This window comes from Micromys minutus (genome assembly GCF_963924665.1).
Source record: "Micromys minutus genome assembly, chromosome: 11".
Lineage (NCBI taxonomy): Eukaryota > Metazoa > Chordata > Mammalia > Rodentia > Muridae > Micromys > Micromys minutus.
In genome coordinates, this window is record NC_137980.1 from 52,326,524 (window position 1) to 52,470,702 (window position 144,179).

General features: G+C 41.6%; 2 protein-coding genes and 1 pseudogene across 5 annotated transcripts; 1 reads left to right on the forward strand and 2 right to left on the reverse strand.

Moving 5' to 3' along the window:
* Positions 1-8,848: 8,848 nt before the first annotated feature.
* Positions 8,849-30,653, forward strand: EIF2S2 (eukaryotic translation initiation factor 2 subunit beta). The gene is made up of 9 exons (XM_080925705.1): positions 8,849-8,998; positions 14,023-14,200; positions 14,594-14,697; positions 18,989-19,124; positions 23,619-23,719; positions 24,248-24,396; positions 25,719-25,775; positions 28,425-28,510; positions 29,175-30,653. Exons 1-9 carry the CDS (start codon positions 8,984-8,986, stop codon positions 29,348-29,350), a joined length of 1,002 nt encoding a protein of 333 aa, XP_080781831.1. The 5' UTR covers positions 8,849-8,983; the 3' UTR covers positions 29,351-30,653.
* A 2,698-nt stretch (positions 30,654-33,351) lies between these two features.
* RALY (RALY heterogeneous nuclear ribonucleoprotein) lies at positions 33,352-107,916 on the reverse strand. Of its 3 annotated transcripts, none has more exons than XM_080925805.1 (10): positions 107,768-107,916; positions 78,721-78,803; positions 41,928-42,192; positions 39,824-39,896; positions 39,589-39,636; positions 37,602-37,768; positions 36,068-36,181; positions 35,664-35,896; positions 34,286-34,334; positions 33,352-33,647 (listed from the first exon to the last, which is right to left on the reverse strand). In XM_080925805.1, the coding sequence occupies exons 3-9, from the start codon at positions 42,181-42,183 to the stop codon at positions 34,290-34,292; spliced, it is 936 nt and encodes a 311-aa protein (XP_080781931.1). In that variant the 5' UTR covers positions 42,184-42,192; positions 78,721-78,803; positions 107,768-107,916; the 3' UTR covers positions 33,352-33,647; positions 34,286-34,289. The 3 variants fall into 3 exon arrangements, with proteins under 3 accessions (XP_080781931.1, XP_080781930.1, XP_080781932.1); XM_080925804.1 differs by lacking the exon at positions 107,768-107,916 and adding an exon at positions 107,488-107,710; XM_080925806.1 differs by lacking the exons at positions 39,589-39,636; positions 107,768-107,916 and adding an exon at positions 107,488-107,697.
* Positions 107,917-123,442: 15,526 nt separating this feature from the next.
* On the reverse strand, positions 123,443-123,918 carry LOC308426777 (U1 small nuclear ribonucleoprotein C-like; annotated as a pseudogene). Its single transcript has one exon. The product of its transcript is annotated as a U1 small nuclear ribonucleoprotein C-like (transcript).
* Between the last annotated feature and the right edge of the window lie 20,261 nt (positions 123,919-144,179).

Sequence of the window (144,179 nt, forward strand, 5' to 3'; positions counted from 1 at the left end):
CCACCCCTGGACTGGTGGTCCTGGATACTACGAGAAAGCAGACTGTCCGGGCCACGAGGAACAAGCCAGTAAGAGCATCCTTCCCATGGCCTCTGCATCAGCTTCTTCCTGTTTGAGCTGCTGTCCTTTCTTTCTATGATAATGACCAGAGATATGACATTATAATCCAAACAAACCCTTTGCTCCTCAAGTTGCTTTGGTCATGGTGTTTCATCACAGCAATAGGAACTCTAACTAAGACAGAGGCCATGAACAGGAGGGTCTCTGTGACTTCATCTTAATTCTAAGTATCTATGAAAAGAGAACCCTCCTGGCAAATTGTTGAGGCTTTGTCTTTTGCTGTCATTGTAATGCTAAGTGCTAGCCCCTAAATTCTGTAGTCTGCCTGTAGCTTCTGGGAAACCCTGTCCCTGTTGATTCGGATTGGTAAATAAAAGATGCCAGCAGCCATGCTTGGGGAGAAGAGAAATAGGCGGGATTTAGGTCTCCTGTGTTTAGGACCATGAGGAGGAGGAAAGGAGACACAGAAGCAACCATAGAAGGATAAAAACGTACAGGCGAGAGCTGCCATGACTTAGGAGAGTGTGCGAGAGAGGATAGAGAGTGGTCATTAAAGGAAAGAACAAGAGGGAAGACAGAGCCACTATATAAAAGGGCCAAGAGAACATGGCCCAGAGGACTGCTCAGTTGAGTCAAGAGCAGCCTCAATGGGACATAGAAATTAGTAACAATGGAGTTATGATAGAAAGAGGAGGGTTCTAACAACGTAGAGGTTAGGCAGTTGCCCAACTACTGTGCTGCTTAAGACATATTAAAATATAAAGACTGTGTGTGTATTTTATCCAGGAGCATAAATGGTCTAAGGCAGGAAGGACCCCTGCGCTGGATTTATTAAATTAGTCATACTACAAAGAATAATGAGGCTGTCTAATGACATCCTTCTCATGACACCAATCAACAAATGTACACTACACTCTGTAGTACCCATGAAAGGCAGAGCATAGTAGTGCCAGGTGAAGTGGGACATGTCAGGAGCAAAGACAGAGTTGGTACTTTTAAATTTTTTGTAGTTTAGTAAAACAGATGGAATCGTTTCTAATAAGTACCCTGGGACATGCTTGCAAGTGAGAGGCATTTAGTAAGAAGCAGTTATTTCTGGACAGAAGAAATAAGAGAGCCAGAGACACCTGGCCAATAAGTTTAAAAAAAAAAAAAAAAAAAAAAAGGAGCCTCAATTCCCTAGTTCCATATGATGGTCATATGTCACTGATATGTCAATAGCTTTCCTCCTATTGAAGTCCCAGAGCCTCTATGACATTGGTGCAGCAATTTTAAAACACAAGTCAATGAGGCTGACATGTTCACCAGTCCACCTTTTCCCATTCTGTGGGAGGGCAATACCTGTGATGCCCTAAAAAGTTGTCTGTGATACCACAAATAAAACAACCCAGTCAGGCTCTCTCTGCTCCTTACTTGTGGATAAAAATGTTGAGCCCTCTGCCATTGCTCCAGAGCCATGGCTGCCTGCCTGCCGCCATGCTCCCTGGAGTGACAATCATGGACTCGCTCGCTGAAACTGTAAGCCCCAATTAAACTTTCTTCTATAATGTTCATGGTGTCTTCTCAGAGCCATGGAAAAGTAACACCCACAGGACCCTATCCTGCCTCCTATCAGCAAGATGGGTTTCGATCTTTATTCACTTCAAATGTACTCACTAGAAATTCTGTGATGATACAGCAGTGTTTTCAATTTTGTCTTCTTCCGCTTGTTATCCTGGGCCTTCTGCAGGCTCCGCCGCTCTAAAGACACGCCCCTCACTCCTTCTCTCCTTATTTTGTCGTGCATCGGATAATTGAATGTTTATTTTCTTTCCTCCGCTGCTTCCAATTTCTAGAAAGCCTGTTGATCTAGTTACAGACTCACCCTCTGATATTTTCCTCTTATTTTTCACTTCTTTTTGTTCTACTTTCTAAGGGATTTCCCAGTTTCGTACATTAATTCTATGAGAGCCGAGATCACAACTTAGTCTTAGGGTGCTTACTGAGCACTCACGAGGCCCTGGCTTCAGTCTCAGGTACTTCTGGTGATTCCGGGCGGGAAAGTGTAGAGCTGGGATATATCTCTCCCTGAGTGTGGTACTTTGTGTGTTATCCTGAGGGTCTGAGCTCACATCCCCTGTGCACCTGCATGCACACAATTCACACAATCGGTGTGTTGTTTCTAAATCTGCTTCCCAACGTGCTGGTGGCATCTGAAGCTTCTCTAGTTGAAGTTTCTTTCTTTCTTTCTTTTTCCAGAAAATACATCAATGTTCAGGATTCTGCCAAGGGAAAGAATCTATCAGTAGTTTAACTTCCTGTAAAGACCTTCAGCCACCTGATCACCCTCTACAACACCTCATAACACTTCTGCTTTGGTAGCATCTGCTAGCCCTGATTCTCAATATCTTAGTGATGTGCAACAGTCTTGCCTGCCTCTTAAAATATTCTTACACTCCTCTGCAAATATTTAGAATTTTGTTTTCTTAGCTCAGGTATGGCATTCTAGCTTCCAAAAAACATATTGATGTTCTTAATCCGCTGTTGTCTTTTTTCTGACTCTTTGTCCTAGTAGGCTAATAATGTTAAAACTAGTCATTCAAAGCCCAGAGAGATTGCTCAGTGGTTAGAGCTCTCATTGCTCTGGCACAGGACCCTGGTTTCAGTCCCAGCTCCCACATGATGGTTCACAACCATCTCCAGTTCCAAGGGATCTAATGCCCTCTTCTGACCTCCACAGGCACCAAGCACACATATGGTACACAGACATACATGTGGGCAAAATAATCATTAAATAGAATGAATGAATGAATATCGTTTAAGAATTAAGAATGAAATATTAAGTTATATATTTATTCACAGTTATTTTAATGATTTGGGAGTATAAACAAAGACCAGCCTGCACATTGGTCTGTCCATACACAATCAGAGTGCACACTGCCAGGACATTAAGACTTCATGCCTGGGCTGAAGAGATTGCTCAGTGGTTAGAGCACTGACTGCTCTTCCAGAGGTCCTGAGTTCAAATCCCAGCAAAGACATGGTGACTCACAACCATCTGTAATGGGATCTGATGCCCTCTTCTGGTGTATCTAAAGACAGCAACAATGTACTTACTCATATACATAAGGTAATAAATATTTTTTTAAAAAAAAACCACTACATGTCTGCTGAAGAAATTAAAAATACTGAAAACAAGGACGCATGGAGATGCAGCTCTGCTCCCACGAGAATGATTCAGAAAGAATGAGAACTGCAGAAGCTGAGCCATGATCTGGGTGCTCACTCTCTGCCCGCCTGCCTGTGTCATCTCTAAAGTGGTGATGGTCCCTCGGACTAGCTCAGTTGTCTAACCAAGTAAGACAACGGACACAAATGTGCCGCAAACACATATCATTTACCGTGAACGCTATACAAGGGCAGAGAAATGTATTTGAGGGCAGTATAGAAATATAGAAATAAGTAGTAGAAAGAACGCTGCTCCAGTCGTTGGACCTCAGTCTCAAGCCCTTCTCCGTCTCTTGGTTCGATGTATGATTCTGAGTTAGTAACAACCTTTGAACTTTATTTTCCCCGTTTTACCAACCTGAACAGACAGTAGTGGCTTCTAAATGAAACAACACAGGTAGCATGCCTGCGGTGAGCCCTGACACCTAATTGCTACTCAACAGTGTTAATTCCTTCTCTTAGCCTCCTAGTTTGGGAGTAGCTCTTTGAATATTAACATGAGAATTCTGGATTTCTATTTCCTCAATTAATGCAAAACTACATTGATAATTAGTATCTTTTTAAAAAGATTTACTTTATTACATATAAGTACACTGTAGCTGTCTTCAGACACACCAGAAAAAGGCATCAGATCTCATTACAGATGGTTGTGAGCCGCCATGTCTTTGCTGGGATTTGAACTCAGGACCTCTGGAAGAGCAGTCAGTGCTCTTAACCTCTGAGCAATCTCTCTAGCCCCAATTAGTATCTTAAGATCATCAAAAGTCTTCATAAAAGTTGTTTATTTGCTGTTTCTCTGGAGCCAAATTATAAGGTGTATAACCCAGATTGAGGGGGTAGGAGTTTAAATCCTTTGAAGTGGTCATAAGCTTCAGTTGAAGCAATTCTAGGAACATCTTATTACGAAATAAGACTCGAAACTTGTGATGAGTAATAAGACCAGGAATGTTGGAATGATCTAAAGACTACTAATCAAAACATGGTCAGAAGAGTTGTTTTCTTTGTTTTTTTTATATGATCTTTATAAAATCCAGAGCTTTCAGGCATATTATCCTGATTTAAAATGAAGACATAGGTACAGGATTAGGGTTTCTATTGCTACAGTGAAGCTCTATGACCAAAAATAAAGTCTGGGAGAAAAGGATTTCTTTGACATACTCATCCGTGGCACCGTTCATCATCAAAGGAAATCAGGATAGGAGCTCAACCAGGGCAAGAAACTGGAGGTAGACGCTGATGCAGAGGCCATGGAGGCATGATGTCGCTCCCCTTGGTTTGCTCAGCCTGCTTTCTTATAGAACCCAGGACCACCAGCCTAGGGATGGAACCACCCACAATGGGCTGGGCCCTCCAGCATCATCACAAATTAAGAAAATGTTTTAAAGTTGGATCTTTTGGGGGGCACTTTCTCAATTGCGTTTCTCTCCTTCCAGATAACTCTAGTTTGTGTGCCAAACCGATACCACACTAGCCAGCACACACACTGAATAAAGAAGGGGACAACCAAGAACTGCAGTCTTGGTCTTTGACATCCTGTTATGTGTGTGTTGCACTGTGAGGCTGGAAATGGACCTCTTCCAGGACAGGCGAAGGAGACTCACAGAGACAGTGATCAATGCAAAAGCAAGAGGAATTTTATTGTTCCAACATGTTAGGGTCCCCTCCCCTCAGGAGGGAGACGACCCTGAGCAGATTCTAACAGGGGATTATTTATAAAATATATTACCTTGTAAACAATTGGGGCAGAGTTCGAACAATGCTAACTAGGCAGGGTACTATATATCATTAATGAAGCAAAGCAACCTTCAAACTGACTCAGTGTACCATCAGGAATTTCCAAGGCAGGGTTGATTGGGAGTCACATGTGGCTTTGTATGACAGTTTGGCTTGTAGCTGTTCCAGGAACTAAACAAGCTTTTTTCTTCCTGGAAGGGAGGTTTTTGTGGTGGCATCTGATGCCCTCTTCTAGACACACACACACACACACACACACACACACACACACACACACACACCACACACACACACACACACACACACACACACACACACGATCTTTTGAAAATTAAATCTTTTTCTTTCATTGTTGTTACATAATTGTGTGTGCTTCCTAAATGCATAAATACAACCTTCACATTCTGTATAATGTCACTTGTGTGCATTTTTTTCAAGGCTGACTGTTGGTATTGGATAACCAGTTACTGTGCTCTTCCCTGGGAAGACTATTTTTTCCTGCTTTCAGCATTTCTTAGTTGCCTATAGTTCTTTGTCTAGTGTTAAGGATTCATGAGATGTTTCACATCCTCCTTGGCATATCTCTTGGCATCCTTCTTGTTCAGGTCGCTCTTAAGCAGCCATATTGCTGACACCGCATGGCTGTAGCTTCTGATATTTCCTGGAGACACAGTATCACAGAGACCTCCCTGTTCCTTTGCTTCTTACAATCTTTCTGACCCCTCATTGGTAACGACTGTTGGGCTCCTGGTGCAGGAGTTGTGTGGTAGATGTATCACTTGGGACTGGGTTTCATAACTGCATGTTGACCAGCTGTGGTTTTCTGTAACAATCTCTGTTGCAAAGAGAAGTTCCATTGATGAGGATGAGGACCACACTTATCTGTGGGTGAAAAAAATATTTAGAATGTAGTTGGGGGTTATGCTGGTTAGATAGGTGGTTGTAGGTTCTTTAAGACCCATGACTTGACTACTTGGGTAGTTGGTTAGGTTCTTAGCACAAAGCATGATTTCTGTCTTATTGAGTGGGTCTAAAGTCCAATCAGAGAGCTGTAGGTTACAGCCAAGGCAGGAATGTCACTACTGTACTCACAGGTTCCAGAGACCTCCAATAACCTAGGAAGTGAAAAGATGAGTATATCGGTGGTTCTCAACCAGGGGTGATGTTTATCTCACCCCTCCAGGAGACATCAGGACTGAAAGGAGTGTGCAACTGGCACCTATGAATATAGTCCAGGTACTGAATAGCCCCCATACAGGGAACATCAATCTATAACAGACTTGTCTGGTCCAAATTGCCAATAGTGTTGCTGGTAAGAAATCCTGATATGTGTAGATGCTACTGGCTAAAGAAGACTGTGGTTTGGTGACAGCAATTCAGATTCTCAAAGTAAAATAAGAGCTACCAGCTATCAAATTGTCCAGAGTTCACCTTTTCTGTCGTCTGTTTTTGATGGTGGATATATTTTCAATGCTCTACAAGCAGTTTCTTTATCTGGAAAGTGGGGCCAACAAACTTTCTCACTAAATTGTAAGTATCTTGGAGGCGAGCATATGCTCTGCTTAGATTACAAATAGGTGAGCAGCAGGAACTGTTTCTAAATATTTGTGGGTTATCTTCGTTATCTTAAGGCTTAAAGCAAAAAACGTAGCAAGGGTTTTGGAGAGCAGCGTCGGATAGTAGGGAGCTGTGTGGTATTACTACCTAGTGTGTGCTGAACTGAGTTGTTTCATACAACGTTGTCTTAATTTTACTTATTTTAAGAGTGTTTATACTTAGTGCACAGCAGAATGATCAGTAAGAAGACACAAAACCATCTTTTTATATTGTTTTTGTTTTTCCAAGACAGGGTTTTTCTGTGTAGCCCTGGCTGACCTGGAACTCACTCTGTATACTGGGCTGGCCTCGAACTCAGAGCCACGACTGACCGGTTTATTTGGTTTTGTTGTTGTTGTTTAAGGCCCCATATTCTGGCCCACAACTCTGGCTGCTTTCCTGGAGGTCACCTCAGCACCAGGGACCCCAGACAGGAGCGTAGCATAACTGTCATCAGAGAGGCCTCATTCAGCAACTTAGGGAAACAGATGCAGAGACCCACAGGAAAGCATTAGCCAGAGCCTGGGGAATCTTATGGAAGAGAGGGAGGAAGAATTGTAGGAGCCAGAATTGTCAAGGACACCACAAGAAACCCTACAGAATCAACTAATGTGGACCCATAGGGGCCCACAGACTGAACCACTAACCAGGGAGCATGTATGGGACTGACCCAGGCCCCCTACACATGGATTACAGTTGTGTGGCTTGGTCTTCATGTGGGACTCCTAACAGCAGGAGCAGGGTTGTCTCTAACTCTGTTTCCTGCTTTTAGGATCCTTTCCTCCTACTGGGCTGCAACCTTAACAGGATAAGTCTCACTGCAACTCCATATGCCTGGGCTGGTTGATATCAATGGGAGGCCCACCCTTTCTGAAGAGAAGTAGAGGAGTGAATGGGGGTGGGGGCTGGGAAAAGAAGAAACTGCAGTTAGGATGTAAAGTACATTAATGTAAAAAAGATGAACTCTTACGTAGTCCAGGCTAGTTATGAAATTCTGATGTTCCTGCCTTTATTTCTCACGTGCTCAGCTCAGGAGGCCGTTTTGTAATTTCAGTAGCTCAAAACACAGACAAACTCAGTAATCACGTATGAATACAAAAAAAAAAAAAAAAAAAAAAAAAAAAAAAAAAAAAAAAACCAGTAAGAACATTTTGCCATGTACAAAAATCACTACCTTCCTCATCTCTTCTAACATGAGTCTTTTTCACTAATCATAGATTAATCCTCACTTGATTCTTTTTAGGCAAGAAGCATTAAAAACCTAATAATTACTCCCATCTCCTGATAGCATTTACTTACTTGAACCCTCCTTCGATCACCTGAGAAGTCCCAACTGAGTGTTCTTTGAGTGATGCTTTGCAGTTCCCTGTGGTTACAGCACAGGTTTTGTTTGTTTGTTTTGTTTTTACTACAAGCATATCCACCAAGACCTAAGTGGCAGCTGTATCTCCCCAGAGAAAATGGATGCTGCATTCAGAATTGTCTAGCAAAGAGTTCATAAACAAGGAGTTATGTACCATATAAGGAAGCTTTAGACAAAAAAAAAAAAAAAAAAAAGACACCGAATTAATGGTCCCAGAAGATTATATAGCCTAGGACGTTGTAGAGTCTTTCCTTGTGTGGTATTAAGTTCGTCAACAAGTTAATTACTTACTCTATACATTTCTGAACATATCCCCATTATTAAGTTAGTTATGAATGTATTTTGAAACTTCCTAACAGACTGTAGCTTGCTGGTCTGTTTCTCAGAGGACGGCTTCGTTCCTCGGTCTAACTCTGGAAAACCAGGGGAGAAACTTCTGAAGTAAAAGCTAGAAGGTTAAACTTCTCACGAAATGAAACGCCTTTACTGAGGTGCATGCCTCCAGCTTCGACTTAGAAATCCTCAAATACTAGAGCACTTCCAGGGATATGTGTGAAATCAGCCCCACGGGTTCATATTAGGGTTTCCCTAGCCTAAACCGGAAAAATAGTCCCAAATTCACTTTACAAGCAATACAGCACTTTCCGAACTACTTAGGTAACCAGCAGCACAAGAACCCGAACATCCTGACATGTTAAAACAGTCACGCACGCCCTCGAAACTGCTGAAGCACAAGCGCCGGTCTTTTCTAGGCAAACTACAAGTCCCAGTGTGCCCGGCGCCGGGGAGTCGCCTCGTAACTCGCGCCACGAGAAGCACGTAAGGTTGGCTTTACTGTACGCCGGCGCCTTGCGCAGGCGCACTTCCAACGTTTGAGAGGAGGGCGGGGTGTCGTTCCCTTTCGCTGATGCAAGAGTCTAGCGCGGTGCTGTGAGAGGTATCGGTAGGAGTTACGCTGACTCCGGGGTGTGAGGCCGACCGGTCCGACTTTTCATCCTTGCCGAACCCACTCGAACCACAGCCATGTCCGGGGACGAGGTGAGAGCCTGAGCCTGGAGTTAGGGCTAAGGACTGAGGCAGGAAGCCGAACCCACACCAGTGTGGGAAGCCGGGCCTGCGGCCTAGCAATCGCCGGCCGCCATGTGGAGCAGCCCGGCCTAGGCGTCCCGGAGCTGTGGAGCCGGCGAGGACTCTGGATCTTCAGACTTGGTCTCACCCAGCTCTCCTCAGGGCGGCGGCGTTGAGGCCGGTCTCCTTCCGTGATCGGGTTCCGGAATGGAAAGCACGTTGGGTCACCCTCTCTGAGGCGGTTTGAATGCCTAGTTAGTCTGACTGGTTAAACAAAATTAGGGCCGGTGGCCCCGGCATTCCTTTAAACATTACAGCCTCAGCTCTCATGGCTGGGGGCTCAGGGTGCCCTGAGAAGCCCCTCTCGGTTTCGGAGGAGCACCGAGGTTAAAACTTTGCAGGATGGCTTTTCCGGGCGGACATCTCGCTCCCGTTTCCCGCTCTAGGCTTTATTTCTTAAGACAGGAATCTTACGAGCCAGAGGAAAAGATACTTTAGTCTCAAAAAGTGACCACCCTTCGAGCAAAGTTTTCGGGCCCGAGTTCTTAAGTTTCCTTTAACAGGCTAGGTGAGTGAGCAAGAAGGTCCGGCTGACTGGGTTTGGCTCTCAGAATTTTTCAAGCCCCGTCCCGTTTTCTTGTTTCTTTTATCTTTTTGGGTTTTGCCTTTCCAGGTTTATCCTAGTTCACATAGAATTAGGTCTCTTAAAGAAAAGAGTGGTCTTGTCTTTTTTTTTTTTTTTTTTTTTTTTTTTTTTTTTTTTTTTTTTGGACCTAGAAGCATAATCCTCCCTAGCCTCAAGTACTTTATGAAGAATTTGAATGACTTGGCTTACAGGCCTAGGAGAGGGTTAAGAGAAATATTTGAAGGCTAGGCTTTTGAGTGGGCTAGAAATGACCAAATTGGAGATTAGAGTTGTATAATGCCTCTAATAAAATTCCAAGTGGCTGACCTAGTAGTAGAACCCCAGCTCTGTGTGATATACCTTCATCTAAATGACTAGGAGGCTCTTGCACACTCACTAAAATCTAAAAGAGATAGATGTTTCTTGCTTGAAAGATGTGTTAGACATTGCTCATAGCTACAGTATTATGTGTTAGAAAAGTTCAGAGACAGTGTTTAACCCTTGTTTTATTTCTGCTAGTGTTCTAAACTTCCAAATTTAAAAATAACTACCTAAACACTGCTGTGTTATTCTGTCTATTGCTTCTGTGGTAAAGTGCTTATGGGAAGTAAGAGGTAATAGATAACACCTGTAGTAACCAAACTTAATAACTTAAAAATAATCACCTATATATTGCTGTATTGTTCTGTCTTTTGCTTCTATGGTAAAGGATGGTGTAGTAAAAAGTGATAACACCTGTAGTTATGTGGGGGCATTGAAAGATTGTTTTTCGGTAATGATATTCTTTGATGTCTTTTGGTAAGAATTCGTTTTTGGAGGATGAATGGGATTTTATCAAGCAGAGATGGTTGAACTAGCATTCAGACCAGCACAGTCTTGAAAGCCTAAAGTGTGTAACTTGGCCCTTAGACCTGTCAGTACAACTTCATTTTATAAATGGAAAATGAGGGCCCATGTTAGCTTGGGCCATATTTAAGTTGAATGAGACTAGAATCTTAGCCTTTGGCTTTACTCTCAGGTGACATTTACTAGTAGAAGGAGATATGAAAATGGGTTATGATTTTGATTTACCTAGTGCTATTTAGTAGGGAATTGTTACCAGGTAAAGCCCTTATGAATGCTAACTTAGATGAATTAACTAAAAACCTATACGTGAAAGTGACTTGTAATCTCAAGGGACATTTTAGAGTGGGTTATTCTGACTGGTAGGCAGAATAGCGAGTAAGGCTATTTTATTTTAAAAAGTAGTTGTTCTTAAAATGATTTATTGACATAAAGTACACATTCCTTTTTAAACCTAGTAATTAAATCCCAAATTCACTAGAACCTTTTAACCTAGTAAAACCTTTACATTAAAAAGTGTCATAGGAATGTGGATACACCTTGGTAAGGAAAGAAAGGTTCTTTAATGTGTAGACATTCAGAAATGTTTAGACTATTTTAAAGTTTTATTGTTTTGAAAAATGTTAATTGCATACCCAGGCTGGTCCAAATTTGCCATCAAGTTAAGATTTTCCCCCTCAAGAATATGTCAGTATCTTAGACTTGTTATTCTCAGGTCCCAGCCACAAGATGTTACAACAGTGGGTTTTTGCACAAATCCTATAAGGTATTTTTGAAAAGAAACTTTAAAAAGAAATCTAATTATGGTTAGACCACACCTTTAGTCCCCAAACTGAGACCTACATAGAAACAGGTAGAGATCTCTTTGAGTTTGAGGACAACATAGTGAAACAGCCCCCAACACACACACACACACACACACAAAAGAAGACTGAGGATGGCTTATTCTTGGTGTGCTAAGCACAAGACTCTAGTCCCCAGTATCACCAAAACTAAAATAAAAAACTTGCATGGTTTTAAATGTTTAAACTTAAATTGTTTTTCCAGATAGGGTTTCTCTATATAGCCCTGGCTGTGTCCTTGAGAATGGCCTTGAACTCAGAGGTGTGTGCCCCCAGGGAGGGCTTGATATGAAACTTTTTAAAAAATTATTTATTTCATGTGCATTGATACATTGGCGTTTGGCCTACATATATGTCAGTCTGTGTGAGGGTGTCAGATTCCCTGAACAGTTTTGAGCTACCTTATGGGTGCTGTGAATCTAACCTGGTCCTCTGCAAGAGCAGCCAGTTCTCTGATTGCTGAGCCATCTCTCTAGCCTCAATATGAAACTTTAAAAGCCAAGATCTCAATGTATAACCCAAGCTGGCAAGTGTGATCTTGTGATTTGGGGAGTTCTAATTTGGGTGCTGACTTAGGATTTCTGGTTTCCATATGCACCTATTTTACAGGGTTGTGTCAATAAAATTAAGTATTAATATATTAAACATGTGTTAAGTATTTGGGGAACATAATTACAATATGTGTTATTTTGGCATAAGATTTCTGCACGTTTACTTTACTACTGGCCTTTTCTAGGCTGCAGTCTACCTACTATAGACCTAAATTAGAATTTTCTTGAGGGATGAAAAAAGGTATTTGTGAAGCTATGATCTGATCATCTTAGGATCTCTCCCATCTTTAATCTGTCTTGATAAGGAGTAATGGTGAAAAGGGTAGTTGAACCCCAGGTGTAATATTGTGTCCCTGTAATCTCAGCACTTGGCTCCTGGTTCAAGACCAGCCTCGTATACATAAGACTGTCTCAAATCACTAAAGCAAACTCAGAAAAAGCCACTAGTAGATCAGGGAAACAGACTTGGGAAAAAAAAAGAGTGAATTGTAAGCTCTGCCAGAATCAAAGTTTCGGTGCCTGAAATTTTGTTTGCCTTGTGCCAAGTCTTCCTACTTCTAGAACACAGATGAGCTGTGTAGTAAGTCAGCACTGGATCTGCTTTTGGTAATGGTGCTATATGAAAATTTCCATAATGCCTTGCACAGACTTGTCTGCTATGAGGATTGACCTTGTTGCAAACTATAGCTTGCTTTCAGTCTTGCAATGGACATAAAGGAATTACAGTTAGTTATTAGAATCAATTTAGGAATTTTTATAAACTAGTTTTGTTATGTCTGGAAAATCTAATCACTCCTTAGTTGAGGAATTTTCAATGACAGAATCAGTGTTATAACTGCAATCAGTTGTTTCTCCCAGTAACTTCGTCATCGTTGGTTTCAGTTACTCCATTGTATAGATGAAGCATAGGATAAGCCACATATGAGTTAAGAGTCAGGATTGGACTTAGGGTAATTCTGCTCCGGTGTGCTTATGACCACTGCACAGTGAACAACGTGATAAGTGTAGTAGGAAAAGAATACTTTGGACTTGAATCCAGTTCTGTTTGACTATAAAGATCCTGCTTTCTTCAATAGCAGGAATATGTTCAAATTCTTTCAAGGGATCAGTATAAACAATCTACACAGGTTAGAAATTATTTTTTCACTTGTTCTACGATATACTTAGATGAAAGTGGACTGTGAATACTTTACATTCCATAACAGAAAAACAGTAAAGAATTCCTTAGAAATATTTCTTACAGTAAGGGTTGCTGATAGGTTTCCCCCTAAAAGTTGTTGGTTGATGTGAACTTAAGCATAAATTTTTAATTTTTTAAAAAGATTTATTTATTTTATGTGTGTACACTGTAGCTGTCTTCAGACACACCAGAAGAGGGAATTGGATCCCATTACAGATGGATGTGAGCCACCATGTGGTTGCTGGGAATTGAGCTCAGGACCTCTGGGAGAGCAGTCAGTGCTCTTAACCTCTGAGCCATCTCTCTAACCCCAATTTTTAATTTTTTTTTTAGAATATTTTGTTTACTGCTTGATAGTTTCATACATGCATACAATATATCTTGATTTTGTATTTACCTCTAACTTCCCCAAATACTCCAAATAAATGAAAAATTTATAAACCATGTCTTAGGTTATCTGGTGTTAACATCTACCAACCTTAAATAAAATGTTTATCATCTGTCTAGACATTGTTGATCCTTATCCATAAATGAGGAATGCAACATAGGTTGTTGCTAAAGTCCTTTTAATAAATTTCATGATTTGTTGCCGTCTAAACTTGCTCATGAAAATAAAAATAAAGTTATTGTAGCTTATGATAGCTTACAAATTAAAAGGCATTTGTGAGGTTCTCCCCATGTTTAGTAAGGTAAAGGAAGTTAGGTGAACTTGCTGTAAATTCTGTTTTGTATTTTTGTTGTATGTATGTGCCTTTTATTTTGTGTATTGCGTGTGAAAGAAAGCATGCAAATTATCAAGTGATGGGGAGCCAAGTCTGAAACATCTCCCCAGCTCCTCTTTTTGGCATTTTAATATATCCTGTTCTTTTAAGAATATGCTTTTAGAGAATAAAGGATATTTAGAATATGAGCTTCATTAGGATTTATCACTTGGTGTTTTTAAATTAAAACAGATGATTTTTGATCCTACTATGAGCAAAAAGAAAAAGAAGAAGAAGAAGCCTTTTATGTTAGATGAAGAAGGTGATGCCCAGACAGAAGAAACCCAGCCCTCAGAGACAAAAGAAGTCGAGCCAGAACCAACTGAAGAAAAAGATGTGGAAGCTGATGAAGAAGACAGTAGGAAGAAAGGTGAATGAATAGTTGTAGCAGTCACAGTTGTGGAAGCCTTGGTTCCTCCACTGGTTTGGTAAAGCTGGAGCCAGAGATTGAGGGATAAAAGGTTGGGTGGGACAGGGAAGTAGACAAAGTGAAGAGATAGAGTTGGATAGTCTTGGGGATCGTGTCAGGGGATGCTCTCTCTGACATTACATGGTCTGATTATTGAGTTTCATGTTTTCAGTCTGGGCTCCTAACCAGATTGTTCTAGAAAGCTTGAGTTGGCTTGTCAGTTTCTTCAGAACCATAACTTTGATGGTTCTAGTAGGACTACCATAGGAGTACTTGCCAGGAGCTGGCATAACTCAACTTGGTGCTTGCCTTTTGTTAATTGTTAATAACTGGAAACCTTTAATCTATTGTTAGATGCATCTGATGACTTAGATGACTTGAACTTCTTTAATCAAAAGAAAAAGAAGAAAAAGACAAAAAAGATATTTGATATTGATGAAGCTGAAGAAGCTATAAAGGTATTGTTTTCTTATTGAAGGTAAAATTGGGATTCTTTTTTTTTTTATTTTAAGAATTATTTATTTTATGTATATGAGTGCACTGTAGCTGTCTTCAGACACACCAGAAGAGGGCATCAGATCTCATTACAGATGGTTGTGAGCCACCACATGGTTGCTGGGAATTGAACTCAGGACCTCTGGAAGAGCAGTCAGTGCTCTTAACCATTGAGCCATCTCTCCAGCCCTAAAATTGGGATTCTGATAAAGTTGCCAATAGCTGTTTTCCTCCTCATCTCATCTTTTGGTAGCGTTGCTTTTGTTGTTTACCACTTAGCTACTACTATTAAGGTAGTTTTCTTAATGTGGTATAAAAGATATATAGTTGGAAGGATTTAGGTTAAATATATATATATGTAAATTTTTAAGATTTATTTGTTTTATGTAAGTATACCGTCATTGTCTTAAGACATACCAAAAGAGGACGTCTTGTTAAACTTTTAGTAACAGAATAGAACATCCCCTAGTGTGGTAGTTGGTAGCTGATGGTAGTAACTCTATAGGAAAACTAGACACCTCTGGCTAGTTCTGTGGAGAGTGCTCTGATATGATTGTGTATATTGTTATTGTTGTCTTGGATTGATTTCCAGTATAGATATCTGAAAATTACTTGAATAAAATGTAGACAGGTGAGTAGGAAGGTGAATAGGAGGGTGGGTGGGTGAACAGAGTAGCTGAAAGACTATTCTTCCATGCCCAAGAACTACCATTTTTAACATGCCGCTAGGGAGATCACTCAGTGGCTGAAGTGTCTACCGGGCAGTCAGGTCTCCAAGCCTGCCTGGCAATATGCACCTGTAACCCTGACATTAGGCAGGTAAACAGGTAGATGCCTGGACTCAATTACTGTTAATCCAAACAGGCAATGAAAATAACGTGGAGAAGTGATTGGAGGAGGATATCCAGAAGTCAACCATAGTCCTTTACCCACAAACATAGGCAAACGTATACTGACTCACATACACTGCGCAGAGAGACCCTATGCAAAGTGATCCTAAGTCACTCTTAACAAAGCCCACACATTTACAAAATGAGCATATAGTAGTTTTGTGTATATATGTGTCTTGTGTATAATCATAAATATATATTCATAGTGAAAAGAGCATAAACAATCATATACCAAAAAAACCTATTTTTTTTTACTATGTACTGAACTTTTTCTTTGGTAGGTAATTTGCTCAAACCTAAGTGAAATGTATTCTAAATGTAATTGGTAATTTACTCAGTAATCTATTTAACAAGGTCATAGTTTTGATGACTATCCTGTTAGCAAATTGTATTGGTGATTACAGAGAATCAATATGTACAATTTGTTGGGGCATTCAAATGGGTAGGACTTTTTAAAAAGAATTATGTGTGTTTGTGACTGTTTGGGTTTCTGCATGTGAGTGCAGGTACCTGTGGAGGTCAGGGAGTGCTAGGAATTGAACTCAGGTCTTCTGTAAGACTACCAGGCACTCTTAACCAATGAGCCAATTCTTCAGGCCCAAATAACTTTTTTTTTAATTGCTGGTTTTTGTTTTGTTTTCCTTCCAGAGGTATTTCAAGGATAATTTAGACTACTTAAAATATTTTTTTGAGGTGGCTGAAGGGATAGCTTAGTGGTTAAGAGCTTACAGAGGTCCTGAGTTCAATTCCCAGCAACCACATGGCGACTCACAACCATCTGTAATGGGATTTGATGCCCTTTTCTGGCACGCAGGTATATCTGCAGATAAAGCACTCATATACATAAAATAAATAAATTTTTTAAAGTCTTTTTTAAAAATTAAAAAAAATTAAATGGATATAGTGGGTAAATAGCAGGCCTTTGTCTGTGACGGTGACCATTAGGTTTTTTTCATTTATAAAATTGGGAATTCAGAAAACAGGTATGTATAATGTGGTCCTAGCATATGATTTGGAACCTGGGGTTGAAACCCTAGTTCTAGTAGTCTCTTGCTAGGCTGAATTATATGAACTTCAGATTTCCCCTTGTCAACAGTGGGCATAATTTCTGCTTCCTGTAGCTACCAGGAAATTGCACAGAAAAGTGTGATTAAGTAATAGCCATTGTTATTAACCCTGTGTTTTTTTTGTTTTTAATTTTTTGAGGGTTTTTGTTTTGTTTTGTCTGATAAGATTGTATACCACATGCTCCAGAAGAGGACATCAGATCTCCTGGAACTTGAGTTACAGATGGATGTGATATCTGACTTGTTGATTGATTTTTTTTTTTTTTTTAAGATTTATTTACTATGTCTACAATGTCCTTTTTGCATGTGTGATCCCATTACAGATGGTTGTGAGTCACCATGTGGTTGCTGGGAATTGAACTCAGGAAGAGCAGTCAGTTAGCCACTGAACCATCTTTCCAGCCCCAATTTTTAAATCTTTTTTCCCCAGTAGCTTTTGTCCTGAAAAGTTACTCATGAGTTCCACTTCTATTAAATGCTGTGATTCTTTTCTCTGCTTCTGGGTATCTGGCTGATACTGTAGGTTGATGTGTTTAATGTAGCACCAAAACTACACAGCTAGATTTAAAATTTTATGTTTTCCACTTATTTCATCTGTTTAAATTTACCTGCTTAGATCTGTTAGATTACTACAGTCATTATCAGCAATCTTTCAAGATGTAGACACAGAAAATATTATGATCCTGTTAGTAATGTACTTTGGTTAGGGAGCAGGATAAACTGATGAGAAACTAGAAGCCAAGGAACTAAGGCAGGTCCTCCACTCTTGTGGAGTTTGTGAATGTGCTCTTTTTCACATTCAAGCTTACAGCAAGTAACGTTGGAGTCAGGCAGTGTCTTGTCCATTGTCCACTGAAGTCATCACATGACCTTGATTCCCCAGGAATTCTCTTTCCTCTTTCATGGTGTCATCTATTGAACTGAGGCCCAGCAACTTCTTCAGAATTTATTGCAAAGCTGATATAATAAATATAATAAAACAATTGGTTTACCTCTGGTTTCCCATGTTCAACTCCTGAAAACCTTCTAAGTCTTCAGAAACCCATGTTTTGTTCTTGAGAGATCTGGTATCCAGATAGTTTCTCAAGATGGTTAGTCACTAGGAAGACCAAGCTATACTTAGAGTTTGGAACTTTAATGACCCCTGCTACCTCTGAGAATGGACAGTGTGTAAATTGAGTTCTGTCACCCTTAAGTAATGGAATCCTTCCAGGTTGGTAACCTCTCAGAAGTGCTAATAGGGTGGCATGTTTATATACTGGGCTTTTTTTTTGACTCTTCCCCAGCTCCCTACTCCCCATAGCTTGTTCTATTTGGCTGCTCCTCAGTTAATTTTATAAAAAAAAACCTGATGATAATAAGTAAAACACTTGCTAAGTTTTAGCAAATTACTGAATATTGTTGGAAGGTTTTCACATTTGTAGCTTAGCAAAAATGTTGGTGACAGTAGTGTCTGAAATAAGAACCCTTAAACTATGAATTCAAGTTTTTAACATGGGATATCTTAGTAATTACTCCAGAAAGTTAGTATTACACCTAATTTGTATTAGGGAGTTGAAGAATGTGCAAAAAATAACCATGTATTTGGTGTCAGTAGGAAAATCCCTTCTATTGACCTCATTTAGAAACTTAGAGGGGATGGAGAGGAGTTGAGGGGAGGTATCAGCATAAACAAGTATACCTGCAAAAGTCATGACTAATGAAGCAAGGAAGTTTATTAAGGTATACTTACCATTAATTCATCCAATGAAGGTAAATGGCTTGAGCATATTCAGAATTCCATAAATCATCAATTCATCCTCACTTACATCCTCATGAAAACAAAGCCCGTAATCATTGTCACTCTCCTGCCAACTTCAGGCCTCAAGTACTGCTAAATCTGCTTCTAGATTTACTTATTCTGAACATTTAATATGAATAAAATACTGTATGGGGCAAGTGGAAAAACTAAGAGTACTCGTGAATCCTGTTCCTGCTGAATGTGGCCAATTAGTCAAAAAACTGAAGACTATTAGTTTTCTCAAGTGATTTAGGTAGTACCTAGTTTAGGATTCAGATAACATTATCCTAAAACTGTAATAAAAAGGAAGAGCTGAAGAAAGGGAAACAATCCTAAAATTTATCTTGAGGAATGTACAATTTAAATACTTGACAAAGACTCTGAGGAAATTTGGCCTACCTGAGAGACATTTTTCATCTATCATTTTAGATATGTGAATATGTGAAAAAATATTCTAAAATACTTGTTATTAAAAATAGTTCTAGTATCAAAATATTGAGACATTTCAATTTCCTAGGATGTTAAAATTGAAAGTGATGCTCAAGAGGCAGCTGAGCCAGAGGACGACCTCGATATTATGCTTGGCAACAAAAAGAAGAAAAAGAAGAATGTGAAGTTCCCAGATGAAGATGAAATACTAGAAAAAGATGAAGGTAATGTTGGGAATTCAGCACTTTGGTTTTAAGTCACATAACCCTTTAATCTGAGTCTGCTTGGCTAGGTTGAGCAGCTTTTTAAAAATTCTTGTCATGTCTTTTATTTCCATTTCATGATAATGAAATGTGAAAAAAAATATTTATAAATTACTGCCTAGGCCTTAAGCTAGGCTTGTTCCCCAACTAGCTAGTAACTCAACTGGTTTATACTAATCTAGGTCTGCTATATGTCTAGTTATATCTCTTTAGTTTCATATGTCAAACTTCCTCTGAGTCCAGGTGGCAAATTTTTGCCCCTCATTATCTCTCAGAGGTTCCTTCACCCCCACATGCCTCTCCGGATGTCCCATCTTCTGATCCTGCTTCAGCTTATTGGCGATCGGCTTTTAATTAACAGGTGATGCTCCTATACAATACACAAAAGATTATCCCTGCATTTTTCCCTTTTAGTCCAAATTAAAGGCTCTTTAATATCAAAAACTGTATACAATAAGAACAATTACGAAAATGATCGGGTAAGAATTCATAATTTTTAGTCTGTATGCATTTGGCAACCTTGGGGAAAGTATTCTACTATCTATCCTATCTTGGTGAGTCCAAAGTCCTGTACCTAAATTATTTTTTTACAGTAATTTGCATTACCAAGCTAAAAATATCTTAGATTTTAAAACATTTTCTTAAGTCCTAAACAACTTAAACTTAATTGTGAAACTATTAACTGTCTAGTCTTTAACCCCATCTGAGACCTGAGAAGGACAAAAATTACCTGAGTAAATAGGGTGTGCAAGCAGCTTCCAAAGCTGTAGAAATAAATGCCAGAGGTTGCTAGTACCCAAGCACTGTGTCATTTGAGTATCATCTTTGGCTTTCTGGACTAGAATATCTGACAGACTTTTTGTGAAGCAGGAATTATGAAGCACTGCCTACCTTGTCTTAGCAGAGTTCAGCAGTCAGGTTCCCTGTGTCCAGTTTGGACAGCATACTGTTGGCAGTTGAGGTATGGGCAGTTTTTGCCCGGTGGCTAGTTTGCCACATTAGAAACAAACCCCATATGGAGATTCTTACATCTTTGAAGTAGAATGGCGGTGCTGGCAGGAGCAGATGTATCATTGTCATGAAAAGTCTTATGTTAATAAAAAACCTTTAAATGCTTTATTCTGTTGATCTCTGACGTTTTTTGAAGGTCACCTATTTATAGTACATCTGAATAAGCAAACATTGCTTGTTTCAAGCTATTCCTAACAGTTCAACCTAGGAAACATATTTCTGTAATTAACTAGTATCTAAAGTGATCTAAGTTTAGTTGACTATTAACTTGCATTTCTTAATTATCCTTAACAGTTTGTAATAGCAGCTTTTAAGGACTGGAACTTTATATTGCACTTTAAAATGTTGGTAATTGTGTAGATACAATACTTTGTACGAGAGTTGAAACATATACAGGATTTTGTAGGAAAAATAGCCTTAAAACCTATATTTTTCAAGTCTCCCTGGTCAAATCTAATTTTTATTAATTTTGATGGAATCCATAGCTTTTCTTTTCCTGTTGAAACAGACGAAAACCTCTTAAGGCAACTTATTTCCTTCCTTCCATTCTGAAGTTAAGACATCCTTAAAACAAATGGACTGATTTATTTCAGGAGTTTTTTTCTATAATCCAATGTCTCTCAGCAGCTGATTCTTTTTTTTTTTTTCTTTTGCTTAGTAGCATTTTAAAAATTTAAAGTTAAAGCATTATGTAATTCCTCTCTGGGTGTCGTTGTCACCCCTTTCTGTTTGTTAAGCATCTCCTTTAGAGTACAGCTGGATTTTTCTACAATTGCTTATCCTGTGGGATTATGTGTATAGCTGTACTATGCTTTATACTGTAATAGGCAAACAAATTGTCTCATTTTAATGAGTGTATAATTAAAGCATCAGCCTTTTCAGAACTAAAAATAGTTGCCTATTGAAACCCTGAATATATTTTTATAGTATGGTGTGCTCTAATTTTCCAACCTCTAAAGTGAAACATATCCATTTGCCACATTTCATTTCTTTGGGTACCTTTGCTGTTAACATGCTTTTACTCATGAAATTCTGAAGCTTCTAGCAAAGTTTCATCATAATCTTGTGCCAGATGGCCTAGTAGACCCATGGGATTTTTATGTGTTTTATATATATAAAATGGTGATTTCTAATTCTAATTACTGTGCTTGAATAAACAGTGGAATTAATTTTGAATTATTCTGAATAAGTTCAGTGGTTTCTATATGAAAAAATCTTTTTGAATATTGGGAGTCAGTAGCTATATTAAGAGATTATGGAAAATCTAATACCATAAGGCATATAGCTTTGATTTTTGAACTAAATCATGTGGATTTTGAATTATTTTGCTTATATTTTCTGACTTGTAACCTGACTTTCCTGATTTATTTGCATCAGTGTAGAATGTAGGGGATCCAGAAATTGGTGTTCTAATAATTTAGTAGAATCTCCTTGTATTTTTTTTTAAAGGAATAGTTTAATTTCCAGCAAGGCAAAATTTTCTTCATCAAACATTTTTTCTAATGTACCTGAATTTGAGTCAGCCAGTGAGATATCTTCCATATAATAAAAGTTGTATATTGAGGAAACTGTTTATGAATAATTTCTTATGGCCGTTATACAAAATACTGACATAATGTTGAGCTGTGCAACATTCCTTGTACTAAGACCCTCCAGTGGTATCTTTTAACAGTTTGAGAATAATAAGTGGGTACTGAGAAAGCAAACCTTTCCCTGTCATGCTCATGCAAAGGGATTTTGGAAAAGCAGTCTTTTAAGTCAGTCACTATAACAAGGAAAGGTAACAAGGAAAGCTGTGGGATTTCAGGATGTAAAGAGCCCATTGGCTGAATGATTTTATTCATTGTTCTCAGATCTGTTCCAGTCCTCCATTTTCCAGACTTCTTTTTAATAACAAATATAGGAGAATTCCAAGGGCTGGTAGACTCTTTTGTATGTTGTCTTCAGTTGCTCTTGGACTAGCTGCTCTAGTGCCTGTAACTTTTCTTACGTAAATAACCATGGTTCTATCCAGTGTAGTCAGTTTGCCCTTAGTGGTAGGGCAGCTGGTGATGATCCAGCGGTGCTTCCTCCGTATCATGAATCAGCCTCTGCTGTAGTCTGCTTAATGGACAGCCTAGATAGACAGTCTGTAAATAAGTTATACTTTTTTTTTATTAGGACCTTCTTTTTTATAGCCTATCTCTAAAGTTGGAGCAGTACTTTGTGCTTCCCACTGTTACAGTAGATCTCTTTCTCATAGATTTATATGACACCTTACTTACTATTTCTATTTCACCTTCTGGTCCTGTGCATTTAATCCATTTTCCTAGGAGCTATGCAGATACACTTTGAAGCGGATAGTCTAGATTCCAGGGATCTTGTGACATTATAGTTTATATTATATATGCTCCTGTCTCCACTAACTCTTTGATCTTAATTTCATCTACATGTAATTTTAACTTTAGTTTTTTATTATAGTAGTTTGCCAAAATATATATTTTTTGATACTTTAGAATCTCTAGTTTTGTCCATAGAAACTCTCTTATCTCTCTTAAATGGTTTACATTTTGAGCCTCTCTGTCATGCCAGGCTTTGATTTTTCTAGTTGTTTTTCAAAATAGTCTCTCCTTGGTGGACAGGAAACTAATGGCTCTTTTTGTGTGTGTTTGGGGGGGGGGTCAGGCATTGAGTGAAGCTCCTTAATTTTCTGACATTAAGGAATTACCTCATTATCTTTGGATGACTTACGTCTGTTTCCTCCACATCTACATATTACAGGACCCTTTCTCCATGAATTATTACTGCAGAGGACTTTCTCCTCAGAAACTGTCTGCAGTCCTTTAGGGATGACCTGTTCTTTCATAACCATAGCAATGGCCATTTTGGGTTTTTACATCTTCTGTAATTGCTTGTCCAACCGCAACTGAATTGTGAGCATTAGATCCTGTATCTTCATAGGGGAAGATTTAATTAAAGTATAATAAATATTACTTATAAGATTAATTCTGATTTAGATAGGAAATTATTGTGAGTTTTAAATGTTTAAAAATTTTAGTATTTATAGTTTTATATGCTATAGGCTTTTTTGTTTTTAGAATTTTTTTAAATTGTTAAAAAAATTTAAAGTACAAAATACAAAAGTTTCTCAAGGGTTTGAAAACAGAATCCCCTTTAAGTACTTGATGCTTTATTTGGTCTTGTGCTTGTCAAGACTCAATTCACTGTTTCCGTGGATATCTTAAAAGTCTGTGAAGTTATAATATTCCTGTCTGTAAAGGGAAGAGGACTGACCTCCATGGTCTCTTTGTACTTGGAGTTACTGCAGCTGTCACTGAAAGAGACGAGCAGTGTCGGAAGCCATCATTCTCCAGACCTGTCGTTGGCTTCCCCGCTCCCTTTGTTGGATTAAAACCTACTACACTACCACTCATTCTTTTTTTTTTTTTTTTTTTTAATTTGTAGCTTTAGAAGATGAAGACAGCAAAAAAGATGATGGCATTTCATTCAGTAACCAAACTGGGCCTGCTTGGGCAGGTTCAGAAAGAGACTACACATATGAGGAGGTGAGACCAAAAAAAAAAAACTTTTTTTTTTTTTTTTTCTTTTTTGAGAAAGGGGTTAGAACTACTCATTTAAGAACAGAAAAGCAGGGTATAAATGTCCTGCATTGGAAGAGCCACTGAAATACAGTAGGCCATGCAGCCAGTGCATGTGACAACTCCTGATACTATCTGATGGGACAGCCTAGTCAAAGTGTGGGTGTCACCATAGTATTCAGCAGAGGGTATGGTACCCTCTGGGAATTAGTGGGGCTTTGGTAACAAGTGGCCAGTTTGTGATCAGGGTAGTCTTTCCCATGTATCATAAATTTTCCCATAAAATCAGTAGAATGAGCTGGGGCAGGGGCTTGTCTGAGCATCTGTAAAGACCCAGATCTTGGTTAATGAGTTTCTGCACTTAAGAAGTTCCCAGAACAGAGATTTGTGTGTACATTTAATAAAAGTAAGTCAGCTTTATTAGAGCAAAGTGTCTCAAATAGAAACTTTATATTCTTACTATTACTAATGTGCTTAATTTCCACCCTTTTCAAGTTGCTGAACCGAGTGTTCAACATCATGAGAGAAAAGAATCCAGATATGGTTGCTGGAGAGAAGAGAAAATTTGTTATGAAACCTCCACAGGTTGTCCGAGTAGGAACCAAGAAAACATCTTTTGTCAATTTTACAGATATCTGTAAACTGTAAGTTTGCTAGTAGGAATCCTTCATTCCAAGTACCATATAGATTTGTGGGGTATTAGGAGTGTCTTACTGTGATATTTTTCTGTGCAAATGTATGTCATAGATTGAAGGAAGTCACAGTTCATGTCTGTCTGTTCTCAGAGCTCATTTTATTGCATCCAAAGACGAGAAAAGTTAATGCTGCCTGATGAGTAGATCCCAGGCTGGAGAGATGACGTGGTGGCCGTGTGAGACATAGGCAGGCAAAGCACACATACTCACTAAGGGTTGAGGATGGGGAGATCCTAACCAGAGTCAGGAATGAAGAGACTAGACAACTTCTCAGGCAAGAGTTGGGAGCCTCATAGTTGGGCAGGGGTGGACCTGCTAAATAAGCAATGTACTCTGAGGAAGTAGCAGAATTTAAACTTCTTCCTTAGTGAGTCAGGGTTTTAGTTCTTAGTCACCATAGCATGGTGTGCTGGGGTCACTCCCAGGTCACTTCCTGGGCCCACTCTTAAGATTTGCTTAGCTGTGCCCTTTCTGGCAAGTTTTCTCCATTCATTCACTTTATCCTGCCGTTTGTTTTTGTAGTTTCATAAGTCATACTTGTTACACAGAGATAACCCATTCTCATTACTTTTAGCATTATTCAAAATATTTTACTTTATGCTGATGGCAGCAATAGTTTATGTTTAATACAAATTAGAAAAGACAGAAAATTAAGTTATATGAAATTTGCTCTTAATAAGTAGATAATTAAGTCTTAATTATGATTTTAGTGGGTTTTGTTTTGTTTTTTGCTTTCATACTTTTAGATATTTACTTGTTACGTGTATTTACAAATAGTGTGTGACATATCATATACCTTTTGGTGGTTATTTTTAATATATTTTTAATGGGTGTGGGTGTTTTGTGTAAATGTATGTCTGTGTACCTAAACCTGGTAATAAGGAAGCCAGAAGAGAGAACTAGATCCCCTGAAACTGGAACCACAGATAACTGAACTTTGTGCCTTATGAGTGCTGTGACTCAACCTAGTCCATCCTCTGGAAGAACAGCCAGTGTTCTTAACTACTGAGCAGGCTGTTCAGCCTATTTGGTTTTGGAACAGGCACCCTCTATCCCAGGGTGGCTTTAAAATTAAGGTTAATCATCCTGCTTCAGCCTCATGGGTACTGGGATAGCCAGGGCTGCACAGATCCTTGTTTCTATGTGTGAGTGAGTTGTGTACTGACGTTTTGCTAGTAACTGAGTAATCACAGTGAAATGACAAACAGCATGGGATGTTTGTTTTTTAGGATTTCCATGAAAGATTTTTAAGTATTTGACTTTCTCTTTAGATTACATCGTCAACCCAAACATCTCCTTGCATTTTTATTGGCAGAATTGGGTACAAGGTAAGAAACTGCAAAAGTGTACTTACTATCTGAAGCCATTTGTGTAATTTGAACCTGCTGGGGGGAAAAGACCATCTTGAGTACCAGAGGAACTTTTAGGCCAGAAGGGAAAGGGGGAGAGTTTGATGCCTTAGGGATGAAATTGGAGCTGACAGTGATTCATCTGAGCAGGCTTTTGGTGTTGGAATGAGCACTTGCAAGCACTACTATTTAGTCACTATTTGGAATTCTTGGATCCTTTTATAGGAAATAAAATAGAAGAATTCCATTCCGTTCTTCTTGGGCAGCTTTCCCCCATAACTGGTAAGAGGCTACTGATGAAGCAGGGCTTACACAGTGGTGAGTGCCGTGGAGGGACATTTAAAACCAGGGTCTGATCTGGGCAGTGGTGGCACAGTGTTAGTTCCAGTATAGATGCATAGTCAGTGAGATCTCTGAGTTCAAAGGCAGCCTGGTCTTCAGTGAGTTCAACTAGGGTCTGAAGTTAACTAGCATTCCTCATCTGTGGAGCTCACCCATTGGAGATACTGAGCTAGTTAATTATTCAGGGAAGGTGGCAACTCAGGGATCCAAATAGATGTCTTTTTACCAGTGTTCTCTCTAAATAATGTACATTTGGGTTGCAACAATGGCATCTGACATCAATTACCTGATAGTGCAAGGCACATGACAAGTTCTGCTTGGTAAACCATTTCATACAGTTCTGTGAAGCAGAAAGTAACATTCCTTTGGTTGTTAGACAGTTTGGTAGGATGTTGTAGTTCACATAGCAGCGTAGTCAGATGCAAGCTCAAGTCTGCCTGCCTCTAGACCTTCAGCTTTGTTTCCCCTGAAGTACATAGGTACTTACAGTGTTGTGCTCTGTTATCTTGAAGCTCAAGTTGGATTTTGTTCTTGGCTGTGATTAAGTAATCTGCTTGGACATGGATGATGGAATTAACAGAATTGTGTTTTGGTTACACTTAATGTTTATATTAAATATAAATAAGAAAGGAAGGAAAAGTAGCCGTGTTTTTCTGCTTCTCAGAATAAGCTGCACTTTTTGTAGAGGTGGGATGAATATATTCTAACTAGTTGTGACTTTGTGGTCAGTGGGTTAAATATTTGAGTTGTTGGGAAAATTTCTTTTTCTTTTTCCTTTTTGATAGTGAAAAATGCTCTACATTGGAACTAGGGTATCAAGGGTTATAATTCATGGTGTGTGATTTTTTTTTTTTTTTCCCCTTGAGGAAAATCACAGTTCCTGAAGAGGTTTACTTTTATGTTAAAATAGGAACAAATAGTAAATTTAACTCTGCTAGATTTAATTATATTTTACTTTCTGATTTATTGTTTTTAACAAGCAATAGTTTTCCAACAAGAATCTTTACTTTCTCAAGTGTTAGATGCTTTTATTCATTAAGTTTATCATGGATAGCATGTGGCATTGGATCTCAGTTGTGCATGTTTTGGCTAACAGCTTTCTTGGCATACAACTCACAATTATATCATGTTACTGAATCAAACTGTAGTACTTCTGATTTTTATTTTGTAATAAGGTCTTACTGTGTATTGCACAGGCTGGTCCTGTACTAGGTGCTCATATTGATCCTCGTACCCAAGATACCTGATAACTGGAATTACTGGTTCACACCACTGTATGTGGCTTAGATTATTTATATATTGATGTTTTCAGACAGGGTCTCAATGTGTACCCCAGGCTTGCCTTAAACCCATGGTGGTTCTCCTGTTTCTGCCTCTTACCTGCTGGGAGTATTACCATGCTTGATTTCAGAATTTAAAAAACAACATACAGCCTTTTTATGTTTATACCTTCTTCAGATTTGCAGTTGTACATTCATTAAAAGTTCTTTTTTGTTGGTTGAACAAGCAATCGAACACAACTAAGAAATGTTTTGGATATAAAGTCATCTATAAATCAATCCAGTTGTTACTAAGTATAGCTGAAGTTGTATTAAATGTTAATAACACGAGTAATTCATTGTATTAAAAAGGATTTTGAAGATCCTACACACCTTTAACCTGAACTTGGGAGGCAGAGATAGGTAGATTTCTTGAGTTTGAGACCAGCCTGGTCTACAGAGGGAGTTCCAGGACAGCCAGACTATATAAAGAAACCCTGTCTCAAAAAGGAAAAGAAAATAATTTGAGGGGCTGGAGAGACGATTCTGCAGTTAGGAGCAGATACTGCTCTTGAAAGGGACCTGAGTAAGGTTTCTAGCATTCATGTTGGGTAGCTTACAACCACCTGTAACATAATTCCAGTTCTAGGAGATCCAGCACCTCTGGTTTGTATAGAAACCAGCACTCACATGCACACACCCCTAAACAGACATATACATCTACACATAGTTAAGAATAAAATGTCCGCAGATTAACTCTTTTAAAGAGTTTTGAGGCCAAGTACAGTGGTGTATATATACCTATAATGCTAGCACCTGAAAGGCTGAGGAAGGAGGGTAAGTTCAGGGCCAGCCTGGGATATAAGTACCTGTCTTTTAAAAAAAAAAAAAAAAAAGGAAGAAAACATCAACCCTAGAAATTATCCTATGCTACTGAATTTAAGTTTTTAAGCATTAAGGTGCTGGGATTTAACTCCCTTAGGAAAGCAAGCAAAAATAATGGGGATATTTTTGTTTTCTTTCATAGTGGTTCTATAGATGGTAATAACCAACTTGTAATCAAAGGAAGATTCCAACAGAAACAGATAGAAAATGTCTTGAGAAGATATATCAGTAAGTGTATAATTTAATTTTATATTTTAAAGTGTTCTCTTTAGGCTGTAGTCTTTTGAGGAAAGCCATTTATAATGAACATGGGAAAGCAAGCCTTAAAAAGATGGGAAATGGGGCAGAGCATGATGGCACATAGCTTTAGTCCCAGCACTTGAGAACCAGAAGCAGGCGGATATCTGAGTTTGAGGCCAGTCTGGTGTACACAGTGAGGTCTAGGGCAGCCAGGGCTATACAGAAACCCCGTGTTTTAAAAAAAAAGGGGGGGGGGGGAGATAGGGAATGATGATGAGACAGCTTTCTGAGTTCATGCAACCTCTGCTGGCCAGTTCTGGTACTAAAGACCCGGTCAGAGAAACATGCCTCTTATGGCGTAGCCTGGCTCAGCCCCACTTTGTTACATAATCATTTAAAATTTGACATATCTTGCCTATTAAGGCAAAAGTGCATTATCCATAAATGGACCCAACAATATGCATCTGGTAAAGTTTTCTTTTTACTTGGGCATTAGAAGTCCTTTCAACCTGTTGTTACCGCCGAGGGCATTACAAGACAGCTTAGTTATATTTCTTACCCCTAGAGTAGGTTAGGTATGCTTAGCTAGGATTCCCCATCTGGATGGGATAAACTGTGTCTAGCAGATAATGTTGTGTTGCTTTTCTTGCAGAGGAATATGTCACTTGTCACACATGCCGGTCACCGGATACAATCCTACAGAAGGACACCCGACTCTATTTCTTACAGTGTGAAACTTGTCATTCTCGATGCTCTGTTGCCAGTATCAAAACTGGCTTCCAGGCTGTCACAGGCAAGCGAGCACAGCTCCGTGCCAAAGCTAACTAATTTGCTAATCACCATTGATTTTTCCAAAATGTGGTGGAGATTTGGCTGGACAGGTTACCATCAGAGTGGATGTACCATTGAGTTAAAACAAGATAGAAAAACTGCCAAGTTCTTTGGCGAGTGATTGTTCTGAAATCCTTGCAAGATACTGCTATTCAAGCTGTTGACATACTCGTTGCCTACTTTAACAACTGTCAGAGAAACGTGATGGGGTAAGGAGGTGCTTTTTAAAATCGTTCATAGACTTCTGTAAAATGCAAGATAAATTAAAGTTATTATAACAGTAATTCTTTCAATTTGATCTGTCCTTCGGTTTTCTTTTCTACAATAAACTCGTTAAATTAGACTAAAAACAAAGTAACAAAGTTCATTCTTGGGCTCTGGCAAGTTCTCTTTGTCCTTAGGAACCCAAAATTGGCAGATACTGGAGCTAGGCAGCCATTTTCCCTTTCAGCATCTCTTGAAGCTCCATGGCTAGGATATGACTTCCCTTGATAAAGTGTTAGGACATAAGGCATGGGACAGTGGCCTGGTTTTAGCATCTAGAAAATCACTGGGGGCTTTAATTATTCGCTTTTGTGAGGATTGTTGCTACTTGCCAGCCAAAATTCTTCATTCTCTCGTGACAACAGCTGAAACCGCCAGGTGCTAGATTCCTTCTCTTTGTAACTCTGTTAGGCTAGCTAGTCCTCTAGAGAGAGTACTTCTTAGGGTCTGAATAGTGGCACTTAAGGAAGCTTCTCTAACCTGTGTTCTAGGTCAGTAAAAGTTCTTCCTCCTCTGAAATGCTTTCCTGTATTAAACTAACTTGAATGTGACCTGGAAACCAAGAGATAGTGTTGCATCTGTGGTCTTAATACCTCCAGCTCTGCGAGGTAGTCTCCATTGAGCCACAGGAGGGTCGATCCTGTGGGTCTGTGCTGTAATCTGCCTTACTTACACCCACCAGGATAAGGATATTCATGGTGCTCCTCAACTTTTCTGCCACCAGACTGTTAACCCTGTTAAATGGCCCGAGAACAGTAACTTAGCCCTGCTGTCTTGACTACGTTGTTTTTAATCACTGTGACCTCTTTCCAAGTATAGGCCAAATGTGGCCAAGTAACTTGGCTGTGAAATGGACGAGGAAATATTCCCTCAACCAGGTAGGTCAAGAGATGGGCCATATACTGGTTGACCTGCCACCACCACTCACTGCCATGTGAATATAACTGTTTATGACTGCAATTACTTTTTTTTTTGGTACCTCTGCCCATAATCCCCAATGTTGGCTATAACTGCGTGAATAAAGCAAGGATCAGTGCCTCTTGTGTAACTAGTGCTCCATTGCTTTTGTGTGTATGTTCTGTCCAGTTCTTTCCTTGGTGGGACTTGGGGATGCCATAGTAGTTTGGTATGTGCTGACTCCAGTAGCAGTAAGAGCTCCTAGCCAGCCTGGTTCAACAAAATGGGGGCAGGGATTACAAGTTTAATTCCCAGCACTTACATCTATATGCAAGTCCTGTTCCCAATGCCCTCTTCTAAAGCCCCCTCACCCAATATTACATAAATAGCTTAAACAAGTAAAAAAAAAAAAAACACCTTCCCCTTCCTCATCCCAGAGTTGTAAAGATCTGTCTTATTTGCTGAAGGGCTACACACCCTGAAGTCAGTAATTAAAAGAAGCAAGCTAGGTTACTGATCCCAGTACTCTAGATGCAGAGTTGGAGGATATCCTGGTCTACATAGCAAGTTCTATGAAAGCTAGGCTACACGGACCTGGTCTCAATAAATAAATGGCAGGAACTAAGAATTGGAAATTCAACCTTAAAATTGTCTCCTTATGAGCTGCTTCAGAGATGGAGAGTGATGGCTTAGCACTGGCTGCTATTCCATTGGTTCCCAGGGCCCGCATGGTAGCTCAAAACCATCTGTAACTCCACTTTCAGGGGATCCAACATCCTCGGCAGGCACCAGGCATAGAAGTGTTGCAGATGTAAATGCAGGCAACATTCACACATAAAATGTAAAAAAAATATTGCTGGGATTTTCAGCTAAAATATTGCATTTTGTCATTCAGATTTAAAGAAATTTTTTTGGAAATCTGTGTTCTTATTTTTATGAAACTATAACAAAATTGTCTTAAGAGCTCAGTTAGAAATCTTCCTTAAAGTTTAAAATTAGAAATGAGAACTCTGGGCTTTCCATGAAGAATATTCATAGAATATCTGGCTTAAAGGGTTTTTGGCTGTAACCGTGAGTAAAAAGCTGTTAATGCCTAGAGGGGCTACAATCTGAAAATATTTTAGGTAAATTTGGATGTTTGCCTTGGTCTGGAGTGCTTGGTGTCACCAAAACCTATATGAAACATTGGTAATTATCACTTGTTCAGAATGGTGCTACGGCTGTCTCTTATAGGGTTAGCACTTTAACTTAACCCTGCCTCCCAGTTTGGGAGTAGATGGTCAAAGCTAGAGCATTTGTACTTGCTAAGTGGATGCTGTGTCCTGCATCCTCAACCTAACACACAGTCCTGGGATCCTAGATGGCAGATCTATCTAATTGATTAAGGAGAACATCTGTGCAGACTAGTTAACACTAGATCATCAAAATTAATGGACTACTTGTGGGGTTTATCTTAATTCAGATAGTCTATGGAGACCCTAAGAGACATATTCCAAATTCTTGGTATCATCTCCCGGTAGCCAGCCTTCTGCACTATATCCTCAAGTTTTAAATGTCTGCAGTCATCTGCAGTGATGGAGGATAAAAGTCCTTTCGACGCTACAGGAATATGTGTATTTTATGGGGTTAGGGATCTAAACTGAATGAAAGAAAGCCTATTAAGATAGAAACAACAACAAACAAACCTACCACTAGGAAGCTCCAAGAAGCTGGCGAAAGGATAAATTCTAATAAAGAATTCACCATCCTAAGGCAGCAGAGAAGGTGGTGATTTCTTGAACCATTTGAGCCAGAACCAGACTAAGAAGCTGAACAGAGATGAGGCTGTGACCAGTTGCTGGGTGACAGATGGGCTGTTGTGTAACTGCTTGGCGCCAGCTCAGCACCTGATTCTGTCTTATTAAAACAGTCTCATAGTATAAGCTGACGTCAAACTGGCTACATAACAAAGATGACCTTGAACTTTGGATTCTCCTGCCTCTACCAGTGCTGGGGTTACAGTTCCATGCTACCTGGAGCAGCTTTAAGGAAAAAACTCCTGTTACATACCGTTTTCCAAGAAAAGCTATTTCTTGCTTCAAACTATAGAGTTGCTTAGAAGCTCTTAAAAAACATATGGGTTGCTGTTGAAACAAGGTCTCATGTAGTCATGTAGTCCCAAGCAGTTATGAACTGATCCTGCTTCTGTCTCCCTTAGTGCAGGGATGATAGGCATTTGCCATCACACCCAACTTTAATCAGTTTAGGAAAGGAATACTGGTGCAAATGGATCAGTATTGGACAAGAAACTTCCCTGGAGAAGAGAACTAAGTTAGTGGAGAATAGTGTTCAATATATCAGTTTTCTGGCGGGCAGCAGCCAAAGGGGGCTGATTGATGTGGGAGGATACAGCCCAGTGTGGGCTCTATAAGAAAGCAGGCTGAGCAAGCCTTGAGGAGCAGCACTGCTCCATGGCCTCTTCATCAGTTCTTGCCTCTCGGTTCCTGCCCTGACTTCTTAGTCATAGACAGTTTCCTGGAAGCAAATCGTTCTGTCCTCCCCAGGTTGCTTTGTTTTATAGAAACGCATACAGTGAGAATGCTCAGGGTAAAGTGTCTCCTATGCAAGCCTGACAGTCTCCAAAGCCCACACAATGGTGGGAAGAACAACTGTCTCCACAGAGCTGTCCTTTGACTTCTACAGATGGTATGGTATGTACAACTACCACCTAATACTGTACACACGACAATAAACAAGACTAACCAAATAAACAAGCAAACCATTCCATCTCAGAGCATATTGGATCCAATCTCTTTATTGTCAGGTTCCCCCACCTACCCCGCCCTTCCCAACCCCCTTCACTTTCAAACCTATAGAAAAACCCCAAGGCCTGGGAATGTCCTGGGCAAGAAGAGCAGAGTGTTTCTGCCCCTTGGCCCAGGCAGTGCAGACAGGAAGAGTGCATGGGTTAAGGGTAGGCCAGTAACTCCACTTGCAAAGGATGTAGCACTCATTGGCTGGGATGCATGGGGAAGAAGAAGTTACTGCTGCCAGCTTTCCTCTGGTACCCACTATAGACTGGCATCCAGAGATGGGTGCCTGGCTTGAGGCCTGAGGCAGTGATGCCCTGCTGATGGCCAATGTTCCTGTTAAGCTGAAAAGGAAAGAAAGAAGAAGAAAAAAAAAAAACTAAGACTAAAACTGCCCAGTTTTCTGAATATGTATTAATCAATCAGGGGAAAAGCTTAAACTCCTACCCTGAGGCTCTCACCATCAATACCTAACGTGAACTAGCTCTACAATGTATACCTATCCAGTTACATTCTACTCTTAAACGTCTGCATTTCCATTTGTTACATACACACAATCTTGTGGAGTACAAGGAAATCAGATAAGCAACTGCTCCTGTCATACAGGTATGCATGCTTAGCATGTCTTCCCCATAACAAGATCAGATTGAACCCCTAACTCTAGCCCAAGAGATACTAACTAGTCACTTCCTCTGAAGATAAATGTCACCTTTCCTCTACTCTGTAGGGCTAGTCTATAGAATATGTCCTTACTGCATTCTGAAGACTCAGAATGCTGTGTGCTCAAAGGCTGTCTGTCCTCTCCCCCTGTGGAATGCTTCTCCCTCAGTAATACACAGACTAAGCTGCACACTTCTACCATTTCCAGCCTGCAGTTTTTCCACTATAGTAGTCTGGCTCACAAGGGAACCCTTTCTAGGTGGTCCTGATATGCATAGACATAGGAGTAAGGATGCACAGCATGGCACCCCTGCCCCAATACCTGCTTACTGCAAGGCCCCATCTTCTGCATCTGTGTCCTGGCTGTGTTCCTGAGAAGAAGAGACAAACACAAATCACTCCCTGCAGGTTCCCATGTTCTGTCCTGAGCCATCTGTTGAGGAAGGTCCTGTGGCTCAGAGCACTACCTGGAGGACAGTTAGAAAGTTAGTCCAGCTAAAGGAATCAGCCAATAAAACTGGCTTAGAATCTTGTGAAGGTCATTTGAAGATCCTACTGGAAAAGGGGAGGGACCAGTCATAGGTCAGGATTTGCTGGTATAAGAGGAATGTGCCACTGCAGAAAGCTGAAAGTGGCCCAACTCTGGGGTACTTTTTAGTGTTCTTTAGAGCTTTCACAGAGAAAGTAATAGGCTAAGTTTTTTTTTTTTGTTTTTTTTTTAATAGTGTAAAACAGTTTATTTACGGCATAAAAATGAGTTTAGAAGGGAACAGAGATAGGGGAGGGGAGAGGAAAAAAAGGGGTCAGGGTAAAAAAGAGTTAGGGAGGGAGGGAAAAGGGACAGAGAAGAGACAGAGCTAGGTTTTTAAAAAAGAAAAGAAACAAGCTGGGTATAAGTAGTATTTATGCCTATCACAGCTAAAACCAATCCTCATCCTAGAGCCCAGCAGTGATTAAAAGGAAAAGCTCCAGACCCAGTCAAGTTTTAGATTCATTATAGGCTTTGCTTTTTTTTACTTGCTGTAAGGTACCTGGGAACTCTGAGCTTCAGCTTCACTGGGTAAATGTGGCCATTCTAATCTAATGAGTAATTCAGGACTATTGTTACTGTTAAGGTTAAATATTACAAAGTGTAATATTCAATTCAGTGTTCCTAGAAAAACAGCAAATACATTGTAGCACATACTTTTTAATTGATTGGAAAAAAAAAAAAAAACAAAAACAAAAAAACACCAGACCCTTTCCCTCAATTTAGGCCCCCTGCCATGGCTCCTAGCCTCACCTCATTACTTCCAAGTATATACAGGAGTTCGCTCCTTTAAAAGACAGCCTGTCAGAAGCTTGAAAGGCAATAGCTTTTAGAAAATTATGATAGGAATTAAAATCCCTATCTTCTCACGCCTTCCCCCGTCAATCCCAACCCTTCCCGAGAAACTGTGTGCTTCCTAGGCCCAATTCTCCTCTTCAATACAACTAGAGGACAGATTGGACCCTGGCTTTGCCCAGATCTGCCCCAGTCTTCAGTGGGGTTTCTGATCAGCAACTCAAATAGTAAACTACACACTGCTCATTCTTTCCTATTCCTCATAGGATTGAGGCTCCTAAAAGCAAAAAGAAGCAGGAAGCAGCCAGTTCTGGCTCTTCACTGTCACCATTTAACAGCCCAGCCCTTCCAGGTCACACACTTAGCCAGGCCTTACCAGCTCCTCCTCGCTATGCGTTAGCAGTCCCTCCTCATCACCATCATCTCGAGTTTGAACTTCTCCTTGGGGTGTGCCTGCCTCAGAAGCCGTGTCTTCTTGGGGGGCTGGTGGACGGCTGCTGCTGCAGCTGCCACTGCCACTGCCACTGCCACCACCAACATTGCCACTGCCGCCGCCACTGCTGCTGCCCCCTCCACCACCACTGCTGCTGTCACCCTTCTTCTTGCCATCTTGAAGGATAAAGGATATGGAAAAGAAACCAAAATTCAGCTAAAGCAGCTACTCAGCACACCTTTGTGAGAGCTGGCCACTCTACAACAGGTCCCAAAGTGCAGGATCTCAGATCTCACAGCCCCTACCCCCTGGGTGCTGTCTTCCCAAGGGATGTCCTCAAAGCTGACCTGGGTTGGCCTTCTGTTCCTCAGCAATCTGTTCCAAGCGACCCAACAGGGCATCGATGTTGGACTTGATCTGTGTCAGCTCTGTTTTGATGGTCTGTAGCTCACTGCTCTTTACTGAGAGTGGAGAGGAGACAGAATTATCACTTAGGGGCATGATGTAAACAAACCCCAGCCTCAATCTTCTTCAGAGAACCAAGAGGCCATCCATAGAGTGCCAAGTCCATACATATGAACCTGGTCATCCTAGACCCCAGGTGAATGGGGATGTAAGTGGTAGATGTTCCTATAAACACCTAAGTGATAACTAGTGTCTTAGTTGTGTTATAGGGTGGGCTGTTTTTAAAGGTACAAAAGGGACTTTTGCAATGAGATTTCCTGACTGAAGTATACAGAGACCAGAATAAAGTGTCCTTATCCTCACTAGAGAAGAAACACTGCTATTTCTTTAGTGGGCATCACACCACAGCACTGGGCTTTTTCTGAAGCACTCAACTGTCTGTATAAGAGTAGTAACTTCAACTGTAGATTTGTTCTTTTACTTTACCTTTAATTTATTTCTGTATTTCTGTCTGCATTTACACTTGCACACAAGAACAGAGCATTTGATCCCATCACAGATGGTTGTGAGCCACCATGTGGTTGCTTGGAATTGAACTCAGAACCTCTGGAAGAGCAGTGTTCTTTTCTGCTGAGACATCTCTCCAGCCCTGTTCCTTTATTTTGTAATGTTAAGAAAGTATGATTCACTGGGGGTAGGGAGAGTTTGCTGGCCTTTAAGCCTAGCAACCAGGAGGCAGAACTCTCTGAGTTCAAGGTCAGCCTGATCTACAGAGTGAGTTCTAGGACAGCCAGGGATACAAAAAGAAACCCTGTCTCAAAAATCAAACAAATATAACAACAACAAGCATGATTCTAGGGCCCGGAGAGATGGTTCAGTGGCTAAGAGCTCTGATTGCCTTTGTAGAGGACCTCAGTTTGGTTCCCAAGCTGCCTTAAACTCCAGACCGAGGTAGATTTGCTTCCCCCTTCTTGCCTTCCAGGAACTGTATACAAATGGTACAGTGACATACATGCAGGCAAAACACCAATATACTTAAAACTTTTTAAAAAATCAATTTTTTAAAAAGGAATTCAATCATTTTAGCGGTGAAGAAAAAAAACCTTCCTAATGCTGCAACCTTTTAACACAGTTCCTCATGTGGAGGCCCCCAACTACAAAATCCCTTTGTTGGTACCTCATATCTATAATTCTGCTACTGTTATGAATTGTAATGTAAATGTCTGATATGCAGGACATGCAACCCTCAAGGTAGTCAACAATCCACAGGTTAAGAACCACTGATCTACAAAGATTAAAAGACGTCACCAGAACGCAACTGTACACATCTTTAATCCCAGAACTCAGGAGAAAAAGGAAAAGAATCTTTGTGAGTTTTAGGTAGTCTGGTTTAAATAGTGAGTTCCAGGCCAGCTAGAGATACACGGTGAGACCCTGTCTCAAAAAAAGAAGAAAAAAAAAATAGATGTTACTCACACTTGATTTTGGCTGAGCCAGTAGTGATAGCTGTGGAACGGGCAAAGAGCTTGACAGGAATTGTAGCTTTGACACGACGGGCCAAAGGGACTGTAACACGGGGTCGCTTCACAGGAACTGCCCTGGGCACAGGCACTGGAGAAAGGCGGCCTCGATAATCAAACAGCCTGTGAAGGTAAATAAACCAGAGGCTGCAGCATGGCCTGTGACCACCAGTAGGCACTACAACACCAGCTTTACCTGTATAGCCTGTGAGGGGCCAGGGAGGAACTGACTGCTTCCAACAAGCTGTGCATAAAGGGTTTTCTGGAGCCTAAAGGCTGATGAAATCCTTACTATTTCCACCTTATCCCCAGCCAGGCCAACAGAAGCAGTTTAGGAACAAACAGCCCAGTGTCAGAAAGGAGCCTTTCCTGAGGTCACTGACACTGAGACCTGCCTGCTACTCATAACTGCCACCTCAAGCTTTGATTAGGTTTATAAATCTCAAAGCAGTGTAAACTTCCACATTTGAAAATAAGTGGTAAACCTTTGAACCTTGGTTTTCCCAATTACTTAGTGAGAGTGGCTATCTCTGAATTCACTGTCTATCTGAGCACATAGTAAAGACAGAGCATGAGAACCTTGTTAAAGAACACATAAGGAGGTATGACAATCCAGAATACCAGGGAGTTGATAACCTAACCCATGACTCCAGACTATAAGGCCTTTTTTCTTGTGGACCACCTCATCACCTTTTTGGTTCAGATACAGGCCAAGAGTGGATATCTAATTAGATCCCAAGATCCCAGACTGTGCTGTCACACTAATGCCAATACCTGCTCTTTCCAGAAAGGCTGCTTTTTCTGAATACAAGAGTGAAACTTAAAAGGCTAAGCAAGGAGCTCTCCAACCTTGTCTGCTATAACCATAGTTCTGAAGGGACCACAGCCTTGGTCAGGGATATACACTCTGGAGCTATTTTCTGGGTTAGTCATGGTACCTGTCATGGTGTTCTTTTCAAAGAGTCCCACCAACTGGTGGCAGGTGATTATCAGAGTCTGGGGATGAATGCAATACTGGATCCTGCATCTGACTTGACCCACAAGAGGAGGGGATGACCCTGACCTTGGTCAGAAATCACCGAACCTATCTCACTAACTAGTAGTGTGGGAATTTGCCAAACGTCAGATAATCCATTCATGGACAGAGTTCAGATTAGCATACAAGTCTCCTGACTTTTGGGGTTCTGGCGCTTTCCACTGTATCACATTATTTCCTAAAAACAATTACAGCAGAGAAAATGGTTCAGAAAAATTCTTTTCCCTAGGCTGAAGGAGAAAGAAGGAAGAAAAAGTTCTGACTCAATCTTTACTACAACTTCTAGTCAAGACATGGCCAGGAGCTGGTGTTGTGGTTAGTCTTGTAACAAGCAGATGCAGGAGGATTATTCAGTTTGAAAACTGTTCTTAACAAACGTGGCGGAGGCTATGTTGAACCCATGGTTTCAAGGTTAAAATCAGATAGAACTAGGGCTAGAAGACAGATGACAACCTATCAGGGACTAATTCAGGCCTCCAATGATGATTACCTCTTAGTAATAAGGGCCAGACTAATCTGTAGGCTTTCTTTTGGACTGGGTGATCACTTACAGAGGCAGACACTAAACAGAGTTAAGGGCTCAAGAACTACCTGTGAAGGCACTGTCCTTGGTTTTGTATTCCAATTGCCTTGTGTATCTCTTAGCTGCATACTCCCTATTCTACAGGAGTAGGAGGAGGCAAGGTAGTCAAAGTGTGTAAGAGTTTGGTGTAATGGTAAAAGCACTTATAGAATGAGACCCTAGTCCTAGCTCTGCCACTGTTTTGTGACGCAACCTTGAACCAAAAACTCATTCACACTTCTATGCTTCAGTTCCCAACTGGAGGACTTTGTAAGCTATACCAGCAAACTCAAGACCCTTCCAGTTTGCCTGTTTAATACCTGGACATGCCCCTTCCCTGCTCACCTGGCACAGAAGTAGTCTTGGTAGTAATCATAGTCAAAGCTGTAGCCACTGGGAAAACAAAGGGAGATGGCCACTCAGCCCACTTCTCCACAGGTCCTCATCTCCAAATGTCTTCCTAAAGTCTAAGCTCAGCAAACTGTCACTATCAGCATTTACTCCCTCTGTGAAAAGAGGGACCACCCATGCATAAAAAAACAAAAAACCAAAAAAAATCAAACGAGACATAGCGCCCCACCTGTATATGGCAGTTGCTGCTCTCTTTAGCCCCTTGGGTCTATTAGGCTTGGGCTCTCCAGCCATGTTGATATCTGTGAGGAGGAAGAAGCAGAGTTGGAATGCTGATGTGACAACAGGATGTCCATGTCACCATCGTGCCTCAATGTATTTACACAGTGCACACAAGGAATTGAGGCAGCCAAAGATCTTCACACATTTCATATTCAAACATAGGAAGAATAATCCAGACATTACATGGATATGCCTGGTTACACATTCATATACATTCTGACACATAAGTCTTCACATACCATATACGCCATCCATATAAATACAAATTTCCAGTTAGGTTCATATAAATTAGACACACACACACACACACACACACACACACACACTCATTCACATATACATATCCAAGTAAGAAAGTCATATACATAGATAATATCTACACTCAAATATACTCAGACTGCCTACAGGTAAAGAAGCCAATGCATATTCATGGGCATTACACCAAAAATCTCTCTGCCTAGCATGGTGCTTAGCATGTAAGATCAAGAAATATTCAGTTAAAAAAAAAATAAGCATTTGCTTCCACACTCACACATATTATACATGCAAAAATGTGTGCTCACTCACATATTCTCTATACATTCAACCACTTCACATACATCATATTCACTCGTACATATGTGTAGATATCCCTTCTAAAATATATACAAAGAAATATGTGAGCTTGTGTGAGCACATGCACACAAATACAAAACAGTGTAGGGTGGATACCAACAGTTATTTCATGTGTGTAATCAATAATGCCAAGAGCACACATCTTCCCCTTAGTCCTGTATTCATAGCTCCTCACAGCTTTCAGAAAGGCTTCTAACCCACATCTTCTGTAGACTGGGGCAACAAGCCATGCTAATTCAGTCTGTTCTTTTTCTGTGGAGAATCTAGATTTTAACTGAAACCACAAAGCTTGTTATTAAGAGACTATGAGACAAGATCAGCGAGTATATTGCTCAACCCATATCTGAGAAACTTCTTGCAGTGCACAGGAATTAACACAGAGACCCACAACTGGACAATGTGAGACTATGGAGCGCTCAGTTCCAAATGGGATGTCGTTATCAAACCACTCCCTTCAAGGCAAAGGGAGCTACACAGAAGAGAGTGGAAAAGATTGTAAGAGTCAGAGGTGACAAATGACTCCAAAGAAACCGTGTCTTCTAGACACAACAGGACTAACTGCACACACGAGACCTACACAGGTTCAAGCCCAACTGGGCTGCAGCACTAAAGGGGTTAAGTGGAAAAGGTTCCTTACCCCAGTCAAGAGCTGTGTAATTGATATCTGCTGGCCAAAGGAAAACCCACTCTTCTCCGAGGCAGCTGTCAGTGGGTCTATCAACCATATACTAGGGCAGGCCCCGTGTCCAGGGGCAACTGGCCAATACAAAACTGAATCAATGTTTGCTTGCTTGTGGAAGGGGGAGCTTTTGGGGTTTTTTTGTTTGTTTGTTTGGCATTTTTGTCTATTTGATTTTCTTGTTTTTATTCATTTCTTTTTAAAGAGAAAGAGGAAGGCAAAAAAATCCCCACAAAAGTTGGATGGATAGGTAGATCTGGGACGAGTTGGGGAAGGGAAAAATACTCAAAAGATTTTGTATGAAAAGAAATTTAAGTTTAAAGGGGGAGAAGGGGTTAGTGAAGGCCAGTGGGAGATGTTTGTTTAGTCAGCCTGATGATTAGATCCTTGAACCCACATAAAAGTGAAAAGAGAACCAACTCCATAAATCTGTCCTCTGACCTCCACACAGGAAGCATAGTTCACACATACACAGGATCCCCTTGGCTCATCTTGAACTCAGAGATATCCACTTGCCCTCCTAAGTGCTCAGATTAAAGGCATGTGCTATCATGCCCAGAAATACATTAAGGGGAAAAAAAAAAAAAAAAAGAGGAACTAAGAAAGCAGTAACAGTAGAAAGGGGGCTTCTATAACAATCCCCTATTTAGCACTAATTTAAGAATGACTTAATTTATGTTTCAAATATAATCTCTATCTGTTGAAATTTTAAAGTCTCAGATGACAGCTTCTCAGGACAGAAAGAGGTTTCACTTACCCAGGGTCTGTCCAGCCAGCACCCGCCCATTCTCTCCTAGCACAGCTGCCCGGGCATGGCGCTCATTGGCATACTGGACAAAAGCATAGCCTTTGTGCACAGAACAGCCAGCCACACGGCCATATTTGGAAAAGATGGTTTCCACGTCTGACTTCTTTACCACAGCTGTGTTTAGGTTTCCAATGAAGACCCGAGAGTTGATGGACTTAGGGTCATTCTTGTTGGTCACATTGCTGGTCTGAATCTTCAAGGACATGGTGTCCACCTAAAAAGAGAATGCCAATGTGAAACTGGGTTCCCTCCCAGGCTAGGCTCAGCAAATGTTCGTGGCCCACATCCTTACTAACCTTCATTGCTCCTTGCCTTTCTATACATTCTCTCATCCCTCCCCCCTACAGTACCCATCCCTCCCTCTTCACACATCCGGTTTTTTGTTACATTACCAAAAGTTGCCACTTAATGACCACCTATCTTATACTAAGTGCTTTACAATGTTCCTTCAATTGGTACTCACATGGTAATGCACACGGGAAAAAAAGCCAACATTTTAGTAAGGTCGAGACTCACCAATCTGCTTAACACCAATTCATTTTAACCATATACTTTAAACATTTATCTCAAATGTAACCACACTGTAAAGCTAAATTTAATAACGTTCTACAGCTTTTCTTTTGTCCCTTCAATGTTAAACCATAGTAAAGAGGACACATGACAATTTTAAGAGATGCTTCTACAGAACAGTGCCTATTATGAAGATTGCTCAATCTTATTTCAATGTACCTCATCTTTACTAACCATTCTGTAAAAGGTGTGCTTACAGAGAGGCCTTACCAGGTACTCACTGTAGGCTAAGGGTAGCATATAATACTGAATATGAGCCTAAGAACTCATGGGTGAATATAGTTTGTTTTACCAGAAACTAAGACTCTAGTTTAAAAAAAAAAGCCTGGTAAAATTATTAACTTGCTAGTAAGAGGCATTTTGCCATGTTTAAGACCCATTTCTGTTAACTTCCTAGAAGTAAAGCAAATCTAGATAGAAAAGATAACATGTTTACCTCAGAATGGTCCTTAATAATTTATTGGTTATCCACTTTATACTAATTCAAAATCTGTTTGGTTTAGAGACAAGTTAGCAACTTAATCTTATGTGGGTGTATGGATGTATATGTGTAGGTCAGCAGACAAACTTAGGTATCATTCCTTGGTCCACCTGTTGTTTTGTCTTGCAAGACTGTTTTTCACTGTTCTACCTTTACTAAATAGGCCAACCTGCCTGGCCAGCAAGCTTAACTGCTTCCTCCAGCACTGGAATTATAATGCATGTCCCCAACTCTGACTTTTTAAAATGTATGCCCTGTTGGCCACAATGAAGCACATCTTTAATCTCAGCACTCAGTTGAGTTCAAGGCCAACCTGGTCTACATAGTGAATTTCAGGCCAGCCTGGAAGGGAGGGAGGGAGGGAGGGAGGGAGGGAGGGAGGGAGGGAGGGAGGGAGGGAAATTGATAATCAAGGTCCTCACTGACCCTCCCTACAAGTATTTTTTGTTCTTTGTGCTCTGGCAGGCAATCAATGTAACTCACAAGGCCTCCTAAAAGTGGTTATACCTTGGCATAGCCCCAGGAAAAATGGAAGAAAGTTGTTAATTCCAATGGGGAGAAGTTTGCAGTTTGGCTTGGCATTTGTACTTACTGGCTGTGTTCTGCCTACTGATGCAGGTTTGTACAATTCCAGTATCATCTCCTAGGGTACTATTAGAAGGTACTAAGCCTCCAAGCAACACACACACCCACCCACCCACACACCCACCTTCATCACCCTGCCTGTTTATTATACCTAACTGGGGGGGGGGGGGCCTTGTTTTCAGAGATTTAAGAATGCAGCTGAAGAAACCTGTTATCTTTCCAATGCCTTCTCTGTATACTACTCTGCAGACAACCTGCTTTGAAGTTGGCTGGTTCTTACCAGCTGGTGGCACTGTTTACAAATAAATCACAGGCTGAACCCCAAAAAAAAAAAAAAAAAAAAAAAACTGCTCCCAGAAGGACTAACAGGAGTAAGAGAAGCAAGAGGCTCAGAACTTATTTTCCTGCTACTAATGAAGAGCTGGTGTGAGCTTTAAAACTGACTTGGAAGAGACAGGCTCTTGTTACTAAGTTTACTCTTTTCCGAAATCACCACCATTTATTTATGAAGCAGTGAAGGACACAAAGATTACCCATGAACGTACCCAACACACTCTGCACAAGCAAAGGCTTATTTAGTGATCCCATTTTTCAGTTATAAGAAACAATCCTTCCATCTGAATGCTGAGTCATTCAAAGGGTCCTTGTCCATCCACAAATATAAAGAACGGTGTAAGGGACCTGTGTGACAATAGATGACTGATCTGCTCAAAACTATGAAGTGTTAGTCTGAGAGATGCCACTGTTTGGGAGGAGGGAGCCAACCAAGCCCACAGTATGGACTGAGGAAGGGGAGGGAGAGATGATAGTTCAGATACAGTGGCGGTGGCCCTGTAATTTATCTGATAGGGACCGGCTAGTTATGGATCCCCTCAGACTGTGAGAAGGACGCATTCACTGATTTGCTGGAGAATAGTCCTTCAGGTTTGGCCCTGCCAACCTTCTCTCCCCTCATCTGAGATTTGGGACAATAAATAAAAAAGAACCTTGCAAACTGTGAAGGTTTTTAAAAGATCAAATATTAATATAAGTATGTGTTTGTCTATTCCACTAACATCACCACTAACGGGACCATTCTAGAGATCAGACTAGAACACATTCTTAGGATACCAGGAAAAGCAAACGATGTCACTCTGTTCTCATCTCTTGAGATGACACAGGAAGTCTATGCACGTGGCCTCTATGTAGAACATACCTAAACCCCAAATCTATACCCTCTCAGCTAACTTTAAAGTTTTTATGATCTGTGGCATGCAGGCTATATGCTACTCCTTAATTCCCTAAGTGCAAGAGGACACATGTCTAGAGAGTTAACACTTTGAATGGTCCTACAAAAGTATGTACCATATTTCCTAGCTTCTACGCCTAGTTTTCTAGTCTGGTCCAAATGTCTACCACCTTCACAAACCAACCATCCCCAACTTAGAAACCACCCCCTATTTTGTGCCCTGCCCCATCTCCTTTCCACTTTTAAAAAAGACAAAGTAGGATGCCTTCAACTTGCTATATAGCGCAGGATGACCTTTTAAATTCCTGACACTCCTCATCTCAAGTGCTAGGACTATCACATCTAGCTTATTTCTGGGAATCCTAAAAATATCAATGCATTGTTCAGCAAACAACTACCTAACTTAATAGTCAAGGGGACTTAACATTCTACAGTCTAGACTAATCGGCTGTAAACCTGACTCTGGCTCTGCCATGCCTCCCTTGTTACGCTTCCAACCCTGTCTCTCAGATTAAATCTAGCATTTAAACCTGCTCACAACTGGACCTGTTCCTTGTTCATCTGCAAGGAGGAGTTGCTACTCTTGGTCTTGTTGTACCAATGCTGTTTAGTCAGTTTTAGTCAGAGCTGGTGGGTTATTTCTGGCTTTATTCTCCTCCCTTTTCCCTTAGATAACCAAGGACAGCAAGTAGTAAGTAGCTCTCAGTGATATGGGACTATCTCTGGAGAAAGCCAACCAATTAGATGGTATCTAGGGACTCCTTAGTCCAGAGATCCTGGTTACCAGTTAGCCATGGATGGCAGAACATCTAGTAATCTCATTAAACTCACCAGGTCCTCACTCATTAACACTGCCCAAATGATCATTACTGGCCAGACAGGCCTAACTTCCCAAGTAGTTATGACAATTTCCACCCCAAGAAAAACCCCAGCTCTCAAGTTACCCAAGCAGAAGTGCAAGCTGACCTGGCTACAGACCCAAAACAAATCCTGTCATTTTTACAAACAATAACTCCCTTGTTCTGAAAACAGAAAGCACTCCCTGTTTATCTTTGTAAGACTGTTGTGATCAACTAGGCTGACCAATGTGAAAGTGCTGTTGTATCTGTAACTATTCAAAAGACACAGGGTTACACCTATTTCTATTACTGCCCAATTTCTATGCCTCACATTCAACAACTGTTTCTAAGTGTTGCCCATGCTGACCTTGCTAAGAAAAAATAGTGTTTTATTTGTTTATCAAGAAGCCCTCTCTCACCAGGCACATTGGCATATGCCTTTAATCTCAGCAGCAGGTATATATAGTTTACACAGTGAGTTCCAGGTCAGCCAGGGCTACATAGTAAGACCCTGTCTCAAGAAAGCAAAATTTGAAAAGCCTTCTTTCTGGAAACCTAGTTTTTGTTATTATGTTGGTGTTGTTTTTCCTCAAAACAAAACGAAATAGCAAAACCAACATAAACTTTGGAGTGAGGTAGGACTGAGTTCCAAAACTAGTCCTGTCAATTTGTAAACTCAGCCATGTCCCTCACACTTCCTAGGCTTCAAAATCCTCAATGGCATATGGCCAAAGATACTAGTATCCAGTAAGCCAAAGAGAAGGATCAGCTGGTAAAGGAACATGCCACCAAGCCTGAAGACCTGAGTTTGTGAGATCTGTAGGACATCTACAGGAGAGGAAGAGAACCATTTCTTGCTTGCTGTTCTGACCTCCATGTGTGTACCCACAGACTGACTGACTACATACATTCATACATACATACATTCATTCATACATTCATACATACATGGAATTTTTATAAAGAATTTTAAGTCAGGGAGCTGGAGAGATAGCTCAGTGGTTAAGAACACTGGCTGCTCTTCCAGAGCACCAGGATTCAATTCCCAGCAACCACATGGCAACTCACACCTCTCTATAACAGGGCTTTTAATACCCTTCTACATACATACATGCAGGTAAAAATCACCAATGGACATAAAATAATTATATATTTTTAGAAGTTTAAAGTAAAAAAAAAGTTTAAGTAAAACATTAAGTCAGGCTTGGTGATGCACAGCTTTAATTTTCAGCGCTCTAGAGGTAGAAGCGAGCAGAACACAAGTGAGTTAAAGGTTGGCCTAGTGTGGCTGTTCTTGGTTGTCAACTTGACTATATCTAGAATTAAAACTCAGGGGGCTCATGACAGGGTTCCTCTGTGTAGCCCTGGCTGTCCTGGAGCAGGCTGGACTCAAACTCAGAGATCTGTCTGCCTCTCCCTTCCAAGTGCTAGATTAAAGGAATGCATGCAATACCACACCCAGGCTGGGGATTTTTCTTAATTAACTCATCGTAAGTGGGAAGACCCACTTATAATCTGGATCTTTGAAGTGGGAAAATATACCTTTAACCCAGATCTTTTGGGGTGAGAAGAGCCACCTTTCATCTGGGTCACACCTTCTGTTGGCAGCCTACATAACGGAAATGGAAGGAAGCGCGCTCGCACATTCTCCCTCTCTCCCTGTCCTCACTTCTGCTAGCTAGTCCATTCCTTCACTGGCATTAAGTCCTACCTCTGTACACTGAGGGTCAGCTGAGACATCCATCTTCATAGACTGAACAGCTATTAGATTCTTGGTACCTTCTGTTCAAGAACAGCCAATGTTAGATTAGCTGGACATCAGCCTGTAAGTCGTTCTAATAAATACCCTTTCTATAATATAAAGATTCATTCTGTAAGTTCTATTCCTCTGGAGAACCCTAATATACTTAGTCTGTACAGCAAGTTCCAGAATAGTCAGGTCTACACTGAGAGATCCTGCCTCAAAATAACTACTTAAATTAATAGTAAAAGAAATAAAAATTTAGTATCCAGTTGTCTTAGTCGGGGTTTCTATTCCTGCACAAAACATCATGACCAAGAAGCAAGTTGGGGAGGAAAGGGTTTATTCAGCTTACACTTCCATATCAATGTTCATCACCAAAGGAAGTCGGGACTGGAACTCAAACAGGTCAGGAAGCAAGCCAGTAAGTAACATCCCTCCATGGCTTCTGAGTCAGCTCCTGCTTCCTGACCTGGAATAGAAACCCTGACACTAAGAAAAATTGGTACCAGCATAGTGGGGGTATTCTTGTGATAACCTGACCATGTTTTGGGGAGGACTGTAGAAGGATTTTGGAACTTTGAGCTAGAAGAGTTAAGAGCTCTGTAGGATGTTCTGTATGAGCTTTGAAAATAATATTGAGAACAGTGCAGAAGATGAAGGCCTGGCTTGTGAAATTTCAGAGGGAAGATTAAAGACTCTTATCAGGGCTGTTGCTGTTTTGATTGTGAAGATTCTATGGTTTTGGTTAGCTGGGGCTAAAGAATCAACTGTGATTAACAAGATACCAGAACTACTAAAGCAAAACCTTTGCATTACTGGGACTATTGATGCTGGTCAGCTGAAGGTAAGAAATTAGTGGTGATTAAGAAGAGACCAGCATCACTGAGGTGAAATTTTCTGGGAACTGTTTTCTGAGAGCACAAAGAGGCTGTGTTCCAGAGATAGCCAAGGTTGTACCTCGTACTGTGGCTGGGCTTGGTAATGTCACCCAGGTGGTACTGGTTTTTAAGGAATGAAGGGGTTATGAAGAGCAGCTGAGGCTTGGCACTGTAAGAGGCCATGGAAAAGCCATTGGTGAAGGTGGAGCCTCAGTTGCAATTAGTGCCCCAGGACTGACAGTAGTGTTTTCAAGCAGCTGGAATCTACAAGACAAGGTGTGTGCTACAAAGGGCAGACCCAAGCCCTTGGAGGAACCCAGAAGTTTGTAAGTGGATCCCAGACACTGGATGGTTAGTTTGGTTTTACTTTTGATTATGACTGTTCCCTGCTATTTTTCCCTCTTAAAGAAAGAAGTGGAGCCCACAGTTAATAGACTTTGAAATTGTAAAGACTTGGAATTTTAAAAGAGACTGGATATTTTAAAGGGATTGACATTTTAATATGTAAGATTTTGTAAAGACTGTGGACTCGAGGTTATTTAGATCTTGGGGATGAATAAGAAAGTAAGGGTTGAGGCTTAATAGTGATGTGTTTGTGTAACAAGTTGAAAAGGGGTCAATTGTACTGGCTGGTTTTGTGTCAACTTGACACAAGCTGTAGTTATCACAGAGAAAGGAGCCTCAGTTGAGGAAATGCCCTCATGAGATCCAACTGTAAGGCATTTTCACAACTACTGATCAAAGGGGGAGGCCTAGCCCATTGTGGGTGGTGCCATCCCTGGGCTGGTAGACCTGGATTCTGTAAGAAAGCTGAGATGTATCAGTGGTTAAGAGCACTGACTGCTCTTCCAGAGATCCTGAGTTCAATTCCCACAACCACATGGTAGCTCACAACCATCTGTAATGGGATCTGATGCCCTCTTCTGGTGTGTCTGCAGACAGCTACAATGTACTCACATACATTAAATAAGTAAATAAATATTTAAAGAAAGAAAGAAAGAAAGCCGGCTGAGCAAGCCAGGGAAAGCAAGCCAGTAAGTAACATCCCTCCACGGCCTCTGCATTAGCTCCTGCTTCCTGACCTGCTCGAGATCCAGTCCTGACTTCCTTTGGTGATGAACAGTGATATGGAATAAACCCTTTCCTCATCAGCTTGCTTCTTGGTCATGACGTTTTGTGCAGAAATAGAAACCTGACTAAGACACCAGTCTAATGTCAGGTGCTGGTAGGTATTAAGAGACAGAATGTTGCCAGATATTGGTGGCATGTGCTGTTAATCCCAGCACTCAGAAAGCAAAGACCGGCAGATCTTAGAGGTTCAAGCCCAGCCTGGTCTACAGAGCATGGGTCCATAACAGCTAGACTACACAGAGAAACCCTGTTTCAAATGAAGGGGGAAGGAGGTAAGGAATGACTGGGATGGGAGGAATGCTATGGTTTAGATATAATAGCCCCAAAGGCTCATGTGCTGAATAAAGTCTTATTCCCCAAATAGAAGCACTATTTTTAATGACTGGACTGTGAGGATGCTAGTTGATGAGCTCATGGCGGTACGGGCTATAAGGGGGCAACACCTGGCTGGAAGATGTAAGTCACTGAAAGCATGTCTTTGAAACACATATTTCTTATTCTTCTCTGTGTCCCTGCTGCTTGCTACCTTAAGATGAACAGTTTTGTTTTACCATGACCCTTTACCATGACATTGTTTTATAGAAACGAAGAACTAAACATTGGTTGAAACCTCTGAAACGGTTTGCCAAACCAAATTCTCACTTCCTTAACGGAACAGAAAGTCCATGTTAAAGCTGTCGTCCCATCTTAATGTCTAGTATCTACAAACGTCACCCGTGTTTCCTTTCGTGCCTATCAAACCATCATAGCAAAAGAAGAGATTCCAGGCACTGCAGTCCTCACTCATTTGTGCCATGGGGCCTAGTTCTCTACTATTTCAGTGTTGTTACCATGTAGTAAGACCTGAAGGGACACCAGAAGGCAGAACTAGGTCATGTCATCTCTCCATGGCACAGATATGTATCCCACTTCTCCTGTATTTGATTTTTGACTATGGCTTTACATGAAAACTTAGAATTAATGAAGATTGTTCCTCAATAATTAATGGAGAAATGCATTAAAGACTATAATCTCCTAAACTGACTTAAGATAATAAAAGAAATCACCCACAAACATCTAATCATGACTAAAAATAAATCCTAAGCTAATCATGGACTAAGCATTAGCAAATAAACTGTGTGTTTATTCATCTATTAAGTAGTCTAGTGACTAGACTCAGTCAAATGGGGGACACCCACATGCTCAGAAAGCAGATGTGTCCTGGTTCCAGTCCACTGTCCCAGAAAGCAGTGTGGGTAAACAGAAAGGGAAGGAACATGGGAGAAAGATCTACTAAAAGGGAGACTGTCTAAGATGAAGTACCATTGGGTGGTAGCAACAAAGTGTAGGAAAAATATACAGAATTATGTCTTTTAAACTTATCCTTTCTTACTTGCTTTTGAAAATATACAGACTTAAAGAAGCTTCCCTAGTCAGTTTCTGCTGGATGTTTTGAGAACCTGACATGATGTTTTGCTTGGCTATATATCTGTGTATTGATTATTTGCTATTTACTCTCTTGTTTTGGATTGCTATATACTTAGCTCACTTGTTCAAAACCAAGTATAACTGTTGTAAGTCATTCTCTGGAACACATAAAACAGTAGATTTCAGGCCACAGAAGCCTCTCACTATGAGGCAGATGATGGTGTTTAATGTAACCAAAGACAAGTTAGTACTACTCAAGCCAGAGCTGGCACAAATGTGAGACCAGAGTTGGTCCTTTCAACCTTGGTTAAGAATGGCTTCAGTGCTGAGCAAAGAGTTGGTCAGTTTCTCATTTAGGCAAACTCATGGTCTTTCTTAGAGCAAACTCACAAGCCCAAGAGCCAATCAGCACTTTGCTGTGAAACTGCAATTTAGCCCTCTCCCACTTTTTATGGCTCTCAAAGCTGGCTCCTCACCGTGATAACGAAGCAAGATTAGTCACTGCTTGCTGTTGCTTGATTATAGCTATCCTTTGCTGTAAATGAAGTTTAAAACTCATCAAGGGTTTGTCAGCTATGACTTACGAGCCTTTCTCCTGCAGAGAAGTCAGGTAGTGACAAATGTCCCTCTAGCTCTGCTATCCATTTTAAGTTGGAAGGTGCCATGTTCCAATTACTGAAGACCCCACCGCAGCTCATGGAAAACCTTGCTCTAGGCTATAGCCATTAGTCAGGCCTGGCAGGGCTACCCTAGGCCCAAGCCTCCTTGAGTAAGAGTGGACAAGAGTACTTATCCTGACTTTTGAGCTAGTCCCTTCATCCTTACCTTATATTAACCCTAGTGGTTTAGATACATTTCATAGAACCATGTTTGTTATCTCAAAGTAGTCAGGTTAGAGACTACCTAAAACAGGCATAAAGAAATTCTCTCTCTCTCTCTCTCTCTCTCTCTCTCTCTCTCTCTCTCTCTCTCTCTCTCTCTCTCTCTCTCTCTCTCTCTCTCTCTCACACACACACACACACACACACACACACAGAGTCAGGTGAATGATATAAAATGTGATCCTCCAGGGGAAAGCCAGATAAAGTATGTGGGATGCTCAGATAAAACAGAGACTAAAAGGACATTTGGGGAGCCTCTATTATAATCAGTGACCACAATGTTTAATATCTGCTATACATCAACCCTTGTTGTGCTAAGGAATATAGAATGATAAAATATGGCCCCCTTGTCATGCAAAGGAAATGAGAAAATTAAGATCCTGATAAAGCTACTTGTTTAAGGTCAAAACTAAGTTAGGTCAGTAATGCAATTAGAACTCAGGTTCTGGTGACACACAAAGTAGAGGGACAAGGAAGAGTTCCTGTGCACATTCTATGCAGAAAATGAAGTAGCTCTATCCAGACTCCTAATCACTTACTGCCCTGTAACCTACCCAAAGTCTCAGAAAAGTGACTTGCTTTGGAGTGGTGGTGGGGATTAAGTAATGAGGACACAAGGCATCAGTAGGCACATATACTAAGTAACCTAAATATTTACCACCACTTCATCTATAAAGCAACTCTTTGATAGGTATTGATAATTTCATAAACAAGAGTGAAGCTCTTTTCTCTTTGTCATACAAATCAAGTCAGTCTGTATTTCTAAAAACTAGTGAACTAGCAATAACAGGTAGGCTCTGCCCTATCAAACGATATGAAATGTAGAGGAGGGGAGATAAAAAGGAAAATTAATTTCATTTTTTTTTGAGTCATTTAGCTTGATGTTTTTAGACTTTGGTGTCAAGACTACTCTATAAAAACTGCCACCATCACCCTTTTCTATCCAATAGTGAGGAGAATAGCAGGCCGAGGATATGTTCTTCTAGAGGTAATTTATCTTGGTTATCTACTCTGTGGAGGCCGTGTATAAGGAAAGACAATTTAGGTTTAACAAGGACTAGAGTGGTTGCTCTGGTGCCAGAGGATATTTTTCAGAAGAATGATATCTCTGGCTTGGTTCTCTGTACACCAAAAGAAGCGGGAAATCAGGTAGGATTAAAAGCCATGTCCTAACTTTTTAATTTACGTATGTATTCAATTCCAACTTAGAAGCAGCCATGTTCTTTTTGTCATATGCCTTGTAACCATATGTAAACATATGGGCTGGGGATGGCTTAGCAGTCAGGGGCACTGGCATGCTTCCAGAGGACCCAGGTTCAACTCCCAGCACCCATGAAGAAGACTGTAACTCCAGTTCTAAAAGATTCAATGTTCTCTTCTAGCCTCTGTGGGCATTCTAAACACGCAGTACAAAGACACACACACAAACGCTCAAATACATAAAATTGTTTAAAGATATATTTTAAAAGACAAGGTAAAACGCCCATTGTGGTTCATGTCTTTAACTCAAGCACTGCAGGAAAAAATCTCTCTAAGTTTGGAGCAAGCCTGGTCTACATAATAGGTTCCAGAACAACCTATCTCAAAAAAACAAATTAGTAACACGCCAACAAAAAAAACCTCCACAGCCTGCCATCAAGCAAAAGTCAACACTTGAATCTCTTTGTCAGAAGCCATAAATTGTGTTCAAGAAGGAAAATTTTGAAACCACGTCCACTCATCACAGCTGAAGTATCTATGTGGTGTAACTTTCAAGAACTATGTTAATTCTCTTTTTAAAATTATACCAAGACTTGTTTGTTTTCTATGTTATTAGTGTTTTACTTGCATGTTTGTGTATATGTACACCACACACCTTCTGGTGCCCTCAGAAGTCAGAAGATTGTTTGGGGTCCCCTGACTGGAATTACAGATGGTTGTGAGCCACCATGTGGATACTGGGAACTGAACCCAGGTCCTCTCCAAGAACAACAAGTGTTCTAAACCCAATATCTTTTCATCCCCCAAAATATATTAAATTATTTGTGCTGATTTCTCCCTTTAAGACAGGGGTAGTCGTACATATCAATAGGATTGCCGGAAGATGAAACAACTTAATTTATGTAAGCATCCAAAACATTACAAAGCATGTAAGTAAGGTTAAATAATGTCACAGGCCTCTAATCCCAGCACCCAAAACCAAACAAACAAAGCATGTATACATTAGCTATATTACAGCTAGAACTTGTAAGAATTTTTCTTTGTGCTTATGATGGGGCAAATGGTCAGCTCTACTTTAATGGTAGTCTAGAGTTAAACTACGATAAAGGGAGCAGTACCATCATTGGACACAATCAAGACTCTTTAAATGGGCCAAATTGTAGAAGAGGCTATCTTTTAACATCATAAGGATGGTTCTAAATGTCACAGGAGTGGGTATCCAAACATTCAATGAATAAATACTAAGTGGATATCTGAAATTTAAAAAGTACCCTACAGAAATTACAAAGAATCCTTGTTGAAGAGGACAAGAAGTTGCCCTTGAAAACAAAATTCCCAAAAAGGATTCCCTGTGACTTGAGAATCAGACATACAGAGTCATCTCTATATGAACAAGAAAGCATCCCTGTTCATTCAGTATACTATGTCTGTTGGAATCTCTATAATCTGTGGCTGCTCCATTTAAGAAATGGTACACAACGCTGTGCCAAGGTTGTATACATATCACCTTTTCTGGGCCTATACTAGAATGACCTAACCCTACCCCATTATCAGGCCTTAAGTTAGCCTAAACCCCACCTCTACTAACTAGCTGTGAGACCTTGGAAGGTATTTTACTTCTTCAAAGCACAAGATTCCCCTACCAGGTGCAGTAGTTCAGACGACTAATACCAGTGTCTAATTCCCCCACCACTACAGATTAGCAGGCCCAGTTAGACAATGTAACCTGTCTCAAAACAACAAAAAACCTTAAGGTTCTCCACCAATAAAGGAGAAATAAAATCCTTGTCCTGTCCCCTTGCAGGTCAGGTGTTATGGAGGTGAAAAGAAATCCCATGCTGTGTTGCCTTGAGTGTGCTATGTACCTGCAGGCAAGAAGACCCCTTAAGGGTAGAAAGCCGATACAAGTCTTCAGAGGCAGAGCCAACTCAGGCAGGTAGGCAATTAGCTGGAAGCAGGACAGGGTGGTACAAATTGGCATTGCAACCAAGGACAGTGCCTCTCAGGACTAACTAAGGGTAGTGTTGATTAAGATCCTTTCAGGTAGAATCAATATTTTCCTCATCACAACACTCCTCCTTGAAAATTCTGATCACCACCCCTTACAGCCTCACAAAAGTCTTGATCCTAAAAACAAATGCACTGGCTATGGCTTTGGTTTTTTTATTTTCCATATTCAGATGGATATATGGGTACTCGGTCAAACATAATTTAGTACTCTGCTATAGTTTGGAGCCATGCACTGAAGGCTTGGTCCCAGCATGGTATCCTTGGGAGGTTGGGAGGTGACTGAACTTTTGAGAGCCGGTGTCTAGAGAGAGGTCTTTGCTTCCTGGCTTATCCTGTCGACAATTCTGGTTCATTGCACACTCTTGCCATGGGCACAAAGCAAAGGGACAACTGGCTATAGGCTAGAACCTCTATTAAACTTATTATCATTTCTCATAGGTATTTTTCTAAGAAAATTAGCTAACACAAAATCTGGGCATCATCCCACAGCATCACAAATTTGGTACAAAGGGAACCCATTCAAAGTAATTCCACAGTTTTATTTTTTAATATTTTATCTAATTAGTTTATTGCAAGGAAAGTTTGTTTTTCTTTTTAAACAATTTCTAATAAAGAACATGTTTGGGTATGTGGGTACAATGCCTTCAAATGCCACAGGAGGGCATTAGATTCCTTAGAACTAGAGTTATAGGTAGTTATGAACGCAACATAGGTGCTGTAATTCAGATCTTCAGTTAAAGAAATCAATGACTACTCTAAACCACTGAACCATCTCCACAGCCCTCCCTGTATAGCTATTTCCCCTAGTGAAACAGTGGGGGATCGGTGCTGCACAGGGCACAGGTGGGACACAATACACTCATAAGACTCATGAAATAAAGGAATTCAGAAGGCTCAGAAAGATCCTAAAACCTACAAGATCCACAAGGCCTGTCTGTGTCCAAAGTTATATGAGCAGCACAATTGTCAGGGAGAAAATTCTGTCTCACCGAGCTACCTATAAATTGTGCAGAGAGCTCCAGAATTGTCATCTATGGAGGGGTTGACTTAACAGTAATGTTGCTGCCTTCTGAGTCACTCATACTCCCAAAAGTAACCCCTCACCTACCTACCTACACGGTGGCAAGTTAACTACCCCCAAAAGTTAACTTCCACTAAACTACTATGTCATTGGTACCCTATCTAGGGTAAACAGAATTTGTTTCACAGTCATCAGTCTCCCCACCCACCCACCCACCCCACCCCCAGACAACAGGATCTCACTCTGTGGGCCTTGAATTTGTAGCAATCCTGTTTTAGCCTGGTGAGGGTTAAGATTACAGCTATGAGCTACCAAATCCAGCTCCTTTTGTCCCTTGTGTAACGTGAACTACACAACACTATCTGCTTATGTGGTCAGATAAATATGTCCCTGCTCTTCTATTGAAACCCTTTTAGAGCTTCCCAACTGTCAAGAATCAAGGCCAAACCTTTCAAAAAGGTATGAGGTATCTGTGGTCCTTTACCCCTCTGTTATTGTCTTAGAATTAATTCATCTTTTCTGACTCCACTTCACCTCAGAAAACAGAATGCATTAAAAATCCTCATGCTGTAACAGGTGATTTTAAATAAATAAAAGCATAAGTCCTGGGTTCTTTCTCTAGCACCCCCCACCCCACACGCTCTACAAGTTCTCCTGGACTGAAAGAGAGATCTCAACTTAAAGCCATAGGCTTTTTGGATGCACCAGAGCTTAAATGCAAGAACAAACACTTACTAGATATGTCACTTTGGACATGGCAATGATCCTCCTATACCTCTACATGACATATACATTCTTACCAGATACTAAGTCATTCACCAAGGCCTGCTGACTTGGCTTCTTTCAAAATGTTAGTGGTCCATACTCTTAGGGAAACTGTAAGAGCAGTTTGCACCATTAGCCACTGAACCGCCTCTCCATCTAGCCACCATCTCTTCTGTTCTTTGCGGCAGGGTTTCTCTATGTAGCCCTGGCTGTGCTGGAACTGCCCTGATATCCTGACCAGGGTGTCCTTGAACTCAGAGATCTGACCATCTCCTGAGTGCTGGGACTAAAGGTATACATCACCATCACCCCTCATCTTTATTATTGCTAGAATTATTAAAATTAATCCTGTCACTAAATTATTATATTGTTTCTTGCTTAAAATGATAACCAAGATTTTAAATGTACTTTATTTCTAAATGCCCACCCAATCATTTGAATAAGAACTTGCTTCATTTAAACCTACTCTTTTAAATTAGTATATACCCCCCAAAAAACACCCATAAACCTGCGTTTTTCTTATAGCATATCAATTACTATTTTCAATGTGCTGTTACTTCCTTCCAGTGTTTTTTCTTGTGTACTACATAGTTAGACCGTTTATTCGATTTAATTTGCTGTTTCTTGAGGCATGCCTTTCATTTTACCCAAGATGGTACTCAACTCAATCCTTCCTGCCTTGCACTCATGAGTGCTAAGATTACAGACATACGCAACCATGCATGGCATAAACTTTTTTTCCCAGATAGCATTATCAGATATGTACATATAACAGCATCTTTATCTGTCCATAGTTTTCAATAAGCATCATTCTGTAGAACTACTGCTTTAATAACTAAATGGATTTATAATAGTCTGGGATTGGTGATCACTGAAGCCTTTCCTAACTTCGTATTATTATAAATAGTATCATCTGATGGAAAGATTATTCTATATACTACTATTTTCTTGAGATAGATTCACGGGAGAATTATTACTGGCTATATAGATGAACATTTTTACAGCTCTTAAGATATACTGCCTAACTGCTTTCCCAACTACATGTACCAATTTACAATGAATGCTATCTTGAATGACTGACTGCCACTTTCATGGCAAACAGGATCATGTATTATAGTGTGCATGTGTATGAGGTGTGAATTAGCAGAGAAAAACAAATCCATGTAAAAATGAAGTTCTCTGACTTTATTTACTAGTTTTTACTTCATAAAGTTTTGAACGCTACAAGAAAATAATTATAGCAAAGGAACAACAAAAAGATTTCTTTGATTTATCAAGAAAGCATTTATTGGGGCAGAAGAGATAGCTCAGGGGTTAAGAGTACTTAATCTTTTTACAGAGTGCAGGTTTGATTCCCAGCACCCACATCAACAACTCACAACCACTAACTTTCCAGTCCCAGCATATCCAATACCTGTGTGTAACCCTTAGTGGAAGCATCAGAAAGTCTAATCTTATTAAGAGGGACAAAATAAAATCAGTCCACACACAATGGAAGTAGAAATAGCAAAAACAAAAAGTCACAAAAGCTTAATTTTTGTAGCTTGAAAATAATGTGAAGAAAGTCTGGAATGTGTGAAGATTCATGCTGCAGAAGATGACACCAGAAAAAGGGGATGACAGTTCATCAGGACAACTGTGCAGCCAGCAAAAGGAATGAGAGCTAATATTTTTATGTGATAAGCCACATATTACGTTCGATAAGAAAGGCACACATTAAGAGCTCTTGAGATTCAACCCCTGAGCAGAGTATCCTGTCTCATGCTGACTTCTCTTTCTCTCATGTTAGTCTTCTCTCAACAAGCAGCAAAGAACTTTTTTAGTATTTTCCACATCACTTAATGTACTGCTAGATAGAGCAAGGGCTCTGAGAAAATTCATAGACTGATTATTTGTAAGAATCCTTGTTGCCTTTGCATACATACCCTTTATGTATGTAATCTTAGAAAACACTCAGTTCATGGTCCAACCTCAGTAATCTCCTTGTCCATTCTGAGGGGGAAAATTTGTGGGTACAAAAACTACAATGTGGCAACTAAGAAGCCCATCAGGGAGCCAGTCAGGAGACCTAAGGAGACATGAATCTTTCCCTACAGCATAGTCTTGAAGCCAAGGACTCTCTCCTTCAGCCCTATCAACACTGTAACATTAAAGTAGAATTTACCAAATGAGTATTACAAGTCTCTTCTGAGGGGGTGATACATTCCTTAAGGTAATACTGCTTTCTACATTAATAGCAGCACCTTAGAGATGGCAAGGATAGAAATGGAGATTATTGTTAACAAGTAATATGAATGCCTTGCTGGCTGCAGAATGAGGCATGGTCGGATATGCTGGCTCAAGTTCATCAGAAGAGACTAAATCAAAATGATGTCTCAATATCACCTCTTCCGAGCCTGACTTTATCCCAACATGTTTATCTCAGTATCCTCACTGCCTTTCAGGACAGACTTCGACCCACAGTAGGCACTCAAGCACTATCTACTGAACTGAGCTGAACCAAGCACAATCAGCCTCCCACTTTTCCCCTTCCCTCACCCCTGCTTTTTAAGAAACGAAGCAGCAAGAAAGACATTTTTGCAAAGCCAAGCAAGCAGCTTCAGCCTTTTGGAAAGGCTGTTTTATATATAAATGATTATCGTAATTATTGTAAGGTATCAAACAGTTCAAGAATGGAGTCATAGGAAGTGAATTCTGAACTCCAAGAAACAAAGTCTTGAGACCTCAGTTTCTTCAAAAACATAAAATTGTTCTTGAAATGTACTTTCCCATTTTATTCATTGCAGCTGGCTATTGTTTATTTATATGCCTCCATGAAAAATTAAGTTTTTACCTTGTGTGGCTTGTCTTTGTGATTGTAGGTCAGGCTTAGCAGCAAGGGATTTTAGCCACTACTAAGCTGTCTTGTCAGCCCAGTTTTCTTATTTGTAAAATAAAAATATAAGATCTTCCTCATACATAGGTCAGCAGGAAAATATAGTGCAAGTTAAACATTTGGGGAATGTTCTAATGGGGAATGTTGGCTTGAAATTTCACAGTATTAAATGAGGTTAAGAGAGCTTACACACACATGCAGACACACATATGTGAATACATGAAAGAAACAGAAATGGAGCCAATTTCAGATTGTGATGAAAGCTGAGGTCAAATGAATTTCCCAATTACAAATACTGGTATCTATCTTTAATCCCAGCAATCGGGTATATGTTAGCACAAGGAATCCTACCCAAGTTCTGCAACATACAATAAGTGATTCTTTTACAGTTCCTGATAGAAATTTCTTAATGTTAAATATACAGCTGCAGTTCCTGAGACTTGCACAAGCCCTTTACCCCTCAGCAGGGAAGGAAAGAAAAGGCATTAATGAGAGAAAACAGCAAGAGGCTAAGTTCATTACACTATTGTGAACAAAGGAAAGAAAAGGCTGAATATTCTGACCAGACTTCTAGATCTGGGCTTTCTGTGGTAAGGACAATGAACAAAGTCTTCACCAAGCAAGGAATAGCAAAAGCCAGAGAACACCAACTCTGTGAGCAATCAACACAAAGAGGGAGACCCAGTTCTCCCATTCCACACTGCCTGGTGATCTTCAATATGACCAACTGTATACTGAAACAAACACAAGGCAGTGTTTAAAAGTCATTCCTGAGGCTGTAATGGTTTTCCAAATGGTAACTATTTCTTGAACATGAACCACACATCAAGCTCATACTAAGCAACTGAAATAACAGTATACTTATAATGATTTAATTTCCCACCTCAATACCCCATAACAAGGAAAACAATAACTTCAGGAAAACAATAACAATAACAGGACTTTTAAGATACTGGATAGGCTTTAGAGCCCTGCAGTAGTGGCATTAAACACCATTAATCATTAATATATCCATCCCCTCAAATATTTAGAGTCTATCAAAAAGTACAGCTCAGCTTGGTGGTGGCAGTGCATGCCTTTAATCTTAGGCAGGTAGATCTCTTTGAGTTTGAAGCCAGCCTAATCTACACAGTGAGTTCCAGGCCAACCAGGGATACACAGAGAAACCCTGTCTTGAAAAACCAAAAACAACCAACCTAACTAAAAAGATAGGTTTTGCAGTTTTAAATTTGGCTCTGTGGTTAAGAGCATTGACTTCCCTTCCAAAGAACCCAGGTTAAATTCCCAGCAGCCATATAGCAGCTACCAACTGTCTATAACTTCAATGCTAGAGGACCCTACAGCCTCACACAACACATGTGCAGAAAAACCAATAAAAAATAAACAAACAAAAAAGACAGGTTTTGAAGCTGGAGTCTCTTCTTTGGAGAGTCAATATAGAGAAGGCATTTAACAAAAAAAAAAAAAAAAAAAAAAACTAAAAACAAAAAAATAGATCCAACCTAGAAGACTTAAAAAATATAGGGACAGTCTCCACCAATTGTCAACACAACTTTTTCTTCCAGGGGCTGGATAAAAATCCCAAAACATAGAAGGCCATAGTAATATATACCTTTAATACAGTTCTTCATAGGCAGAGGCGGGTAGATCTCTGTAAATTTGGGGCCAGCCTAGTCTATACGATGAGTTTCAGGACAGATAGGGCTGCACGAAGAAACCCTTATGTGTTTGGTGGGGCCTCCAAAGCACATTTCTACCCTATGAGTTTCGTGATGGATGGTGACAACAGAGCAAAAACTTGGCAGATTCTCTTCAAATTAGTGGTGTTATAATTTCTAATACCAGAATGGTCCTCATTGGGAGCTACATAGTGGAACCCCAAGATCCCTAGGATGCCATCTTAATTTATAGAAAGAATTAAATGTGCCCAACTCCTTTACCCCTAAGTAGGGCAAAAGGAGAGGCCAGAGAGTGATGAGAAAAAACAGCCTTAATGGTTGGCTGCCCCTGTGCAAACACTAAGCTAATTCACCTGACCAAGACTCTGGTCCTTGAACTGTGTGGAAACATTTGGTGGCCATTAAATCTGTTTTCTCATTTTCCTGCTCACTGAAACAAACACATCAAAACAAAAAGCTTGATACTCTCCGATTAGTGGCTGCAGAAATATCTCTAATTTCGAGATCTGCTGGTTAGAAAGGAAAGAACGATGCACAAATAATGCTGTGGTCCAGGAAGAAGCCGCCCTCCCCTGAGCTTTGTATAAACAGTGGTACTGATGGCCCGTTGTAAGCCTTTCTCACTTGATCTTAAGACTACAGGAGCAAAACAACACTGTTGCAGTAATTCTTCAATGGAGATTAGTGCCCCCTTACATACTAGTGACCAACCAAAAAGAAGGGCTAAATGTCAAAAAAAAAAATACTAATATTTTACCTCATCTACTTCCTGTCAGTCTTTTCAACCATTCACCTCCTAATTTCCCTCCCCCAACCTGTTGCTTCCTTCCAGCCCCTAACTCCAGCAGGCAACCCCTGCTAACCCAAAGGCACTGAGTATGCTGAAGGCAGACCCACACCTCACCTAAGGCTCCTAAGATCCAGCCTCAGCCCAAGGAAACCTACTGTAATTTCCCTTTCCTCTCTGACCTCATTCCTGGCAGATCACAAAGACCTTTTCCTTCCAAAATTCATCCCAGTACCCCAGCCTCCAACACCAGCAGGCATTCTCTGTGAACACAGCAACTGAACAGGCTAGAAAAACAGGCTAACACCCTCTCCAAAAATCCAAAGAAACATACACACTCACCCAACAGACAAATCCAGATTCAGCACCTAGACCTCTAATCCTCCTAGCCCCAGATGTTAAGATAACTATGTAAAAACACCAATAGCTGAGGCAGTGTCTCCACTCGAGTCCAGCTGTCTTACCACAGCAGGCCCTAAATACTCCAACATAGCTAATGCCCAAGAAAAACTCCTTAAAACACCCTTTATGAATATGATAGGGGTTCTTAATGAGGGCATGAATAAATCCCTTAGAGAAATCCAGGCAAACACAATTTAAGGAAATAAATAAAATATAACTGTTCAAGACCTGAAATTGGAAATAGAATCAATAAAGAAAATCCAAACTGAAGAAATTCTCAAAGTGAAAAATTTAGAATTCAAACAACCACAGATGCAAGCTTCACCAACAGAATACAAAAGAAAGAAAACATCAGGCACTGAAGATACTAGAAATGGTTACACCAGTCAAAGTAAATGTAAAATCTTTAAAAATCTAGAAAACTTGAGGCACTATAAAAAAAAAGACCAAACCTAAGATTTATAGGTATAGAAGAAGAAACCCAACTCAAAAGTCCAGAAAATGTTTTCAACAAAATCATAGAATGAGATGCCTATAAAGGTACAAGAAGCATATAGAACACAAAATAGATTGGACCAAAAAAGAATGTCAGCACATAATAATCAAAATAGAAAATGTAGAGAAAATAGAATATAAAGGCTGCAAAAAAAAAAAAAAAAAAAAAAAAAGGCCCAGTAACATAAAGACAAACCTATCAGAATTACATGACTTCCCAATGACTCTTAAGAGCCAGAAGGGCCTGGACAGATGTGCTGCAGATGTCAGCCCAGACTACTCTACCTAGCAACCCTTTCGATAAATTGAGAAAATAGGACATTCCATGATAAAGTCAAATTTAAATGCTACTAATCCAGCCCTATCTAGACGGAAAACTCTAACCTAAGGTGGTTGAAGTTACACCCGTGAAAACACAGGAACTCACACTAGACACACACACATACCACCATCACCACCAACAACAAAATAACAGAACTCAAAATTGATCATTGATACCTCACAATTCCCCAATAAAAAGACAAAGATTAACAGAATGAAAATGAAAATCAGAATCCATCCTTCTGCTGTACCCAAGAAGCATACCTCAACATCAAGGATAGGTATCACCTCAGGGTAGTGGGTTAGAAAAAGATAGTCCAGGTAAATGGACCCAAGAAACAAGCTGCTGTAGCCATTTTAATAGATAACAAAATAGACTTCAAGCCAAAACTAACCAAAAGAGATAGGGAAGGACACTCAAAGGAAAAAATCCACCAAGATGACATTTCAATTCTTTAGCATCTATGACTCGGACACAAGAGCACCCAAGTTTGTAGAAGTAACATTACCACAGCTTAAACCACACATCAAATTTCACACACTTATAGTACAAGACTTCAATATCCCATTCTTACTAATGGACAGGCCATCCAGACAAAAATACTGTACTAAAAGATGTTATAAAACAAATATAATTATTTATAGAACATTTCATCTGGCACACCACACACACACACACACACACACACACACACACACACACAAATATCTTCTCTGCACCTCACAGAACTTTCTCCAAAATTGGCAACATACTTGTGACACAAAGCAAGTTTCAACAAATATATGAAAATAAAGATAACTCCACAATCCAATCAAATCACCATAAATTAAAGCCAGATATCAACAACTGGAATAAGAGAAAGCTTACAAACTCATGGAAACTAAACAACTCTCTAAGGAACAAAAAATGAGTTAAGACAAATAAAGAAAGTAAAGACTTCCCAGAATGTAATGAAATAATGCACAGGACACCCAAACTTATGGGACACAATAAAATCAGTGCCAAGAGGTAAGTCATAGCACTGAGTGCCTACATAAAAAAATTGGAGTGTCATACTAGCAACTTAATGACACACTTGGAAGCTCTAAAATAAAATGAAGTAAGCACACCCCAAGAGGAGTAGACAGCAAGAAATAATCAAACTGAAAGCTGGGATCAACAAAATACAGAATGCAAAGACTCAATGAAACAAAGTTGGCTTCATGGGGAAAAAAAGAAGCAAACAAACAAACTAAAGGGTAAGAGAGAAAATCCAAATTAACAAACTCAGAAACAAAAAGGAGGAGATACTAACACACCAAGGAATTCCAGAGAACCATTAAAGACATGCTTCAAAAATCTGTACCCCACCAGATAGACACCACTTACCAAAGTTAAAGCGGTATTAAATAAACAATTTAAATGGGCTTATACCCCTAGTAAAATAGAAGCAGTCATTAACAGTCTCAAAAAAAAAAAAAAAAAAAGTTTTAGAGCAGAATTCTACCAGACTTTAGAGTTAACACCACTGCTCTTCAAATTGCTCCACAAAATAGAAACAGGAAGTACTCTGCCTATTTGATTTTATGAGGCCACAATTAACTCAGATACTGAAACTACATAAATACTCAACAAACCCCAAAGAGATTTATAGACCAATTTCCCTTATAAACACTGGTACAAATTCAAAAAAATAAAAATCTAAGAACACATAGAAAAGATCATCTACATCTACCATGATCAAGTAGGTTTCATCCCAGAGATGCAGGGATGGTTCGATATATGGAAATTGGTAAATTTAATCTACCATATAAACAGAAAGAAAAAAACAAAACAAAACAAAAAACAAAAAAAAAAACATGATTTAGGTACAGAAAAGGCCTCTGACAAAATCCTACATGTCTTTGTTCGTCCTAAAGAGACTCCTGACACAGAGGCATAACTAAACATCATCAAGGCAGTTTACAGCAAACCCATAGCAATGTAAATGCAGAGAAACTCAAAGCAAGTCCAATGAAATCAAGAAACGACAAGGCTGTCCACTCTCTCCATAGCTATTCAATATAGTGCTTCAAGTCTTCGCTAGAGCAATAAGACAACTGAAGGAAGGAGATCAAGGGAATACAGGAAGAAGTCAAATGATCATTATTTGCAGGTGATAGTATACATAAGTGTCCCTAAAAATTGCACCAGGGAACTCCTACAGCCAATAAACTTCCAAAGTGGCTAGATACAAGTCTTCCTGTATACAAATGACAAACAGCCTGACCAATCAGTGGAATGGAAACATCACCTTTCACAATAACTTCTAATAATATAAAACACCTTTGGATAACTCTAACCAAGCAAGTGAAAGACTTGTATGATAAAAACCTCATGCCTTTAACAAAATATATTTAAGAAATTATATGGAAAGATCTCCCATGATCACAGATTGCTAAGATTAACACAGTAAAAATGACCGTCCTACCAAAAGCAATCTACAGGTTCAATGCAATCCCCACCAAAATTCCAACACAATTCTTTTCAGATCTTGAAAGGGTAATTTTCAACTTCATATAGAAACACAAAAAATTCAGCTTAGCTAAAACAAACCTGAACAATCAAAGAACAGCTGGAGGTTCCAGCATTCCCTATTTTAAGCTGTAGCAATAGTAATAGTAATAATAGTTATAGTAAGTAATAAAAGACACATGGTATTGGCAAAATAATAAACACAGTGGAATCAAATTGCAGACTCAGATATAAATCTACATACATATGGACAGTTAATTTTTTATAAAGTCAGAAATACACACTGGAAAAGAGGCAGTATCTTCAACAGTGTTGGTCAAACTGGATGTCTACATGTAGAAGAATGCAAATACATTCATATTTATCAACTTGCACAAAACTCAAGTCCAAGTGGATCAAAGATTCCAACATAAAACCAGATCTACTGAACCTGTGGAGAATGTAGGCAATGGTTTTGAAGGCACTGGCACAGAAGACAGTTTTCTGAACAGAACACTAATAGTGCAGGCATTAAGATTAATTAAATGGGACTTTGTGAAACTGAAAAGCTATAAGGCAAAGAACACCACAAAGTTGCAACCTACAAAATGAGAAAAGATTTTTACCTACTCCACTCCCAATACAGGACTACCGTGTGTGTGTTCCAATACGGGACAAACACAAACATACAAGAGAAACTAGATATAAAAAAAGCCCAAAACAAAACTAATAATACTATTTTAAAATGGGGTATAGTTCAAAACAGAAAATTCTCTATAGTGGAATCTCAAATGGCTAAGAAACTAAAATATTCAATATCCTTAGCAAACCAAAAAAAACTTAGACCTGTCAGAACAGCTAAGATCAACACAAATGTCACAGCCCATGCTGGTGAGGACAGGGAACAAGTCAAACACTCCACCACTGCTGATGGAAGTGCAAACTTGTACAGTCACTTTGGAAATCAATATGGTAGTTTTTCAGAAAATTGGGAATCAATCTACCCCAAGACTCAGCCATACCACCCTTGAGCATATACCCAAAAGACACTCCATCCTACCCATAAGGACACTGGCCCAACCATGTTCACTACAACTTTAGTCATAATAGTCAGAAACTGACAACAACCTAGATGTCCCTCAACAAAATAATGAAAATGTGGTATCTCTAAATAATAGAGTATTATTCAGCTGTTGAAAAAGAATGACATCATGAAATCTGCACACAAACGGATGCTACAGCTAGGGGGAAAATCACCCTGAGAAAAGACCTGGGGGGATATATATATACATATATATTTTTTTCACTTATAAGTGGATATTAGCCATTAAGTAAACAATAACTGAGGACCAGAGAGGTTAAGCAAAGAGGAGGGGTCTAGGGACAGCCAAAGATCTCTCTGGGAGGAGAAAAAAGATTTTACAGGCAGAAGGGATTTGGGGGACACAGGAGGGGAAGATCAAGTGGAGTGGTGTTGTGGTAAAAATAAAAAAGGTTCTGTTGCTACCAGTCCTGCAGTCTCACTCCACTGGAGCAGACACCCAGTCCCACACGGTCCTCTACGTGGTTAGTTTACCAAGCCTGACACCCATACATGTCGTTCCACAGCCCCACGCGCACTCACCTTGCATGGGCAACAGAGCTGGAACTGCTCACCCCAGCTGCCTCTCAGCCATTGCTTTCATGCACTGTCCTCCATAGTCCGGTAAAAACTTGACTCAACAATCAATAATGTATCAAACAGATTTTTGTTAAATTCTCAATCCATAATACTTCTGAACAATAAATTTACAGCCAACTAGTAAAGATATAAACTGCCCGCCTAGACAAGATAAAACCAATCTAGTTCACCTTGATATGAACCATCTTCCTCAACACTCCATCCTGAATCTCCCTCCCACTTCTCCTTCTTTCCAGCCTTACCAAAACTCTATCCCCGCCCTACTCTCTCTACTGTCCAATCATGTATCACCTTGACATCACGAGAGCACACTCACACATACACTGCTGCAATAAGAGTGCATACAAAATTAAGAACAAGTCAGATAAATCTTTGGAGAAAGAAAAAAAAACACTAAACAATTATTAGTTCCTAATATATCTACAGGGTGCCTGCACAAGGCTCCCATAAGTACATGCTTTCCTCATATGACACAGAAAGAAACAGGTCCAAAAGATGCTCAGTCACATGGCTAGAAAGTGATAAACTCCATGTCTCAAGTACGAAACCAGTTATCTCCCAAATCTTATTTCTATCTGGGCTCTACCATTAAGATCATTAAGTGGTCACTAGCTAACCTACACCTTCATCAATGTCAGGCAGAAACTACTTGTCTCAGAGCCGTCCTACAGCCCAAAGACATTATCAGGGGTAAAGTGAGAACATTGTGAAATTTCTGAAATGACATAAATATAGCTATTTTTTTACTTCCTTTTTTCTTCTCAATTTATGACATTCTTGCAAGGCTTCCCAGTCATAAGCCCCTTAATACTTATTAAAATTTGACAGTTAGGATTTTAGATAATCAAGAAACATCAGTTTCTCAATATTAATTACTCTTAAAATTGTTTAGTAGTCATACTAAACAGCCAACCTAATTCTTAAGAAGTGAGAGTGAAAGCAGGTGAGTGAATGGAAGCCTGGCAAGAGGCTAATTCTGGCTGTGGGACCAGAATCCTCAACCACATCCTGAGACATACCTGGAAAGTAGATTCAAAGGGTCATTTATTTGGAACAGCAGTTCAGGATCAGGTAGGAGACAGAAGTGGGAGACTAGATTTTGTTTTGTTCTGAGATAGAATAGTTTAGAAAAAGCAATAGTTTAAAAAAAATACTTTGAAAACAGCAGTAGCTGGTTATAGAACTTTCAACATATCCTCTAGCTCTACCTGAGATCATACCCTCATGATCCACAGCTTAGGTGGCCATCTGTTCTCCCGTGCTTTTGTCAACTAAAGCCAAAAGTATAGCAAAGCACTCTTGAATCTAGGCCCTAGCTGTGTTCTTAATGAAGAAACTATACCTAATCTCAGTACTGTGATATAGAAGCCAGTCACGTTGGCCATGAGCTTTATCCCTATATCCTTCTCTAGAGAAAAAAATTCCTTATCAGTAGTAGGCATTCCTTTTTCTTTTTGTCTTTCTCTACATGTGCTCATGTGCATGTGAATGTATGTATGTAGGTATGATGCGCGCGCGCGCGCGTGCGTGCGTTCGTGCGTGTGCGTGTGTGTGTGTATGGTCTAAGAGGGTATACACAGCTAAGTGTGGAAACCAGAAGTCAGTATCAAATGTCATTCTGCAGTAGCTGCCCACCTTGTTTCCTTTTTCAAGCAGGCATCTCCCTAGCCTGGAACTCACCAAATAAGCCAATGAACCACAAAGATCTGCCCATCTCTTACTTCCTGACATCAGGATTATAGGAGGAGCATGACACCACACCTAGCTTTTATTTATTTACTTACTTACTTCTGGTCTCTGTTGAAACAGTCTCACTATGTAGACTAACCTGGAGCTATTATGTAGACCAGTCTGGCCTTGATTTCATAGATTTGTCTCTGCCCACATTTAAAGGTATGTGCTACCACATCAAGCTTCCCTCTCTCTTGCCCTTCCCCCTCCCTCCTCTCTTTGGTTTTGAATACAGGTGTCCCCCCCCCCACCCCACCCCCAGTAGCCCTGGCTGTGCTAAAACTCATTCTATAGATCAGGCTGACCTCAGCAGCAAGCTTTTCTTAACATTGCTTTTGGGGACTGAATTTGGGTCCTAATGCTCACATGGCAACACTTTACTCAGACATGTGGTGGTCCTCTGCTCATTTCAAATACTGGAAACCTCTATGACTTCACTCTTCTACCTTCCCCCAGCCCCATGCTTACTTTATCACAAAATACTGGCAAACGGAATGTGTGTTGTTATATTTTTAGCAGCTGGAGAGTGGTTACAAGACTGGTTGCTCTTCCAGAAGATACGAGTTCAATTCGCAGCACCTATTTGGCAGCTCCCCCAACTGTCTATAATTCCAGTTCCAGGAAATCCAAGGCTCCCTGTTGGTCTCAAGCACCATACAGGCAAAATGCCCACATGCATAACCATAAATAAAATAAATATTATGGTTTATAACTGAATGAATGACATTCTGAATCTAAAAATCCAAAGCGGGTTCAAGGTAAATATTCTCGGCCCAAAGTTGACACTGTGACTGTAATTTCACCATTAAAATACTTGGTTAATCTTAAGGGCAAGTTCCATTCATTCTTCGGACCCTCTGTTAATAAGTTATTACTTATGATTTCAAAGGTCTTTTTAGAGTTGAAGGTGAGATTTAAACTCAAAGTCCCAGGAATGATACTCTTCTCAGACCACCTGTATGTCCTATAGAATATAGGAGGCACAGTCAATACCCACAGCCCCCAACACCAAGCAGATAGGACTCTGCTGCTGTCAGCAGCATCATGGACTGTTGGTTTACTTAATTCCTTCTGATAAACTGCCAAGAATAAATTGAAGGTAAGCAGCAAAGCATTTTAATGAGCCCAGGGCCTAAAGAATCTTTGTCTTCCTGTGTCAATTAGAATTTCAAAGCCAGGCTCTCCAAGAACCAATTTATTAGGAACAGAGAAAAAAGCCTTTTGTTCATCGGCTGTTGCTTCCTGAGCCTCCTGCCTTGCCCCAGTTATCTGCTTACTCCTGTATAATGTCATACTCTGGTGTGGCAGAGCCTCACCTGGGGGGCTTTGTTTGCCCAAAACCTCTGAGGACTGAAATTCAGAAAGAAAATGAGACCCAATAGTTCTTACAGTGAGAGTGGTTAGAAGAGCTGACTTTACTGCCATCTCCTGGAGTCTTCAAAAAGCTAACATACACAGATCACCTTGCCTTAACCTAATGTACTCAACCAAGTTTTATACAGTATTACCATATTTACCAAAAGTATTTAACTCCCAAACTAATCTCTGTTACTTCATCTGTCACAATGACAAATCACCTGAGAAAGTCAAGTAAGGGAATAAAAATTTGTTTTGGTGTATGTTTTCAGTCCATGGCTAACAGGCTCCATTGCTTCAGGCCTATGACAAATGAGGCCGCTCACTTTATGGTACCTAGGGGCCAATTACACCCTTCAAAATCAGGTCTTCAATGACCTACTTCCTAAAAGCCCATTTAATATGAACCGATCAGTGGATGTAACCCACAGGAGAAGTCATTACCTTCACAGTCTAAACACCTCAATAGTGCTACCAGCTAGGGAACCAAACTTTCAATTCATTGGGGAATTCATCATCACATCTTCTTATCTAAAACCTGTGACAATCTCAAAAGCCGTTATCAACAGTACTATTATTAGACATGAAAACTGGTGTTCTTGAGAAGCAAAGAATTAACCTAGGAACAAAAATTGGAAGCCAGCAGACAGGGACCAGAACTTACATAATTCTGAAGACAGGGTTCTTTCCACCAAACTACACTAACCTTGTTTAAAACAAGGTACCTGGCAGATGATATCCAAAGCATCAGAGATGGCCTCCAAGCAGCCTCAGCAACATTTGAACACTTGGCCAGTTTACTATCTCTTAACCAAGTACATGGAAAAGTGTACATGCATTCCAAATCCTGCCCTAGAAATCTCTTTAGCTGATAAATATCCCCTCTCTCAACTTTGTACACGACAGGTACATGTTTTACTAGACACTGCTTCATGTCAAAGATGGCCTTTTGATTCTTGGATCTCTGGGGCCCAAATCTGAGTTCTGGATAAGGCCGTTTGAAACAGGGTAGAACAGAAACCTGAGAAAATGACTAAGACATGGAAGACAGTTCCAATTCTCAGGCTACCCAATGCCTACCTACCCTTTGCCCTTTGTTAGACATTTTTAAATACTCTTCCAGAAATGACATGGCCAGAGGCTACTGAGATAGCATGGTTGTCGGGAAAGAGCGTAGTCTCTGAAGTCAGGAGGTTAGAGTTAAAACCAGAGCTGTTTTACCCAGGATGTGGCCTCTGTACTTATTTTCTTCACTACAAAACCTTAGCTTCCCCCTCTGGATATTAGTAATTTAATGAGTTACAAAAATTAGTTAGATAATCTATTTAAAATACTGACCACAAACACATAATAGAGGGAGAGGCACAGGAAAGCAGTAGGCAGGGGTTAGAACAAAATAAAGTGACATGCATAAAGTTGCTACGAAGAGACGTGTTACTCATACTAAGCCAAAGAGTTAATAATAAAAGAAGACTAGCAAAATGGCTCAGTGGATAAAAGTGTCTTAAATTCAATCTCCAAGATCTAGATGATAAAAAGAACCAACTCCAAAAGTTCTCTGACCGCCTTTTGTGCTATGACATGTAAGCAACATTGAATCTTTGCTATCAAATACTATAAAACTTGGGTTTATGACAAGGAATTCAATCTTTTTTGTCTTTCCTACCTTGTAAGATTTCATGCGAAGTGTTTTAATCCTATTCCCCAGAGAATCATTTACACAAAGCCTGGCTATAGTCTTGGATTATAAAGTGGTTCACTCCCCCACCCCCCTTTATTTCCTTTGTACTTTTCTTTTAAAAGTAGCCAATCTTAAGAGACTAGGAGGCTGAACCCTAGGCAAAGGAGAAAAGATACAGACCCTACCAGTGTTAGAATAAGAACCAAGTACATTTTCCCATCTCTGTGTGCTTGCTTCTCTGCTTCTGTGAACCCTGGTGACCAAGAGTAAAGCTTTGCCTTGCTCAGACTCTTACTAAAGCAATGGTCTCTTTGCAAACTTAATTCTAATAGCACCCATACATCTTTACAGATAAATTAATTTTAAAATTCTTAAGTGTGAAAGGGCAAACTAGCAAAAGAAATCAATTGTTTGATTTCTTTTTAATTGAATCACTGAAAATAATGACCCTGATTCACATGTTGACAGATAGGGAAGACTCATGAACAAACCTCAGCCAGCAAATCAGAATGAAGCACCATGGGAATGGGCTAATTAGAAATTCTGCTGTGCTATTCTAAGATCATCTGGATTTTGTACCAGGCAAAGTAAACCAAACAGGAGTGCTTTTGAAGCACTTTTCTAAAACAAGTACAGCTTATGTTATTGACACATACCAGAGGACTTAGGAAGGCTGTTGATGAAGATTCTAGGAAAGCTGATATTTCTGTTCCACTCTTTGCTACCACATATATATGAATGCAAATGGCCTTGGCTCTAGAGAAGAAAACCCTGGAATGATGCAGAGATCTGGAATTTGGTCTGAGCAAGTGACTTCATTTCTTGATCCTTAGTTTTTTCTTTCTTTTTCTCAGTATTATTCCTCTCCGTGTCTATTATCACTGTCCCCTCTTTCAGATAGCAGTAGGTTCTGAAAGGTTAAGCTAATACTGACAGGAACTGAAACTCTGGGTGTGTGCTTCTATTCTATACTGCATTATCTGTTATATGAAAGGGCTGGATCAGAGAAAACAAGGCATTTCTAGAGCTGGGAGAAAAAAACAAAATAACATGTAAAGTGAATAAGTAAAAATAAAGACAGATAGACCAAGGTAAAAAAAAAAAAAAAAAAAACTGGCTTCAAGAAGATTCTAAATATTCTAGGGCAAGACAAAGCTATTTTTAAAAAGTATACACAGGTATTTTGCCTGCATGTAATGTCTGTGCACTACTTATGTGCCTAGTACCTGTAGAGATTAAGACCTCTGAAAAGCAGACAATGTCACCTCTTCAGCCCTAAAAGTGCAACTCTTGAAATACTTTTCTCATGAGACTGCAAAGATGATCCCATGGTCAACAGCATTTGCGACTTTTGCAGATTATCTGGCTTGGTCACTTCAGGCAGCTCATAACCAACCATAGCTCCAGCTCCAGAAGAATCTCTTCTGGCCTCCAAGGGTTCCCACTAGGTACACATACATACACATAAACTTTAAAAAAAAAAAAAAGCCTTCTCACAAACAAAAATCTTCTTGACCAAGGGCAATCAAGAATACAAATACAACCTGAGAACAAGGTAGTGGACTGGGCCCTCAAACTTTCTACCCTTGCTCCTCCTTTTACAGCTGAGGAGACTGATGTCTAGGAATGAATGGCTTTCTTTCCTGAAGTTGGACAGACTAAGTTCAGAGCCTAAGTCACCACCTTTTAGATCTAATATTTAAAACAGGATTTGAGAATTTGTTTCAGTTACCGGCAGGTGAATGCCACCTGATAGATAAGATACTAGGTCTTTTCCCCTTTCCCTTCTTTCTACCTCATCCCTTTTCTCTACAAGGAGAATTTTTTTGGTTTAACACTGCACCAGTGTCAAGGACCAGAGCAGTTTACATCACGGCACACAGGAGACAGAGAACGAGAACATAGCCTCAAAGATGAACCCCAGTGACCTGCTTCCTCCAATCAATCCATTGGCATCACAATAACCACAATAAGATCTAACTTTGCAGATGGGGAAAACTACCAGCTAGTCTCATAGGAGATAAATGTCAGAGCAAAGACTCAAACCTCAGTATAAATCTGGCTACTTTCTTTAAGGTCATATGGTTTTAGGTTTTGAAGAATATACTCAACAACCAGAAAGAACACTCACTAATCCCCAAGTTAGTCCTTAGAGTCTTTTGACTCTTGCCTTATGCACTTTGTAAGGCAGCTCGATAGGTTTGGCTAACTGTAGAGATGAAGAAGAATGGTGACAAAGGTAGAAGAATGGAAACTCAGATAAGACAAAAATGTTAAGCATAAATAAGTAAGTAAATAAATAAGTAAGTAAGTAAAAGAAAAAGAAAGCCCAGAGGCTTTGCTTCCTCTCTGCTCATCCTCTGATGTAGCCAGAATTACAGTCTGTACCACCAGACCCAGCTTTACCTGTGTTAATGGGGTCTTTTGTAATAGGTTTGCCCGATACCTTCACCAAAACCCATTAGACACTGTCTCTTGACAAATGATGTAATAAAAAAAGTGTCTATCACAGTACTGAGTCTTGAACCTAAAACAGAGTAGCCTTGTGCCTTCTACCATTCATTATTTTCTTTTAAAGAAACAGTCTCTGGAAATGTCCAGGCTGAGCTTGCGTTTCTAAAGCCAGAGCAGGTGCTGAACTTCTGGCCCTCATGCTCCAGCCTCCAAAGTAGCTAAGATTACAGACCTGTGCCCCCACGCCTCGCTTCTTCTCATAATCGCAGCACCACAGCTGCCAACAGACTTTGGTTTCCTAAACTGTAGCTTCCAACTTCCTAACTTAGATCCTAAGTTCCTGGCAGTATTCTTAGGCTCAGAACTCCCTGTCACCTCCAATGTTCCTGGCAGTGTCTCTTACCTACAGGACCTCTCTTACTTTTAGCTATCTTCTTCTCTGCCCACTGTTTCAGTGAAAGAAAAAAAACATTTTTAGCTTTAATAAAAATAAAGGGGTGGCGGGGTCCCCCCAGCCTGCACATATGCACATAGTGATAATAAATACAATTTAGAAACAATGTAAGCCTTAAGATAATCAATGAACCAGTCATAATAAAACCTCTCAATAAACTAAAGGGGGTGGGGTTACAAAGGAATTTTCATAGCTCAGTAAGTCACCCACAAACAGAGGTTGATGGGTTAAGACCAAGTACGACATCATAAAGAACTAGAGCAAGGTAAATCTCTCCAGTTCTCGAAGCACCATACTACAGAGGAAGAGGTACTGGCTGGGACAGTCGAGCAGAGGGATTTTTTAAGACAGCTGATTATGACATTTATGACATTCTACCTATTTCATTCAAATCATCTTTATGTATTCTTTAAGACAGCTTCTCCACAGTCTAATGTTCCCCTGCTTATTTCCTCTCTAGACATTAGAGCTGCCTTTGTTTTCCTTAAACACCACCAACATGCTTCTGTTTCAGGACTTCTGACCTTGCTGAACTGAACTTTTGTGCCTAGAATGTTATTTCAAAATATACAGAGCTCAATACTTCAGCTTCTGCACCAACCTTATTTTTTAAGACCCTATTTCTTTAATTCCCTTATCCTACATTATTTTTCTTAATATTCATTCATTTTTCTGCTTTCTTCTATAATGTAAACCATAGCATTAAACTATTTTATTCACTGCTAAACCTCAAAACTTGAAACCATGCACAGTACATAGAAAACACCAATAAATATTAGGTAAATGAATAAGTGGTCTTCAAAAAAATCATATAGTAAAATGAATAAAAGGGAGAGCAATGACCCAAAAAAAACTCTGAGAAAAACAGTTTAGAAGCCCAAACCCAAGTATAACAGAAAAGGCGTGGGTCTCTGCAGCCAGATTCCACTGTATTCTAAGTTTAGCTCTTCCAAGAAACGCCTACATTCCAAGGAATGCCTCTCTAAGTTTGAGGAATTTATAAAACAAGAATATCAACACATACCTCTCAAACTGCTATGAAAATTAAGTAAATGTATATAGTTTTAGAATGTGGCTAGTAATATCATATATCCCATAAATAACTAACTTAAGTTTTCTGATAAACTAAAACACAGAGCCTACCTAATTTCTCTAAGTTCCACCCCTATCTTAGTGAAACACTTAGTGAAAGTTTGTAGGACTGTTAACCACCTTTTTTATACTCAATGCCCTCCGGTCTAGTATTTTAAACTTACTACTTTTTTCACCCTTTTTATTACTGTGAGCTTCTAGCTATTAATTAGTGTAGCACAGCTCCTCTTGCTGCTTTTAATTTTATCTGCAAGAATTTAAAAGCAAGATTGCTAAACTTGTAATGACATGTTAAAAATAAATTAGTACTATGCAAGGGCTCAGGGATGATAATGTTTAGCCTCCCCATTTTTCAACTGGGTTCTGGGAAACTGTTAAATAAACCATTACACATATCTTATATATTACACACTTGTTTACATGGAATCATTCACTTTTACACAAAGTTTCTCTGTGTATTCCTGGCTGACCTGGAATTCACTCTGTAGGCCAGGCTAGCCTTGAACTCTAAGAAATCAGCCTGCCTTTGTCTCCTGGGTGCTGGGATCAAAGGTGTGTGCCACCATCATCTGGTTGAACAATTCATATTTTTAAGTAAAGTGAAATGTTTTCACAGGACAGTAAGCTTGGCACACAAGTCACATGAAAAGTCTAGAATTTGTAGAACCTTAGATCACCAAGACAAAGAGGTTAGTAAAAACCTAAAGATTCAGAGTAGAAAGGAAAACTAGAACTTGCCAACATTAAATACCATGTGGGTGTTATATTCCTCTGTGCTCTCTTAAGTAGACAGAGATGAAATACAAAATCAACGGCCAGGGGAGAAACAGCACTGTCTAGTGGGAAAACTGAAATGGCCAGGAAGGTTTACAACTTCAACACAAATATCCATTTCACTAACAGTTGGGTGGGAGTAGATGATTCTTCTGAGACAACAGGAACAATGTACATAGCTGGTTAGTGCTGAAACGGGTTCCTGAAAAGATCTGCTTTAAGATCTACACCACAGCAGAGGCCTCGAAGCCTGGGTGAGCACCTGAGTGCATTTAAACCTAATTCTGCAAAACACATGATGCAAACTGCAGATGCCAGCACTGCACAGTTCTGTCAGCTGTGCTCTGGAATCCTTTTTCCCTATGATAAAATATTGCTCTTGGGTAGGTCCTGCAGCAGAAAGATAGAGAGAGAGAGATTTATAACAGCAATTCCCTAAGGAAAAGCTTCCCTTTTGACTTTGGGGAAAAGGGTAGCAAGCAGTTCTCATTCTGTCTCATTCGTGCTACCTACTGATTCACAAAACTTTCTTAGATTTTCCATTTGACTGTAACTGAATGGTTACACGCAAAAGACAATAAGGCAGGGCATTAGGAATTCAGCTTGGTAGCAGAGTGCTTGCTAAGTAAGCACAATGCCCTCGGTTCAGTCCTCAGCACCAAACAAAAACACAAATAAAAAACAAAATTAACAACAAAAACGTGGCCAGGGGAGCAGGGAGATACAGCATTTTTACTAACTGGATACAGGTTAAGAGATAATGAGAGAAGAACTCAGGTCTACCAATGTCAACCCAGCTGTCTAGATCCCTAACTCGTGTCGGCCCAACCTCTAGCATCCCTTCAATTCTAGGTGTTTACTTCTTCCAGTCAGTTAGATGAGTCACTTCCTGAACGACTTATTCCCATCTTGTACTTTTTGATCCCCTCATTATAAATTTTATCGCTCACAATGGACCCCAATCCCTCTCCATACTGTTAGGCTCCTCAAATACCTTGAATTTCTTCTGAGGAGGGCCATCTTCTTAAATTTATAAACAAGCAGAATTCCAAGGAAACTAGCAAGCAGCTCATGAAAAAAAAATCTGTCACATCATAATGGAATTCACAGGGATCTGGTTCTAAGATCAGCTTTATTGGGCCCTGGATTATTTGCACTTCCTGAGTCTCAATGTACTCACCTATAAAGTGGAGTTATCAGATAAAGTGAGATCTAGCATAACATTCTCAATGTGATGATTTCCCTTCCTCTCTGAGCTTCTCAATGCCCACTTCACACAGCTCTATTGGATCACTTTATCCTTACCACCACTCAGTGTCACTTTCTACAGGACAGAGAAGACTTAAAATTTCCTGACACTAACATGGGGCTTGGTAGGTCACAGAAGAAACTAGAGTCAAGAAGATCCCCAATGGCTGTGAGAACATATTAACGAATTCATGAGAGGATACATATAGGTAGGTTCTAGTCCTGAGATATACCCTCTCTCACAGCACTGGAAAGAGCAAGGAAAGAAGCCTTCTTTCTGGCAAATGAGCCCAAACATTCTTAATGGCAACTGCAAGAAAGTGACCTCACTCCTCCTCCTAGCCCAGGAGGCCACCTATCCTCACACCCAACCTCTAGAATAATCTAACACCTAAAAATAGTAGCTGTTGTAAGATATCAGTACAAAGGCTGAGAGGAATTTCTAAGGTAATCAATCATAGCCCAACATTGCCCAAACTGCCTGGATACCCTCACTTACCAGTACCAAGAATGAGCTTAGCCAGTTATTTCGTCCTTTGGGTTACAGGGTCAGCAGCAGCTGTGTCTAGAAATAGGGCTCACCTGTAATAGAAAAGAGATCTGTCAAGGGTCTTACCCTCATATACTTTGAATCCTGGTTCAATACTGAATGTATGATTTTCAGACCATGCTGAGTGAAGAAAGTTTAAGCAGTCATGTAATAAGTCAAGTAACAAGGATTCAGAGTAGAATCAACTTCAAATCAAATGGCCAGGGAAAGCCTTTCAAAGGTGGCCATGAGATCAGCGGGGTGAGAAACCATGGACTTTTCTTTTTAAAAGAACAGCAGCAATGACCCATTATATAAATCTTACTTGTTTTTTGAGACAAGGACCTCATGTAGCTCAGGCTGGCCCTCAACTCACTAGGTAACCAAAGAATGGCCCTCAACTCTAGATCCTCCTGCTTCCACTTCCCAAACTGAGATTACAAACATGCACCACACCCCAACCCTCGTTTTTGTTTTGTTTTGTTTTTTGGCAAAACCAGAGCTGGTGCTGTGAGTCTACTGTTACAGAAAGAGTTAAAAAAGATACTAATTACTTTTCTGTAGCCACTTTTCTATGACAAATACTTAACAAGAAGCCACTTAAGGAGACTGGAGAGATGGCTCAGCACTTGCTGCTTTTGCAGAGGATCAGCATTTAGTTCCCATAAAGTAGCTCACAACCACCTGTAACTCCGGTTCCAGGTGATCCAATGGCCTCTTCTGACCTCCCCAGGCACAAGGCACACACCTGATCTACATACATGCAGACAAAGATACACATAAAATGAAAATATCTGTTTTTGAAAAGAGACCTGCCAGATGGTGGTACAGTGCACAACTTTAATCACAGCGAGTAGACCTCGGAGTTCAAGGCCAGCTTGAGCTTAATCTACAGAACTAGTTCCAAGACATCCAAGGCTGTTGTTACAGTGAAACCCTGTCTCAAACCTACCACCACCACAGTGACTCACAATAATCCAGTCCAAAGCCCTTTTCTGACCTGAGCAAGAACCTGGCACAAACACACACAGTGCACAGACATGTGTGCAGCAAAACATTCTCACACTTAATTAAATCTGGGAGTGGGAGGTGGATAAGTGGATGGATGGGTGGATGGGTGGATGGATGGATGGATGGATGGATGGATGGTTGGATGGATGGATGGATGGACAAGACAGAGGTTACAGAACTGGCAGAATGGTTCAGTGAATACAGGCATTTTACTAAAGCCTGGCCATGTGAGTTCAATCCACAGGACCAAAAAAACAGGACCCACCAACTGACTTACCAAGAGGGTTGTGTGACCAACACATACGCTCATACATACATAATTAAATTAATAAGTAAATATGAGTAGAGTCCACCATGGAGAGGGTGGAGGGCATAACAACACATTGGTCAGGAAGCAGAGAACAGACAGGAAATGGGGCTGGATTACAAAACCACAAGGTCTTCCCACAGTAACCTACTTTCCTCTAGGGAGGTCCCACCTCCAAAAGTATCCCCATCCTTCCAAATTGCACAACCAGCTAAGGAACAAAGTATTCACACACATGAACTTACAGGTGACATTTTACTTTCAAACCACATAAGGCTTTTACCATACTAGACCACAATCTTTTTTTTTCCCATTTACTTATTTATGTGGGTATGGAGGTATCCTACATGAGCATGCTATGGTACATGTGTGGAAGTCAGAGGACAATTTCAAGGGTCGGTTCTTCTTTTCTTTTCCCACTATGTGGGGACCAATTATTAAACTCAGGCTGTCACACTTGGCAGTTAAGTTCCTTTACCCAATGAACCATTTTACCCCCCCCCCCAAATTAAAGATTGATTTTTATTTGAGGGTTGAAGAGATGGCTCTGTGGTTAAAAGTATTTGCTGTTCTTCCAGAGGACCCATTTGGTTCCTAACACCCACATCAGACATCTCATAAACAGATGTCAAGTGTGGCTCCAAGGCTCTTCTGGCCCCTGTGGGAACCTGCCACTCACAGGGTATTCACTCACACAAACAGCCAGACACACATGAATAAAAATAAGAAAAATCTTAACACAGACATACAGAAATAAAAGTCATAAAGCATTGATTTATTTTTGTTTTTACTTATATGTTTCTGTGTGGGTTTATGTGAATAAATGTCATATGTTCGGGCACCATGGAGGCCAGAAAGTATCAAATCCCCTGGAGCAACAGAGGTAGTTGTGAGCTATTGGATGTGAATGCCAGGGGCCTTGTGGTAATCTGAAAGAGCAGCAAGTGTTCTCAGTCACTTAATCACTAAGCCACTTCTCCGGCCCCGAGACTACATGCTAAAGGTTGAGATTATTAACAAGTAGTCCCGTCCTGCAATGAAATATCTGGTGTGTAGACCCCTATCCTGATTTCTGGGAAGCACATTACTATGGCTCAATTAACTGCAAGTTAGACTGAAGAGAATTGCTCTTTCCCTTCGACTATGTTATTACTTTAGAATATTCCATCCTAAAATAGGAAACAGAGTCTACAAAAGTATAAGGAAACCAAGAAAATAAATCAGGAATACAAAAAGAACCTGAACAGTAAAGATGCTATAATCAAACAAAAAGGCTCAGTGAGGTAAAAAAGGAACACTTTAAGGGACAGAAGACTATAAATGACAGAAGCAATCATTTTCTGTATTGGTAAACAAATGCTTAAATAGTAAGTCTTTATAGAACCCTTAGTGGTTTACAGTAAATGACTTCCAAAGGCTACCTCAAAGGTGGTAATGAAGTGGTATCTTCCTTGGGGAAGTGAAAGGGGAAAAAAAAAAAAAAAAAAAAAAAAAAAGACTGTTTCCTTGGCCTCTGGAGTAGCAACCAAGATAGGAGAGAGCAGCCACAGAAGATGACAGCCTTCTAGCACCAAACTTCCTCCAGCAAAGCTGGCCAGCAGAGGGCCTCCTTCAACCTACTATTACTACAATCAGTACTTCTGGGCTTCCAAGAGAATGAAAGATTAGCACTCAGCAAACAGCCAGTGTCCATAGCCAGCTTACATATGGATTCACTAGTTCTGTCCCAGCTGTCTCTAACCTCCCACTTTCAAAGCTGCCTCAACCCTTCTATGAATCTTGCTTTTCTTAGCCTTGAACAAACTACTACAATCTTATAGTTCTTACAAGACTCCTCTTGACTAGAAAAATAAATCAGAATGTTGTGTTGCTTCAAGATCTCAATACATAAATACACAGCCAGGTCACAAAGTGCTTTTTGTGACTTGTCAGCAAAATCCCACTCTATTCCCTAAAGCAGGTGTCAGAATGACTGGCATATTATAGAAACCCTGATGGGTATCAGGTAATTTAATTGCAGGCAATAATAACTTAATATATACCACAAAAATTGAAATTCAATCCAGGCAGTCTCCAGTCAGCCTGGAGGAATATCCTAAGAATACAACAGATGTGCAAATTCTTGTCTTTGCATATTCTGGGAACTAAAAGCATTTCTCCTTTCTCGACCAAAGCTGTCTCCAGTTTCCCCCTCCTCCTCCCCTAAGAACCAACCCGCAGAAATTATCAAGGGAGGCACAAGTAATTACTGTTTTCTTTTCTCCATGCTAATGAGACAGTTGGATGGTTCCCCTTCCCCCTCTAGAGCTAGAAGGAGAATCTAAGACTTTATAATCAGAAATCAACACACCAAAGCACATGGCAGACAGTGCTCTGTATAATTTAAACTATATAGAAGATAGCTTTCCTATCCCTAATGAGAGCTGCACTGGAAAGGAAAGGCTGCACCACCTAACAGGAGAGGTCAGACCAGAGCTAGTAGGAGATCTGTCTAAAATCAGAGGAAAGTTCACAATAAGTCTCCCTGATTCCCAACCAGCATTCTTTTCACATTATCCAGACTTTTCCTGCAGTACACAATCAGTATGGGGTTCCCTTAATGCTGAAGCTGAGACTGTTGGTTTCAAGTTCTGTCCATTTTGAACCAGCAAGAACAACGATCCACTCTGGAAACAGTTTTGCTGAAACTCTAGGAACAGCTGGATGTGACTCCCAGGGTTGGTTCCACTCTAGTAATTGAGTTCTGCCTATTCCTAGACCTTTACTATTAAGAACAGCTACGGATGGCTACAATCTTCACAGGTAACGGTAGTGAATATCGAGCACATGAAGGTACTAGCATAAACTAATACTACACATTGAAAGGGGAGAGAAACTTTGAGAAAAGGGTTAAAAGGAAAAAGGATGTGCTTTGTCACTGACCCCTTGAAGAGAAATCCCAAGTCTCCCAAAGTGGTCATCTTACTGGAGCCTTTAAAAACCAAAGATATAAAATGAATTGGGTGATATCAAACTAAAGGCAGAAGAGAATCTGGAACCCACATCTTCCCCACCATTACTGTACCCTAAAACTGTGAGCCAAAATATACCCATCCTCCCTTAAGCCACTTTCTGTCAGCTAGTTGGAACAGCACAAAAAAGAAAGAAAAGGAAGGGAGGGAGGGAGGGAGGGAGGGAGGGAGGGAGGGAGGGAGGAAGGAAGGAAGGAAGGAAGGAAGGAAGGAAGGAAGGAAGGAAGGAAGGAAGGAAATTTTCGAGAGCTGGAGATGTCTCAGCAGTTAAGATATTTTCCAGAGGACCAGAGTTAGTTTCTAACACCCATGACGGGCAGCTCATAGTCACCTATTACCCCAACCCCAAGAGATCCAACAACCTCCTCTAGCCTCTGTAGGTACTCACATGCATATGTGCACATACGTACACATAAATAATAAAGAAATCATTTTTAAAAAACAGCACCCTAGGGCTGGAGAGACAGCTCAGTGGGTAAGAGAACTGACTGCTCTATCAGAGATCCTGAGTTCAAATCCCAGCAACCATATGGTGGCTCACAACCATCTGTAATGAGATCTGATGCCCTCTTCTGGTGTCTGAAGACAGCTACATTGTAGTTACATAATTTAAAAAAAAAATCTTAAAAAAAAGAAAAAAGAAAAAGCACCCCAAAATGGGACCACTGCTACATTAAACCTGACTGTGTGGTTTGCAGGAGTTTGGAAGAGATTTGCTATAAGCATATGGAAAAAGAACTAGAATGATATAAGCAGAGCTTAATGGGCCATTGTGATGAGCCATTCTAAAGGGAGTGCCAAAAAGTGGAAAGACAAACAAATGCAAACAGTAAAGACTGGAGGCCAAGCCAAATGGTTCAGTAGACAAAAGCATTTATTTGTCATACAAGCCTGATAACTCAAGTTCAATTTCCCAGAACCCACATTGCACAAAGCTGCCTCTCACCTCCAGACTTGAATGTGTCCCCTCCCAATCTTTATTCAATTAATAAATATATGTACTTTACTACTTTAAAATTTTTATTTTGGTTTATAGTTTCAGGGTAGATATGACTGCAGGAACACAAGGCAACTAGACACACTATATAATCAGGAGGCAGGGTTGAAATGGATACCTTTGTTTAACTTGCTTTTTCCTTATTTAGTCTGGATCCTCACCCTAAGAAATGATGCCACTCACATCCTTCCCTGCTGTTGTCCTTCTGGAAACACATTCATAAAACATCCAGAGAGATTCTAAATCCCAAACTGACAATGAAGACTGGCCATCACTATCAGAAAGTAGAAACCATTTAATGTCTACTAAGTATCTGTCATTCTGCCCATGTCCTAGAAAGACGAATATGGTGAATTCAAAGGTACTAATTAATTTGGTGGAAGAAATTCCATGACACTTTTAGGCTCAGGCATGGTTACTGCTTATTACTTTACTAGGAGAGAACGAAACAGGCAAAGCACAAAGATGGAAAAGGAGAAAAGAGGCTTGATTCTGGTCAAAGATGAGAAAAAGGTAGATTTGAACAAGTAGCTGCAAATTGTTGAAATTTTTAGTACTGCTAAAGAAAAACCTTATGCTTTGCACTGGAACAATAAAAAAGGACCCAGCCTATTGAGAACTCTAGGCAATCCTGCTCCAGCGTCACTTAGGAAAGTGTTTTCTGCCCATCAAGAACAGAAGCAGCAGTTGTAATCCAAGAGGACCATGTTACATCTCAAGCTGGAAGAACTCAGTGTCACCCACTGGTTCTGGTTTACAAATATGCAAAATGCAAATTCAAGTCTACTAAAGCACAAATCATAACCCCAACAATAAACGTAGAATCCCAATGTTTGGTGTCCTGCTAAGTTTTGCTTGTACTTTGGGCCTAATCACTGCTTGCTATTCTCGAAATCTATGCCTTTAGTATGGAAATAACTTGTTTCCTTTGTGCCCCTGTATACTGGAAATATATAACTTTGCTTTTTACAACTAAGAATGTGTCTCTCATGGCTCAGGTGTGACTTTGGACTTAGGTTTTTTTAAGTTATACAGAATATATTTTTCATTTTTAAATGAAAATAAAATCCTCACCTTGATCCTCCCCGACTTATGATACTGTTTTGGGGGGTGGAGAGTGAAACTGTCAGAAGGTGGAGACTAACTCAAAGAAGGTCACTGTAATGTGAGTCTTTAGATTTAGTCTGGTTAGTTACACTTAGTGCTCTGGTCATGCTTTTCCATGATGAGTGTGCCTTTAAAAGGCTTCCTACCTTAAGCTGCTCCTGTCAGGTGAGCTAGTTTTCTTTTGTGCTTTGATAAAACATTCTGACTAAAAGCAACACAGATGAGGGAAGGACTTATTTGGTTATACTTTCAGGTCACAACTCACTGAGGAATTCAGAGCCAGAACCACAGAGGAGCACTGTTTAATAGCTCATACTTAACTAGCATTTTTATTTAGGACCAGGACTACCTAATAGTGGTGCTGCTCATGATGGGCTGATTCCATCCTGCATCAACTAATAAGACAATCTACCACAAACATGCCTACACACCAATCTGATACGTGCAATTCTTCAACAGAGGCTTTTTTGTCAGATGCATGACTACAGACTGCATAGACAACTGATGCTAACAATACAAATGCCAGTGAGTGCTTGCTAGTTTCTGATTGGGAATAAATCCAGCCTTTGGTTTTTGTCAACTGAAGAGTAGAAAGTCTTTCAATCTGGCTAAAACAAATGTCAGAAGTAATGAAGAAAAAAGGTACAGGGCATTTTGAAATTACTACGAACCTTTCCCCTATACCTCCAGACACTTTCAGTCACAAACCCTTTGCCCAACTTCTTTTTGGACAGGGTCTCACTATGTATCCCTGACTGGCCTGGAACTCACTACATAGACTAGGCTGACCTTGAACTCAAAAAAGGTTCATCTTCCTCTGCTTCCCAAGTGCTGAATTAAATGCTGGACTAATAAACACCACAGCCCACCATTCCTAATCTAACTCCAACTATTTTCTAGGACATTTGTCTTCCAAACTTACAAAATTCCATAAGCAAGAATTAGACTGATGATGAGGTTTTCTGAATTGTATTCACATTCATCTAAGCCTTTAAGCAGTTAGGACTGGTCCGAGATTACAGCTAATAAAAGCACATCAGTATTTTCCTACATATCAAGTGTCTTTTTCTAACTATGATATTGATATTCCAACAAAGTTAGTTTTTATAAACTTAAGAGGCATATAGGACAAGTGTTATCTGTTAATTCATGTTGCTAACTTCTTTTAATATTGCCAATCCATTTCAGGCTAAGTTATAACATTTTCTTCTTAGAAATCTATGTAATTAACTAACTTGAATATCAGCCAACCTTTCCAAGATTTTTGTTTTGTTTGTTTGTTTCTTTGTTTGTTTTGGACAGTCTGTATGGCTCTGGCTGTCCTGAAACTCATTCAATAGACTAGGCTGGCCTCAAATCCAGAGATCCATCTGCCTCTGCCTCCTTCAGGTGCTACCAGTGCCTGCCTCAGCCAACCTTTTCTGTATAGTGATAAAGAGCTAGAATTTTAGGTTTTATGGAGTATGGCGGAAATCCCTGTAATATTCAGCATATCACTGTAATTCAAAAGCAATCACAAATGAACAAGTAAGTTCTTTGAGTATGTAGCTGCTTAACAGCCCATGATTATAGTTTACTGACACTTATTCTTATTAATCTACTGTTTCCAATTGCTTCGACTAGAGAATACGTTACATGCACTGCTGAGCCCTGCATCTTCTCAATGGATTCAATTCTTCTTGCCTACTACAGTTTAAGCTCTACTCTTCATATTCTTTCCCTGTACACTACTACCATCACAACTGACGTCATCACCTAATAGCTCCTAACTTTGTCCAAACTATTTTCTAATACCTAAAGTGCTATTCTCCATTCCTCTGCTATTTCCTATTCAAGAACAGATGAAAAGGTTGTGGTAAATTGTAGATTGATATTAAAGTGATACATGACTGAACAGTGGAGAGGTAGGAGGAGAAAAGGTAGGAAAACAGAAGAGGAACAGAGATTGGGGGGGGGGGGGATCAAGATGGAGCTGGAGAAAGCAGACCTGGATCTTGGTGGCTGTAATTGGCATTAGGAAGAACTTAATATTTTTAAGAGGTTCTATAGGTCTTTTATCTCTTATAGAGGGGCAGTTTGTATCTTTGTCTATCTTATATAATCTTGTAGTATAGAGGGTTTGTAGATTGAGAATGTAATATATAAACCTACATGAAAAGCTATTGGGCCTTAGAGTCATGTTTGTGCCGGGCAGTGAGGTAATAAAACACGCTGGGGCAGAAGCACCAAGGTAGGCGGAGTAAGCCACCTGGGAAGGGAATCTCATTGAGTGTAGCTCACAGACCGGAATGAGAGTCTGTGTGTTCGGCTCTATATTAGAGTCGCCCTTGGAGTGAGACCTCAGGGGGCCGGTAAAGAAATAAGCCATTCCACCTAATATTTACTTCAACAGTAAATCTTTGTGGATTATTAGTGAAAATTTAATTTTCTTACTTTTTTTTTTGACTGGCCTCTTCTCCAGATAAATCTGTCCAGCATATCATCCACATATTGAATGTTACAATCAACTTTTCACAAGCCTACCTGTCTTAAGTCACTAGGCACTCTTAAAATTAGAATCTGCATCTGAAGTATCTATGTACCTAATTTCAGTACCTCATCTATTACGGCACTCAAACTTTCTTTTTTTAAATATTCTTATTTATTTATGTATATGAGTACACTGTAGCTGTCTTCAGGCACACCAAAGGAATGCATCAGATCCCATTACAGTTGGTTGTGAGCCACCATGTGGTTGCTGGGATTTGGACTCAGGACCTCTGGAAGAGCAGTCAGTGCTCTTAACCTCTGAGCCGTCTCTCCATCCCCCACTCAAACTTTCTAACGAGTAAGGTTTACTCTGCCTGATTTTTCCTATACAAACAGTGGTTCTTTACCCATCACTGCCATTCTACGGTTCTCAGAACAGGGTCTTATTCAACTGTATCTCTAACTATTGGCATAGACCATAGCAGCCAGTGTGTCAGGACTTTAACAGGCATCTCTGATTCAAGCAGAATTCCTGACTCAGTATTGTTTCTTTAGTTGGCTTCATAGGCTTAGACTTCGTCCTCACCCTAAGATCTTTCCTAGGCTAGCCAGATTAATTAAGACTATGAACCCATCAATATTATACAATGTTAGAGAAATTGGAGATATGTGAAAAGACATTTTCTGACTTTCTTGTTTCCCCAACCTCCAATTATGAGTGGGTTTTGTTTGTTTGTTTGTTCTTTCTGAAACAAAACTTGATTAGTTTTTTAATCCCTGATGATCTTCTTGCCATCAGCCTCCAGGATATAGGGTTTACAGGCTCACCACCGCAAGTGACCAAACAGCATCCATAATACAAGCCATAAACTTACCCTACAGCAAAATCTAACTATAAGTCAACAGTCTTCTAACAAGTGCCATTTCCCCAGTCTTCAAAGCACAGTTTCACTCAAAAGCTTAAGTCCAATTCCAACTGTAAAAGAATCAGATATGCATGGTAACAATCATCCTGACCACCACCTCAGGACACACAAAAAGAGGTTATGTCCAGAGTAAGCCTGAAGCCCACTGCTACACCTACCCTAGCCTGGTAAATCTGTGTGACCAAAGACTAAGCTGCTGATAAGAAAAGCAAAAGAATTTTTCTAAGCCCAGAACAGAACAACATTTCATCTGGGTAAGTGAGCCTGCCACAGGCCTGAGGTTCTTACTGTATCTTCCATTTCAGGATTCAGCTGTCAAATTTTAATTAGGGTAATTAGAGTTAAAAATGTAATTTCATTTCAGAGGTATTTTGAACAGATTCCATTAATTTCTTTTTTAAAAAGCACAGTGAGGAGGGGCAGACTATATGGAATGAACGGAATTCTGCCAGAAAAAACAATCAATTTGCCCAGGCCTAAATTTTGAAATCACTGCCAAGAACTCAGCACCTCTGGCAAGCTTGGCCCAAAAGACTGCTGGTTGTTCAGCTTTCCTTCCTCCTTCCCTCTACAGAATTCTAGAAATTTCAATTGATACTTGTTAATAAAACTACTGGTTCCTTTACTTGTCATCCAACTGAAATGTGGCAAAGGAAAAGGACACAATCTAATTTGCTCTATGTTAAGAACTGCTTCATTGTACATTCCTTTACCCTGGGTTCTTGAACATATTTTTATGCTTTTGTCTGTGCTGATGCCTTTCCCTACTTTAACTCCTACTTTTCCTTCAAATCACAGGTAAAGCCTATGGTGCACACCTTTAATATCAGCATCCAGGAAGCAGAGGCAAGCAGATCTCAGCCTGGTCTACAATGAGTTCCAAAAAAGAAAAAGGAAAAAAAAAGTCATACCCATGTAATCCCTTGATTCAGAAGGATGGCAAGAGGATTAAGAGTTTGAATTGAGCCTGGACTACATAAGACAACCTCAAAAAAAAAAAAAAAAAAAAACACAATCTATATGGTTAGTATCCTTCCCTGAATGGTGCTAGATTATGAAGTTATCTAGGATTCCTTAGAACTACCAAAAGTCCTAATAAATAGGCAACATTCATTTGTTGCATGACCAACAATAGGAGGAATTGGGTCTGACGTAACACAGGCAGCTAAACACGTTAAGCCTTCAGGTTTTTAACATCTCAAATATCCAGGAGAATCTTTTTTCTCCCCCCTTCAATAGGCCATCACTCTGAAAACCCTACCATGATCCCAAAAGATGACTTCACTTCCACTGCTCATTCCTTAGAGACCTTAAAAAGGAGATAGGAAAGCAAAAACAAGCAGTTAGTTCTCCTAATAACTATCTCACTATTGGTTTAAAAAAAAAAAAAAAGTCCTCCAATAAAGGGCTGCAAGTAGAGGACCTGATCTTCAATATCATGAATATATGCATGTATATATAAAGATAAAAGGTGGGTCCAGGTACAGAACGATTCAGTGGCTAGAATTATAATTGTGTCTCAAATGTTACTGGATATCACCACAGAGAATATGCTATGTCACAATGAGCAGTCAAGACATTTTGCTTTGACTTCTCTTGAAAGAGCCCCGCAGAGGGGAGACCCTCAGTCAAGTCTCAGGATAACACGATCCCCCAAAGAACTCACGAGAGACCGTCCTTGCTGCAATTACACGAGGTTGTTTTTAATGAACCAGTGCACTGGGGTCGAGACTCATATCCCACGCAGGGGTAGAGGAGTCTGACCCGGAGTGGCTGAGAGAAGGGGTTTGTAAGGAAAACAAACCACACGGGGGGTGGGGGGGAGGACACACGTCATTGGAGAATACCAAAAATACCAGTGAAGAATAATAAGGGAAACACCTGGTTTCTCAAGATTGTTTATGATGTGTTATTTAACTTTTATGTTTTTATGGTCAGTCAGTTTCTGAAACAAGAGTCACCCTGACCTTAAGACCATAAATTCTTTTATGGTCAGCCAGTTCCTAGAATAGAAGGATAGTATTGCAGAACGGGCTAGCCTACATTTTTGGTTCTACTTTACCTGCTAAGGGTCTTCTACTTTACCTGTTAGGGGGTCAAGTTTTATCCTGGTCTTTCACTCTCATCTTCCACTTCCTTTTCTAACTACTCTAATAAATTGAAAGAAACAAACTTTCAAAAGAGCTTATCCTATTTAACATTTACTAAGTATTAAATGTGACTTTTCCACCTGAAGAAGTAGTCTGGTAACTAGGTTCTAGATTAAGTTTATGAAGTGAGGAAAACATAACCAAGGAGGATACAAGTTCACCAACCTTTTTTACAATGTATTCAGAGAGGCACTGCCTGCTGCTGGTCCCACAAAAGGACTACCTATGTTTTCAGAACTGTGGTGGTAAAGAGTATAACCAGATACATTTCCTGGTTATCAGAGTCTTCCCAGGTCTGGCTACAAGTCCATAGATCAATTTCTAATTGGGAACCACTGCAATACTTCTGACAGGTCAGGCTTTAGACAGTCTCTAGCCAAATGTCCTGAAATACCCTGCCCATAGGACACTCTTGTGAGGTAAAAGATTCCACTCTACTCTAGTGAGATAGAAAAAAAATCCAAACTAAACTCCTCATAAAGCAGTGAAACATGGTGGCACATGAGTTTAAAGCTGGCCTCATCTAGATAGGGCAGTCATTCTCAACAATCCTAATGCTGTGACTCTTTTACAGTTCCCATAATTGTAGTGACCTCCAACCACAAAATTTTTGTTTCATACTGTAATTTTGCTACTGTTATGAATTGTGATGTAAATATCTGAAATGCAGGATCTCTGATAGGCGACCCCTGAACCTCTATTTCGAAAAGATCTGTCATAAATGGGTCAAACAACCAACAATCCACCGACTAATCTGTCAGCAGTCATTTCTTTTCAAAAAGTTTTTAAAATTAAAATGTCTGCTAGATCCAGGCCAGTCATGACTACAAAATAAGACCCTATCTCAGGGGGAATTTTTTTTTCTAATTTAAGAAGTGATCTCTCCTAAACAACCAAGTCTCTTAGCTTCATTCTTTCTGTAATAGAACTCACTCAAAAGTTTTAAAAATTCTTAATTGGCTTTTTCAGCCTCAGCTCCCCTTTAAGAAAACAGCATGCTGACAGTACAGACACCCTTTGCAGAAGCCATGACTAGGTTAAACAAAAACCAAACAGAATTAAAACGCTGTGAATAACGCCTGTCCCAGTTCAACTCAGTAAGAACCACATATGTCTACATAAGCCTATTGCCTGGCTTTTGTTCTACCTTTCCTATAAATTCTAATACTTCTATGGGGAAAACAGAAATACTGAGTATGGCTTTATCTCCACTTTTGGACCAAAACTATAAATAAGTTTTTCTTTTACATATTTTATATTATTCTTTTCTTTATGAGAGCAAGTGGCCAAACCCAGAGCCAGACCTCTGACTAAGGGCTCCAGTAACAGCCTACCATTTCTGACCCCATTACCTATTTAGCCATGTCATTCCCAGACAATAGTGTATTTCACAGGTCACTAACGTGTACCTCTGGTCCACACAAATCTGGCTTTTAAAAAAAAATCCCAGGTTAGCTGCCAACATTCAAAATTAGGTCATGCTTTTTAAAAGTATATTCCCAGACAGTATGGTAAAACACCTTTAATCTTAGCACTCAGGAAGCAGAGACTGGTGATGGATCTCTATTAGTTCAAAGCTAGAATTGTCTTTTAAATTTTAAGAGACAACTAATAGACCATCTCTTAAAAACTTGTTTCCTACTAGTTGTCAAGATCTAGTAACATTAGATCCACTGGAAGGCCAAAAGGCTTTTTACGATCTATTCTTTCAATCTACTGGAAAGTCAAAAGGCTTTCTATGATCTTTTCATTCTTTGATGACTTATCATTTAACCTTAAACAAAAATAAAAAAACAAAAAACACGTAAGTTTCTTGGGCTGGTGACAGCTTAGTAGTCAGGTATGTTGCTAAGCCTCCCTGTACACAGTAGAGGAGACTCTTTCCACATGTACCTATGGCATGCCTGCACCACCAAATATAAGTGTACACACACTCACAAAATGTATGCCAATTTATTAACCATTCCATACAACAAAATTGGGGCACAGGTTTGGTTTAGTGGTAAAGTACTTGCCTAGCACAATCAGGCCTTAATTTGGATCCTCAGCAACACACATGAATCCCTTTCTGTATGTTTTAATATTAAGAGCAAACTTTGGTTGGGCATGGTGGTACATGCCTTTAATCCCAACACCCAAGAGGCAGAAAAATGGATCTCTGTGAGTTCAAGGTCAGCCTGAGCAACACAGTAAGTTCTAGAACAGCCAGTTTCAAAAGTAAAAATAAAAATAAACCAAACTCACCCACCCCACCCCCAGAAAAAGAATTTAGGATTGCTGGTTCTAAAATGCAAAAGAAATCAAATGCATTGACACTTGGAGTGTATTGAGATTTTACGTTTTTGCCACGTGCAAGTGTGTGAACTAGCATCACAAGAGCTTAGTTTGAAAACCTTTTGAGTTACACATTGACTGGCATCCTGTCAGATATTCCTACAATAATTTCCAGAAGTATCTTGCTCAGAAGTTGCCTACTTTTCACAGGAGTGGCTGCTCATTGCAGCTACAAGAAAAAGAACCAGGTACAAACTCCTAAGTAAAACAGGTTTTATTTTAATCAGAAGTCATGCCATCAGACCCACTTCCCTCACTGTGCACAGCCAGTTTACAAATACTAGGAATAGCAAATAATGTCAACTTAAACAAAAACCAAGTCTACTAAGTTTACCCTGTTTTTGTTAAGTCCTCCAACAGACTGACCAGCCAACAGTGGCATGGAAGGTTCCCAGTAAAATAGAGACTTCACTTACACTCAGATTTAATAGCACTATAACTAGCTGAAGTCTCTTGTTACAAGTTCAGCCAAATTCACCTAAAGTCCTATCACTTAGTAGGTAGAAGTTCAGGGTTATCCTTAGCTTTTATAAAGCAAATTAGAGGTTCAACGGGTGGTAGCAAAATGAATCCATCAAGTTTCCAAAATAAAAGTGGAAGGAAAAAACAAAAAACAAAAACAAAAAAAGCAACTGGTTCCCGCCTTGGTACCAATGAGACAGAGGTTGATGGTGTGGCTCTCACAAACTTGAGGACAAATCTGTTGCTGTCTAAAAGAGCTCACCCAGATAGAAGCAGTAAGAGGAAACATGCTCTTCCTTCCATGCTGCAGACTTCCCAAGGAACACAGTCACAGGGCCCCAAAAAGCCAAGTGAAAATACACACAGGCAAGGCAATAGTCACAAGACAGAGAGGGACCCCTGGTAGAGAGGACTCAAGGTGTGTATGAACCCTTCTGAAGAATAGCCAGGGCCTAGTCTCACTCCTGTAACTAGTTTAGGGCCAGAGAGCCGAGAGGTAGGAGTAGGGGACAGGCCTGGACAAGAGTGGGGTCAAGGTGTGTCCAAGCCCTGAAAATCTTGTCCTGAGATTGGTAGGAATACAATTACTCTCCCCACCTGCCCTAGGTTTGCATGTCCTGGCGCACATCACCCTGTGCCTTCACATTTACCCATCGAGGAAGTCACATAGTCCAGAAGCCAGATTAAAACTTCCTCTCCCCTTATAAGTTCATGTCCAGCAGCACCTGGAATTCCTCCTTATGCAAATGAGGCATCCCAGCAACCTAGCCCAGGATGTACGCTCACCGGTTAGCCAATAAACTAATTACACAGTTCTCAAATACAAATGGTTCTCAAATACAAATGGCCAATAAATATTTGAAAAAGTTGTAATTATTCTTAGCCATTAGAGAAACAAAGTGCTAAGGAGGATATGGGGAGAAATGCTCCTGCTGGTGAGACTGTAACCTGTCCGACCACTAAAGTGTGGCAGTTCCAAGAAAGAATAAAAAGCCCAAAATAGAACTACCATGTGGCCTATATACTGGATGTACACCCAAAGGACTCTAAGTCACATACTACAAAGGTACTTGAACATCCATATTTATTGCTGCACTACTAAAAATAGCCAGGAAATGGAACCAGCCTAGCCACTGATAGATGAACATATAAAGAAAATGTACTCTGTATATGCAATGAAATTTTATTCAACCACAAAGAAAAGCAAAATCATGGCATTGCAGTAAAATGGCTCAACTGAAGATCATTATGTTTGGAGAAATAAGCAATACTCAAATAACCACGTTTTATCTTGTATAAATATTGTAGGGGTTCTGTGTGGGTATGTGTGTGTATAAGAGAGAGAGAGATCTTACTGAAAGGGACTGGAGGAGAATGGGGAGGAAAGGGGCAGGGGAGAAAGCAGAAATGGAGACTTTAGGGGAAAGATGGGACCAGTAAAAAGAGGAAGGGCAGTAGGGGAAGTGGGATAAGAACAAATTACAATATATTTATGAAAGTGAATTAATGAAACCTACTACTTTGTACACGAATCAAAAATAAATCTTCGTCACTCTTGGAACACATATCAGGGTTATCTCAGGGTCTAACTCAAGAAAAATAAAGACAGCATGTATTCAGAATCTAACAAGTGGGCTGCCAGTTTCTGATCTCTGATCTAGAAAATAAAAGACTATGAAGAGATCTAGAATAGAAAGCACTTGGTTGTCCCCAAGGTTAAAGGAACTGTTTTCTCTCTAAAGGGCTATATCTTAGAAGTTTACAACTAAACTTTTCTTTGCAAAAGAGCAAAACTGCCTTCATTAGATACCATTGGACTGAACAGTCCCACATAAATGTTTGCTACCAGTGAAGCAAGATGGTACTCCACTATTCTACTGCCTCGATTCTTTAAATATTTCTACAAAAACAAAAATGCTTCTATCCAGAATGAGAAAAAAAAAATCAGTTACCCATGAAATAGTAACTGAATCCCAGGAAGATTTATTGCTAGAAAAACATTTGGTTTTTATTTATGAAATCTTCCAACTATATTTATGGTCACAAAACTTACCACCACAACAGGACTCAACAGCATTTACCTTCTTAGGGCTGAAGCAGAAGTAAAAAAAGATTTTTAAAGAATTAGCACATCACATCACTCTGTGAACACAAACACATGGTGCCAAGTATAGCATCACTACAAAATGGGCATACAATTCATTGCAGCCCTAATACAAAGACAGATTCAGAACCCAGGCCAGATTTTTTTTTTTAAATAAATATTCAAACGACTAGGAGCCTAGTACCCTCTGGTAAATGTCTCTAGTAGAAACTCCAACATCCTTTGACACCTAACAAATATCCTATAGAGCTGAGTACTACTTAACATTAGGGAGCAGCCAGTGACGACATCTTTTTTTCCTCAGCCAGGTAATTTGAGGTACATTTTCTAATATTTGCTCATAGGACAAAGAAAAAAGGTTCTAAGACGTGATCTACATTCGTGGCAGCCTTCAAAGTGCTTTGGTAAAAAACACCCAGCAAGGTTCCACTGGCAGGATAAAAGCTAACAAAGAAATAGTCATTTTTCCCTGAGCAAATACATAAGTAACAGGGTGAACTGAAAGTCAGAGTCTCAGTGTTTCCCTTCTCTTCTACTTTATGAAAAAACAAACTACCTACATAGGGGAAAAATCTTAAAAGAATAGCTCCATAGACTGACCCACAGGCTCTGACTGATATCGGGGCCCAGCTAACTGAGGGTGATACCACCCCTGTGCAGGTGGTCCTGGATGGATAAGAAAACAGGCTTGGCACTCGAGAGATGGTTCAGCAGTTAAGAGGTCGCTCTTCCAAAGTTCAACTCCCAGCAACCACATGGGAACTCACAACCATCTGTAATGAAATCTGATATCCTCTTCTAGTGTGTCTGATAGCTACAGTGTACTCATATACTTTATTAAATCTTTCCTTAAATATATTTATTTCATGTATGTCGGTATACTGTAGCTGTTTTCAGACACACCAGAAGAGGACATTGGATCCCATTACCGATGGTTGTGAGCCACAATGTGGCTGCTGGGAATTGAACTCAGGACCTCTGGAAGAACAGTCAGTGCTCTTAACCACTGAGCCATTTCTCCAGCCAAAAATAAGTCTTTTTTTTTTTTTAATTGTATTTTTTAAAAAAAAGGGAAGAAAGAAAAAAAAGAGAAAAGAAAAGAGGACAAGTGAGCCATGGGAACAATTCGGTAAGTTCCTCTATGGCCTCTGACTTCCCTGGATGATGGACCAGAAGCTGTAAAATGAAATAAACCCTTTCCTCCCCACACTGCTTTTGGTCATGATGGTTATCACATCAGAAACCCCAACTAAGATACCTCCTCCTTCTTTCCTGCAAATCATTACCAGGAATGTGGAAGCTACTCTGGTCATTCATCTGTCTCTCTGCTCAACATTCACATCACACAAACCATCATCTATCTTCTAAGAAAAATAGAAGGAGGTGGAGGATTGACTGATTTACTTTAACCGAAAAAGAAAATATTTGAGTGTTGCTTCTGGATAATCTGGGTAATATAGTCCAGAAACAAAAATACTGGCATTTAATCATTTGTAATCAGTCAGGCACAAGGACAGTCAAAGACAAACATCAGTCACTATCCTTATACAACCAGACCAATCCTGCTCAGATAGTCGAGTGATTTCTCCTGACTATAGACCAGTTCAGATTACTCTTGCTGTCTCAGATAACTACAACCCTAAGAGATTCCTTCCTATGGAAGCCTCGGCCACTTACCTACTCCTCTGACAATGCCTCATGGATATGCCACATTACAACTGCTTTACCATTTTACTTTATGTTGCACTTTTAATACATTACCTCATTTTCCTCTTACGTTTTTCCTTACACAGTAAGGAAAGATATAGAATATTAACCCCACCTTCTGAGAAAATGGAAGTTCAGTGAGAAAAATGATTTCTCCAGCTTATTAGTGCCATATAAGAGTAGACCTTCTTGTTCCAAGTCTAGTTGTCAAATATACTAAACTACCTCATTCTCAGCATTTTTATCTCCCCTAAAGAGACTATAAGGTCACTGAAGACCAGAAAATGCCTTGGAGATCTCCAGTTTGACCCACTACCTTCATTATTATCTCTAAACTTCAAGACAATGTCTTTTTAAAAGTATTTTAAAGATTTATTTTTTAATTATTTTATTATTGTATTTTGTGTATTTTACCTGCACGTATGTTTGTGTACCACTTTTGTGCCTAATTCCCACAGAAATCAGAAGAGGGCTTTGGATCCCCTGAAACTGGAGCTACAGACAGCTGTGACACACATGTGGATGGTGAGAATCAAAACTGAAGTCCTCTGGAAGAACAGCAAGTGTTCTTAACCACTGAGCCATCTCTTCAGCCCCATTAATTATAAGAGAGTTGGGGAGGAAGAGTAAGTTATTTCTAGAAGCTGGCTCTCTCCTTAAACCTTTGCATGAGTGGTGATTGAATTCAGGATGCCAGGTTGTATAGCTACCCACTGAGCCATTTCAAGAACCAACTTTCAGGCAATGCTAAGTTGCTGGAAGAAATCACGACCATAATACACCATCCTAAGTAACTTTTCTCCCTTAAGAGATAGGGGTTCTGGAATCAGGTGTAGGGAGAGCAAAGAGAAAGAAAATTGGGAGGGAAGGACAATCTCTATGACTTGCCAGAGACCTAGGATTGGGGGAGGCCCCAGAGAGTCTGGCGGGGAGGGGGGGTGGCGTTAACTCTAGCTGAGAATCCTAGCAGTGGGGGATATGGAACCTGAAGTGACCACCTCCTGTAGCCAGGTAGAACTCTCAGTGGAGGGATAAAGACACAGGACACCAACCTACCCACAAAACCTTGGACCCAAATGTCTCCTGTCTACAAGGCGTGCAGGAGCAAAGATGGAGGGAATGGCCAACCAGTGACTGGCCAAACTTGAGACCCATCCCATGCGCAAGAAGAACCAATTCCTGACAATATTAATGATACACTGTATGAGAGCTTCACCCAACAGCCAATGGAAACAGGTGCAGAGACCCACAGTCAAACATTAAATGGAGCTCAGGGAGTCTTGTGGAAGAGTTGGGGAAAGGACTGAGGGACCCAAAGAGGACAGGAACTCCACAGGAAAACCAAGAGTCAACTAACCTGGACCCTGGGGGCTCCCACAGACTGAATCTCCAACCTAAGAGCAAGCATGGGACCTAGGCCCTCTGCACATATTTAACAGAAATGCAGCTTGGTCTTCATGTGGGTCCCCCTGTCCCTGAACTTGTGGATCTCACTCCCCTAATGGAGCTGCCTTGTCTGGCCTCAGTGGGAAAGGATTGGCCTGCTCCTGGAGTGACTTGATGTACCAGGGTGGGGTGATACCTAGGAGGGGCCTCCCCCTTCTCAGAAGAGTATAAAAGGAGAGGAGCTATGGGGGGAACCAAAAGGAAGGGAGGTGTGATCAGAATGTAATAAATTAGTTCCTCACGATTAGGAGAACCTCTATGTTTCCTCTATTTCTATTTTCTACAACTCCATGCAGCAAAGCAGTCAAAGAAGGCAGTCACACTCACAATGATGAGCTTTGAGAATCACATTTAATCACAATTAATAAACTACAAGTTGGTCAAACCCCAAAAAGACACAACTCAAATAACTATATTGCAAATAAAACAAAGTCCTACTTTATACCAAAATGTGATAATTCAATATGAAACATTTCTCCTTATTCTTAATCTAGACAACACCAAATCATTCTGGAAGCCAGCCTAAGAACTGATACTAGAATTACTGAAGATCCTAGGTAGATGTCTGGACTCTCAACAAGGTCAGTGTTCTCCCCTATCTTAATATTCTGGACTTTATATGCCAAGGACTAGGCACATAAGATATCGACACTGGATATGAAAGATAAACAACTGGCTGGATAACAGGCACAACAAAGGCAGAAGGGAATATCCATCAATCATGCTATTTCCCGACTGAACTCACACCTCAGGTATCTGGGAGAAAAGCAAGAGGAAGAATGGGATACAAATTGTCACTGTTGCTTTAATTTTATTTAGAGAATATTTGTCTCATGTTCTCACCATAATGTCCATGTGGAGGTCAAAGGACAAGTTGCATTAAGTTTGTTCTTCCACATGTGGCTCCCAGGAACCAAACTCTGGTTGTCAGGCTTAGCAGCAAATAAATTTCTTTACCCAATGTGCCATCTAACCATCCCTGATTTGTTTTACTGACCCTCTCAGAATTGAAAAATAATTAGATAGGAATCATGTCTTGCTTGATTTTTATGTTCTCAACTGGGAGAACACACAGTAGGTACACAAAATTGCTGCAATGACTAGAAGAGCTTAGGAACAGAAGATAAGCTGTTTGGATTTCCAATCATAATCGCATTACATCACCAAGATAGCACAGTAACCCTATTTACAACCCTAACTATAGAAAGGGAGGGCTATTTTAATTGGTGTGAAAAGCCAATTTAAGGTGAGACTTCAGGGTTTTAAGAAAAGTTAATCTTATGTTCCACTGATTTATGCACAACCCTCATTATTTTATTGACTACACTATTCCTTAGGTGTAGCTTACAGCTATCTTGAAGAAGAAAGTCCAAAAGCCTGAAAATGGTCTGTGGAAATAAGCAGCATGTGACTTCTCAGTATAACATGATCAGACCTAACACAAGAAAAATCTACAAAAAGACGAGTTACAGAAATGACCCTTTTAAATTCTACTGCTGGGATTGCTTTCACTGACACGAAGAATTTCAAATCAAACTAGACAAACAGATCAAGAGAATACATGCAAACAGCGCCTTTAACTAAGCTTACTAAAGTCTTTAATATAAACAGGAGTCAGCTAAATACCAGATAAATGCCTCCAGAATGAAGAAAACCTGGCCAAGAACATTAAGCTACTAAACTTGGCTTTTTAAAGGAGAATATTTATTTGGAGTAAAGTAATCATTTTTGTCTTGATAAACTGAACTACTCCTTTAGATGTCATTTCAAGGGCCCAGTGTCTGCAGTAGGGGTACAGATCTCATAAGGCTAAAACTGATTTAAAAAAAAAAAAAAAAAAAAAAAGCCTGCTTGGGAGCCAGGCATGCTGCATACACTTTTAATCCTAGCATGAAGGAGGCCGAGGGAGGTTGATCTATGTGAGTTCAAGGCCAGCTTGCTCTGCCTATTGAGTTCCAGGACAACCAGAGATACAGGGACCCTGACTCAAAAACACCAAACATGTTTTGGGGCAATTATTTTTCACACCTATTGTTGTGCTATATTTAAGTGTCTATACTTTTATTATGGAATTTTTCAAACAGTTTTTCACATATTTAAATGTAATGAGAGCCTATGCAGTCTTAGGCTCTCAAGTTTGCCCACATAGGACTTCAGCTCTAAGATTATAATGGAACTCAGCAGACAGTTTGGTAAATTAATCTTATAATTTCTTTCCACTCTAAAAAGTAATATCCATCTGTTTATATAGTAAAAGATATATATGATGATCCCAGAATTTAACCCTGAGATGTTATATTTTAGGTAAATTTCTCCTTCAAGAGACAAAGTCCTAAGCCACTTCCATAAAACTGTAGTAGAAATATCACTTACAATTATTCCAGAGCCAGCTAGATGGCTCAGCAAGTCAGAGTGATTGCAATGAAGAGTCTGATGGCATGATCAGAACCCAGGGTGAAAGGAGAGAAGGGACTCCCAAAAGACCTCCACACTTGAGATGTGACCCAGACATTCCCGTTGACATAAATGCATCATACTCATATACATGTAAATAATGAGTAATAAATAAAAAGATTATCTAGCCCTATCACCTTGTTTTACAGAAAGGAAGACAAAAATTCCAGTCTTAGGTAACTAACTTATATGAATTCAGCAGCATCAAAAGCCCATCAAATGCTTTCAACCCTATTTTAACTGTAATGGGTTCACTAGACATGGCAAGAGGATCGCGAGATTCGCACTTTCATCAACTCTCAACCTTCCCAATACATATGTCCTCTAGGAAACCTACATATTCAGTCACAACCGCGATTCCTGACCCTATCCAGAGCAGGACACAATCCACAGCTTAGTGCTCTTCTAGAGATGGAGAACTAGAAAAAGGGACCACATCTCATTTTCCTCCCAAGAGATCAGCACATGTATTACTATAAAAACAATTATGGAATGACAGGAAACTTACCATGGAAGAAAAAGTGCCATGGAAACAATGAGAAAAGGTATCTCTAATCTGGTTCTGACACCACTTCCTATCTTTAATCTTTAGGCCTTTACAGAATTTCAGAGACCTCCTAGATCACCTTATGAGGAAGACGGGATGAATGAAAGAAAGAGGCCCATTCAAGGCAACACTCAGAAGCAACAGACCAGTCAGATAATCCTCAGTAACTTCCAATTTAGGACTCCCTCTGTCCTATCTGTGAGCTGCACCCTGAACGCAGATCTCAAATTTTCCTTTCCTCCCTAAGAAAAGCAAACTGGCATTGCTGCTGTCATTTTCTCCCCTTAACATGAAGCTAAAAATTGATGAGTACCGGTTTTTACAGGCACTCACAGGAGAGCCTCTTGTTATCTCCTCCCTATCCAACCCCTACTACTGCGTAAGCTGTCTGGGAGACATCTTAGAAGACAGTGTCTAAATTATCTAGTCAGAAAATATTGCTGCTACAAGAGAACTTAGTTAATCCAAGTAAACAAACCTAAGTACTTGCCACCTGATAAAAAGTCTGGAAAACCAGTCTCCAGACCCCATCCCTAATTTTAAAAAATCCCTGATACAGTCCCATCCTGTCTTGTCTTGCTTAATCCCACATCCTCTCCTCTCCCTGCTCTGCTGCTACAAAGTCACTGAGATCTGGGGCTATTCTAGAAAAGGAGTCCTTTAAGCTCTTTGACTTACTTTTTGTTTTTCTGGGGCCTAGCTTAGGTGACAATACTTTTATAGAGCAGCACAGAGTGCTACAAGATGCTGCCTAGAGAAAATATAAGATCATCCTAGCTTAATAAAAGCAGTCTTTGCAGCTGTACAGAATCTAGATGCCTAGAAACTAGTTTTTGCCTTTTTTTAAACTAGTGTTTGCATCATTCATTTCAGCCCAGTGGCTCTCAACCTCTCTAACACTGTGGCCCTTTAATACAGTTCTTCATACCGTGGGGACCCTCAACCATAAAATTATTTTTGTTGCTACCTCAAAACTGTAATTGTGCTACTAAGTGATATCTCAGTTCCTAAAACTGTCGGAAATATGTTTTCTGATGGTCAGGACCTACAGGTTGAAAACCATTGGTGTAGCCAAATAGATTTTGAAGTCACACTAACTTCATCTCCCTTCACCACTGGCTCCAGCTCTGATAGAAAACTCCTATCTATAAGAGAGATTAATAAAAGCAGATAAATGACAATCAACCCTGTATGACAAATCTTCATCCTTCCCTTCTGTATTTCCTCTGTTTCCCAACCCCCTATCTACATGACAGGTTAAAATGTGCTTTCTTCCTTATCCTCCATCCCAACAACCATTGTCTTTATTACTCGGAGACCTTTTTCATACATATTCTCTATGCTTACTGTCATCTGAAACATCAAACCTTGAGCAAGTGATACTGTACCTGGCAAACTGGTCTCTACCATAGCACTCTAGCCCTAAGTCCACTCCTCTAGTAGGTTACCAGACATTACCTTCAAAAAGATGCAGAAAGTCACAGGGCCCCTCACCTCAGGATAAGGTCCCAAGTGGAGAAACAGGCTGTGTGTGAGCTGACTGCTACTCTGCCTACCTTGCCAGTCTTGCTATCACCAATTACACTTGACCTGGAAACCTTGGAAATTTGTTTGATCTCTCTGAGATTGTTCCCTCGACTACTTAGATAGTTAATAATCTTACCTTCCTTTCAGGGAAGAGGTTAACAAACGTTAAATGCCTACAGTTATTATACCTGATACAGTAAATAACCAGAAGTCGCACCTAACAACATGACTATCTCTAGAATTACAGTTCTCTCTGCCTTTCCCCTGGCTTCTCCATATTTTATTTTCCTGGCTTATGTTTATGCCAAGCTAGCTTCTCCAAGAATGCCCACCTGACCCACCAATTCTGGGCTAAATGCCATCCCTCTATGTCTTTAGGGTCCTGTCCTTGTCACAACACTTCTCATATGCTTGCTTCTTTTTCTGACTATATGTGCCCAAATTCTTGAGCCTAGTACCATGCTTAGTAAATGCCTCAAAACTGGTCTATGAACGAAGGCATCAAGTTCCAAGCTAGTCTTAGCTACATAGTAAAACCCTGTCTCAAAAAAAAAATGTTTAATTCAGTAAGTGGAGAAACTTTCCAATAATGATGTATCCACTGAAACAAGTAGTCATCCAGCCCTGTCAACTATAAACCTCTATCTAAGGGCTGGAGACTGCTCAATGGTTAAGAGCCGGCTGCATTTCAGAGTATCTGGGTTCAATTCCCACCACCCACTGGCAGCTCATAACTACCTTCAACTCCAGTTTTAAGAAATATGACATCTTTTGGCCTCTGTGTGCACTGCACACACGGTGCACAGACATATATGCAGATAAAACACCCATACACATAAAATAAAAAAATGTAAGCCTCTATTCAAAACTGGTGACCTAGCTCAATGCTTGAGGGCTTTATCTCCTGTGCATGAACTCCAGGTTCATTCTCAAGCACCAAAAAAGAAAAAAAAATTAAAAATGGCACTCTATCAAACTACTATCCAGGCGAAGTCAGTTTTCAGAATTTTGTTTATTGTCCCATTGTCCTCATCTCCAGAATACTACCTACTCCAAAGCCACAGTACCATGAGAACAAAATTCCAGCCACTTTCATAAATATAAAAATCTCACACGACACAGAAACAGATGAACCAAAGTGCATTTTTAAAGACTAAAAGTGACACCTAACCCCACCCGAACCACAGCAGTGAGGATCCATAAGAATTTTGAAGACTCTAGATTCTAAATAGTCCTTTTTGTGTGCCTTTACTGAGAGGGACACAGAAGGGGATCTTGTCTTTGAGGTAAAATCCACTTAATCAGCTGACAAGTTTTGATCCAAGCTGCCGTCATATTCTGCTATTCCTGGTTACTACAGCTCCGTATGCCCAAACCCCAATGGTCAAATAAACATGGGCAAACAATAAAATATGTAGTAGTCTGGGTTCTAATTCAAGAATAAAAGATTTCAACTGAAAACACGGGGGCTAATATAATCCATAACTGGCTTCAGCAATAAAGCTTGAACTACAGTGTGGAGAGGGGGCTTTGCCAGAGGCACAACCAGGCCTGCATTCCTGCTCTGAGGATTTCACCCTGCTGCAGATGAGAACCAGTAAATCATTTTGTATTTACTCAACACTGTGAAATGAAGGAAATGTCTATGGCAATCACAAAAGGACAAAGATTGAATTATTTCACTTCACTGTGAAGGTCCTCAGGTAGTCAAATTTACGCCAGAATACAGAATGGTGTTTGCCAGTAGTCTTCAACAATAAGTTAGTGTATGAGCAGGAGAGTTTCCACTGGGAAAAGGTAAAATAATTTGGTGTTAGCTGTAGAACAATGTGAATATACTTAATTCCACTGAGTTGCACACTGTAAAACTGTTACAATGCCAACTGCTTAAAATTTCACATATTTGACACCACAATCTTTAAAGCATCTGACTTTCAATATTACTGTCTGCAGAGTGAATCCAACTTGGCCAATTACCAATTACAAGTCTCTGAGCAAGTCATGTAACCTTCCTTTCTGTAAGCCTGTTCTGTAAAGCAGGGACAATACCTGGATCACAAACTGCTCCAAGGATTAAATGACATGTCCCACTAAAAATCTTAAGTCCTATAACAAAGGTTAGCTATTATTAACTGTAACAAGCATTCTCACAATTATTTCCTTGTAGTCTCCACAACACCCTGAGGCTTTACACCTAAGGAAACAGACTCAAGGGGCCCCAAGAAGTGGCTCAGCTCTCTGTAGAACACCTAAGGCAAATGTCCTAATCCTGTCTCCGCTGCCTGACACTACCAAGGCATAAAGCCCTGAAAACGACTTCACACTAGATTAGAAATCAGACAATGGTTACAGAAGAGTACCTAAACCATTAGGAAACTAAAACAAAATTGGTTAACAAAAAAATACAGACATCTGGCCTTTTAGACACTGAACAGAAAAAGCAGCTGCGTTTACACAGGGTCTTTTGTGATGTCCAATTACCTGAGACTCCTGATCTTGAGGCCTGAAAAGGTAGCTGATATTCAACAAATGGCAATGTGTGGGAGACAGAAAAACAAAGACAGACTGAAGGAGAGGCTACGAGGAATCTAGTAATCACCAAGGTAGTCCATTTATTTGGACGATATTCCCCTTCCAAGGGTCAGTTAAAAGGGAAGGGATAGTCTATGGAGCCATTAACCTCCTATAGTCCACCATTACTGTATCCTAGAATCTAAGGGATGGATGAGGCACAGTACACCTACAGGTCCAAGGAACTAATGCAGACCCGTGAACCTCAAGAACCAGATCCCCACTATCAAGCTCACTGCAAAAGGATAACAGTTGCCAAAGTTAACTTTAGTTTGCTTTAATCCCTCTAGGCCTTATTAGAAGTCAAAGAAAAAGAACAGGGAGTTAAAGATGACTTGAGCGACCTACATCCTACATCTCTGACTGATCGCTAGGACCGTAAAGAACATAGTGGGGGGCGGGGGGAGGAAGACATGCAACAAACAAAACAAAGGGTGGACTTCAGTGAGGTCCTTAAGCTAAACACCTAACTTCATTTATGTTTGAAACGTAAGATCTCTGGACCAGTCTAACCACAACACCAGCAAAAAAAAAAAAAAAAAGTCATCCTGACCACTTTCCCTCAGAGTTCTGATTGCAACAAAACAGAGATTTTATATGGCAGGTCAGTCCCTGTCTCTCAATGTCTCAGGGAGGAACCTGTTTCTTAACTATATAGTGTTACGTGTTAATAACAGTAAATCAAAATGCCCTCTCCACAACGAGATGACACATGCTCATATCAGGAAATAAGTAACGGTTACTAACAGCTTTGTACCTCTCTGAACCTCGATTTCAGCTCCTGTGAGTAGGGACAACTCTGGAAGACCGGTGTGTACATCAGACGATACATCCACTAAGTTCCTGGGTCAGTCTCATCAAACGTTACCTGTTGGCATTTAACGCTTCTGCCAGGCACTAACTCCCTCCCTGAATTCACTAACACCCTGAGAGGCTGCGTCCCTTCTTGACCCCATTTCACCCAGGTGAAAACTGAGGCTCGAGCTGGAAGCAAAGTGGGAGACGCGGCTCCAGTTCGAGGGCTGGTCGTTCCCTTTCGCGCCCCAGCAGACAACGAGCAAAGGATAGGCAAGGGTGGCGAGCAAGGCGCTCAGACCCGTGAGGAAAAGGGACCAGTTTTGCGCACCGAAGGGAACCCAAAGAGCTGGACCGGGCTGGAAAGCCGGAAGAAACCCCGGGCCCCGACCGAGGCCAGAGCCAGGCCCCAGCCCGCCCGAGGCCTCCCCGGCGCAACCTCCGCTCCCTCCCCTCCTCCCCTCGCCGGTCGGGGCGGGGCGCGAGCACAAAAGACTCCAACTTCCGAGCGGGCACCGGCCCACCCCCAACTCCTGGCCCGGGCCCGCCGGGCCGACCACAGGCGCTCTACGAATGCCAGGCGGCCAGGGGCGAGAGCGGGTGGCCCCGGACAGGCGACCCGGGGTGGCGGGCCTGGGAGGGAGCACAGAAGGAGGGGGCCGAGAGTTACTCCGGCTCCCAGGACTCCCGGAACGGCCGAAAGAAAGAGTTTCCAAAAATAGGCAACGGCCCGCCCGAGGAGGTGAGGAACGAAAAGGCACGAGGAACAGCCCGCCCGCACTCCTCAGGAGCGGCCCGCGGCCCCCACTCACCCGCGCTGGGGTCTGGAGGAAGCCGCGCGGCACGGAAGGCGACCGCGCGTCTGCTCTCGGAGGGCGGGAGGGAACAGGCGGCCCTGGCGGCCGCGTGCGGAGCCCAAGCACACGCGCGAGAGTCGCGACCGCTTCCGCCCCCTCGGCTTCCCTCGGCTCCGCGCCCCGCGCCGCTCGCGCGCCCCGCCGCACTGACAGAGGCGCGAGCCCCGCAGCCGCGAGTCCTTCGCTCGGCCGCCACCACTTGGGCGAGCGCGGGGAGGGAGAATACTAGACAGACCTCTGCACTCGGCCTGTCCGCCGCCCCGGCTCCGACCCGGTTCTCGCCTCCGTCCGCCGGGTCGGATCTTGCCACCCGAGCACTCAGTCCTCAGCGCCGCCCTGCACGGGCCGGGCTCTCCAAACGCGTGGGCTCCCTGCACACCCCTCGCGCCGGGCTTTGGAAAGGTCCAGAGCTTCGGCGCGCAGAGGAGGAGGGCGGGCCCGGGGCGGGGCCTAGCGGGAGGAGGGACGGAGGAGGTAGGCGGGGCTGAGAGAAAGGCGTTCAGCTTCCACCGGAGGGGTGCTGAGGGCGGGGCGGAGGGTCCCGAGGGCTGCCGGGCCGGACGGCAATGGGGAGGAGCCCCAGGCTGGGGGCGGAGCCGAGGGGGGAAGAGCGTGCCCAGGGGAGGAGTCTGGGGGCCGGACGGAAGCGGAGGCGGTGCTAAGAGGATGCCGCGGGGCTGAAGGAGGTGGGCCTGGAAGCACCGCGGGCTGGAGGGCTCTGAGGTAGACCCTGAGCAGGAGCCGGAAGGAGGAAGAGCCTAAAGGAGGAGCGCGGGGGTGGCGCTTGATTGGGCGAGGCCGGGAGATGGGGCCCTCTCTGTTAGCTGGGGGCAGTGCGGCCGGGTCCAGACGCTGTTGGAGCCCGGTTATTTCACTTTTCTAGGAATTAGAGTGCTACCGTTCGCTGTGAAGGCTTGGATTGGCCCGAGACGCTTCGGGGTCTGGAGTCTGGGTACCTCTCGTCAAAGGTGGAAAAAAAAAAGCCTGGTCGAGTAGTTTTGCCTTTATGGGATGAAATGTTTTCTTTCTTAATCTGGGTGTTGGTTCTCCCTCCTAAGTATCTCTCATGTCAGGATCTCCCATTTGAATCAGTGTTTCTGTCTCCAGGCTCTTCCACTCGCATCCCCACTTTGCTTCTGCAGACCATCCGGGGTCTTCTAAGAGCAAAGGACCAATGTCAGCTATAGTGACAAATCTCCCAGAAAGCTGGAAACGTGTTTATTTGTATATCCCATTCCCTTCAGACTTGTGATTTCATAACCTTTGGGGAATTAGGACAGAATCTGAGGCAGGGACTCTGTAGCCCAGGCTAGCCTTGTACTTGCTCTGTAGCTGAGAACGGTCTTAAACTCCTGATCCTTCTTGCCTCTGCCTTCCAATTGCTGGGATCCCTGCGAGGCCAGGCCTTTTCAGTTCAGGAATGGGTGATTCTTTGAAGAGCAATCACTCTTCCTCACTAAACCATCTCCCCAGCGCCAAGGCCAGGAATTCGCTACTGATTTTTGTACATTACTGTATTTACAGACCTAGTTCGAACTCTGGTGATCAATAAATACTTCACCAATCAATCAACCCAGCCCCTACCAACCTCCTCTGCACTTTCTTTTTCATCCAGCTCCTCACTTCCTTCTCTTACCATATTTGCTCAAATATACCAATCTGTTATTTGTTGTTTTCTAGTTCATTTGTTTATTCAAGACAGGGTTTCTTGGTGTAGCGGTGGCTTTCCTGGAATTCTCTCAATAAACCAGGCTGGCCTCCACCTCAGAAATCCCCCTGCCTCTGCCTCCAGAGCCCTAGTATTACCGCCATGTGCCACCGCCTCCAGACTTTGAATATAGCCATTTATTAACGCCTTCTGTGGCAGTGTTTTCACTTGCCCCATACTCAGCCTAGGAGCCACCTCCTCTGAGAAGCTTTCTCTGAACTTTCAACCCCACTATTAAGCCAGCTGCCCTGCCCTGCATGGCTTCCGCTATAAAAGATTCTGGCACTAAGAATTCTGTATACATTCTACAAGCTCCCAGATATGACCCGCTACCCTTCCGACATGGTGTAAACTTTAGTGTGCTGTTTTGCTCCAACTATATTTTAGCCTTTTTCCTAGTCTTCTAAAATGCCAGGTATACTGCTTCTTTGGGGCCGTTGCCTTTGCTGTGTGGCCTCCTGCTATCCTCCTAGATGTTAATATGGCTCACTCCTTGCCATTGTAACAGTTTCTTTTGCTTTTTTTTTTTTTTTTTTTTTTTTTTTTTTTATTTAATGTTAGTTTTTTTTGGTTTGGGGAGTGTTTTGTTTTTTAATGTTCTTGTTTGTTTTCGACACTCTCACTGTGTAGCTTTCTAGCTGTCCTAGAACTCACTATGGTAGACCTGGCTGGCCTCAAACTACCAGGGATTTGCCTCCTAAATAATGCTGGGATTAAAGTGTATACCTCTATGACCAGCCATATTCAGGCTTTCTAAAAAGAAGTCAATCATGGTCAGGAGTCATGGTTCATGCCTTTAATCCCAGCATGTGGGAGGCAGAGACAGGGAGATCTCTGGGAGTTAGAGGCTAGCTTGGTCTATATATCAACTTTCATGGTGAAACCCTGTCTTAATTAGTTAATTAATTAAATCTTTATCTGTCCACATTTTAGCTAGCAACCTTTCACTACTATACTCTTTCTTGCTGGATTCTTCTCCATAGCAATGTTCCCTCTGAAATGTATACATTAATTTATTGCCTCTCTGCCAAACACATTTTCCACTACAGTGTGCTGAGTACAAGGACGGGCTATTGTCTGTTTTTGTTCAGTCTTCAGGGCGTAAAATAGTAGATCTCCCATTTAATGTCTGTTTTATGGTTGACCATAACAAATCCAACAAAGAAATGTCAAGAAGACTCTCAGTTTGTGGAAGAATCTCACAAGGTGAGAATTGTTTCTAAGGAAACATGCTGGCAACAGTAGCTAGTTACCAGGCAGTGCACTGACCCAAGTTTATCTAACCCCATAACAGCCTCATGAAATAAGCACTGCTAATATCCCCACAGGTAAGGAAACAGTCACAACGAGGTTAACTTCCCCAGAACCACACAGCTCAAAAAACCGATGGACTCCAATGTCTACATGCCAAATGACTGCGCTACATTTTTCCTAATTATGTCTTAAGACTTATGTGTATGGGTGTTTTGCCTGAATGTATATATGTGCAACCACATACATGCCTGGTGCCTGATGGGGTCAGAAGAGGGCATCAAGTCCCCTGGAACTGGAGTTACAGATGGTTGTGAGTCACCTTGTGGAGTACTGGAAAACCAGGTCTACTGCAAGAACAACAAGTGCTTTACTGCTGAGCCAGATCTCCAGATCTTCCTAATTATTACAAACCCAGGGTAAGACAGGTGTCTTGGTACTCACCTTTAATCAGGAAATCATCAGAGGCAGGTGGATCTCTGTAAGTTTGTGGCCAATCTAGTCTACAGATCAAGTTTCAGGACAGTCAGGGCTTCATAGAGAAACCCTGTCTCAAGTAAATGAAACTTTACATAAATAAACATAATTTTAAAACCCCAAGCAATCAATAAAAGGGAAAGATAAAGAAGAGATAGTCTGTTGTTTCCTGGGTAGGGTAGTCTAGTATGATGCCTGTACTGCAGACTTTTTTCTCAGTTACCATGAGGGACAACAGCCAAAGACAGGATGTTGTAGAAGTTTGGAAAGTGGGCTTGAGGGAGATGACTCAGCAGTTTAAGAGCACTAACTGTTCTTCCAGAGGTCCTAAGTTCAATTCCCAGCAACCACATGGTGGTTCACAACCATCTGTAATGAGATCTTTTGGTCTGTCTAAAAACAGCTACAGTGTACTCACATAAAACAAATGAATAAATCTTTTTTTTAAAAAAGTTTGGGAAGAAAACAAAACTTAGAAAATATTTCTGAAAAACTGTGTCTTAAACCTGATGAAACTGTTTAGAAAATTCACTCACTTCTGGATTTTTTACTTGGGGGCCGTGGTACATGTGTGTGTATATATTGGGTGTGTGTGTGCTCACACACAGAGAAGTTTACGTGGATGTCTTCCATGATCTTTTCCCACCTTAAAAAAAAAAACGCTTTTATCTCTGTTTACTTTCTTCCCATATTGTATGGTTTTTGTTTTGTCTTGAGTATCTTTTTCTTCCGTGCTTAGGAACACTTTGTTCCAGTACAGGCTAATCTGACCCTGAGCTCTGTAAGTTCAGTGCTGTGTCATAAAGGCTTTGTTCACCAGGACATGCTCAGACACCAAAGACTCACATTCACATGCTCACATTCAGCATTACTCTTCACTGTTAAGCATGTGCAGCAAAGATGTAGCCCCTTTTCAGGCCATCTAAGCCAGGTGCCTTGGTACAAGCCACAGTGTCTGGCCCTGGCACACCTCCCAGTCCCACCATTACATTCACAGAATGGCACACATTGCTACTTTAAAGTAACATCTTTCACACTTGATGGCCTTTCGAATATGCACACCCTTGATCACCTGCTTGAACAGTTTTATGGGTATTCTTATCATATGCATGAAGGCTTGAACTGCTTGATTTGCATGGTTTGGTAGTGTTTTCTTGGTTAAGATGGTATGGGGACCATTTCACAGGTCACCTTGGACCAATACACAGTAAATCTTCCAGGGCTAGCCTTCTTTTAAAGACTTATCTTTTTATTTTTATTTTATGTGTGTGGATATTTTGCCTGATTGTATGTCTGTGCACTACATGCATGCAGTTCCCTCAGAGGCTAGAAGGGGGCATCAGATCCCCTAGAAGTAGGGTTACAGATGGCTGTCAGCCACCACAGAGTGCTGAAAGTCAAATAAGGATTTTTCTGGAAGAATGGCCAGTGCTCTTAACTGCTAAATCATCTCTTCAGCGTCCCCAACCTTATTTCTTGAGATAGACCTTCTCAACCTGGAGCTCACAATTTGCCTCTCTCCCCACACTGGGATTACGGATGTAAGCTGCTATGCTCAGATTTCTATGTGGTGTGGGAGAGCCAAACCCAGGTCCAAGCACACTAGTGACTGAGCCATCTCCTCAGCCCACCCCCAACTTCGACACGAACAAATACACCTTCGTAGTGAGTTTTCTAACTTGACATTGTAATATCCTAAACTAAAACAGATGAGTAGAACCCAACAGAGCCCACATTTTTTAAGGGTTTCATTTACAGCAAGCTTCCTACTCCACACAGGAGGAAATGCCATGTGAAGGTGGGCACATAAGAGCTATTAGGCCCCATACGGATTGATAAAATAAGAATAAAGAAAATAGACTATCTCTAGGAACTGGTTTCTACATTCAACTGGAAACAGAGAAGGTTTTTAAAGTGTCAAGGTTGGGAAAATGTTTTAAATTTATCTTATTCAACTGCCTTTTAAAAATCATATCAACCCTCCCAAATCAGTCTGTCCCCTGTTCCAAGGATGAGGAAATGTGACATGGCCAGTGTCTTACGGGTGGTGGGAGGGAAGCGGGACCAAACCCAAAGCCATCTGATCCCCGTGGCATACACTTAGTCCCTTTCTCCCCAACCTCTGCAGTCCATTCATTAGCCTATCCTCGTGTGTGAAAGTGGGCATCTCAGATTGGAAGCTTACAGAGAAAGGGCAGGAGTATTCCCCATAAGATGAAGTTCCTGGTTCTGCTTAGACTAAAGAATAGATTTCTACCACATGTGCCGCAGAGTCACCCCCATCAATGCATTACTCCCTGCTCGGCTCTCATCCTTCCTCCTCTCCTCAGAAGCCTCCAGTGCCTTCCCATTGCCATGCCAACAGCATGAATCAAAAATTCAAATGCCTACAGGGGCCAGAAAGCATGTTAGGAGCACGATAACAGGAGTAGAGGATACCGTAGTACTAGAAAGTGTGCACAGGGACAGGTGACAGCTGTTCCTAGAACAAGATTGTTCGAGAGAACCCCTAAATTTTCACATGAGATCTCCCAGTTTTTATGTATCAGATTGTGTTTTTAACATAAACCTATATAAACCAAATAAATGATGTCTGCAGATTAATAATTGTAGGTTGTGATCTAAAACTGGCGACCTCTTACTGTCTGGTTAAAGTCTGCAACTAGACACCTTTGAGGTTTGTGTTATCTACTGCTGCAAAATAAACCACCTCAAAACTTGGTGACTTAACACAGTGATTTGTTACTGTTTTTACATTTATTTTATGGGTGTATCAATGTTTGACCTGCCTGTGTGTACACCACGGGCATGCTGTGCCCTGGGAGGGCAAAAGAGGGTCTCAGATCTCATTAAGACTGGACTTACAGAAGGTTAACTGAATGTGGGTGCTGGGTTCTCCTGAAGAGCAGCCAGTGCTTTCCATCTCTGAACCATCTCTCCAGGCCCTGATTTGTTATTTTTTATAAATATATGGGACAATCATCTTCTGCTATTTCTACCTCACATACATGCCACTGGCTAAGTTGAAATGAGACACTGCCGGGTTTTGTCATGTTTCATGTTTTGAATATCACAGTGATCATCCAGCAGGGAAAGGACTGCATAAATATGGGCGGTCATGACATGGCAGACTTAGAGGTGCTGTAAAGAGGATACACAGATCCTTGGCTCATGGAATGTGTGTGCAGTGAGGGCAGCCCAGGGGAGCTTCCCTGGTTTGTGTGGCCTGTATTTACAACTATTAGAGTATATCTGTCCCACTCACCTAGGACCAAGCCCTTGTGTCTCTGTGTCCTTCAGCGTAGTCACGCAGGATGACCCCAACAGATGCTGTCAGATTGCACTGACCTGAACTGGAACTCCAAATACCCTAAGAATGTTTAGCCCCACTTCCCCACTGTGCAGTGATGAGATCTACAGAAGGGAGCTCATGTAGACCGAAAGCTGCCTGTCAAGAGAATTGCAGACCAGGGCAAGGGTTTCACACACTGACTCAGTACAGTGCAGGTTAGTCTGTGTTGAATCCTTGTCATGGGAATGTCGGAAACTTAAAGACATTTCTCATTTTAGATGCATCCATTAGCAAGCCATAGTCAGGAACTTGGCCCTCCCTACTGTTCAATAATTGATGATACTGGAGCCAGAGATCGAAAGAGCCTCTTTATACCCCGATCTGGCCACTTATGGGCCAAACTCCTGTGGTTCACAATCCTCTATAAAGTGGACACATAGAACACCTACCTAGAAAGTTATTTTCAAAGCTAGAAATAATGTGTTTATTGTCCCCTGTCACATAGAAGGTGCTCTCGGGTGAGAGCTCATGATTGTCACGAGACAAAAAGCAAGAGCTCTGACTCACTAAAGGGAAAAATCATTCCTGAAGCTTGACTCGGAAAGCATAAATCCATCTTCTTTTCCTAAACAAAGCCTCTGTAATGCAGGAAGGGAGGGAGAGGAGGAGGAAGAGGAGGAGAAGGAAGAAGAGGAAGAGGAGAAGAAAGAAGAGGAGGAGGAGGAAAGTGGCAGGTTGTAACTATTTTTCTCTAAAGCTTGCTTCTCTCTCTCACCCCAACCTACTTACCACGGAGCTGATGCAGGCCACAGGCAGGCAGGCGTGCTGCTATGAGACCACTAGCTCTGAGCATCTTGGCTGAAAGTGCAGTACATGTGGCAGGATCAGAGCACCCAAGGATAACAGGCTTGCAGCACACAGCCTCCACCATTGGGCTAGCTGCTGGCATCTCAGGGCTATAGGGAAAGTTCTCCTAAGTCAAACAAGCCATGCATCTCTCATTCCTCCTGGCTGGGCTCTCAGAGCCTTTGCTCTCCTCTTTGCCTTACCAGTAGGCTCCATATTCATTTTATATCAAACAGGAGACAGGCTGGCATCTTTAAAGTATGGTCTTCATTAAGGAGGTAGTAAATCATTCTACATCCTCCCGTCCTTGCTAGGCCTGTAAGCCCCTAACAAGAGCGGCACTGCCTCCCACACCCAAGTGACCTCCCTCACCCTGCACCGCATCCAGGAGAGGCAGCACCCCAATCAGAGGCAGCTGCGTTAATTGAAACGGACATTAAGGGCTTGCTTGCTCAAGCAGAAGCACATTAGAAGGAATATAAACAAGAGCACACGGCATCCTGTGGCATTTGTATTAACAAGAAAACCCATTTCTGAAGCATCGCATTCAAAAAAGGACTGAGCGTCCGGGAAATGACAGCTATATAGGTCTTCTGCCCGCCCCAGTCCTGCCCACAGTGGATCCCTTTCCACATGCACAAGGCATGGCAACCCAAGCGACTAAAAACGAGTTAAAACTTAGTCTGCTTCTCTGGCAGCCTGATCTTACCAGGCAGAGCTGAAATCTTTAAATCTGGACTGGTTTGGAGAAGAAAGTTCGGAGAAGGGAGACATAGACGATCAAATTTCACCCTCCGAGGGAAGGCACACTCCCTCTAGCCATTGAACGTCAAGGAAATGAGCTGGTGGACTACTAGTCTGGTAAGCCTCCAGTGCGGTGCTGTGGTGTCACAGTTCATTTGGTGATGCACAGGTTCAAACCCAGGGCCTTGCACAAATGAGACAGGAAGTCTCCCACTGTGTGGCATCTTCAGCCGGCACTCACATTCTTATGTGGTCTTGAGGATGGAACCTCGGCGAGCATAAGACAGGCTACAGCACAACACATGCTTGCACATCAAATGTGGAACCCTGGACACAGCAAGAAGTCTAGCGGCCCCAATGGGGTGAGGAGGAATCATATGGAGAGAACACATAAAGAGAAGAGTCTCTAAAGCCACATGAAGATTCATAGCAGCTTCCCTGCCGAGCCCAATGTTGGACCAATGCAGCCCTAAGAGATATCAGCCAAGTCAGTTAGTTATAACCCCCCCCCCCAAGCTGAGCGCAGCCCAGACTGAAAATGCACAAAGGAATCAAGTAGCTTTTTAAACCACAAAGTTGCAGGAAGGATGCTTTGTTACAGAGCAATAAGCTGCCAAAACAATAGTCAGGTTTGTAATGTTGCCTAGCCCCTGGGCTCTCAAAATCTTCTCACTTGGAGCTGGAGAGATGGCTCAGTGGTTAAGAGCGCCTCCTGCTCTTGCAGACACACCCAGGTTCATTTCTTGGCACCCATATGACAATCACAGCTGTCTGTAACTCCAATTTTAGGCGATCTGACACCATCTTTTGGCTTCTGTGGTCTCACCTGCACATATACATACACAAGAACAATTTTTTGTTGTTTTGTTTTAAAAAAAAATTCAAGGGATAGGAGAAGGGATTTCCGGAGGGGAAATCTGGAAAAGGGATAACATTTGAAATGTAAGTAAAGAAAATAAACAATAAGAGAAAAGAAAAAATAAAATAAGAAAAAAAAAATCCAAAACCTTCTTACTCTTGAAAGAACTGTGTTGTTAATGCCTTCACTTCATAGGTGAGGAAGCTCTGCCCAAGCAGGAGCAGAGCTTCCAAATCCCTATGCTTCTAGGTCCACTCCTTCAGATGTGAGAACCTTCCACCCAGATGAAGACCCTCAGGAGCAGCTGTGGGGGAAGCTCACTGTGGGGGGGGGGGTCACTGTGACCTAGTTTCCAGTTACAAGTTCTGTGGCTGGCTATATGACCAAAAACAACTTAAGCCAGTTTCCTGTTAGAGTCTCAGTCTTCCCAATTGTCTGGTGAACGCAGAAGCTTCCAGGCCGGCAATTGGCAGAAACAAGGGAAATAGGTGGGGTGAGTAGCGTTATGGTGACCACGTGATCCCTAACGAGGCTTAGTCCCTAATGAGCTCCAGCAAAGGGTCACCAGATAGAACCTGAGTCCCACGTGACCTGATTAACTTTTTTTCCTTAGGTTGTTGTTGTTGTTTTCCCTTAAGAAACTGGAAACTTACTTTAGTTTACAACATTAAATTTCCAAACATCAAAATATTATTAATTCATCTGAATTTTCAAAAGCCACCATCTTCTTCTCCACCCCCTTCCCCTTTCTCTTCTTCTTTGTTTTTGTTTTGTTTTGTTTTTTAGAGAGAGGGTTTTCCAGTGTAGCCTGGGCTGTCCTGGAACTCACTCTATGAGACTAAGCTGACCTCGAACTCGGTGATTCCCTTGCCTCTGCCTCCTGGGTGCCACCACTACCTGGCTGACCACAATTATTTCAAAATGTCCTGTCAGAATTTATGCCCGTATCAAACAATATGCACTCAGCCCACCCTGTCCTACACACATGAGAATGGTCCCAGCTGTGTGACCTCACCCAGATCATAGACCTGCCTACTAGAGACTCTGGGGTGTGGTTGCCTTCATTCCTTCACTGGATTCTCAACTGCACTTACCCTGTCCCTGTGACTGTAGGGAGAGGATGCGGACCCCAGCCTCAGATCCATCTGGATGGTAGAATCTCATAGGACAGAGAGGCAGGAGTAGAAACAAATTAACATTCTGAAGTCTGATATAATGGTGCAGGGTCCCAACCCAAACAAACCTGGGTTCTAATCCCGACTCTATTGTAAACTCTGTGCCTCTGGGCTGGTTCTCCTCTTTCCTGGTCTCAGCTCACTCATCTATAACATTTATAACATCTAGTAGGATTAAGCAGGAAAACTCACAGGCAACACATATTATAAATTGACTACCTCCAAATAATTTTGTCTCTTGCCAAAATCTGGCTCCATTCCCTAAACTCTCTCTCAGGCAGGGTTGACCATACAGATGAAGTCCGGCTGATGATACACAAGTGGAAACTGTTTGGTGTTACCAGAAAAGTGTTTTGTTTGGGTTAGGTTGCTTGTTTTATTTTTGAGGCAGGATCTCATTGGCTAGTCTGAAATGCACCACTCGGGCCGGAGTGGTCTGGAATTTACAGAGATCTGCCTCCCAGAATCCTGGGATTAAAGATGTGTGCCACCACATTGGCCTGGCTTTGATTTTGGCTCTTAAGCAAGATTCAACTGGTATTCTTTAACCTTCTGCGTGACCTCTCTTATCTTCCCTTTACTTCACCCTCCGCTCACTAGTTCTGGGTTTCAGCTGGACGGAGGATGTGATACCCTGAGGCACAGCAGCCATATTGAAACCTTGAGAACAGGAACTGACTGTTGAACCTGACAGAGAAGAAACGTAGGGCTGAGATTCTCTAGAATTCTTGTTCCGTGAGATAAATGGCCTATGGTTGTGCTGCTGTTTTGAATCTCGCTTCTTTCTCCCAAGCACATTTCTGACTCACACAGCATAATAAGGAGTTCGTTCTCATGTTCAGTAAACATGAGCTAGTGTTGTCTTACCAGCGTTACCTTTATAATCACAGCCACCTATGCCAGGCAGATTATCACCCTCAGTTTAGGATTGAGGGAAGTCAGACTGCTCTCCAGGGTGAGTTGAAAGTTTCACTGACATAGGTTGTCTTAACAACAATCATTTACTCAGAGCGGACACAGTTCTAAATGCTTCTCGCATGTTATTCTGCTGAATCCTCACAGCAGCCCATGGTGGTTGTTTTTACACCCAGTTCGATGAGGAAGCTGAGTGTTAGAGAGGTGTAGTCATCAACTTACAAACAGCCTAAAATTCAACAGTCTGAGGAGAGCAGGTGTGTGTGTCTGTGTGTGTGTGTGTCTGTGTGTGTGTGTGTGTGTGTGTGCGCGCGCACGTGCATACCTGGCACCAGTGGGGTCACAAGAAGACACAACTAGATGAAGTTACACATGGTTGTGAGCTACCATGTGGGTGCTGGGTCCGGGTCCCTTGGAAAAGCAATCAGTGCGCTTAACCCCCAAGTCAGCTCTTCAAACACTTTGTCATCTTTTGACAAGATTTTAAAATTACATTTATTAATTTACTTATCTACTTGAAACAGAGGTTCACTCTGTAGTCTAGCTCCAGCTGACTTGAGACTCACTGTACAGACTAGGATGGCCTTGAACTTGAAAAGATCTGCCTACTCTGTCTCCCCAGTGACGAGACTAAAGACTCCAGTAGATTTGTTTGTATGTGTGCTTGAACACATGCTTTTGGTGGCTCATGGCAGGTATATGGAGATCAGAGGGCAACCTGCTGGAGTCAGTTCAGTCCCTCTACCACGGGGATCCCAGCAATAGAACTCAGGTCGCCTTGCTTAGCAGCAAGTGCCTGTTCCCACTGAGCCATCTCACCAGCCCTCCATCACTTCTGAGTCCAAAAGTCTCTATGTGCACCCTAGCCCTACCTCTACTCAAGTTGGTGTCTGGGTGTCAGCCAGTCTCCTTGTGAATTTCTTATGCTATCCCGAAAGACAATGGATGATATATGGATTTCTGAATGTGAGTCACCTTCCCCTCCCCATTGGTTCAGTGGAGTCGCAAGAGCCCATAATACATGGTTTAGAGGAATGGAATTCACGTGGCATGGACTGATCACTTCAGAGATGATTACTGCAGTAGGACCCTGCTGAGGGATTTTCCTGACCATAAGAGCAAGCTTGGTATATACTCAGAGAATGGGAACAGATTGGAGATGTGATGCCCACAGAGATATCCACCATCCAGTGACAGGTGGTGAGTGAGGTAACCTACAAATCCTTCCTTAGTTCGAGGGATAACTCTAGGGCATGTTTTTTACTGTCTCTCAGAGGCCCTGCAGCAGAACTGGACCTAGTTGCCTTTGGTGGAAAATAGCCATTTATTGGCAGGCTTTCCTTTCTGCCCCAGTCCTTACTAAACTGGTTTCTTCAGATCCATCCCAGCAAATAAAAAACTTGTTTTCAGTATGGAGCTTTTTGATTTTGTTTTGTTTGTTTGCTTGCTTTTATAGGGTCTCCATGTGTTGCCTAGGTTAGCTTTGAACTTCTAGTCTTAAGCAGTCTTCCCCCCTCAGCATCCCAAGTACAGAGACTATGAGCATGCACTCCCATACCTTACATTTATCTCCAGTTCTTGTCCTAAGGTATACATCCCAAGTAACCCTTAGACATCATCCAGTGTCTTAAAATACCAGGTCCATTATATATCCTATGGAGGGCTGATAGACAATAGGGATATGATAGAATCAAGGCAGATATTGTCTGTCATTCAGCAAATCACTTCAAATTCTGATTCATCAAGCACGTGATACATATATACCTTAATGTTTTTAGCTTATTTTAAAATATACAAGTGTAGTTATGGGCCAATCTCTTTTTAATTTATTTAGTTGTTATTGCTATGGGCCGATGTTTTGGTTGATTATTTTTTCAGGGAAAGTTCCCTATGTTATCCAGTTGGCCTATAACTTGGCTCAAGTGATCCCTCTGCCTCGGCTTCTCAAGTTTAGCTACTTGGCAATATTGACACCTTTGGCCAATCTTAAGGAAATTCCACACTGCTCCTTAAGGCTTCTGAATGAGTAGAGATATGACTGGGTGCCTTGAAAAGGGATCCGGAAGATGACAGGAGATTTGATCAGTGGTGTGACCGAGCCAGGAAAATAAATCTAGAATTAGCATTCAGGGCTGGTGTGGCCCAACCCTCACACCCAGGGCAAAGTTTGCCAAGTCACAAACAGAGACACTGAGAAGCTGGCAAGGAATCCATTCTCCCAGAGTTCAAGGTCAGTGTGTGCCCATATTTCCAAAAGCACTACCTCAGAGAGCCAGGAAACTGCCACCTGGTTTGCCATCCAAGTCTAGCTATCCTAACAATATTTAGGGTTAAATCCTACTCACAGCTCTACAAGGACCAAATCTGAAGGGCCACCAAAGACAGCATGAGATGGGCTGTCTCCTTGAACAGGGCTATTTTACAGAAGGGTCACAGCAGTGTAGGTAGAACTTCTGGATCTGCCTCACCTCCTCCAACACAATAGACATATCAGCCTCCTAAGGTGCAGACTGGACACGGATCTCTGTGTGGTCTGAATGAACATGGCCCAGCCAGCTCTCATATTTAAATATCTGGTCCCCACTTGGTGGTCATGATTGGGAAGCTTAGGAGATATGGCCTTGATAGCAGATGTGTGTCACTGGACTGGGTTTTGAGAGCTTAAAGACTTGCACCATTATGAGTTTGCTCTGCTTCCTGCTATGGTTAGAGATGAGAGCTTCCAGCTGTGGCTCCACCCACCTCATCTCCCACCTGCTGTCCTAGCACTCTGGAGGTAGAAGCAGGTGAACCTTTGTGAGTTCAAGGCTAGCCTGGTCTGCATAGTGAGTTCTAGGACATCCAGGACTATGTAGAGAAACCCAGTCTCAAAAATTCAAAAAGAAAAGAAAAGTAACTAAGACAGTTTTTCATCCACCACATGTTCAGTCTGCATAAGAGTACAGCGTCTTGTGGTTTCCTGTAATTTTCCCAATGTCCCTCACCTGTATTCTGCTAATGACTGGTCCAACCCATAAGCAAGGGATTCAAATCAGGCCAGTTAATGGCGACTCCTTTCTACACAAGGTGAAAACTAAAGTGGTAAGTTCTCTGTCCTCCAGAAATTACTAGGCTGTAGCTCTGGAGTCTCCATTGTTCATATTCCTCTCCCTGTGGAGAAGAGAAGAACCTGAAGGAGTTTGGATTTCTGAATCATCATACCCCTCAGATCTGCTCTGCCTTGCTCATATAGATCAATATGCACACATCTTGCTCAAACTAATAGCAATTGGGTTTATCCCCATAAAGAACCCTTGACCGATACATGGACTTCCCAAAATGGGAGAGAAGTCTCCAGAAGGCCTCTGAAGCAACAGTTGGTCACCTGTTCACTTGTATGGGTGGGACTAGAGAGAAGCATCTTTCTTAGTGATGGCGGCCAATAGGTGGTCTCCAAGTACTTAAAATCCTTTATGGACCTTTTCTGAACACATATAATGCCCCACCACAAACACACACACTCCAGTGATAAAGGAAAACACCTTTAAGGAAAGGTATTAGTGTAAGGAATTTCTCAGGTCATCTGCCTTATTGTATAACTCCCCTGTTTTTCCCTAAACCTGTTCTCTTCAACCAAAAGGGTCTTGGGTATTGTTCTGACTCTTATACTCTCTCTCCTTTTTGGATCACTTCTAAATGAATTTATTATGTATTGTAACCTTCTATAACCATAAAAACTAGAACAAAACCCTTCTTCATGAGGACTCGCACAATGCACAATTCCTCTCCAACAGAAGATCTTGTGTGCATGAAAAGCCTGAACAGAAGCATTGGGCTATTGCTGAGTCCTCTCAGAGCCAACCCCAGCCTGCTGGTCAGAGGAAGAAGCCGAGAGGCCCAAACTCTGAGTCAACGTTGCAATGTCTAATTTCTTAGTTATTGGGAAGCGATGCTGGTTAATTAGAAAAATGAGCGTGAATTTTTCTAAAGCCCTATTCAGGGGGAAACTATTGTGAATATTCATTATTTTGAGGGTTGATTGTATCGTGGTCATTTAGACTAGGAGGGAACATAGGGAAGATTTATACAGACGACTTGAGGTCCCGTGTGATAGGTGGTGGATTGTGCTGGTGCCTGGAACATGGCCTCCCTTCCCTGCGCCTCGGTAGGTGGCACATAACTTCCTCGTCTGGATCCTGAGCTTGGCCATGAGACTTGCTTTGGCTGGTAGAATATCACCAGATATGGACAAAGGATCTAAAAATGCTGGCACGGCAGGGCAACATTCTTCTGCAATTCCATCACCTCCGATCTTTAAATAAGCTCAGTGTAACCTGTGATTCCAGGAGGGGCCTGGGAGATACAGAAAGCAGAGCCAGTCTGCTGACCAGAAGACCCAAACCCTACAGCAATTTTGTCATATGCCAGTTGCAGTATGAGTTTTGTTTTGATAACTAAAAGAGCTGACGATTTTCTTCTCACATTTCACAATGTGAGTGAAAACCACACTTTTTTGTATCACATCACTTCTCTCTCCAGAAGCATTCTCTTTGTGAGGAAGCAAGTTCCTTGTCCTGCATCTAGTGAACACTCAGGCTCAGCACCAAGATCTTCTGGTGAAGCAACGAGAACAACAACTCGATAAAGAGTGAGCGCCTCTTCTCTTATCCGTCTGGCCGGGTCATGCCAGGCCGTGTGGGCACCATCATAGGGCGGCCGGGAGGTCTCATCATTGGAGGCCCGGGCATCATGGGCATGTGGCCTCCCATGGGTGGTCTCATCCCAGGGGCTGGTCCCACAGGCATCATCCCAGGAGGAGGAGCGCCCATCACTGGCATCGTGGGAGGGCCTCCCATGCGGGGTGCAGGCATCATGCCAGGCCGAGGAGGACCCGGGAGACTGGGGGGAGGTGGATCATGGCCCCTGCAGGCAGAGAAACAGAGAGTGGAGCTGGAGGGATCTTTCCTTGTTGAACGCAGCCGTTGTTTTGTAATCAGGCCCTGGGCCTGCTCCTCCATCCATTTCTGGCAATAGTCTTTCACATTCTCTCTTGTTTCCGACCACTGCAGCGCGGCTTCCTCACAGACGGAGAATCGTGGGTAAGATACGGATCACAGGGGTCACAATAAAACTTAGGCATGTTGCTCCACAGGCCATTGGCTACCCAGGACCCCATGGTTTTGTTTGTTTGTTTGTTTGTTTTTGTTTTTTTAAGTGTGAAGTGTTTTGTCTGTGTTTGTCTGTTCACCATATGTGTGTGGTTCCCACAAGGGCCATAAGGGGGCTTGGATGCCCCTTAAAATGTGTTACAGAACCATTTTTAGCTGCTGTGGAATCCTGGGTCCTCTGCAAAAGCAGCCAATGCTCTCTCTTATTGCTGAACCACCTTTCAAGACCTGAGGGAGTTTGTTTTAATTGTTCGGTGAAATTACTTTAGCAATAACTCATTGACACAAGCCATCTATATGGTTTCCTTTGAGCACCAAAATTGGAAAGGCCCAGAAAAATGTGATTATTTTGCTAAAAATGTTAAAAATCACTGAAGCTGAACTTGGTGCCTCATGGAGACAGACTGACCACCAAAGTCAGCCTAGACCATATAGTGAACCCCAGGGCAGCCTGGGCTACAGACCCTGTCTCAGTGACCACCAAAGTCAGCCTAGACTATATAGTGAACCCCAGGGCAGCCTGGGCTACAGACCCTGTCTCAGTGACCACCAAAGTCAGCCTAGACTATATAGTGAACCCCAGGGCAGCCTGGGCTACAGATCCTGTCTCAGTGACCACCAAAGTCAGCCTAGACTATATAGTGAACCCCAGGGCAGCCTGGGCTACAGACCCTGTCTCATTGACCACCAAAGTCAGCCTAGACTATATAGTGAACCCCAGGGCAGCCTGGGCTACAGACCCTGTCTCAGTGACCACCAAAGTCAGCCTAGACTATATAATGAACCCAGGGCAGCCTGGGCTACAGACCCCGTCTCAAACTAAATAAATAAATAATTTAAAGTATTGAAGTAAAGCATTTGCCCACCTTTCTAAATTGAATTTTTATAGATAGGTGTTTTGGCTGCTTGCGTGTCTGTGCTCCATTTGCATGCCTGGTGCCTGCAGAACCCGGAAGAGGCATCAGATGCCTTAGAGCTAGAGTTACAAGTTTTATGCTGAGAATTGAATTTGGGTCCTCTGGAAGAGCAGCCAGTGCTCTTAACCACTGTCTCTAGCCCTCGGCTTTTGCTATTATCAATTAAAATTAAGTCAAGATGAATCCAGTAATGCCCCAGCCTAACCAGTTGCTTTCAGAGAAGAAAACAATGCAGTTTCAGTCTGGGAGCTCACAGGCCCCCTAGGCTGAACCTGGTTGAGGGACTTGTGCAGCGGGTGCACACGGACTGTGAGCATCCCCCATGTCCTTACTGGATGAATCAAGAATGTCAGGCTATGACTGTCTTTTTCAAGGCCATTTCTCAGGCAAGCAACACATGTGTTTCCTGTCGTCATGTAGGCTTGATAGTGCTAAAATGAAAGAAGTCATTTCCCCAGACTCAGTTCTCTTCCCCTGTTCCCCTGAGCACAGGCCACCAGTGCAGGGAGAACCTGAGTGAACCAATGGTTCCGCCTCCATCTTTTCTATGAAGAATGCACTTCCTTGTGACTGGGCAAGGAGGCTACTTTGGCAGTATCCATAAAAGTCTCTCTGATAAACCAGCCTGTGGGACGAAATCTGAGGTTCACCTCCACAGATGTCAACTGTCTTGACCATCATCCAGGAATGAAGTTTGCAAATGTCTTCAGAGAAAAGAGGTTCCTGGGGAAACACGAAGGCAACCAGAGGCAGGAAAACTTAAATTCTCGACTGTAAAAACTAGATCCAAGGCTGTATGTGATTTTAAACATGTCACATGAATTCTCTCTCTCTCTCTCTCTCTCTCTCTCTCTCTCTCTCTCTCTCTCTCACACACACACACACACACACACCAAAACCAAGAGATTTCTATACTTAAGATACAGTCTGACATGAAGCTGTAAAAAACAAAACAAAACAAACAAAACCTTCTTACTCTTATTTCTTGATCCTTCTGCTTTTTCTCCCATATATATGCTGATTAAATAGTACTTTGAGCATCATGGCAAACAGTTGAGGTATTATACACTTCTGTGACTTTAAAACTGCAATGTGGGAGTAGGGGTATAACTGTGTTAGAACACTTATCTAGAATGCATAAGGCCTGGGGTCTAATCCTCAGCACTTAGAAAAATAAAATAAGGGCTGTAGAGATGGCTCACTGCTCTTCCAGAGGTCCTGAGTTCAATTCCTAGCAACCACTCACAACCATCTGTAATGAGATCTGTTACCCTCTTCTGGTGTGTCTCACGAAGCTATGGTGTACTTACATATAATAAATAAATAAATCTTTAGGACCTACACCTGTGGTCACAGCTGGAATCTCATGTGTGCAATGTGTTTGGCCTCACTGGGTGCTTTTGTTTGTTTTCTTTGCTTGTTTGTTGAGGCAGGATCTTGCTACTTAAGCCTGGCTGACCATAACTTACTACATGGCCAGTGTTAGCCTTGAATTTATGGCAATGCTCCAGCCTCAGTCTCCCAAGTTCTGGCATTACAAGCTGTCCGGATGTCATCTTATACTCTTTTTTTTAATGCTTATCTTTTGTTATATTTCATGTTTGTTTAGTGTGTAAATATGTGTGTATGTGAATGCACACATGTGTGAATGCACGAGTACCACCTCTGAGTGGAGGTTAGAGGAGAGCCTGCAAGAGTTCATTCTCCCCCCTCCCCCGTGGGTCCAGGGATGGAACTGAGGTTGTCGGTCTACCCACTGAGCCATCTCTCCGGCCCATACACCATACATACCAAAGCACCTCAACTTGATGGTTGCAGGATTTCTGTTCTACTGCCAGGGATCGAACCCAGGACCTCATCCAGCCTGGTCAACCGTTGTGTCACTAAGCTATATCTCCCAGTAGTCATATCATGGAAGACTTGATATAGCGAAAATGTTAATCCTCTCAAATCTATAGCTTTTATGCAAGTACTGTCATATTCCTAGCAAGGCTTTTTTTTTTTTTTTAACATAGACAAGTGAAAGAGATCTAAATCAAAACTGAGAAGCAGGAAAAACGGGGGCAGGGGGGGCGCTTACTCTACATGCTAAAGCCTATTACAATGATATGGTAATCTCAGGATAAAGACTTGGCACAGAGATAGTGACTCAGAATGAAGAGCCAAAGATAAACTATCACAATATACCTTGCTGGTTTTCTTGGAAAAGGTGTAAAATAATTCGGTGGAAGGAGGATGGCCCCACAGCTCCTTTTTTTAAAGACAGAAGTTGAGGATGTCCTTCAGCTTCTGGCCCTCCTGCCTGCACCTCCCACGTGCTGGCACTTCATGCGCGTGCCACCAGGCCTGCTTTTGAAGAACAGTCTTCTAAACAAATGGTGCTGGAGCAGCAATGGCCGACTATCCACAGGGAAAATAAAGAAGAGCGTGTGCTAGGGAAAAAGAAGATGGGAAGAGAATCGAGAGGAAGGAAAATAACTAACTCAAACCTCACACATTATAAAAAGATTAACTCAAAAACAGATTGCCAAGTATTTCTAAGTCCTGACCGGCAGAAGTACGGTCAATAAAAGGTAAAACTGCTACATTAGACAGCAAGATGACTTTGCGGCTAAAGGGGCTTGCTGTGCGAGCCTGGTGACCTGAGTTTGATTCCTGGGACTCACATAAAGGTGGGAGGAGAAAACTAATTATGCAAAACTATCCTGTGACCTCTACACACATGCTATGGCCAACACACACCCACACTCACATCACACCTACATCACACATACGCACACATTAATATAATAACAATAATAACATTTCCTCTGTGAAAGTCCCTGTCAAGTGAGATGTTTACAACTTGCATATCTGGAGAACCAGAATCTAGAAGTGTCAACAGCTCTCGGAACTCAACAGTAAAAAATAAACAACACATTCAGGACTCGAGAGTAAGCAACAAACTGACCTTTGAGCAGAGGAGGCGCACAGAAAGTATGTGCGCACTGCAAAGTTCAGAACCGTATCATCAGGGGGCTGCAAAGCCTTAGAGAGATGTTGCCACACCCTCAGAATTTCTACAACAAAAAGCCATCAAATGTTGATGGAGAGGCCACTCCAGCATCAGTGCTGAGAAGGTTAAATGGTGAGGTCATCCTGGAAAAGCTTGGGAGTTTCATGAATATGTACATATTGTTTATATGTATATGATACATAGATGTGCATATATGTAGGTGATTGTGGGGGTATGGGAAACAGAGAAAGGGGGTGTTACTGTATAATAATGGGCACAGGGTTTCAGTTTTGCAAAATAAAAAATGTTCTGGCGACCGATGATGATGATGATGGCTGTATAAAAAGGTCAGTGTGCTAAATACCATTGACTCTACATTTAAAAATGCTTGGAGGGGTAAATTTTGCTATGTGTATTTTATTACTACTAAATATGCGACTCTGTACAACCCAGCCATTGCATCCGTGAGCATTTGTCTTAGAGAAATGAATGCCTATATCCGTATAAGAACCTGGACACAGTACTCAGGCAGTTTTGTTAACAACAGTTCAAAGGTTATTACAAGTGTGTTTCTTTGTTCACTGAGTGTGTTCATGAACAAGGGTGAACACACACACACACACACATATCCTACTCCCACATACATAAGTAATAAATATAAATGAAAAGGGGAAAAGTCAATCCCAGAGGGTTATGTGCTGCTGTGTCAACCCATCTGTAAAATGTTGTTCACATGACAAAATTACAGGGCTGGAGAAGAGATCTGGGTGTGGGTGGCACACACCTGTCATTCTAGCACTTGGCAGAGGCAGAAGGCTCACAAGTCTGAGATCAGCTTGGGCTGCACAGTGGGTAAGAGGTTAGCCAGTGTTATATCGAGACCCTGTCTTTAAAAACCAAGGGTGGGAAGAGAATAAAGCTGAGCAGTGGTGGTCCGTGCCTTTAGTCCCAGCACTTGGGAGGCAGAGGCAGTCAGATCTCTGAGTTCAAGGCCAGCCTGGTCTATGGAGCCAGTTCTAGGACAGCCAGGACTACAAGGAGAAACCCTGTCTCAAAACAAATAAACAATAACAAAAACTCAAACAAACAAACAAAAAAGAAAGAAAGAAAGAAATATAGAACAGATTAGTAGCTTCCAGGCAGGTCATCAAAAGGGAAGAAGGAGAAAGAGAAGGAGAGGACTCTGGGCATAAAATGGCAAAACACAAGATCTTTCTGAAGGCTGGGGCACACTTTAGTGATAGAGCACATGACTAGTGTAAGCCCCTGAGTACAATTTTCAGTACCTACACACACACACACACACACACACACACACACACACACATACATACACACACAGAGAGCCAACAAAAGGAGGCGAGAGGAAGGACATTTTTGCAAGAATGTGGGGTATTTCTATACAAGGAATGCACAAAAAAGTCTAGAAGAGAATACAAAAAACTAATTAAAGTGATCCTTTGCTGGGCATAATGGTGAATGTCTTTAATACAAATGTGGAGGCAGAGGCGGGAATTCAAGACCAACCTGATCTACATAGTAAGTTTCAGGACAGCCAAAGCTACATAGTGAAACCCTGTTTTTAAAACAACAACAACAAAATTGTCTTGTTACTGTGAAGAGACAACATGGCAAACTCAACTTATTTAAAGGACAGTTAATTGGGGCTGGCTTTCAGTTTCAGGGGTTCAATCCTTATCATCATGGCAGGAAGCAGGGCAGCCTGCAGGCAGACATGGTGTTGGACAAGGAGCTGAGAGTTCTACATCGTGATCTGTAGGCAACCAGGAAGAGACTCCTCTGCAAGCAGCCAGGAGGAGGGTCTGATTTCACACTGGGCTCCACAGTAACACACCTCCTCTAGCAAGGCCATACCTCCTCCAATAAGGCCACACTTCCCATGGACCAGGCATGTTTAAACCACCAACCACAATCAATCAAGCAAGCAAGCAAGCGGTTCCCTGAGAAGGGGCTGGGGCTGTAACTCAGTACAGTGCTTGCCAGCCTGTGCAAAGCCCTGATCTGGATTCCCAGCACCGTGAGGAACTAAAAAGATCATCTCAACTACAGTGTGTGTTCTAGGCTAGCCTAGGCTACAGGAGACCCTATCTTAAAAAAAAGAAAAACACAACAATAAAAAATGGAGAGGGTGGGAGAGAGGAACTCCCTAGAATGTTTAACTTTTAAGACCCCTGTAGTTTCTGGGTAGAGAATGGGTTGGATGGCCCAATAGTAGAGTTAGACTCTAAAGCTGTGTCATAGTCCCCTGGCAAGAAAACAGTCCAATCACATACTCATCAATGTAGCTGAGCTGCTCTTTGAAGACAAAACCCACATATGCCCCTGTGCAGAAACCTACATTACCTCAGAATAGCAGTTTCATAGCTCAGTGTGAGTTGGAAACATTTCACAATGTAGGAGACCAAGGAGGGTGGGATGGGGGAATCATCTACCCAAGGCTATCTCACCAATGCTCCCAGACACTGTGTATTTTGATGCGAGGACCCAAAGGACTCTGTCCCTTCATGCCCTTTGCCTAAGCTGCTCTTGCCCCTAGAATGTTTGTCCTGCTTACTTTAAAATATTTTATTATTATTTTATTATTTTTTGCATATGGGTGTTTTGCTGATCTATGTTTGTGTACCATGTATGTGCCTGGTACCCACAGGGGCCATCAGCTCCCTTGGAATTGGAGTTATAGATGGTTGCGAGACACCAAGTGGGTGCTGGAAATCAGACATGGTTCCTCTGGAATAGCAGCCAATGTTCTTAATCAATGAGTCATTTCTCCAGCCCCTCATCCCATAGATCCCTTAACTTATAGTCTCTACCTTGGGGTGTGTGTGTGTGTGTGTGTGTGTGCACCTGCATGAGTATGGACGCATGTGTCAGTGTGGTGCTGGGGTTGGAACCCAAGGCCTCACACATGTTGGGCAGATGCCTTAACACCGACCCAGCATCTAACCTTGCTTTATTAGGCTGATACAGCAGTGACCCATCTCGCCAATCTCGACCCCACTATCCTGAGCCAGTAGTTTATGTTATCCAAGCTGGGCAGCTGCCTTGGCCTTCTGAGTAGGTGAGCTCACAGGCATGAGCTACCACAGCTGGCTACAGTTAAATTCAAGTCCCTTCTCTTTTCTGAGCATGTCTGAAACAATCCGTCCCCCGAAGGCCGGCACAGCCTCTGGGTCAGGCTCCCCTAGCCACTTTCTCTAACTCCCATTTGATCACTTGCAGAGTTGGCATGCACTCAGATGGCCCTTTAATTAACTGTTATAAATATAGATGCTACTCCATTTATGATGGGGTTGTGACCCAACAAACCCATCATAAAGTCAAAAAATCACCAGTCAGCTGTAATTAGCTGAGTGGTCATTTGTTTAACATCATCTTCCCAACCAGCCTGCCAGGCCCGAGAGCTAAAGGTCAGAGAGCCTGTGTGTGTCATAGAAGCTCATTGGCAGAGACAGTAGCTACAGACTCTCTAAAGGACCTGGGAAGTGTGTGTGTGTGTGTGTGTGTGTGTTCGCACGCAGGTCACAAGACACGCTTGTGGAGGCCAGAGATTAATCTTGAGTATTCTTCCTCAGGGTCTATCCATCTTGTTTTTTAAATACTCTTTTACAGGGATCTGGGACTCTGGCTAGGCAGCGAGTCCCAGGAATCTTCCTGTCTCCACCTCCTCAATGCCATGGTTACAAACATGCCACCATGCCCAGCTTTTTGGGTGGAAGCTGGTCCTTATGCGTGCATGGCAAGCCCTTTAGCAAACAAAGCTTTTTCTCCAGCCCCAGCCAGGGACCCTGAGCACCCAGGGTGTTTGTGCTGGGCAGAAACCGATTGACGCACAGCCCCTGAGGCGAGGAAATCCGAAACGAAGGTGCTGGCAGATTGGGTGTCTGAGAAAGGCTGTTTTCTACTTCCAGGACAGCACCTTGGTGCTGCCGCCTGGAGGAGGCGCTTCCTTACAGGGCAGACAAGACAGCAGACTACTCGGGCTTTTTTAAGTGGGACCTCTGAAGGGTCCCCGAAACCGATCTGTCCTCACTTCCTTTCCCAGCACTAGGGTTTTTTTTTTTTTTTTTTTTTTTTTTTTTTTTTTTTTTTTTTTTTTTTTTTTAAGCACAGACTCTGACGATCCAATTCAATACCTTAGCAGTTGAGCCATCCCCACTGCCATCCCTGTTTTTGGTGGTCTTTTGGTTTGGTTCCATTGGGTTCTTTTTTTTGGGGGGGTGGGGGCGGTGGGTGGATGAAGTTTTGCCATGTAACCTCAGCATATAAATCAGATTGGCATCAAACTTGTGCCAATCCTCCTGCCTCTACCTCATAAGTGCTGAGATTACAAGTGTGGGCCACCATGCCTGGCTGTGTAGTCCTTTTTACAGAAGCCTTGCCAATATAGACCAGGAGCTCTGGGAGTCTAGGCCAACTAAGCCCTGCTACTGTGGTCAGAGAACATAGGGGAATCGAGCTGCATGCCTACCAGTCACTATGTCTAAAGAAACTACAGTTAAATAAAACTCTACCAAGATAGCCACATTCAAATGTTCAGTAGCCACTTGTGGCAAGTGGGGCTCTTATATCGGACAGCATAGAATTACAAAATATTTCTGTTATGACAGAAAGTCCCATTGGATATCGCTGGCCTAATGAATAACCCTTTACTGGCTCCTTGTTAGGAGATACAGTAGTCCATTGGAGCATTTCAGAGGATGACTTTAAGCTCCATCAGTTGTTTGCTCTGTGACCTTGAACTAGTGACTTCACCTCTCTTGTACCTTCAAGAGCGATCACACATCCATTTTATCAGGTTGCTATGGGAACCTCATTCAATGTCAAAACCTCAGAAGTCCACCTTGGCCTCAGTAAGTGCTCAGAACCTGTTGTTTTTATTTAAGCCTAGGTTAGATGAACACTGTTATGATTCTCACTTGCAGAGATGGAAATTAGAATCTGAAAGCTGGGGGGGAAAAAAAACTTAGCTGAAGTCACACAATAAAGTGGCTAGGCTGGCTTTGAATTCCAAAGCCCATGACTTACCGACCTCTTGAGGGATGAGCATGGATCTGCTCCAAGGCCCAGGAGAAGGAACTTGCTTTTGTTCCATAGCTCCCTGGGCCAGGGGACACCTGGAAACCCTGCCTGGAGCTCTAAACACTTGGCTGACAAACTGTGGTCCCAACAGCACCCACTTCTACCCCGCTGTCAGCTGATATCCATCAGAAAACCTCCTCCTCCGCATCACCCCAGATGAGACACTGGACCCAGAGCTCTGTGCAAATAGAACATGAATTCCGCTGACAGGGTAATAATAAGACCCCTAAATCAGCGCCTGAACTTTCTGCTTTACATATATTACTCAAATTACATGTCAGGGATTAATACACATTATAAACCAGCTGTGCCGCTGACATATTTCTCTCAGAATGTCTCTCTCGGGTGCCTCCTAGACCTGCTAGTGGTGTTAATCACGGGGTCTCCCCACCCTGCTTGGGGGCCTGGGTGGTGCAGCACAGGTAGCAGGAGGGCCAGAGACAGTGACAGGCCCAAAGCTGGCGACCAGCACTGGATCAGGCCAGCTTGGCTGTGTTCCAGAATCACTCCCATATCTTTCTGCTGCACAAGCCATAGATTTCAAACTGAGATCCAATCACTTCTTGTCCTGTGGCTACGATCCAGTGTAGGCTGAGGTCTTCAGTACTTGGCTAGGGTCAGACACACGAAGTCTGCATTCATAGGGGGCCTCAGAGGCTAAAGGTCCCCTACTCTGATGCCATTCTCTCTTTGTTTCCAATTAACAGAAACCTGACACTGGGTCTGTCATGTAACGATCTAAAAATATCCCATTCTTCTTCCCTTTGCGATTCGGTATTGACGTGGAAGGCAGCTCTGGCCAGTGAGATGGAAAAAGAAATAAATATGCTGGGATTTCTGGGAAATTTTAGTATAAGAACCACCTCTTATCACATTCTTTTCTCCCTGCCTGGACTGTAACCATGACGGCCATAGTTGCAGCAACCCTGCAGCCAATGAGGCAAAGCCTCCCATGTTAATAAAAGATAGGAAAAGCCTGAGATCCTGTAGATAAACTTAATCTGTGTCCAACCCTGTTCTTCATACCTCTGGACACACAGAAAGAAGGTGAATCTGAACCCCTCTTAAGATGGCAGTTACTGGGGGCACATTGACATCCTGAAGCCTTCGCTTCCCGTGTACCTGACACCCACAGAGAAGCAGCTGTTGGGGCATACCTGCAATTCTTCCTTCTCTGAGGTACACCTGAGACCAAACTCCGGAGTCATGGGATATCTGTCACATTCTATGCTGGCAGGGGCCTTGGCTTGTCTGTGCTGATGAAATGAACCCAACCTAATCAGGTTATTGCCTAACAACTTAAAGTGGACCTAGAGACCCACATGAAGAAACACAAACTAGGTTTAGAGAGATGGCTCAGTGGGTAAGAGCGCTGACTGCTCTTCCAGAGGTCCTGAGTTCAAATCCCAGCCACCACATAGTGGCTCACAACCATCTGTAACGGGTTCTGACACCCTCTTGGTGTATCTGGAGACAGCTACAGTGTACTCATATATAATAAATAAATCTTTTTAAAAATGAAGAAATGCCAACTGGCTTCTGCAGCCTGTTCTGACCTTGGTACAGTGAATGCGTAGCTTTTCATAAAGCTTTCTATAATGGTCTAGATTTCTGACTTTGCTTGAGATAATGCGGGGCCTGGCATCACTGGGCTCACAGTCCACTTGGCAGTAAATGGCTATGGCTGAGCAGTAGCTTCCCCCATGAGACAGCCTTGGCTCTCACATGCTCTCTAGCTCCTACCTTGCGCCAATGTGTTTGTATAAAAGGCTCCCAGCACTTGTCCCCGATGCCTGCCTGACTCCTGCCGGTATTTGAGCTGATGGTGCCTGTTCTTAGTAGGTTCCTCAAGGCCTTTGAATCATGATGATGGTGATGATAATGTTTCATATAAAGATAACAGCAGCTTTTATTGATGGTTACCAGGAGCTAGGCTGCTTAGTGAGGGCTCCACACACACGTTCCCTTACCCAGTCCTCAAAACAAGATCTTTCCCACTGGACAGATAAGGAGATGAGAGTTCACTGAGGCGCAGTAACTTGACTCCAACCTCACAGTTAGGAAGCTTTTCATGTGGGATTTAGATCCATTAAAGTGGATGCCTCCCAATTCACAGAGTGTAGCCTCCCTATAAATAAAGACAAAACTTCAGGTGGAGCAGACATGGTAGATGAGGAACTCAAGGGCATTTAGTCTGGAATAAATGAGACCCTGTGTCAAAACATTATGCCCTGTCCCTAATGTACCGCCAGAAAATAACACGACAGCTACATAAAGGAGGCAGGTACAGAGGAAAGACTGAGGAAGGCACCAGAGAGGGAGGCAGGGGTAAGGCCTGACTATAGTTCATATCTGGGATAGGAAACCTCCTCTAGCCAGGGTTCATAAATGCAGTAATAAGCTGACTTGAATCTAAACAGAATAGGAAACCAGAGAAATTTGGACCTGCTAGGAGGCAAAGGAGCTTGGTCTGGACACTGATGGCAGGAAGACGGGGCCAATCTGACAATATTCTGGTGTCCCATGACCCAGGATGTTGGAATCCTCATCAGCCCCTTGTAAGGGTTCCTCAGAGCTGAAGTTGAGGCACAGTCACTGTTCCTAATGCCTGGGTTGTCCCTAGAGACAGGGACCACCTCCTCAACATTACTGTGTCTTTGTGCCTCTGGTTGACAGAGCTTGGGTCATATATCCAAACCCTAGCTGCAAGGGAGGCTAGCACATACACATTCTACATGGAAGCTCTACTTCCCACCAAGACTCATATTGGGAGGAACATCTCCAGACAAGAAGATGAGATTCTGAACCTGTGTATCAAGGAGAAACAATAATCCCTGAAAATTCACAGGTGCCCTTTTAAAGACACTGGTTTGTATGGTTGCTACTGGGTCTTATCAGGAAGTAGATGATGCTGGAATGGAGCGATCAAGGCACATATTAAGGTATAGGAAAGTCTTAGGAAATCCATAAGTTCTGTGAAGTCATCCAAGAGGTTGCAACATTCTCAGGGAAAGAGGAAGAGTCCAGGCCTGAAGGGCCAAGAAAAAAGAATGCTTATGGGACTATGAAAGTAGCTGACTAGGAAGAAGAGCCTCTTCCAGGTGTGACTCCAGAAGACAGTGAGCTGGGGAAATAAACCTCATTTCTCCATTTCTCTCCTTCTTAGACCCCACACGTCTTCCTCAGGGAAACAGAAAGTCAGAGAGCAAGAATCCTAGTGACCTCTCCCATAAAGGTAAGCCCCTGGGCACAGTGCTACCTGGTGGAGAGGCTGAGAGCAGCTCTCCAGAGCTAAACAGGTAGGTAGGATCTTATCACTCAAGTACTCCAGACTGGAGTTTCCACTTTGTTCCTGGCCCAGGGATTTGAGTTCTCTTGGTCACCCCACACCACTGTTCTAGATTCCTTCTGTCGCTGTGATAGATCACAGTCTGGTCACTGTAAAGGATAGTCAGAACAAAAACCCAAGTCTGTGGAGAAAGAAACCCTGGAGGAATGTTGCTCATTGGCTCACTTCCAGCCTCAGGTTTAGCCAGCTTCCGTGTATAGCTAAGTCCAGCCCCACCTGCCCAGCGGGCTGGGCCCTACTCCATCAACTAACAGTCAAGATGGTTTCCCTTCAGACATGCCCATAGGTTAATCTGATCTAGGCCATTCTTCAGTGGACTGCCCCCTCTCAGATGACTCCAGGCTGTGTCAAGTTGACAGTTAAGTCCCTCACTGGCTCCTCCTGAAATCACCTTTTTGTTTTTCCCCTAACAGTTTGACCCTCTGACAGACTCCATGTGGAGTTAAAAGCCTTGTTTTTCCAGTGTGTTTTGGTAGAACCAATTCTCTGATCCTTTCTCAAACTCTGATCTGAGGACTGTCCAGCCATTCTGCTGAACAAGCAATTTGCCCTTTTCTGTACAAAATAGCTGCACAGCCTTAAAAGGCTGTTTTGAGAGGGCTTTTCTTTTCTTTTCTTTCTTTCTTTCTTTCTTTTTTTTTTAAAAGATTTATTTATTATATATAAGTACACTGTAGCTGTCCTCAGACACACCAGAAGAAGGCATTAGATCCCATTACAGATGGTCGTGAGCCACCATGTGATTACTGGGAATTGAACTCAGGACCTCTGGAAGAGCAGCAAGTTCTCTTAACTACTGAGCCATCTTTCCAGCCCAGGGCTTTTCTTTCTTTTTTCTTTTTTCTTTTTTTTTTTTTTTAACAGCCTTGGTCTGTTTGTCCTCTCACAGCTGGATCTGTCAGTCAAACCCAGACCCTGTAGGGTGACCCCTGGCCCCAACCTCTGCTACTTCCTCCTCTGTCTATAAAGAATGATGTCTCTGTTTGACTGCCCTATGACTTCTTAACCTGGCTTGGAACTGTTCTTGCCTCTTGTTGTCTAGGTCCTACATGGGAGAACAAAGCTGTTCCTCAATCTTTAAGGTTCTAAGTGGACAATTCTGGGGCAAAAAGAAAGAAAGAAACAGGAGCAACGGTATTGTGACGGCAGACTTCAGAACATCACAGCCCATGTCCTAGCAAACCAGGGTTCACAACTCTTCGTCAGTAAAACAGTTACAATATCACATTAATAGTGAAGCATTGCTGGGGGGGGGGGGGGGGAGAGGATGTATTTCACTGGGCCATAGGGGGAAGAGGGGCAAAGAGATCCAATTATCCCCCCAAACTTATTTTCAGTGCCCCAAAGTGAATTTAACATTTAAGTTGAGGCCAGAATTATGGGTTTCTCCATGTAGCCCCTGGTGTCCTGGAACTTTCTATGTAGACCAGGCTGGCCTCCAACTCACAGAGGACTGCCTACCTCTACTCCCAAGTGCTGAGGTTAAAGGAGTAAGCCACTCTGCTATTTTAAACTATGCTGCATGGCTGGGGAGGGTGACAGGAAGGTATGGTATGCACATGTGGGAAGGTGTGAGGTCAGAAGAGGGCAACAGATGCCCTGGAGCTGGGAGCAGTACACATTGGTACTGGGAACAGAACTTGGGTCTTCTGAAAAAGCAACAAGCACTTTCTTTTAAACTATTTGTTTTACTTTATGTGTATTTGCTACTTTGTGTGTATGAGCATTTTACTGGTGTGTGTGTGTGTGTGCAACATGTGTGTCCAGTGCCCACAGAGATCGAAAGATCCCCTAGAACTGGAGAGAACTGGAGTTATGGATGGTTGTGAGCCACCATGTGGTTGCTGGGATTTGAACTCAGGACCTCTGGAAGAGCAGTCAGTGCTCTTAACCGCTGAGCCAGCTCTCTACCATGCTATTCCTTGAGTCTAAGCCGGCCTCAAGATTTGGTCTGGCCACCAGAAGGAGGCAGAGGCCACTGCTCGGCCAGTGTGTGCCTGAGCCACCAGAAGCTCTGTAGGCTTCTGATCTTGAAGCCCTGCTGCTAATCAGGACAAGGCCAGGCTAGTCTGCAGAGCATAAAAGACCCAGTAGCTCTGCTTCTGGAAATGTAGAAAGGAAACTCCTACACAAGTGCTCAGAAAATACATACAAGAATATCTGCTTTTTGCTGCATTGTCTGTCACAGAGGAAAATTTGTAAAAACCTTAACTGTCTACAGACGAGCTTTGCATAGACAAATTTATAAATATTCATGTGATAAACTGCTACATAACAGTTAATATGAATCAACTGTATATATCTGTGTCTACATACATCATCAAAAATAGCTCTCAAGGACACATTATTGCATTAAAAGCCTGTTGTAGAAAATAAAATACGATTCTATTATGTGCATCTTAAAGCCATGCAAGACAGGCATTATGATACATTACATATAGTAGATGTAGGAAAAGAAGGGTAGATACCAAATTCTTGTGGGTTTCTCTAGGGAGGTGGGCGTGCACAAGAGATTTCACTTTACATCCTATTAGATGTTTGTCTTTAATCAAAAGGAAACATTGTAATGTGATAACACTAAGGGTGGAGGGCACAGGCATTTATTAGATTATTCTCTGTTCTTGTCTGTATTTAAAATCTTTACCAACTGAGAAAAAAAATCTAATTATATCCATGAGTGCGTTTTGTGGCTTGGATCTGTCTGTGTGTGTGGCTGAGTTTCACATCTGTGTCACTGACATTCATAACCGAATCAGAGCCCTGGAAGGCACACTTTACCGAGCAGGAGTCCCCTGGGGCCTGTCAGCACCTGAGGAGGGACCTGTGGAGCTGTTGGCCACAGCACTCAGCCTGAGCCCATCTAACTGATATCGCTCACAGCCAGAGCCACCCAGATGGGGAACATCTGGGTTACATGTGTAATTGCATCAGGGATGACACTGTGAGGAGCTGGTCTCATAAAGTGACTGGTGGGGAACAAAAAGACAACTGCTGTTCTGCTGGCTGATTTTCCCAGGTCTGGGGTCAGGCTTGACATGGATGGTTTTCTCTGAACGGGCCATAATCCCACATAATTCAAAGAACCTTTCTGGAAATGATCGAGAGGCGAATATTTGTTGGTAGGAGGCAGATTTAACGTGCTGAGGATGTAGCTCTGTGGGTAGGCGCTTGCCTGCCATGCACAATGCCAAGGGTTCCATCTCAAGCATAAACCTGGCTTAGTAGTTCAGTCCTATAATCTCAGCATCTGAGAGTCGACTTTAGCTTCGACTTAATAGAAATAAGAGTGTGGTGGTGCACACTTTTAATTCAAGCACTTGGGGGGCAGAGACAGGAGGAACTCTGAGTTCGAGCCAGCCTGGTCTACAGAGTGAGTTCCTGAACAGCCAGGGCTACACAGAGAAAACAAGCAAACAAACAAATAAGAAAATAAGTAAACATAAACACATAAACATGTATAATTTATACCTGAGAGCTGCTGGATAGCTCAGCACTGTTCCTATAGAGCCTGCAAATTGGCTGTCTATTTTTTATGGTGTGTGTGTGTGTGTGGCCTTTGGTAAATCTGTGGGTGATCAGAACAACAGGGATTCCAAGATGGCTACTCTTGTTATTGCTCTTCCCCTCCAGGAGAGGGCGCTACCACATCGTGGCCCTAAAGGTCTTCAAGTGGAGCTGAAAGACCCCCGCAGAGGGGAGACCCTCAGCTAAGTATGGGGATAACACGACCCCCCAAGAACTCATGAGCGACCGTCCTTGCTGCAATTACACGAGGTTTTTTTTTGTTAACCAGTGCACTGGGGTCGAGACTCATATCCCACGCAGGGGTAGAGCAGTCTGACCACGAGTGGCTGGGAGAAGGGGATTTTAAAGAAGAAAACCACAACGGGGGGGGAGGGGTACGTCATTGGAGAATACCAAAAATACCAGTGAAGAATCGTAAGGGAAATACCTGGTTTCTCAAGATTGCCTATAAGGTGAAAATTACCAGTGAAGAATCTCGAGGGGAACATCCGGTTTCTCAAGATTGTTTATGATGTGTTATTTAACTTTTATGTTTTTATAGTCAGTCAGTTTCTGAAACAGTCACTGGACCTGCTATCTTACATTTTTGGCTCTACTCTATCTGCTCGGGGTCTTCTACTTTACCTGTCAGGGGGTCTGGATTTATCCTGGTCTTTCAGAGCTGGTCTAGGCTGTGGCAACATCTTTTTAGTCCTGGTTTCAGCTTGTACAATGGGGATCTTTGAAGGGAGTCTCACTGTTCTGGGGTCATGTTTCCTCCAGACACTCATCGTGACGCGTGTTCCTTGCCTTCCTCACTAACCGTCTACAGGGGTAAAGGAAAGAGTTGAGCTGAATTTACAATTCTTTTTTTTTTTTTTTTTCTTTCTTCTTGTTTAGGTGATGGGGTATTTGTGTCTGTTGTTCTGAGACAAGGCCTCACTATCTAGCTATGACCTGGGATTCATCAACCAGCCGAGGATGGCCTCAAACTCACAATGACCCTCAAGTCTTAACCTCTGGATGACTGGTGTGTGGCCCCAGGACCAGTTTATGCACCACAGTGGGTTTTTTGGTTTTGTTTTGTTTTTTCTTATTCACTTTACAATTTTTGCCCCTCTCTCCTCCTCTTTCCATCTCCCCTCCCCCCCACAATTCTTTTTAACCTCTTTCTAGACTAAAGGTTGAGCCAGTTTCCTTCAGAAGGGATTGTAGAAACGGATGTTGTCCTGAGTGAAAATGTGTGTTATTGACATGTGCACACACATGTCTTCATACACAGGTCTGCACACACATGTGCATACAGAGGACTGCACACACATGTGCTTACACAGGTCTGCATACACATGTGCATACACATGTCAAGGACCTCAATGCCTCAGACCATGGGAACAGTAAAGTCTGTCCATGGTCAGTGTGGGGATGTTGACAGAAAGCATCCACCTACCTGGTAGCTTCCTCCTTGGATGATTAGAGCCCTTATGAAATTACCTACACAAATCAGCTAAATCTGCCTCCTTGTTCAGCTGTGTACCATCAACCCACCTACTCTCAGGTGCATATAATATATGTGCTGAATTTCCCAGCTGCTGATGTATCTGCATCAGAGTGCATGGCCCAGAGTGGAGAAATGGCTCAGAGGTTAAGAGCACCAACTGCTCTTCCAGAGGTCCTGAGTTCAAATCCCACCACCCACATGGTGACTCACAGCAATAATGAGATCTGATGCCCTCCCTGTTCTGATGTGTGGGTGTACATGCAGACAGAACATTATACACATAGTAAATAAACAAATCTTTTTTTAAGTGCATGGTCTACTCGATCCTAGCTTTCCTGTGTCTGTATGTCTGTCCTTCACACCCTAATTACCCAGTCAGAATACAAGGACCCAGTCATGTAGGTCATGCCAAGGGATGGGGCAGTCATTTTAAAATTAAAGAAAAATATAAATTACAAAATAACAAGGCATATTTCATCATGTCAAATCTTGGCATGTTTTCTTCAGTCATTTAGAAAATTGATGCTATTATTTGGGGAAAGCAATAGAACCCTTTTATGAAGGATCCAGAACACAGAAAAGACGTGGTTGCAGGAAGAGATCACACCAGACACCAGAATCTAGACCTCACAGCAAAGAAACAGCACATTAGACATGGCTCTTTGCCAACATAAAGCTAGTAAAACACTCGATCAAGGTGGGATTGTATTATAGGTTCAAATCTTAATGAAAAGTTTTGGTTTTGCATATTTTGCTATCATTTACTTGGGAAAAGACGGAACTGAGGAAGCTAACAGAAAGATTGAAATTCAGATGAAAAGTTGCATCATTCAAGACTTTTTTTTTTTTTTTTTTTTTTTTTTTTTTTTTTTACAGTAGCTATTTTAAATGTGTGAACTAAGGTTGCAAGGCCATTGACCTTGTGGTTAGTTTTTAACGTTATACTTTGGTCTGCTTGTGGTTTCATGTTGAAACCACAACACTAGACTTTTCTCTCCTTTTATTACCTGATTTCTGTTCACGTATTCTTTCTCTCTCTCTCTCTCTCTCTCTCTCTCTCTCTCTCTCTCTCTCTCTCTCTCTCTCTCTCTCTCTCTCTCTCTCTCTCTGGTTTTCTGAGAGTTTCTCTGTGTAGCCCTGGCTGTCCTGGAACTCTCTTTGTAGACTAGGATGACCTTGAACTCAGAGATCTGCCTGCTTCTGCCTCCCAAGTGGTGGCATTTGCCACCACTGCCCTGTTTGTCTCAGTTTTTTGAAATGGCTTTTTGCTTTCCAATGAAAAGTCTGATGGTTTGTGGGGTTTTGTTTGTTTGTTTGTTTGGTCAGTTGGTTTGGTGTGGTTTTTGGTGCCACCACTGCCCAGTCTGTGTATATGTTTTATTCAAATTTAATCTACAAAAAGGATTTATCATTTTAAAGAACTTTGTGGTTAGCTTTTTAAATAATTTATTTATTGTTACTTTATGTGCTTTGGTGTTTTGCTTGCATGGATGTGTGAGGGTGTTGGATCCCCTGGAACTGGAATTGCAGACAGTAACTACCACGTTGGTGTGGGAACTGAATCCAAGTCCTCTGGAAGAGAAACCAGTGCTCTTAGCTGCAGAGCTATCTCTCCAACCCCTAGAATTCACCACTATAAAGTGTAAAATTAAATGGGTTTAGTACATTCACAAGACTGTGCAACCACCACTACTGTATAACTTCAGAACATTTTCACCACCCGAAATAAACGACTACACCCTCTATTGGCCACTTTGAAAAACTACACCCTCTCTTGGCCACTTTCGATCCCTTCCCCCTCTATCTGCCTGGATACCCAGCCTCTATCCTTCATCCACTTTGACCCTCTAGATTTGTCCCATTCTGGAAACTTCACATAAATGGAATCATTTAGCATGTTGTTTGGGGATATTGCCTCTTTCACTTAGCAAAACTGATTAATCAGTTTAAAAGTTCATTTATGTTACAGTGTGTTTCAGAATCCCATCTCTGTAATGGTAAATAATACTTTATTGTATGTGTATTAGTTATCTTTCCCATGGCTATAACCAAAAAAAAAAAAAAAAAAAAAAAAAAAAAAAAAAAAACAAAAAAAAACCAAAAAACAAAAAACTAAAAACAAAACTGGCAAAAGTAACTTGAGTAAGGAAAGATTTGTCTTGGCTCCTACTTGGAGGGTTCAGTCTAAGGTGTGGAAAGCCTGCTAACAGGAATGTGAAGTACCTGGTTACATTGTTTCCTCGGGAGTAGAAACAGATGCTCCATCGGACTTCTTTCATTCAGTTCAGGGCCCTAGTCTGGGAGTCAGGATGATTAACAAGATGAGCCATTACAACACAGCTATCAATAAGCCATTGATGCGTAGCAATTGGGTTGTTTTCTGTTTGAGGCTGGAAGGAGTAATGTTGCCCCCACATCGGTGCAAACGTTATGGACTCTTTTGGATGCAGATGTAGAGGGTCCCTGAGTTTCTCTCAAGGGACTGCCAAACTATTTTCCAGGTGACTTTACTAGTTTAGGTTCCCAGCAGCAATTTAATAAGGTCCAATTCTTCCCAATACTGTTGTTTGAATTTGCAATTTCCCTGGTGACTAATGATAAACGTCTGTCCCTGTGCTTCTTGGCAATTACTATCTCTTTAGAGAAATGTCCATTTAAATCCTTCACTGACTTTCAGTTTTATTGTATTAATGAATTAATTTTTTCTTTACTGGGAAGTTGAGACCATTAAGACCTTTAAGAGTTAGTTATTTTCTATTTATTCTTTAGTAATGTCATATATGTATATAATATATTTATTATCCACCCCTCCTCTTCTAATTGATTTCTAAGGCAGCATCCTGCTGTGTTGCCCAGGCTGTCCCTCGAAC

What these genes read in the sequence shown, in the direction of transcription:
- EIF2S2 (XM_080925705.1), top strand. An exon ending in AATACTAGAAAAAGATGAAG is followed by an intron (nt 19,125 to 23,618) that starts GTAATGTTGGGA and finishes TTTAATTTGTAG; the next exon opens with CTTTAGAAGATGAAGACAGC. An exon ending in TGTCTTGAGAAGATATATCA is followed by an intron (nt 28,511 to 29,174) that starts GTAAGTGTATAA and finishes CTTTTCTTGCAG; the next exon opens with AGGAATATGTCACTTGTCAC.
- RALY (XM_080925805.1), bottom strand. Translation starts at nt 42,183, where the DNA reads ATGTCCTTGAAGATTCAGACCAGCAATGTGACCAACAAGAATGACCCT. An exon ending in CAAGACTACTTCTGTGCCAG is followed by an intron (nt 37,769 to 39,588) that starts GTGAGCAGGGAA and finishes TTACCTTCACAG; the next exon opens with GCTGTTTGATTATCGAGGCC. An exon ending in GGAACAGAAGGCCAACCCAG is followed by an intron (nt 35,897 to 36,067) that starts GTCAGCTTTGAG and finishes TTATCCTTCAAG; the next exon opens with ATGGCAAGAAGAAGGGTGAC.